Here is a 117,848-nt window from a genome sequence, read left to right on the forward strand (position 1 = left end):
CTTATTTTTTTGTTGTTAAAAGAAGCACCACTGGTAATTGTTTTTCAGTAAATGACCAAATGTGAAAAATGTATAAAATGAAATAGAATGGTCTGAATTAATTTTATAGCTGTATTTACTGAATGTTTCTTTATTGCCATGGGCTCAAGTTTTAAGGATAGTTTATGGATTAAGTTTTTATTAAATTTTTTTAATATAATTGTTCTACCAGATCAGGAATTTTTGTTACACAAAAGCAGCAAATGTCACTTCTATTTCAGTCAGGAGTTAAACAGTTACCATTATTTACTCTTAAATTCAGAATAATAATTGTGACAGTTGACAAAGAACATTGTATTAGTTGAATTCTCTTTTTCACCAATCTAAAGTTTTCGGTTTTTTAATTAATTTTTTTTGTGATAAGAGAATTTAATCAGGTTTGAAGGAAAAAGTATTAAAACTTTTCTTGTACTAAAGTTAGTGACGCATCACTCATCATTATTAGATTATAATGATCTTCATCTGTTTGTTTTAATATTAAATCTATGATGAAAAGTCATTGAGACTAATTGTTCAAAGTAAATAGATTTTGTTTTTTGTATAGTAAATGAAGGTTTAAAAGAATATATAGACAGTTAAATAATTGAGTTAAGAATGTGACAAATTATTTGTGGTTATATTTTTGTAGTTAAATTTTTTAATTACTATTTTACAGTACAATGGTGCATTTTAAAAAATTTATGTTGTATTTTTTAAGTTAAATTTGTACATTGTTGTAATCATTGTTTTATTGTGTTATCTTTGTTTAAAGATTTTTTTTGTATGTTGTTATTATTTTCTTTTTCATTTATTGGTCATAAATGATTTTTAAATTAGTTTTTTACAGTAATATTTGGTTTATAATTAGTGTTGAATATATGTTTGTATATTTTAAATAATTAATGTATTTACTTTTAATTATTCTGTTTCATGAGGCTTTTCTTTTTGTGGCTGCAATGAATATTAATTTAGATCAAAATATTTTTTCTCCATTTTAACCATTTATATTGTTATTTTATTATATCAATAAATTTATTCAAACATGCAATCCTTTTCCAAATAGGATTTTATTTTTGGCAGTGTTAAGTTAAATGACAATTTTTTTTAGTTTAACAAACCCAATAAAAAAGATGCTAACTTGTGATTTTTTTATTTCCACAGGTGTGTTGTATTAGTTTTCTTTCATTTTTTCTAAATGGTTTATTAATGCAATAGGGGTATTTTATCCTTATTTTCACATCTTTTAGGGTTCTAAATGTAAAATCTAACAGAATATTATTTTCAAATTTTTTGAGAGCTATTATATAACTATTATCAAAACAATAATTAATATTAATTCTCTTTTGTAAAAGTTAAAAGTGTCTTACAGATGTATCGATTTGATTATTCTGAAGCTCAGTCTGGTCAAGAATAATTATGATAATAGAACAGTTTTGTTCGTCATATTTTGCTAATAATAATTTTGAAGGAATATGAATTACCATTTTGCTAGTATATAAAAAATTATATCTCATTTATGACCTTTAAATAATGCATTTATTAGTAAAGTTTTTGAAAGAATAATATTTATTTATACAATTAAGTAATATATACTATTTTAAAGAGCATAATGTTTACATATGTTAATTAAATATTGTTTTTTTTTTGTAGAATTGATAATTTACAATATTCTATTTATTGTGTGTGTGTGTGTGTGTGCGTGTGCATGCACACATGTGTATGTATGTACAGCAGATTGTCTGGCAATGCTGTTATATAGCAATAAATACTTCATTTTTAAAATATATTTATTCTCTTTATGAAATTATGAAACACTAACATGATATTTACAGTTGGCATTTGTTATTGTTATTTTTTTATGTAATATTTTAAGTGCTTCCAACATTTACAAATATAAAAATTATAATAGCATTCCATGCAATAAGTGTAAATAAAATCTTTATTATTATTTTTCATTTATTTGCAAATTGTCTTATCAATAATTGGTAAAGGGATATATTATTAAATTTTTGTTTTTAAAATAAAAGTAATGAAACATGTAAATTTAAGTATAAAACAAATGGATTTATAATGTACAGTAAATATTATGTAACATTAATATAAATATTTTATTTTTTTATGCGTGGATATTGACATTCAATATTGTGTACAGAAATTGTAATTTTATTATTGTGTATTCATATTATGTAATTAAAATGAAAATCTGTCTTTTCAGTAGGAGCAATTCTCGTTTGATTAATGATCTCTGGAGATAAGATTGATATTTTTTTAAAAATTAATTTGTGTCACAAATTTATCTTTAATGAATAATGAAATGTAATAATAGACTAGTAGATTTTATCATAAACTTAGAAAGTTTTATTTCTCTGTATGCATGTGTATATAAATCTGAAATGAAGAAAATTTAAGTTCTGGGTTTTTGGTTAGAAGCATAATTATAACCCACTAATTACTGTTAAAAAAGAAAAATGTTATTAGCATTTGTCTGAATTTTAATAATGCATTATTTAATAATATTATTTCAATATACATATCTTGTGTAAATTTGTGTTAAAAAGCAAGATTTGCTCTAATTAATGAATAATCAGAATATTTATTTATTCTTACATTTAAATTGCTGTGAAAGTACTTCTAAATAATGATATTTCAAGAAATAAGTAAATAGATATGGATAGAAATTATTTGTTAAATTTATATATATCCTATCTAGTAAATATAAATACTGTCAATTTTTCCTGATAGTTCACTGTGCTTTTTTAAATATAATGAAATGTAAAATTAGGTAGTTTATAACATTATATTTTTGCTACATAGGACCTCCAGATGAAAGGCCGAGATGCTGGCATGTGTCATTTAACTAGAAGCAATGTTTCATAGAAACAAGAAGGATTATTATAGGCTGTTATGTAAGATTAGCATAGCCAATGTAGCTGCATAACAATTCTGTAAGATTTCTGAGCAAAAAAGATTGGTGTTTATTAACATATTTTAAAAAAAAGTGGAGGTAGGATTTCCTGCAATACAGATGTATAGATAATTATACACATTGTTGGCACTTCATAGACAGAATGACTATGCTGCTTGAAGTAAAGTCTAGTTAACTATCAGGACTTATATGTATCATATATTCATGAAAAATGTAGCAAATAATTTATTGCATTGTTACATAATATTGTCGTTTTGTTAAATACATAATATAGTAAATTAAATTACAGATCCTTCTTATTAAAAATAAACTCATTCAGTTTGTTTATTAATATTTAAAATTATTTAATGCGCCATACAAGTAATTGTGTATTATTTATTATGAAATAAACTGATAAAAAAATAATTATAATAATACAATTAGATGTATAGCTTTAAAAATTATATTTTTTTAAATAAAATTAAAAAAGTTAATAGAAAAAGGGAAACAAATTTTTTTTGTGCCTTGTAATTAATGAAATAATAAAAAATTATCTCTTGTATGAAAGTATTTTTTAATTAACATTATAATTCTCAATTAAAACAAATTTTATTTTTAAAAAACTGATTGTGCTTAATGTATATTATAAAAACTCAAAAGATATTTAATATTTTATTAAAAAGTCATTTGATATTAATTCTTTGAAAATTATTAATGTTTATTCTATTATTTGCTATATTATTTTAATAATAAAAAAGAATTATTAAAGATTTAGATGGTAGTAATTGCTTGAAAATATGATATCTTGTATTGTAGGTACATTTAACTTGTTGAAATGTAAGATAAATTTGTAATCATCAATTCTCTCTCTTTCTCTATGTATATAGTCGAAGTAAGCTTTTTTTTTGTTTACAGGTATGGCAGATTCATCATTAATAATGTGTAGATATATATAGTAGTAAATTTTATATGCAGTTTTATATAAAACTGTAATAGCTACAGCTTAATTGAATTTTGTATAATTTTCACATAAACCATCATAATTAATTTTTTTTTAAATTATGTATTGATAAATGTTCTGTTTGACTGAAATGGAACTGATTTGGAAATTGATTTGAGATGGAACAGAAATGAAACTATTTGACTTCATTCGTTTACAATATACTGATGCAGCAGAACAACTCCATAGTCAAAACTTATTATAGCATTTAGTCAAGGCCCTCTTTATTTCCCTTTTTGACGTCATGTCTTTATCTGGCCTTCTTCATGCTTATTTGTTATTAATGGTTGTACTTATCTTTTAATTCTTATTTATTACCTGTTTTCAGTAAATTGAAGTTCTTGAGAAGGACATCTGCTTTATTGTTAATCTGTTCATTGTTTAAAGTGAATTAATTTCATTAACATATTAATTGGGATATATTCTTTTATTAATTAATTATCTGTGTTGATAATTTAGAATTTTGTTTTTTATTTTAAAGAAGCTTAACTTTATAACCAATTTTATATTTACTAAAGAACTGTTTAATTGGGTAAATTTACTCACAGTGTTAATTTCTTTTTTATATGTAGGTTTCTTTAATGGTAATTTATTATGTAGTCTCTATCTATCTAAAAGTTTTTTATAAAAATATTCAGGATAATTTCTTTTTATTGTTAGGTCTGAAATTTCATCTGAAAAGATGAAATTATTAATTTTTTAAAGCTATCAATAAAAGAAATAATCTAGATTTTGAATTTCAAAACTCTTTTTTTTTCATCGTATATTTAATGTTATGGTAAAATTTGTTCATTTCTTACACAATTATTTTTCAGTATTTCTTTTTTTGATAACAAATTTAATTAAAAGTGGATGTACTTTTCAAGTACTATACTGAACTGAAAATTTACAGAAAATAAGTAAAATTAAAAGATAAGTACAACCATTAATAACAAACAAAAATAAAAAAGTGTACAATAAGTTTTGATAATGGGTTTCAAATACTTCTACAATAAATGAATGAAGAAGCTAAGAAAAGTAAAAAGCAGCACCCAATAAACTGTACCTCATGTTCACTTAATAAAAAAAAAACAAAAAAACACTCTTTCTTATTTATTTTTATTTCCTATAAAAAATATTGTTTTACCTTTTATTATAATAATTAAATCGTATAATTAAATAACATATTTACAAAACTTTATGTACATTATCTATACAAAATATTATTTAATACATATCAACAGTTTTTGCTGCAATTGGTGGCAGTATGTCCATCTTAATGTTGTACTGTTGATCTAGTCCCAGGTATGTATCTAACATAATGTATAGTGTAAGTACATGACGGCCTAAAACAAAAAGAAATTGTCATTACTCAGTTTATATACAAAAAAAATTTAATTTACCTATATCAAAAATGTCAATTACAAGTACTTTCATTTTAATACTTCAAGGTTATTGCATTAGTATGTGTCTCAAATAAGAATATCCTAATTTTTTGAGATTATGGCATTTATTTAAATGTTGTTCACTATCTAATTGTGTTTAATGCAAGTTAACGATTCTACTGAGAGTTTTACAGTTAGATGAATGAATATTCAATGATATCGATTACTGAAATGAGCTGGATCCAATTAAACATACAGCCTACAATTCAACAAATGATTATAATAACCACTGTAGATGTAAACAGGATTTTCAGAAAATATATATGAACAACCACATAAAACTGCCAAAAGTGAAAATTAAAGAAACATTCACAACAAAATATGGTGACACATTCTCGTCCATATCTTTTTATTTATGACGACATATATTTATCAGTATCATGAACCGACAAGCAAAAATGCAAATGCTTTTCAATTTATTACAGACTGGAGATTTGTAAGCTGAGGTTACATCACTAAATTATTTGATAAAACCAAAATTTAAAATATCTTTCATCCCCTGTAACATAAATTACAATGAAATGAGAAAAAAAAAGTAAAATACCTGTTGCTGCTGGAGTTGTAAATACTCTTTTCAATGCAAGCAATTCTTGAGTTTCAATAATGCCAAGTACTAGGAACCAACCAGGTTCTACTGCTTTACAAAATTTAGGTGCATGTCCTATTCTCTCTCTAGAAATAATTTCAATAGATATACAAGTTTAGAAAAAATAAATAACTAGCTTTGTTTTAAATATGATATGCTTAATAAAATAAGCGCTCTAATAAATTATTATAAACCTGAATGTACATATAGTGAAAAACTGGCAAGTTTTGTGTTGAAAGATACATTTTTTATGCAGCAGACATTATCAGTTTACATATAATTTATCTACAAAATTAATGAATCTTTACCATGAATTGATTAACAATTAATTAGTAATTATTCATTCACATTTTTAAAGAAAGGTTTCTAATATAAATAATTATCACTACGGATAATTTTGTTTTCAACAGCAAGTTGCGTGTGGCTGAATAGAATATATCACACAGTAATTTTAATTACTGCAGCAATATTCTGTCATTACCAAAACAAACAACTTAATTAAAAAGGTATATGTACAGGACTAATCATCACAGTATACGATGATATTGGGGGATGATTGTATAATGTCATGATTTAACCTCAAACTTCTATTAATAAGATCATTTTATCTTATCTAGTGGTCATTGGTAACCAGATAATCATGAACTCGCTTCACAATAATGTTTAGATGGTTTCAATATTTTATGCACTTTGAATTTTTAAACTAACCAAAAACAGCAGCACTTTTTTCATACTACATATTCCTGCACAGTTAACAGAGATGGCACAGGGTTAGACTTGTCTCCTCAAGTATGAGGAAACAATACTAATAAAGGAAAAAAAAATTGCAACAATTGACATAACTGTAATAACAGTATGTATGTCAAAACTCTTAAAATCAACTTGTACTGCTTTAAGTTTTAGATATAGAAAAGTGTCTTTTCTGTATAGTTATAATTACAGACAACTGAATTAGGTAAACATTATTAATGTGGACTCTCTTAGTAACTCGCTAGTTTTATTAATTAGTATAGAGGTAAATCTTTAAATGCTTGTGAAAAATTTATTTTACCTAGTTTGATTTAACCTAATCATTTTAATGCAAAGTGTATATTCTTGATCAGCATGAAGAACAGTAGGAGGTCCTTTATCATTTCTGCTAATTTTTCCGTCTTTATCTTCTTCTTCACCTTCCCAACAGCCACGAACAAAAAACTCTAATTTTAGATCAGGTATTTCTCTTATCACTTTATATATCTAAAAACAAAACAAAAGAATTGATGTAATATATATAAGAGATATAGTAATAAATTAAAATGTAATGATGCATATAAAAAAATGTGTGATGTCTTACATTTTAGGCGAAAATCAAAAAAACGATTATAGAATTTCTTTAAGATAGAATATTTTCAATTGAATTAATTAAAAACATTGTACATAGAAATCCTAAATCTCAGAATATTTTTAAAATATGTGGGCTTATTCAATTCAAATCAATAACGTTAGAAAAAAGTTTTTTCTTCGCTGAAATAGTTTAATATCTTTTTCTTAGATATTATAATAATGCAGTAAAAACTGAGAAAATACAGAAATTAAAAGTATAGGATGGTTTAAAAATAAAACAAAATTGGGTAGTTTACAAACAAATATATATTTTTCTTAAGTCAATACTTATGACCCATATTCCTCTACACCAATATATTGTATTTTTTATAATCAAAAATCAATTTGAACAACCCAAGTACAGAATTATAAATCAAATGAAGTGACTTTTTTTTTCTTTATTCCAATAGCACTTTCACACGATCCTGCATCAAACTAGATTTTTAGAACACATTAGAAATTATAAAAACGGTAAACTGGTTTTATGTAATGTTACCTTATTGATAAAAAATATTCTGTATCTGATATTCAGAAAATCAAGAAATTTAATTTAAATAATATAATTAATAATAAAATTAATAAAATTATAATTAATAATAATATAATTGACTATATTATAATTTGAATAGAATATCTTTCTTAAATGAATAAATAATTACATACTGGAAAAAATTATTAAAAAAAAGCATCAAAAGTATAATTTTTACATAACAAGGAAGACTATAGAATTGTTGGCATTAGAGAGTTAACAATTATTTCATTATCTATCAACTGCATATTCTCTTATCACATTCAAGTAATAAAAAGTATAGTTGATGATTTTACATTTGGTTTGAATAATGTGTGGTAGGTATAGTCTTTTGTTTAACGCTCTCGTTTTTGTTTAATACAGAGCATTAAACAAAAACAAGATTATACTGAGAGTGCTCTAATTCTTACCACACTGTACATAGTCAACTTTTAATTTTTGTACAATTAGTGTTTTCTATAGAATTTTTTAATTTTTATAGATTTGACCACATTTTTAGAATTACATGTGTACTGCCAATTATTTAGAAATTACAAGATTTTTCTAAGTATTTATCTTTCATCTGTGTGAAAAACACATGAGCAGATGTCAGTATGCCTTTGCCACAATTATAATTTGTTATTATACTTATATTACAGATCTAGTGATCCGTAGTTAACATGTACAACAAATCTATTTATCAAATTTACAAGAAATAGCAGTAACATTAAAAATACAATAGTATCTTATCAACACTACATTTAACATAATTAGTTCTAATTATGTTTTTGTCACAAACATTAAAGAATAAAATAAGCAGAATCATTTAAGTGGCTCAGAAAATAAAATTAATATTATTTACCAGAACAACAGCAATTCCCTGATTATCAAACTGTGGTCGACCAGCATGGCCCATCATTTGCAATATATCAGTAATGGGCATGTCCACATATCTTTTGACTTTACCATCATAATATTCAGTCCCTTTAACAACGACAAGATGTGCTGGAAAATTAACACCCCAAGCTAATGTAGCAGTTGCAATTAATACCTGTGAAAAATTAGTTATGAGCATGTAAACTTTACATAGCAAGATGATGCTATACAGAACAATACATTATATAACTGAAACAAAAGTATAAATAAAATTAGCACTAGTTTATAAGTGCAGCATAACAGTAGACTTCAATTTAAAAGAAAATAAAGATGTAATTTCCTATGCCCAGACTAAAGTTATTATTGAAGTTTATACTATATTATCTATCATATTCATCAAAAAATTACAATTATTTCATTATCTATCAACTTCACAATCGCTTAACATACTCAGATAAAAAAAAAATTGCAGTTTCTATGATGATTTTACATTTCGTTCGAATAATGTAAGGTACGTAATGTCTAGTTTTTGTTTAATGCTCTAGATTCTTACTAAGGCTTCGTACCATACAGTACAACAATCAACTTTTAATTTTTGTATAATTAGTGTTTTCTACATAATTTTTTAATATTTATAGATTTGACCACATTCTGATTTGTATAAGTATTTGCCTTTCATCTGAATGAAAAAACTGAATAAACTTGAACTGAATGAAAACTTTCATCTGGATGAAGTTATGAGGAGAAATGGAATATTCCACAGAAGATAAGTAAAAGGAGCAGAGAAGAAAAGGAATATTCCGTGGAAGACAAGGAAAAAGAGTGGTACAGCAGGGATAGATGATGATAAGGATGATTCTTGTTTATAACGTAGACCCAAGAGCCTAGAGTTGATTGAATAAGTTATGTTCATATATAAATATATTAATGGACGAAATGATTCCGGAACCGATTTAAACTTTCTCCATACTTAAAATCTCAATTAAAAAAATCGGTTTGCGCCTCCACGTTGGTTCGTCTGGATAACCAGTTAGAAACGTGGAGATTTCTACTGGTGAACTAAATCGGAATCACCTCTCTGGATCACATCCAGAGTTTAACTCGGGAATTTATTCCCACCCAAGGCTGACTTGCCTTTGAAAGTCAAATATGGAAGGTCTTTTAAGAAAAAATCCACCGTCTGGTAAATACCAGAGAAGGCTGCACTCGGATCCGGTGGGCAGCTGCTTAAAAGATAACAATGAATTGGAGCGTTTGGAAACACCCAAAAACAACACAACTTCAAAATTGAGGATAAGACACAAGCAAATAAACTACATTGCCACTCACAACATTAATTCTCTAACTCAACCCGGCAAACTAAAAATCTAACAGACATAATGGACAAACAAAATATCCTAATCGCAGGACTTCAAGAAATGAGAAACACCAATCGAGAGCCGTTTGAATCTCAGGGTTACAGAATTTACAAAGGAATCCCCGGGAAACGTGTGATGAAGAATTGCCCACAGTTCGGAACAGGATTTGCAATCAATCTTAAAATAATTGACTCAGTCGTAGAATTTAAGTCTTACTCCCCCAGGATTTCAACCTTAACCCTAAAATCAGCCGATAAATTCTACACCATAATAAATGTCCATGCTCCCACCAATGACAAAAACAATCTTAAAAAAGATAGAGAAGAGATGGACAAATTCTGGGAACTTCTTGACCAAACTGCAAACAACATAAATAAGACCCACACGAAGATTTTAATAGGGGACTTTAATGCCCAACTTGGTAAAGAACGAAGATATCATGATATTATCGGAAAATGGCCTGCCCAAAAGAAAACTAACAAGAACGGCCAAAGACTTGTCGAATTTTGCAGAAACCATAATATGATCTCAAAATCCACCTATTTTATGAGAAAACCGAACAAATTGAAGACTTGGAAACACCCAGATTGGAAAAAAGGAGAATGGCAACTGGATCATGTTTGCATGGACCGGAATTATCACAAGGAGATTTATAATGTAAAAGTCTTGAGAGGAACAGATACTGGATCGGACCATTGCTTAATTAAAGTTAAAATAAAATTCACCCCGCATAAAAAGAAAAAATCCCAACCTAAAAACAAAAGAGCTTATGATCCACATAAATTAATAAACAATGCCATCTTTGAAGAAACAACAAAAAAAATCAAATTAACTAATAATTTAAAAGAACTGACATCCCAACTGAAAGAAATAGCTGAAGAACTAGCCCCTATAAACCCAAGAAAAAAACACCAATGGTGGAATGAAGAATGTGACAAAGCAGTCAAAGACCGACACCGGGCTTGGATCAACCACCAAACCCAGAAAACTGAAGAATCTAACCATGAATTCACCAAACAAAGGAAAATAACTCAGAAAATTATAAGAGGAACCAAACGACCAGCCCAAAAAAACTTGATTCAGCAAATAGAAGAAAGTTCCAAGAAAACTAATTTCCGAGACTATTATAAAATTTTTGGTCAGGCTCTTCAAAGATATGAACCACCCACCCTTATGCTGAGAGGAAAAAAGGAAATATGGCCCACACCAATAAAGAAAATGCTGAAATTTTGGCAGAAACCTTCAATAGACTCCTCAACTGTGACGACCCCCCAGAGCTTTTTGAGATTGACACTGAAACTCCAGTTAAAACTTCACCAGTAAATATCAAACCCGCCAACAATTCAAGAAGTTCTCGCAGCCTTAAATGAAATAAAAAACTACAAAGCAAGCGGAGAAGACCAGCTTTTCGCAGAACTCTGGAAACACTCATCAGTTTATTCAGTCAAAACTTCCCTACATCTATGCCTCGTGAAAATATGGAACGAAGAAAAACTTCCAGAACACTGGACCACAGCCCTCATCCATCCATTACATAAAAAAGGGGATAAAACTAATCCGGAAAACTACAGAGGCATATCTCTCCTGGATTGCACATACAAAATCCTGTCGAGAATCATATACAACCGATGCAAAGACCAACTTGAACTGGAACTTGGGGAATACCAAGGGGGATTTAGGCCATGGAAAGGTTGCCCGGAACAAATAATATCCCTAAAAGTTATGATGGACTTATATAAAAGACGGAAAAAACAACTAATAATCACCTTCGTCGACTTTAAAAGGGCCTATGATTGTATACACCGACGATCCATGCTGAATATTCTGAGAAACCTGGGCCTTCACCCTAAACTCGTAAACATGATAAAATTAACTTTAACCAATACCCAGTCCAGAGTGAAATTCAGAGGTGAACTCTCTCAACCCTTCTACATAAAAACTGGATTGAGGGAAGGAGACGGCCTCTCACCACTCCTTTTCAACTGCGCCCTCGAATTTGTCATGAGAAAATGGTATGAAATAAATCCCAAAAATATAAAAACGGGTACTAAGAAAAACTCCATCACACTAAATTGCCTAGGATTTGCAGATGACCTCGCTCTTTTAGCAAATAATATTCAAGAAGCCAAAACACAAATCATGAGCCTTCAAAACCTAGCACAAAAGATAGGGCTTTATATCTCTTTCGAAAAAACTGAAATAATGGCCATAGATCCTCTGGTACTAGAGCACATTACGGTAAACAATCAGAAAATTAAAATAGTAAAACAATTTAAATATCTAGGGGAAATAATAACTTATAATTTAAATGAAAAAGTGACATGGCAAAACAGGACAAATAAAATGATTAAATCCCAAAAATTAACTTGGTCAACATATAACAAAAAATGCCTTTCTGCTAAAACAAAACTTAAACATTATAAAACTGTAGTACAGCCAGAAGTCACCTACGGAAGCGAGACTCTTTTCAAAATCACTCAGAAAAACCGAATTGAAAAAATTCTGAAAATAGAGAGGAGAATTGTCAGAACGTGTATCAATAAAAAACACCAAAAAGAAGGCCAATGGTGGATCGTGCCAAATGAGGTGGTGTATCGAGAAATAGAGCCTGTTACTGATACTATGCGGAAAAAAAGAATCTCTTTCTTCGGTCATCTCATAAGGACACCGCAAACAAGACCGTCAAGAAATATCATTGAAAAGCTCTGGTTCCAAAAGCTAGAAGTAGGATGGATCAAAGAAATTAGAGAAGATATGAAAGAATTGGGAATTTCCCTGACTGACCTACAGAATAAAACTGGAAAAATTACAAAGCTAAAAGATAAAAGCATTAGATTTAAACAAAAGACAGACAAACGACAAAATACAACGAAGAGGGTGTTTACGGATGAAGAAAAGAAAGCAAGATCTGAACAGATGAAGAAATACTGGGCAGCTCGAAAGAGTAAAATAACTCGCTTTTCTCAGAAAAGATCCAACTAAAATTGACTTAAGTGGTCCCATGTTGGCCGTAAAAGCATAATAATAATAATAAATACATTAATGCTATATATAAATTTAAGTCTGTAAAATATAAAATTATACTTATACTAGAATAAACATACCTATAATGGATTTACTTAACCTAATGTTAACAGGTCTCACTATATAACATTACTAATATAAACAAAATATCATTTTCAAGTAAAATCAAAATGATTGATAGTGTTTGAGAAGAGGGCACTCCCTCAAGAGAAATTAAAGGTGAGGTATGGAGGATAGAAAGGAAGAGAGATGATATAAAGACCAAAATATTACCGCTAAAATCAGAACTTGCATTTACACTAAACTGGGCACATCATAAAAAGAGAAATTTCCAGAGATTAAAGATCTATGGAGAGGAAGAATCTCAGGATATTCAGAGCACAAAAGGACATAGCTGCAGAAGATGGTTAAAAGACAAATTGCCTAACAAGTCCAAGAAAAATCCTAGTGTGCTTAGTTTCTCTGCTACAGTAGTAAATAAATACAATTAATATAAACCAAAAATGGTCAATGTCAACCATAGTTAATAAACTGAATTAATTAATAACCTGAATCTTTTGATTAACAAATAATTCTTCAACAGTTCTTCTATCTCTTTCTTGTAACCCAGCGTGATGCATACCAATACCAAATGCTAATGTCAGTTTCAGATTTGGATCTTTAACAGATCCAACAATTTGTTCCATTTCCTGAAAATAAGAATAATAATAATACAAAAAGATTTGCTATTACAAATTTAAGAAATGACAAACAAAGTATTATAATGATAGTACTGGTGACTTAAGAAAAATTATATCTGTAGAAAGATATAATTTCTTTAAAAGAAATTAAACTTGCATTTTAATAAGTTAAAATATTAAAAATTAACACAATTTAAGCTGATGTTACTGACGGCAGTATTTTTCCAGTAAGGCAGATAAGATATTTAGAATATAATTGAAAGATAAATTGGAATTCCACCTGTTCATTAGTAAATCAGTGTTTGAGTGCATTAAAATGTCGTATGTTTTCATGAACATATAATTTAAAACCAAAAATAAATACAAAAAATACCCCATCTTAGCACACTTAAACATTACATAACAAATAAATATACCAAATACAAAATCCCTACTGAAAATATTCATGTTATATCTTTTTATAATTTCTGTTTAATTTTCAATTAATATTTTTTTACATTACTATTTATTCTTTTTAGTGGATTTGAATCCAAGACTGTTAAGAGATGCCACCATTTAATCACAGATGTTGATCATTTTTCATTTCATTAAGACTGTCATTCATACAAAAAGTTCACATAAAAATTGAGTTTCATGGTCATTCATTCATTCATGAAATTGTTTTGCTATAATTAAATTAGGAAATAATACTTTAAAAATTAATGTAATTACATAAATGTATTCGCAATTTATTTCTTTATACTTCATTAAAATGTGCTTGTATATTTTCCAGAGCCATGTTTTGAGTTTCATGTTTATGATACGTGATTACATGATTACAATTTTTTTGAAAAAATATATATCAGGGGTGAGTGAAATGTAAGGCACTGTCGCTCATAACTCACAAATGGAGAGACAGATAAATGAAACAAATATAGCATAAAAGTGCATTTTACTTGCTACAAAAACTTACATTTGTTTTTCCACTTAATCACAATTTACAGAAATACATACCGACCTCCACAATGTATCAGTTTTCTTATTCAGTCAATAAAGAATGCTGGTGGTCCTTCCTTCATTCATGATCTCACTATGTCTTTCAGTTCATCATCCATGGCAAAATTAATACCTTTAATAGCCTCTTTAACCACAGAAAGAAGATCGCAGAGTGCCAAATCACATGGTATAGAGGGTGTAGAATAAATTCAAATTTCAACTTCACAATAACCTTGGTGGTTGCATGCAATATGTATGGCTGAGCATTATCATGTTCCAGAATTATCAGCACCATGGATTGTTGAACATGACACACACACACACACACACTTCTTCTAAGGTATTTTGACTCTATGAGTCACACAGAATTTAGTCTACCCAGTTTTCACAAGAAAATATTAATATTTTAACACAGATTAATAATTATTAAATTTTTAGGTATATTTGTGACAGTTGATGAGACTTGGGTTCATCATTACACTCCCAAGACAAAACAGCAGTAAAAAAAATGGGTTAGAAAAGGTCAACCTGCTCCAAAAAAAGCGAAAATGACTTTTTTCATGAAAAAGTTATGGCAACTGTTTTTTTGGATTTTTTGGGAACTTTCATTGATTATCTAAAGATGAGTAAAACAATAAGTGGCGAATAATATTATGCAAACCAATTGCAGCATCTCAACGATGAAATATCCAGATCACACTTGTCAGTATAATGGCAAGAATCAACGAATTATGGTTCAAATTCCTCCAACACCCTTTATATTCACCTGATCTGTCTTCCAGTGATTAACACCTGATTCCTAACTTTAAAAAATGGCTTAGAAGGAAGAGATTTTCAACTAATATGTAATATTTTTCCAAAATATCTAGATTTTTATTATTATTACTTTTTATATCTCCTTTCTTAATTTCCAATATTTCTAAATTAGTATTAATATCTGAAATAGAATGTTTATTATTAATGAGGTGATCAGCAACATTAGAGAAACCCAACTTTTTATTTTTATAATGCCTAAAATGTTTAAAAAAATCTGGCTTTAAAAGATCTATTGGTTTTACCTACGTAAATATTCTTGCAATCATTACACTTTATCTTATAAACCCCACATAAATTGTATAAATTATATGAATCAGTATTATTATTATTATTATTGCTTTTTAAGTAATTTATTATGTGGTTGTTTGTTTTATATGCAGGTTTAAATTTATTATTATGGTAAACCTTAGTTATATTTTCAACAACGCTATCTGTGTATGAATATTTTAAGTAAACATTTTCAACCTTCTGTGAGTTATTTATTGGTTTTTAAAGTTATTGTACTATTAAGTTTTGACATTTGTTTTTTTTTATATATTATCAATTAACAAATCACTGTATCTATTAAGAATTGTAATATGTTTTGTTTTATAGTATTTATTTCCATGTTTAATTTATTTTTATTATTTTGTGTATAATGGATTGCTCTATTAATCATATTTGTATGTATGTTAATTTTGTGAGCCCAAGGCTGATCTGATCTTCTATGAACTGTGAATTTATCGGTTATAGGTTTCCTGTATACTGAAGTTACAGTTTAATTATTATTAATTTCAATACTAACATCTAGAAAATTTATTTCTAAAGGAAATTTTAAATTGTTATATATGAATTAAGCTTATTTATAATTATGAAGTGTTCATTATATATAACCGTATTAAACACAAAACATCAACATGAAGAGTCCATAATAAAACATTACGTGTATGAATAATGCCATAAACTAATTTATTCTCAAAATCTTGTAAGTAAATTTCAGACATGATAGCTGACAAAGGAAATACCGTAGGCAAGGTATTTTCCTGTGCAAAACACTTATCATTAAATCTGTCGGTAAGTAATTTTGTTGGCATATATTCCTTATAATAGCGATGATGTTATCAATAAATTTAAGTCTTCATGATTATTTATTAGTTTATTTTTTATTATATGAATTGTTTTTTCAATAGGTATGTTAGGATACTTAATTTGATCATAACTTACCATCCTAGTATTTTTTTCCCGAATGAGACCTTTGATTGATTTTACATCTGCTCCATCTTATATTATTTTCAAAATAATAGATAACATTCTTAGGATAAAAATGAATTTACATTATCATTATAATATAAAACATGGGTATGAACAGAAGGAAATTATAATTCAAGAGTTTTGTTTTAATTAGACTTCCAAATGTATTTTAAAATTAGTGGTAATTTTTTTAACAAATATATGATCAAAACGTTACAAATCATGCATATACATTGTGGGTAATGAAATTTCCTTTACTGGAAAAATAAATGATTTTATCATTTTCTGAAAAATAAAACTGGCACCTTTTGAAAGCTAGAAAGGAAGACCCCCCCAAACAACTTTATATTTTTTTAAAGCATTTTACATATAAGTCATTCATTCATTCATGCACATAATTAGAAAACTTCCATCTTTTCATTCACAGGACTTTAATTTATATAAAAGGAGTCCATATCTATTTTTAGTGCTTGAGCTACCTAATTTATCTTGTAACTTTAAAAACATTATATTTTTAAAATATAAGATAAGATAATTAATGGTATACAAAACTGTATGTTCTATTTCCCCTCACAAACATGTCATTTTTAATCAAAATTACCAAATAAAAAAAAGTTAAACTGTATTTAGAGATATAAAATTACCTGTTCATTTGTATGTAACCACTGTTTTGGTTCTTCTTCACCAGCAAGGAATGCAATTAGATCTAGGACTGTTAATCGTGTTTGACGACGAGACGACACAAATATTAAAACTGGCTGTGCAGGAGAATGCTGCCGTATTGCCTGAAAAGTAGGTCTATTCATAGTTGCCATACGTGGACAATAATGTTTACCGGGAAATCCAGATATATGAACTTCAAGTGGTACTGGACGAACAGATGGTCTGAAGTTATATAATCCCATCTACAAACAAAATAAAACATACACACACAATCTTCATACTAACTAAATAAACATCAATGTACACTAAAATAGATTTTAGCTTTATGGTATTACATGTAATATTTTGAAATCCAAAACAGAAAACAAAAAAAGGAAAAGAAAAATTAAACTAGATGGAAAGTCTGGTAAAGTAGAGTTCTGGACTACAATAATTAGTTAATTTAAAAATTAAATAGCATCTACTGTTTGATTAAAAGATATAATGGCATATACGGAACAAAAAACATTTACTTAAAGTTAGTTTCTGCAATAAATGTTAAATTTAAAGGAGCTTTACAAAACAAAGAATAAAAGCTACTTAATAAAATAATTATAAAGTCTCATGTCTCCTGTGTGGAAAAATATTTACACCAGTTGTTATGTACAAAAAAGATTAAGGGAAGAAAATAGCCGTTACTCTTTAAAAATTCACAAATATTGACTTAAAACTTAACAAAACATTTACTAGTAAAGATTAATAACTTTTTTTACTACTTATCTACTTTTTTCTTTTTGCTCATGGGCAGTTACTTCAAATTAACATTCACTAACAAAATAAATAGTTTTCTTCAAAAAAAAAAAGCACTTAAAAATAATAAAGTAATTTTTACTCGTTTTCTCTACTTTTCTAAAAGGTTTCTGAATTGAAACTTCAGACTGTTTGTACTTTGAATTCTTAGTTTTAAATATTCTCAATTTTAAAAGTGTAAATGTTTCAACATTTACATCAAGCTAAACAACATCCAAATACTATTTTTTTAAACCTTTTGTTTATAAAATTGTATTAGGTATACTTAATTAAGTCGTAAAAAATTTCAAGGAGCTACAAAACAAGCCAAATCACCAAAAATCAATTTAGTATTGTTGGCCCAGCTGTATGTTCCCCCTTTACTTCAACTGCAGATTACATTTATTATACATATAATGGTTTTTTTTCCTTTCTCACTTTTGTCATACATTCTGTCCACTTCAACTTTCTCTTCTTAATTCTATTATTTTAGGGTAGTCATAGAGCTTTTTTTAATTCCCTGTTCATTCACAATCTCTATAAGCTGGTAATATCTTCTTTTATTACAAGTTTATATGCTTTGAAAAGACTTGATTTTCATATATGATTATTCCCATCATCTCACTCATTCAGTTCTCTCTTTCTCTCTCCCCCTTCAGACTCTTATTAGAATCGAACAGCCACATTGACCAACACTGAAAGTACTATATTCCTATGTATTGAGGTTTTTAGTTCTGCTGATAACTTTTTTCAAATACCCTTTTAGGGGGTACAATAAATCAACTTTGGTTATGCTTCTTTTGCACCCACACTTCTTTCATCCTTAAAAAGAGTTGTTCATTCTCTTCTTGTGTCCACTTCCTTCCACTGGTAGATTTTTCCTGATAACCTGGTTTCTGAATTACCTCTCTAAAAAGAGTCCTGTCATTTATTGTGTCTGTTGATTCTAGTGTTTTTCTTGCCTTTTTCTATTTCCTGAAACCATTTGGGTTTGGATTTGTAACTTCTTAGCAAATCAAAACATCATTTAGTTATTTTGTTAACACCCATCCTACATATATGTCTATAGAATTGTAATCTTTTCCACATCTGTCAGTTTAATATATAGTTTAAAATATAGTTAAAATAAAATATAGTTCTCTATAAGGTCATAATTTGAATTCAAATTCCCTGTTACTTTTAGGTCCTAGTATTCTACTCAAAACTCTCCTTTAAATCTTTTCTAATTGTTCAAGATCTATAGTTCCAATTAGTTTAAGTGTTTCTACCGCATTAAGTATTTTGGGTCTAACCACTGTTTGACAATGTCTCAGTTTTATATTCCATGACAGAAATTTGTTATGTGTTTCTTGTAATGTAAATGCTCTTTCCATTTTTTGTGTTCTAGTTTCTATCGCTTTTTTGTGGCATTTGATATCCGTTCTCAAAGATATTTAATGCAATCCATTTTGTGTTTTATTATTTATCTTAACATATTGAAGTGCATAGCTGATGTTTGTCATAAACTGTGTTTTTCAAATGATATTTGAACGACCTTGCCTGCTTGTTTTTTTAATTCTGTGATTTGTTCTTGTGCATTTTCAAGTGAGTCTGTAATTAATGCCATGTCATCTGCGAAAATTAGACAATCCACCTTGATCTTATTTAAAGTTGTTATTGTTTATAAACTTTCTACATTCTCTAACCCACAATTGAAAAGGAGGGGATAAACCATCTCCTTGAGTTACAGCTTATGTTATTTCAAAATTTTCTGAGAGTTTCCCCATAAATTTAACTTTAGCATTATGTTTTGCAAGACAAACCACAAGGAAATAGTTGCCATTAATATCCCACTCATCACCACAGAAGAGCTCATGGTGGCCAGTTATGGTCACCATGCGCTTGGCTGTTACTGCGCTTGGTCAAGCGCAGTAACAGCCCTGGCCTGGATGGCATGGTTTGGAGGTGGTCAAGCTTGTTGTAAAACTTGCTCTGTGGTGCAAGGTTGACACATTCAATTATGCCATCACCCAGGAATGGTTTCCAGACTCCTGGAAGTCTGCCCAGCATGTGATCCTCAGGAAGAAGGGGAGGCAAGCCAGCAAACCAGCATCCTTTAGATTGATCTGCTTGCTCAATTTACCTGAGTAAACTTTTTGAGGGTGCAGGTCGACTGTAGATGCCATACGTAGTCATGACCAACGGCCAGTAGGCCAGATTGAGCTCAAGACATACATGTTTGATTCTGGTGATGAACCTTTTTGATGTAACAGGTTACATCAACAGTTTATTCATGGGACACAATATTCCAGGCTATGAAGAGTTATGGCATTAGTCTATACCAAGAAGGGTAACCCAGTGCTACCTTTCAAAAAATTGGCGACGGGTAATTTCCACTGGGGGGAGAGATATGGATCAGGATAAGTTGTAATGTTCCACAGGGTTCAGTGTTGAGCCCAACACTATGTAATATAACATATGACAAGGTCCTGTCCCTCGCACTTCCCATTGGGGCAGTCTTTTCTGGGTTTGCCAATGACTTGACACTTGTGTTAACAGCAAAGTTGGAACGGGCAGTGATGGACACTGGAAACAAGGCAACAAACATTATTGTTTCATGCTTGCAGGAGATCAGCCTTCAGCTTTTGCCAGAGAAGACCCAAGTGGTTGTAGTCTTGGGTAGGCATAAGCTGACCCTAATTTTGTTAAGGGTCGGTACCATGATAGTCCACCCTACCCAGGCAATGAAATACCATGGGGTATGGATAAACAAAAATGCTACATTCCAGAGGCATATGTTGGTCAAAGCTGAAAAAACACCTGTTGTGTTCAGTTAGACAACAGCCAACATCAGGGCCCTCACACATCAAAGTGGAAGGTCTTGTCTCAGGTGATACTCTTGAAATTACTCAATGGAGCCCCAGTCTGGTCCATTGCTGCAGAGGGGGAGAGCCCATGCAATCTTAGTCAGATGTGCAATCTTTATCCCTTCCCTTTCAGGTATACTATGGGTAAACAGCATCTCAGGTGATGTCGCCAGCATAGTGAGAATTGCATCCCCGGATTTCCTCGTTTGGAAGAGAGGAGATGTACAGGGGAGTGAATAAGGTGGATGCAGAGGGCAGCAGAAATGGGATCAGTTGACAAAAGGCAGATGGACTCCAGTAAAGGCTGTATTCAAGTTAGTTTAACTCAAACTGGGGTATGAGTTGACAACCCACCGGGTTGGTCTAGTGGTGAATGCATATTCCCAAATCAGCTGATTTGGAAGTCAAGAGTTCCAGCGTTCAAGTCCTAATAAAGGCAGTTACTTTTATACAGATTTGAATACTAGATCTTGGATGCCAGTGTTCTTTGATGGTTGGGTTTCAATTAACCACACATCTGTGGAATGGTCAAACTAAGACTGTACAAGACTACACTTCATTTACACTTATACATATCATCCTCTGAAATAATACCTGAATAGTAATTCCCAGAGGCTAGACAAGAACAGAAAGAAAGGGTACAAGTTGACACAGTTTCTTACTGGTCATGGATTTTGAGACCTTCTGTGGATTGCAATTACTGCTGGGAGAAGGAGATCGTGGAATACATGACGTTCAAGTGCAATAAGTTCCTGCAGCATAGGGAAGCACACAAAGGAAAATTTGGCATGCTTACCCCTAAGAACATCACTGGGAAAATCCTACAGACCAAACAATGCATGATGCTGGTAAAGATCATCCGAACCATGTTGATGGAAGATGTCCAGGGATGAATGTCCGAGTTTCCTTTGGTGCAGGCAGCCAACCCCAAGACCAAATTAAAAAAAAACCACAAGATCCTGACAAGTTTGAGACATGGGGCCAGTAATGGAGACAAACACACAGCGATGCTGTGATAGTACCATAAGTTGGGCCCAGCATCCCTTGGTGTATTGGGGGAGGGGATTTAATGAGTAGGCCTGCAAGGGAGAGTCCCACACTACACTACGGAGTATGAGACCACATGATGCTTACAAAAGGTTTCCCCTCCTCTAGAAAAAAATGTGTTTGTTAAGGTTGCTTTAATTATTTCAGTCATTTTACTATCCAGTCCAATTCTTTTAGATTGATAATAAGCACATTTCTGTCAATTGAATTGTAAGCATTTTTAAAATCTACAAAAGTAACCACACATTTCAAACTCCTGATTTCCCCAATTTCTAAGATGTTTTTTTTTATTTTTAGGTTTGTGATTTGTTCTGCACAGGACCACCTACCTTTCCTAAACCCTCCTTAATACTGTCCTTTTTGCAGGTAGAGACCGTTTTAGCTCAGTTTAAGAGTTCTTTGGATAGGGTCTTACATATCAGTGGTAAGAGGAATATTCATGTGTACTTACTTTGATCTGTTTTGTCTCCCTTCTTGTGCAGTGGATGTATTAACACAGATGCCCATCCATCCAAATGGTAGAGTTTTGTCTCACAGATTTCTTGGATTACTCCATCAACACTTTCATCTTTTCACTAGAACGTTTCCATAGCATTGTCTTATCCAGATGGTTTGTTAGTTTTAAGTTACTTTATCATTTCTTTAATTTCTTCAAAAGTTGGTGGGTTTGAATCTGCTCGACTTGGAATGATGTTTTCAAAATTAAAGTTTTCTTGTGGAGGGTCGCAGTTGTGTAGTTTTTTGAGTATTCTGTAATATTCTGTGTTATTATATGCAGTTTTGAGAGTTTCTGGATCTTTAAAATGTAAAGCTGGTGGTGTGCAACTTGTTGTTTTTTAGTTTTGGATGTTTTATAAAAGTTCCTTGTATTATTCTTTTAAAAGTCAGATTCTATCAAAGTTACTTGGTACAAAATTAGTCCAAGCTTTCTGTACAAAATGCACATCTACGTTTATTTTTTGTTGGGTTAGAAGAACAAGTTCTCTAAGATACATCTCAAGGTTGTTAGCTCTTAGGAGAAATTCCCAGCTGTACCTCTGGTGAACAGACTGCGACCACTTTGCCACATGTTGCAAATCAGATACGAAGTGTATTTGAGGTACCACTTTGGTCTCTGGGTGGTATTTTATTTTCCATCTACCCTGCATATCTGCTGGGAATTGCCCTATCCACCACCTGAGAACACACCAAATGGGAGACGATAAACTCCTCGATAACTTTATTAATAAGAATTTATTGAGACCACATCTACTTCTGTATATTTATCCTTATAATAGATTTACAGATGTACTCTTTTACTGACAAAGAAAATTGTTTAAGAGATAACAGTTCTTTCTTTTTTTCCACCTAGCTTACATAATTTAATGCATGTTTACAATCTTCTCATATATTTTAAATCCTTTATGTTTGAATTATTTATTTTTATCAAACAAGCTTTCAAATAATTACTCTGACAATATAAAATAAATTGGTTTAAATGTAACTCTATTGATACATTTGAGATGTTGAGCTTTATTTTGATAATAAAGAAACTTTTTACATTTTTGTTTATAAGAAAGTAATTCTTGTCATTTATTTTATAAAACAAAATACTTTCTGACCAGAAAACTTTCTCACATTCTTATGTCTCTGACATGTGAACAAAATATTATTAACTACATAATAGTTAATAAGGTGTTCATATCAATTTGGAGAAAATTTAATTATTTATTACAATTATTAAGTAACACATAATAATGAAAGAAATTTATTATTAACACTGATAAAATATATTTACTGGCTTTAATAATAAAACTAACCTGTCCAATACCCAACCAATTAGCAAGATCTCTAGCATTTGCTAATGCTGTAGAAAGACCAACAATCCGTAATGTTTTAGAAGTATGTGAAGAAATAAAATTTGTACGAGACACAATTACTTCGAGAATAGGACCGCGATCTTCACCTAATAAATGTATTTCATCAATAATAATAAGAGAGACTGCACGAACATAGCCACGTGTTTGCCAGCTACGTGATATACCATCCCATTTTTCTGATGTTGTTACTATAACATTAGCGCTGGCAATTGCTTTTACATCAGGTGTTACATCACCTACAAACATATAAAATAATATAAATAGTTATATATACTTTACAATGAGAAATTATTCTTAATTTAAAAACAATAATTCTTGCTTGGTAATCAAGTAAACCAGGGATGTAGTAAACTACAAGTACACTCACTATATGAACAAGTGACACAGCTGCTTACAGGCCTCTGATTCAATCAATTAATATAAGCATAACTGATTTAACACAACACAACATTAATTAATGAATAATTAATTTGTAAAAAAAGGGAAAATATAATATCAAAGAGCAACCAAAGCATTTACATCTGGGCTTGCAAAATTTAACTGTAACCTCATTACAAGAACTGCAGTTTTTCAAGAGAACAGGATTTTTTTAAATAACTACAGAAATTAAAAAATTAATCTCTGAAAACATCAACATTTTCATCTCAGTAAACTGTGTCAGTTCCAGTAGAAAACTGCAAGACAAGCAATGTTTAATTTATCAATGTTCTTTAATTTAAAGAGAAAATTGTGAGTAAGTGTAGCATTTTCCTACCTAAAATTTCTTCTATGCTTCATTAATATCAATCTTCAGAATGAGGCATACAGCTGTGTGGTACATTCTAGCAACATAAATCTGGAGGAACCTATCCTAATTATGCAAATTGATCAAATACTATTCTTGTTGGAGACTTTAACAGCCCTTCTCCAAGATGGGATTACTCAAGACTAATGCCATTCAGAAAGTGCCTTGGAGAGATGATTGATAACCTTCTGGATGTTGTGGATACACCACCTACCTACCTCTCATATTCAGGTCGTGATAGTTATCACGACCTGATTTGGTTGTTATCCTCCCACACTTATCTGAAAAAACCAAGGCCCTCTTACTCAACGATGCTGGTGGATGTGGTCACAGAGCACTTATAGTTACGTTGGCCATGACAAAAGTGCCATACAATGAAAACTAACCCCTACGTTGGAACTTTAAAAAGGCAGACTTGAATACAAAAAGCTTACTGATTCCGACCATGAGTTGAAGAGTTTTCACAAGCCGGAGGCAGGCCTGACAGCTCTGCTCCATTGGTCCATGATGTTTTGGCGAAACTTGATGACTTGTTTTCCTATCTAGCAAATCCCAAGAGTACCAATGCACCTACCAAGGGGAGATTATTGCCCCGTCAAGAATTCTTTCGAGTGACTTTCACAGCTCTCATGGAGGGTTTTGAAAATCTTGCCTCAAAGCCTAAGGAGGTAACTGCAGTTCAGAAACTGGCCCCAGCGCAGCCGCGTAGGTATGCTGAGGTGATTAGGAGCAGACGTGAAACCCAGCCAGTCCAAGAAACCTGAAGATGCATTTGTCAGCAGAGCAGAGGGCTCGACTGTCCAGCAGTCAGCTGAAGAAAGACCTCCAGGTTGCACTTCGGGGTAACTGGAAGGATCTTAAAATCGGAAAAATCAAAGAGACCAACAAGGGATTAGTTGTAGTAGCAGATAACACAGAGACCATTCAGGCAATTAGAGATTTCACTGCGGTTAAGCGATTGAAGTAAAAATAGACCCAGAAAGAATGTATAGGCCCTGCATTATAGTCACAGCCTTACCGATGAGGATGTCTTGTCCCTCATTAGGGAACAGAACACTGATTTGGATGAAGCCGCCTTTCGGCGGGACTGCTGGCTGGTCTTTAAAACAGGTAGGCGTGATACACAGCAATATCACAAAGTTTTTGAAGTGGGTTCTGGTTTCTTTTAAAAATCTACCTCTGCAGGGGTAAACTAACTGTTTATCAATTTTGGGTCCTGCTGAGTAAAAGAGTACGTGGATGTCCAAAGATGTTTCAGGTGCTGCAGATACAGTCACAGAGCTAAATTTCGTAAGTTTGCCTTGGTGTGGGTGCATTATGGTGAGGAGGACCACCAAAAATAAAAAAAATGGCATACTGTCAAGTATTATGAAATATGTCACTAACATTTACTGTATTTATTTGCATAATGTCTACATGTTCTACTCCTACTTTTCAGCCCTAAATTGACAGTCTGGACACTGAGTAAATTTTTTCCTATCGAATACCAAAACTTACAACTGCATTTTGATACATACATCTGGTTCATGAAAATAAGTGTAAAGATTTATGGGTAGAACGAGTAAATGAATAAAATTCAAGGAGTCCCTTGAATATGGATAACCACATTAAGAGACCAAACTTATGTTCAAATGCAGTAGTATATTTTTCTACACCACACAGTGGATGGCAGGGTCGTACAGGTCCTCAGTTGGCCACAATTGTATTAAATCTACGTAAGAATCGTTACTTTTACTAGCAAGTGGTGATCAAACACCCACTCAGATATTAGCCCAATTGTGAATCTACAGTCAGATTCACAACAGAAGGCTTCCTCTTCTGTTCTTTCCTCTACTTGTAATTTTGAAGATGATTTTGAGTAAGTAATTCTCTACAGTCCCTGTCCGACCCTGTCTGAACACTTGTTTTTTAATGCATTTCTGAGAGATCCTTAGCGTGATCAACAGTGATAATTGTTCAATGTTTGTAAAAGTCAACAAGAATCAACAACTGTGCAAAATATTATATTTCATTGTTAAGATACTAAAATCATATGAACCAACATCACTGATGTGGATATTGTGTTAACATTTCACCTAATGATGCACTCATTACTTTTTAAATGTTCCTTACATTTACAACAAAATACTAAAACCTACTTATACGTATAAAAACTAAAGAAAACAATTTAAAAAAGGTGATACTTTTCTATAAATTATTCAATTTTCCTTTTCAACTCAAAAAAGCCTTGATATTTTGAACTACAATGCACGTTTTCTATTGAGGATAAGGCAACAGACTTCAGATCTAAAATATGTTACATCTTAAAACCCATAAAGGAACAGCACCTATACTGCTGTATTTCTAAAAAAATGATTAAAATGACGAGTAAAATTTTAAAAGGAATTTAGTACAGCAAGCAATTTAGACCAAGTAGTTTAATAAATAAGAAATTTCTAATTCTAAAAAGACTTTACGAGTACTATGTGACAACCAATAAAACTGGCACTATATTCCTTTTTAATTAAAATATATTACATTTTACTGTTATCAAGCTTCAGAGATTTATTTTTTTACTGTACAATTAAATACACAACCATTATTTTTAATATTTTATAAAATAAAACAGATATACTAACAATAATTTTTTTAATATTAATTTTTCTACAACTATATACACTTCCTTTGTTTGATACTTCCTTTGAAATAATTTATACTTACTTAAAATAACTATTTCATGAAAAAAAAAATTATTTATTTATTAGTGCCATCAATTTTAAACCACTATTATTAATGAAACTGTAATGAAAATAACTTTACCAGCTAAACCAATAATTTAGTTGGTTTAGTAAATTTTTATCGCCTGAATAGATGTTTTATTTACCAATAACTAATAATAAAGACAGAAAAAAATTATAAATAAACAATAAATACCTCAGCATTTAAATTATCTGCAAGACAGGCAGTGAAATTACTTTCAATAGGAAACTGATTTGTCAACAACGATAAATAATGTGATAATTTATCATGACATGTTATAATACTACCATGACCTGACGTATCAAATTGAGGTCTGCCAGCACGACCAAATATTTGCAACACATCCAATATACCCAAATCAACAAATGATCCATGTTTTGAATCATACAACTCTGTTCCCTGTTACATAATAAACAAAATACAAATTATCTCAATTATCTATTATCTATATATTATTTGTTATCAATATATTATCTATTATACCTCAATTATCTTTTCACAAAAAATATATATACATTTTTTATTTTTTCATTTATTTTCTAAACCACTCACTCTCTAGTTCCACACTTACATTTATTTCTGAATATAGGCTGTTACAATATATATTGCATTACTTTTTAAATTCAATAAATAGGGTACTTAATTATTAAATGGAGATATTTTTGATATATTTTTTTTCAATTGCTGCTTTAAAGTAAAAATTAGATTAGTAAGTGATAATGCAATAAGTATGAATCAATGAACACAAGGAGATCAACTGCAAAGCTGCCGTTGCAAGTAATAATGTAATACTCCACAATATAAATAAGATATGAAATGGGTGCAGTTTAGATCAACAGTGAAGAGCAGAATACTGCATAATATGGAAATTTGGGCATCTCATTAGTATAAGAAAACTGAATGCATTCATGTTGGTTTTATAAGATTGTTCCACTTTGGCCGCACCACACCCAAAAATTTTGTTAGAGCAAAGATGGGAATCTCATAGATCACAGAGTGCAGAAATAATTATTGAAGGTGAAAACAAATAGCTGATAATTGACTGCCAAATATTTATTTTAAAATGTTGATAGTATTGAATGAAGATTGGAAAGGCAGTGTGGTTTTAAACTAGTTAACATATCTGAAAGAAACATGAAAGAAGGTGTTGGCTGAACACATTATATGAATAGAATATTTTAAATCTCAGAAAAGAAATATTAAGATTAAGAAGCCTATTTTACTCAGTCTGTAGGTGATGTCAATAGTATTAGGTAGATTTCATAAGAAAGCTACCTATTGTAAAGGGTACCATGATTTGACTTGTGGAAAATTTTGACATATCTTTGCGTTTCACATCCCTCTGACCCCAAAACCACCGTCAGTTCAAAAGTTTATATATATATTTCACTTTCTTGTGGACACGATAACTGCCGTAATTTTGTGCCAATCACTTTCAAACTGTTTCTTAAAAATAACTCATCCCAAAATCTCTGTCAAGTTTGTTAATGATCAAAATCAAACCATGGCGATGGAAATGGGGGGAGGGGCTTTTTCGAAAAAACAAAATATTGCTATAACTTTCTTAAAAAGTAAAATATCGAATTTGTTTAAAATTCCTACTATTCTTTAGATACGGGCCTAAAACTTATGTAAGTGAAGTTTTTTGGTATCACCAACCTTTGGCCCAGGAAGTGGAAAAAATGGTAGTTGAAGACAAACAAAATCATACCTCCCTTAATAGGCACAGTATTGAATTTGTAACAATTTTTGATATGACCAACCCTTACAACAATGGATGATCAAAATGTTGCTGTAATTGTAAGAAGATGGGGCTTGTCATATGCTAAACAAGTGAAAAGTTTTTCAAATGCAACCATTGTCGTATAGAGTAAATTTGAAGTTTTTCTTAAATTTAAGGTGGAAATCTTTTTTATCACCAGAAATCTACCTCCGCCTTCTGGCGTGCCGAAAGGGATTTTTGTGAATTCAAATTAAAACCCTGATTATCAGTTATGGAATGTTCTTGGAGTTGGGAAAAGTACATAAAATTAAGGGTGTCCAGTCTCAAAAAAAAAATCTGTTGGTTAACATAGGATGCCAAAAGCTTGTAGACCTCAAATTTATTTGAAAAGGCAGTTATATAATTTTGAGGGTGACAAAAACTGCTGTATCTGTAATATGCAAGAGCTTGAAGACACATTTTTGCTGGTAAGTTCAGTTTATTCTACGCTACAATCAAGATATACTTGAGCCTTTTGTTAATAAGAAAACCCAAAAGAAACTACACAGTTTTTATTGTGAAACATAAAAGGCAGCTTGACTTGTGTATATGTATATTAGTGAGGCATTAAATCAGTGTAATTGTGTTGTAATTGTTTGTTCTCCGTTTAGTACTGTTATATTTATTTTATTGTTGATTTATAATAATGGACAAAAAGGGAAGAATGAAAGAGGATTTATGAATTTAAGTTGATTGTTAAACAGTAAAAGGCTTTAAATGGAGATTATTAGAATGAGTAAATAAGTTACAATATAGTAAGTACATAAAATGATATAAGTTAAACATACTGCATACTCAGTTCCTTTTACAAATAAACTATTACTATCATATTATTATTATAATTATTGATATTATTATCACTTTTGCAGTTCCAAATTTTCTATATCAATTTTTTTTAAGTATAAAAATTAAATAATTGTGTAAATTTGTACAAAACTGCACATTTGTATCTATCTTTTTTTATAAGATCCCTCTTCTTTTTAGTCTATCATCAAATTAATTACCTATTTACTTGTTACAAGGAGTATAGTGTTTTAGGTAAAATGGTTTACTTTTTACTTTTTCACTAAATTGAATATACTAATGTGTATCAATGTGACAAAGCCCACTGAAATGATGCATATTCGGCCTACAAATGGTACCTTAATTCTCATAGAAAGCAACTTATACTGCTAATTTCTTAGTTTTTTTTTTGTTTTTTTTTTTTTATATTCAAGAAGTAAGGAACCCAGCCTTTTATGCAACAAATATGCCAATATTCATTTTCAACCCAACTTATCAGTAAATTAAGATCCTGAATATCTGAATATGGATCAACCCACAGATTTGGAGAAGCCCTTAGAACATTGAAGAATTTAATATTTAAAATTGTGCAATAAGTTACCACAACTAATTACATTATTTTACATTAATCAACATTATTTCATAATAATGAATTGAATTTTAGTTTTAAAAAAACTGACCCGAATTATAACAGCGTGAGCAGGAAAGTTAACACCCCATGCTAATGTTGAAGTACAAACTAGAACTTTTATCAACCCTTCACCAAAATATTTCTCAACCATCGACCTGGAAAAATAAAAAATAAAAAAATGTATATATATATATTATTTATAAAATATATTCACATAATATGTTTGAACAATTTTCATATAATCTTGCAATAAGCCAATCACTCTAAAGTTTTAAATGAAGAAATTTTAAAATTTAAGTAGCTTTTAATGATCTGGACTGAAAATTAATGATTTGGTTACTCATACAATACAGGAATAATAGTAAGATAGGAAAATTTATTTATAAAACTAAGTACATGTTTAAAAATTAAGGAAATTAAACAAAAGATATAAAATAAATCCTACTATTACACAATTTTGAAAAGAAGATATGAAGTATCACATCATTACAAATTAATCAAACTCTTAATTTAAGAAATTAACATATCCATTGTGGTAAATCCAACTGTTCATGTCAAAGCATATATGACAGGGTACCCAAAAATAACTATCATCATTAAAAAAAAAGTTCAATAATTTTAATTTTCTGAAAATTTAATCTCTTTCAAAGTGTTATCATGTAACTCAATTGCCCTTAACCTAATAGTTTTCCAAATACTGGAAACTCTTTTTTTTTAAATACTTGCCCAAAGGTTATAATAATTTATCTCTGACTTCCTCCATGGCACAAAAATGCTTTCCTTTGGACTCTTTCTTCATATACAGGAAAGGAAAAAATCAAATGAAGTACGATCTTGTGAGAAGGGAGGGTGAGGATCAATGGTCATCTTATTTTGTAACAAAAACTGTTTGGAGTATAGAGCAGTATGGATAGAGCTGTTATCATGGTATAGGTACCAATAATTACTTTCCCATATCACCAGGCATTTTTGTCTCAAAAAAATCTTATCAACATGTCCACGTAGAAATGCTGATTCACTGTCCAGCATGAGCAAATTCTATGTAAACAATCCTGTTCAACAAAACAAAATTGTCTTCACATTTGATCAAACTAGCCATGCTTTTGTGTTATTGGTGAACTCTATGATTTCCACTTGCTTGATTGTTGTTTTGTTTCCAGATCATAACTGTAGCACCTGCTTTCATCACCTGCCACAACTTTAGAAAGAAAGTATGAGCCATTTTGAAGTTCATCCTTCAAATCATAACACACATTAACAAAACTGATTTTTTATGAGCAGCTGAGACACAAATATTACGTGTTCCAAATTCAAATCGCCTATTAAAATTTATTGGCAAGAACTCATAAACATACTCGTACAACTCAATTCAGAAATCTCTGTTTATCAGTCTGACAACAATCTTCATAATTCTATTACAAACTTTTTCAAGATTTTTGTCATTTCTAATTGTGAAAAGCTAGCCAGGTCTTTTTTTTTTTTTTTTTTTTTTTTTTTTTTTTTTTTTTAAGGGCGAAAAACGGTTGAACGTTATCATCGCCCGGAAAATAAATAAATAGATAAATAAATACATAAATAAATAAATAAAAATAATTTTAGGTTTTTAGATAAAATTAAAACTTAAAACTACTATCACAGAAACAAAATCCGAAATGGGTGTAAAAGGCCCATTCTCGGATAACAAAAACACTAATATGTAACTTAAAACTCTGTTAAAAACTATCACATTAAAAATAAATAAAACTTAAAGCTATGTTAAAAACTATCACATTAAAAATAAATAAAACTTAAAACTATGTTAAAAACTATCATTAAAAATAAATAAAACTTAAAACTAAAAAAGGAGATAAAACTTAAAACTAAAGAACATTAGAACTATTCTTCTATTCTTACAGATCACCTTACTCTACCAGTAAAGTAACTACTGCCTTAATCGTAAAATAGATAACACAGTAAAACTTCTTTTAAGGATTAATATTTCACACAATTGATTTCCTTAATTCTTGACAACATTCACATAAGTTTTGTCCAACTGACTTATATCAGACTTCCTTGCTTATACAATGATTTTTACACCCCTGATAAAGTTAAAATATTTAAAATTTCCTTGAATCCTTTTATTTGTTTATTTAGGAATTGTTGTCTAAGTATAACAAATTCCAAAAAGGTTGTTCTAACACCTGGGCAATTGTAGTAACAATGAAGTGAGAGGATAATGACCCCACCATCAAGTAACTGACACAATCTTTTCAATTTTACTCGTGTGAAAATTAATGTTACCATTATACAATTTGCTCATAACAACTGCACACTATTTTTGTTTACACTGATTTATTCAATTATTCAGGTAGAGTAACCTATCCTACAGAAGACGTTTACTTTTATGAAATGCATACTTTTCCCTTCCATACAACATGCCTGTTCACAAAATAATGCGAGAAGCCATTATTATAACACTAACTGGTATACCAACTGACAACAACTGTGAAAGCACACAATAGTGAAAGAAACTTAGAAATTAGTTACATTTACTGTCCACAAGATAGATTAGAACATCCATAAAAGAAAAGGTACTTAATACATACAGATCTGAATGCAAATAAAAATGAAAGCTCAAATTGTTAAAAAATTGAGTATACTCTAAAAACAACTTTGTCAAAGGTAGGCAATATTTAAAAAATTTGGGTAGTCATCATTAATATATGTACAATTTTAATCACATATAAACAAGCCAGACAATGAGTAAACTAACTTAACTAGTTTGGACAAGCCAGATCTTCAGTAGTCATTTTTGTCCAATGTTCAAATGCTATGAAACACTAAGGAATCAAATGCTAAAAATTGCTTTCTGGCTCAATGGTCACAATTTTATGGTATCAAATACCTGGCTAAAAATTTAAGGAAATGCACGACATAGTTTCACAATGTCCACATGGTAAAAGCACAACTGTATTAATATTACTGTTGAGTTCAAGGTTAATTGATTATTTTTCACATTTACTTAATTTTTAGAGATATTTTATTTATTAAGCTATTAAACTGTATTGTTTTTACTTTAACTTCTAAACTAAAATTCTTTTTTACTATTAAGATTAGATATTTTATTCTATAAAAGGTTAACTTTTTCCAAATGTATACTCTATTGTGTTACAATTGACCATTAAATAGTTAATGGTCAATTGTAAAAAAATAAAATCACAACCTTCTAAATACTAGCAGGTGTTACAATAAAAACTTAATTACAGTAATCATGATAATTCTAATACAGTTACATAACATGTGTTCAAAGATTGTAAGATCATGGCACTTACTTTTAATTAAATTTTAACACCTATATAAACAATACACTTTTGTTATTTGCATTTAACCTGTGATACTTTTCCAGGACTAGCCTGACAACAAGCAAGACCAACTGCCATGCTGTAAAGTTGATCAACAGCATAATATAATGAAATAAATTATCAAAATAAAAAATTTAATTGTATAAAAATCAAACAATTTTGTCACCTGTCACTACGTAATAATCCGGCATGATGAACTGAAAATCCAGCCTGAAACAATTCTGCAAGCTGTTTAGACCGAGCTCGTTGAAATGTTTTTCTTGCATTACCAGCAGAAGGTCCATCTTCTGGCTCAAACAACCTTAGCTGACCTTTTTGTGATGCCATTTCTTTTAAAATCATTGCCGTACGAATGGTGGCATTACGTGCATGAACAAAAACCATAACCTACAATAAAAAATTATTAAAAAGATAAGTTAAAAAATTTCAAAATACATTAAAAAAGAATAACAAAAAGAAATTCTAACTCAAAATGTGAACAAACTCATTACCATGTTCTCTCAAGTTATCACTTACTATTCATCTCCCTTTAATAGTTTTTTAACCAGTTATCTACAAGTGACAAAAGATGTAGTATTAAATGAAGATCATTTTGGTTACAGAAACAGGACTGGCACTAGGGAGGCTATTATAGCTCCTTTGTGAAAATAAATATTTAGTCCAATATTTCTTTACACTTCAACGTGTATAAAAAGAAGCATTAGTAATAGAGTAGGAGATGAAGAAATGCAAGCTCTGATTAAGAAAAGAGTAATGATAGGATTTAGCTTGCTCCCACTGCTACAAAAGTTGTATCTGAAGCTGATAAACTATCAAAGGAAAAAAAAGATTCACTGATGATAATGTTCTTTGAGTAGAAATCAAAAAAGTTAGAAAAGGTACTAAGGGGCAAGATATGATTCAAGAAAGGAAAATAATCAAAAATTAAAATAAGGGAATATACCAGAGCCGGCCTCCATGGCACAAGTGATAGCATCTCGGCCTTTCATTCGGAGGTCCCAGGTTCAAACCTGGTCAGGCATGGCATTTTCACACGCAACTTGTCATTCATCTCATCCCCTTAAACAATAGCTAACGGTGGTCCTGAGGGTTAAAAAAAAAGAATAATACCATTTGTGAGGCAATTTTTTAATTTAGCTAGTAAAATTGCACGTATTGAACAAAGTAATGGGAGATATACAAAAGCAAACTGGCACAAGCAAGGAAATTTTCATGCAAAAAAAATAAATCTTAATACTTGAAATACAGGTCGATGAATTAAAAAGAAATTCTTAAAAATATTTGTGTGAAGATATAGTGTTTCTGGAAACGACTAACTTGAATGGCTGCAACAGACTCTGCAACTAATACGAACTAATAAATTTGATTTTCGCCGTTAAAATTTGTTCATTTTTAAAAATATTTTTTTGTTAAGAATAATATTCTTGAAGATAGATAAGTAACATATTTCAATCGATTTGTTAGTGTTTAACATGATTAGCTAATTTATAATTCAACAGAAACCCGGTTGAAATCTATTTAAGTAAGCAGTTACTGTCAGTTTGGTCTGAATGTTTGTGCTAGTAGCTGGCGTTAACTGCTATACACTTAGGCCAATTACATGGTAGTGCGGCAGTACAATCTAAAGATCAAACAAAATTATTTCAACTATTTAGTAAGTATTGAATTATTGACAAACATTTCTGCCATTAAATCTACTGATATTTGCTCTGACTTATCCCATTAAAATCTACACTCATGTTGCATAAATCAGGATTTGGCCTTTACACAATCCATGGTATGGTAATGGAGAATATAAGATTAAAAGTGCATGAGCTTGCTAAGTAATAGGTGTTTCAAATGGCTAAGTGCATCATATTTCACACAAATTTCTATACTAGTGAAAACTGCCTGAAGATGAGCCACAATTGATCACAAATTAACAAAATATGTGAACAATTAAATATTTCTAAGCATGGTTTGGGATTGTTTCAATTGAGAAGAATATTTTTGCAGTTTCATTTGAGAAACAGATCTGTAACAAAGTACAGTCAAAACATTCAGATTTACATAAAATATTTTACATAAAAGTAAAATACTTTTTATTTTTAATGTAAAAAGTTGTAGAACTTGTTCCAAAGGTGAAAACCATTCCATTAGCAGTAATCTTTTAATATGGTCATGGCATTCTCTTCATTGACTTTTTGGAGAAAGATAAAATGATAACCCGGCAAAATTATTCATCCTTACTGAGTTGTCTGAGTGAGGAAATAAAGAAAAAAGACTTCCACATTTGATGAAAAAATGTTTTTTTTTTTCAACCAGGGCAATGCACCATTTCACTCATCTACAGTAGCAAAACTGTTTAAATTATGTTACAAAATTCTTCTTCATTTCACCTATTTGCCGTGCATTATTATCAAACTATTATCTATTTGCAAATATGAAGATATGCTTGCTGGAAAGTGAGTGATAAAGAAATGGTTTGCATGAAATGATGAAGTTATTGCCTAAGCCTGCACCTATTTTGAAGATTTACATAAATCACATCACAAGGATAGTGTCAAGAAAACTGAGAATCATTGGACTAAATGTGTAGATTTGAAAGAATACATATGTTGAGAGAAACAAAAAGATTTTCCTGAGAAATTTTATTTTCTTTACTTCAGAGTAGACTTACCAAATACTCTGGGAAGTCAGCTTGGCTGTGTACAACCTTTGTAACTATAATTAATTGTATAATCCCCCCCCACTAATTCCTGATAATCATTATCATCAGAAGCTACAGTATAACAATTGTTATCGCTTTCTTCTCTGATCATGCTTGTAAATAAAGGATTGGAAAAATTCCTCTTCTGTGCTTAAACATAAACAAGCATCATCATAAGGGTCATTCAATAATTAAACAGACAAATAGCTATATAGCAAAAATAGTTTATTAAATAAATACAATTTTTTGTCTACATTTCCACATAATCCCCACCAACTTCTCTATATTTGTCCCATCTTTTTATGAGTCTTCTTATCCCCTCAGCAAAGAATTCTTTACCTTGATCTCAGAGCTAGTTTTGTACTTTTTTCTTTACCGCTTTGTTATCATTAACTTGATGCCGCACAAAGCTTCACACATACAATTCCAAAGGGGGCAAATTCAGGGCTATAAGAAGGATCAGGTAGGAGCTCCCAACCCACTTTGCCAATAGTTTCCAGCAAAAGTTGTGCCATATAAGATTGAGCATTGCCTTGGAAGAACAAGCATGCCTTTCCTTTGCCGTCCTAAACAATTTATCTTCAACGCGGGCTTGACTTTGTTCTCTATCATGAATGAGTAGTATAGGCTGTTGACAGTGCGCTGCCCCTCCAAATAATCACAGAAAATCAGACCATCGGCAATCCAAAAGATAGTTAACATGACCTTACCAGCCGATGATGGTTGTGTTTTGAATTTTTTACGGGCAGGCGATTCAGGGTGTTTCCCTTGCATGCTTTGACGCTTGGACTCCGGCCCAAAATGATGTATTCAAGTTTCATCACATATTAAAATCTGTCCAAAAATGCACCACCTTCATTACTGAAACAATTTTTGAGTTTGTTGCAAATGTGAAATCTCTCAGCTTTGTGATGAATGGTAAGCTCTCTGGGAATCCAGTTTGCACAAGTCTTACAGTAGTTCAATTTGTTCTGAATGATCGAATGAGTTATACCTACACTTACTCGACATTTATCAGCAATTTGTTCAACTGTAAGTCATCAGTCTTCTTGGATTACTGAATCAATATGAGAATCTAACGTTGAGGTCGACACTGTTACCGGACACCCGGAGTGGTGTTCATCGGTCACGCTTTTGCAGCTACTTTTAAACTTTTCCACCCATGCGTAAAAACTCGCACAGTTCATGCAACTACTGCCATATTGTTTGTTCATCCAAGAGAATATTTCTGATGGTTGTACACTTTCCGAAAGTAAAAATCAGATCACAGAATGGTGTTCTTCAAAAGTACTTTCTTCGAGCAGATATGCCATCTTAACTAAGACTTTAGAGGTTATGTTTATGTAAATATTAATCAAACAGCTCTTCACAAGATTGCCAACTAATACTTACATAGGTTTCAATCCCCTGCATTAAGTGTCTCCTTCACTAAAAATGTTTAATTATTGAATGCCCTTTGTACATATGAATGTCACAAATGATATTTCTGAATAACTTAAGAAAAAATCCTGAAAATTAAAAGCAAGGTGAGTTATGCATACATGGACAATTTAAATACAAATTTCAAGGTTTTGTATTGGAAAATTTGTTTTGTAACAATTCAAACATTTCATTCCACATTTGTATTTAAATTGTCCATGTATGCATAACTCACCTTGCTTTTAATTTTCAGGATTTTTTTCTTATGAAAAAATGAAATGTTTGAATTGTTACAAAACAAATTTTCCAATACAAAACCTTGAATCATCCATAAGTCAATCAAATGAGGAATAAAAATTCTTATTTACTTATATTTCATTTTAATAAAAGTTCAAATTGTCCTTCTTCTGCTGCTTGACAGTGTGCCAGTCAGTTGTAAAAGGATGATAATGCATTATTCAATGTTTCCCTAGTGATATTTTGCGCTAATTCTCGAATTCTACTTCGTAAGTCAGGCTTTAAAAAACCTGAAAGAGAAACTAAACTACAAAAGACAAAATAGTAGTAACTATGTTAACAGACGTACAGACACCTTTGACAACAAAAAATGAGTAATAATGAAACTATCAGCTTTATATATAACATTACATAATATAAGCCAAACATTCAAATACAAATCATAAGTTATAGAAACAAATTAAAACAAAATGTTTCAAATAATATAAAATAAAACTTCACTATGATTTGGATAAAACAATTTCAATATTGAGATTATCAACTGCTCTCACTGATAAAATAACTCCAGAAAAAATATGTAATTATAAAACTGAATTGCTAAAAATGAATAAACTACAATCAAAAAATAATACAGCAACAACAAACAAAAGTTACTCCAGTGCAATTTCTGAACCATTGGGCAAACTCTCACCTTATTAAAATATAATGAATTACTTGTGTCCCTCTCCTACAAATTCATCCATTTCATAAATAAAATACTAATTCACACTTATATACATTAACTATTCAATTATAAATTAACGATCAACATAAAGAAGGAACATAGCAACAAATATTTTAATGCTGATGAAAATTATCATCCTGCATAAAGGATCAGCCCAAATACTGGAGCAGGACAGTGTTTCATGTGAGAGATTACTTTTTCGTGTGAAAAATATCTTCTATCGTTAGCTGCAAAGAATTCCATAAATATACAAATTTTAAATATATAATAAACCTAAGCATTAGATTTTAGCATCTAAACATAATTTATGCAGTAGCTTTTATTTTTGTCAAAAAGATTTTTCCCTAGAATAACTACTTTAATATTCCAAGAGATGTATTTCCTGACTTAGATACAAAGATAAATGAAAAATGGTAATATCACATGAAGAGTTTTCTAGAGAAAGAAAGCCCTTTTAAATATACTCTAGATTACTGAAGTTTTACAAAATTAATAGAAAACTTGAAATTACTATTTTTAAGTTTTACTTAATATATCAGAAGAATATATTACACTAAAAAACATAAAAAAGATTATAACCTTGAATTTATCTTTTTGAATGACGCCTTTATCAATGAATTGTCGAATTGTATGTACAACTGTCAGTAGAGCAACATTCGTTTTACCGGCACCAGTGGGCGCACATATTAATAGATTTTCATTTGTATGATAAGCTGAATAAAACACAACAGACTGTATTCTGTCAATTTTTTAACACCATTAAATGCCATCTGTCCAACCTGTATTTACAGAACATCAACATAAGTAATAACAGATATGATAAATTAAGGTGTTTCATATAAACACCTTTCCACCAGTGTGTAACATTTTTAAAAAAAATGTATGTTGACATTAAATACAAATTAAAACTTAACACAATATGCAACATTTTTATTAATAAACATACTGATCAAATTAAAATTAATACATTATTTCTTTTAACTTTAATACAATGACAAGCAATAAAATTTGATTTCCAGTATGCCATACATGCATAATATTTCATTCTAACTTCAGTAGCACGCAGTATGATATCTGTACCAACACATTTCATACATAAAATTTTTTGGAAAGTTCATTTAATATCTCCAAAACAGCATTGCAATGACCATTTTATGCATGTGTACCAACTTTCCATATTTTTTAAGTAAGGTAATGTAATTATAAATTTCAGTTTTTTACTAGAAATGGGTGAAATATGACAATGGCTGAAATTCATCATTGTTAAGATATGTAAATATATTATCAAACAACCCCCATGAGTGAAAGAAAATTAAGAAAATGGGCCAGAAAAATTCAACGGAGAGCTGGAGAATAAGCATAGCAAGGCAGTCATTTGTGATTACTGATTTTTGCTTTTAAGAACAGTTGGTTCATTATTTCCTCCCTTGTCTTGTCTTTTCCTGAAATTTCAAGGACAGTTCTTTATGAAATAGTGTCATACCATTTGAGCAACTCAAAGTTGTGTTCATGCAAGATACCAAAGGTGCCTGCTCGGCACCACAAAACTAAATAAGCTGGCAAGTATTAACCATTCTGCTGAAGTATAGGGAGGAAGACTTAAGCCACAATTTTAATAGTGAAGAGATATAAGTGTTTCATGGCAATGTAAATTAAAACCAGCTTTTATTTTAAGGACAATAATGAAAACAAGAGAACAGTACAGAAATATTTGCTTTAAAAGTGGCTATACCTAAGATGAGACTATTCAAAAATCGGTACCCGGTTTCCATAAATGCATCTGTGAAAGTTGGAAACTATATAAAATAGTTTAAGGCTGCAGTTGATGAAATTAAAATAAATTAAAAACAAAAATCAATTTATAATTTTTTTTAATAATTTAATGATACTTTTCAAATATGGTTGGTAACATTCCATATTGCCCCTAATAAAAGAGGGGATTTCCCCTATTTTAAACAATTCTAGTAGTAACAACACTTCTATCCCATTTTAGACATAGTAAAAAAAGAGAACGGTTTTTTTATTAATCAAATATTGTGTTTTTTTTTCAAGTAATAGATTTTTTGTTTCTCAGAAATTTCATGAAAAATATATATTATAAACAGTAGATGAGAAAATTATGTAAAAATATTTCCTTTGAACAATCAAAATTATGGAGTATCCCCTGTAACAAACTGTTCTGAAGCCACTACCACTGTTCTGAAATATATTTTTAGTTACTTTTTAATCAAAATTGGAAAAAATATAAAAACCTGTAATTATTTAAGAAGTTTTATTCTGTAAAACTAAAAGCTACAAGGTTTGCAAAGCTAATGTAACGGTAATTGGAACTTTTTTAGACCTGGAGTAATATAATAATAGCATATCAGGTATATACATTTCACAAACTAATGAATGAACTGCATAGAGAAGCAAGATATAAACAAATAAATCTTCTACAGTATTAAATAATACCAGAAACTGCAGATATAATTAGTAAACATGGCTTTCTTATAATAATTTTAATACATTTCACAATCTAGTACTGATCATGGAAAGTGTGAAATCTTTCCCCTTTTTTCTTATCAACACACTACTGCTTTCCAAACAGGCATTGGTTGCCACAGGTTTAGCAACTAAGAAATGCCAACAACACAAAATTTTTTATACAAAGAAACTCATTAGACATTTTTTGTTAAAAAAAAAAAGAAAAACAACCAATAAAACATTAGTTTTTCATTCAATTAGTATGCAGTTTTTAATTATAATTATGTAATTTAATAGATAAATTACATAATAAAATACAAAATTTTCATAAAACATAACATAAAATTAAACAAAAGCAACGGTGATAATGCCTACACTAAAATCAAGTATAACATACATTATAGAAATTTCAACAGAATACTTAAATTATTTGGTTTAAAAACTGCACATATAACTAATAATAAAATATTTAAATAATACAGATCCATCTAAAGTAATAATTTTAGATAACAAGGCATATATAGCTTAAAATGTGCAAATTGTGAATTAAAATACATTGGCAAGACCAATTCGGTCATTCTCAATTAGAATACGAGAAAACATATCAATGGTATAAAAAAAAAGTCAAATAGATAAATGTAATTTTGCTAACTATATTATAAATAACAACCATACTTATAAACCAGATAATTTTATTAACATTCTTGATTTTTCAAATAATATACACATTACCAATAACTTAGAAAAGTACCATATATATATATATATATATATATATATATCTTAATAACGATTAATTAATAAATGTACAAACAAGATTTGAAAATGATAAATTATATAAACAAGTACTAGACAATAACTATAAAGTGAGCTGACCATACCAGTCATTCCCATTTTACCATTACGGTAGAGACATTCATTATGACAGGACATTAAGTTGACACAATTTTAACACATGACGACCACCTTTATATATCTTACACACTTTATATAACAATTCTACTCCTGACGACAAAATTTTAATTAATAAAAAAAAAATTAAGTTCCTGAAGATGGAATTCGTTTCCGAAAGCGCTAGGACACATTAAAATATTGTTGGTAAGTGGGTTTTACATTTTAATTATTTATTTTTCTATTTCTTTAGTAATTTTATTTAGGAACAAAATATTTATTAATATAATACAAGATAGTCATTTCTAATTTGTTCCATTAACTTTTAAACAAATAAAGGCAAATGTATACCTCACATGTTATAAGTCTCATTTATATTGAAGAAGAGAAAAATTTTATTTTGCACAAGATGGCATCAAATGATCCATTATATTTGAAGTTTAAAAATCTTTATGTATAAAAAGCAGCAAAACTGCTCATTTTGCCAAATAAAGCTAAGTATCTTTCATATAGTACATAATTTGGAAGTATATTCTATATTCGTAATGATTGTAGAGATGTTGATTAATCTTGGATTATGCTTTCAATTCGAATGCAAATAAGGAATTCCTTGTATTTATTTACCAGAGTAAGCAGAGTGATGGCCTATGTAACATTACTGAAAAAAAATAAAATGTATAATTTACCTTAAGCAAATTAATTAACTAATGTTACCAATAATGGTGAAAAAATCATAACAGTACTTCATTATCTAAAAAGAACCAAACATTAAAAATTGTCATAATTATTAAAACAATAATTAATGCTTATCACTGTTTATAACATATATGACATTAACTTTAATTTACTTATGGACCATATCACCCATTAAGTGAGATTAATGGCAAATTATAAAATAAACTTCTAATCAGGCTATAACAGTGTCAATTTATTACCTGTTTTTTCATTCATTCTTATTCAAAATGTCCTTTAACTTGATGATTAAATTACATTTAATTGATAAATTACATTTTTAACTGCTTATTGATAACAAATGAATCACTCATATTATAGTTAATGGAAATCTATTTTCACTGAATAATTTAAAACACTAAATTGATGCATATACATTCAATTCTGATTACTTTTGGGTAGATTTCATAAGAAAGCTACATATTATAATGAGTACCATGATTTGACTTCCAGAAAATTTCGTCATATCTTTGCATTTCACACCCCCCAGACTCCAAAAACCATAGTCAGCTCAAAAGTTTATATATATTAGTTTATATATATATATATTATATATATATATATATATATATATATATTTCACTTTCTTGTGGACACAGTAACTGCCATAATTTTGTACCAATCACTTTCAAACTGTTCCTTAAAAATAACGTGTCCCAAAAACTCGGTAGAGTTTGTTAACAGCCAAAATTGTACCGTTAGGGTGGAAATGGGGGGGGGGGGGCTTTTTCAAAAAAATAAAATATTGCTATAACTTTCTTAACAAGTAAAATATTGAATTTGTTTAAAATTCCTACTATTCTTTGGATAAGTACCTAAAACTTATGTAAAGTTTTTTGATAACACCAACAATTGGCCCAGGGGGTGGAAAAAATGAGGTTTTGAAGACAAAAAAATCATACCTCCCATAATAGGCACAATATTGAATTGGTTTAAAGTGGTCGTTAGTCCTCTAAACATTACCTAAAACTTTTGTCTGAAACAATTTTTGATGACCAACGCTTACAACAAGGGATGACCAAAATGTTGTTGGGTTGTAAGATGGGGCTTGTCATATGCTGAACATGTGAAACTTTTTTTCACATACAACCATTGTCACCATGAGTAAATTTGAAGTTTTTTCTTAACTTTAAGGTGGAAATCTTTTTTATCCCCTACTTAGCATCGGTGAAATCTACCTCCGCCTTCTGGCATGTCAAAGGGAATTTTTCAATTCTTCCTGTACATTTCAGCAAGATGGGAAATGAATCCCTGTTGATTTATGATTACTGCAATATATCTTAATATATTCAACAGCCATGTTGAAATTCTGCCAAGACTACAATGAGATCTTTCTAACACTAGCACAGATGGAATGTGCAAATCATTTTCAATTTAAAAATAATACATTATCCTATCTGAATCAATTTCAATTGATTTTTAAAACAAATTTCTAACAGAGAAGATAAGAGTATATTATAGCCATGAAAAAATTTAAACAAATTATTTTATTTTATTCTTTGGGAATAATAGAAAAAATGTACACTGTATTGCAAATATAAAAACTAACTTTTAAAATAAAAAATTAATACGGTTTTCTGATGTAGTGTGGCAAAAGGATGGTAATCTGCGTCTGGTGAGAAAAATATATTCATATAAATAAATAAATGAATATATTACTATTGGTTTAAATTAATAATTAATTTACTAAGCATCTTTATTTTTTGTTTACAATGACTGCTTTATTATTTTATTTATTAGTAATTTTCATATCAGGCTGACAATTTCCCGCGCCATAGCTCATGGTCCTCTGCCATTTTAATCTTTCTGAAGAAATGTCTAGTGTTTTTCCCAGTCGCATCTTCAATTTGGTCCAGCCATTTTTACAGTGGTCTTTTGCATGACCTACTTACTGCCCATGATTTTTTTTCCCCTGTATTTATGCCGGGCCTACGGACTACATGACCAAAAAAGCAGAGGATGCGCTGGAAGTATATTGCGGACTACATCCTCTGTATATCCAGCTCATTTATAATCAAGTTGTTCGTCCTCTTTTACATTCATGCAGCGCGGAGAATTTTTCTGTAGGCCCACACGACAAATGCATCAATTCACCTCTGGTCTTCAACCTTGATGGCCCAGGTCTCAATACCATACATAACTACTGGGAAGATTAGTACCTCAAGCAGTCTCAGCTTTGTATTCCTCATGATTGCCCTATCCTTCCAAATACCTGTGAATTTCATAAGCGCCTCCTTCACAAAGATAATTCTTTGTATTTTGGTCAACGAGCCTCAACATTTATCAAAAATAAATATACAAAATGATCCACCTTTTTGAAATCAGACAGCACATCACTGACTGGAAGATTGTCAAGTCTGTTTAAGATGAAAATGTTTGTTTTTTTTATGTTTAATTTCAGCTCTAGCGCCTCACTTTCTTGCTGAACTCGGTTGAGGATGTCCTTCATTTCAACTTCAGAGCCTGCAAACAGAGTCATATCATCAGCAAACCTTAAGTTGGTTATTTGCCGGCCTCCTATTCATATAGTGCCATGCTAGAATAAATCCCTGTTATACTCCTCTCATCAGGTAAAAGAGCTCCATTGTATCATTTTCCAGTCTAACCACTGTACTGTTCTTTACATGTAGGTTCCAAATGAGGGTAACAAGATGATCAGGAACACCCATCTTCTTCAACACTCACCACAGATCTTTCTATCTGATGGAGTCAAAGATCTTGGTGTTATCTAGGAAATATATTATAAGAGGATTGAACTCTCTAACTTCCTCTATCAGCTGCCTAATATTTCGAATTTGCTCACGCGTACTCATTTCTTTGATGAATTTGGCTTGCTCTGCAGGAATTTCTCCTTCCAGATAGTATTGTAGACATTCATGAAGTATAAACAACAAAATTTTACTCGCATGTGAAATCGGAGAATAGTTCTATAATTTTCGCAGCCTTTTTTATGTAGAGGTATGTACACTGAAGTTGCCCACTATTTACAGATCTGGTACATAGTCATCTGTTGCCTTGAACATTTTTCTGTGATGCTATCTGAACCTGGTGACTTGTCCTTCAATTTCTTTATTGCTTTTCACACGTCCTCTTTGAGAATCACTGTTCTCTCTCTGGTACTAAATCTCAATGTTCTCTCTCTGGTACTAAATCTCAATATTCTCTCTCTGGTACTAAATCTAACTCTGTGAGCTCTGCATGGTCGTCAAGATATGGGTTGGTGCAGTAGTTTTCCATCTTCCTCCAATCTCCCAATAGTCGGTAAGAAGTTTAATACCTGCATCTTCTATAACCTAAGATTTTGTCTTTTTTTTGTTTGAAGGTGTTTGTAAGTTTCCTTATTTCTTTGGACGTGGATCACATTTCATTATTCCTGTTCGGCTTCTCAATTTTATTGCAAGTTTCTTGGATATATGAATTTTTATCATGATAACACAATCTTTGGATTTCAGTTGACAATCTCCAGTAATGTACTGAGGACTTGAGAAGCGAAAGGCACTGTGGTACCTTTCACTCTTCTTCATTCCTTTACAAGTTGAGCAGTTTAACCGGACAACTAGTTTCGTTTCACTTCTTTAGCTATCTCTTCTGTGGCTTCCAAGATCATGATTTTAAATTCTTCTTATTTTTTAAAAGATGCTTGTTCACTTTCAACATATTTCTCACTGAACTTGACTTTTATTTTCTGAAGAAGTTCCATCTTTTGAATTCTGAAAAGACTAGTCTTGTTTTATTCAATTGAAACACAACTTGACTCTAAGAAACAGACATAGCACTTGACGGTTTGACCTGTCATCTGCACAGAGATATGTTTTTATTTTCTTGACTGACGTTTCCCATCTTTCTGAAATCAAAACGAAATCAGTTTGGTTGCGATATCTGGTCCACAGTGAGACCCACGTATACAGCCTACGAGGATGATACCAAAACAATGTATTGATTTTTTGGAGTCTCTTTTCTTGACAGGACTGGAACCATAATTTCTTTCACAGAGACTATTGTTGGCCATGGCCAACGTGCAATATTATTGCAATTTCTTTACTGCCTACTTTTGTGTTAAAGCCACCTTACACAATAGTAATTTCTTTCAAAGGTAGCAAGTCACAGCACGAAGCAAGTTGGTTATAAAGCTCTTCTATTTCTTCATTTTCAGCTGCTGATGTTGGAGCATACACCTTAATTATATTGAGCTTCACCAGCTTTGTGTTTAATCTCACCTGAAGGAAACTGTCGTTAATTGATCTATATTTGTATACTGCATCTTTCCATTCCCTCAATACTATAAATGCGACACCACTGCTTGATTGTTTTGATTTTCCTAATAAATATACCACATTCCCTTCAAATGTACTGAAGTGGCCACTGTCTCTCCAATGTGCCTCTGCTAGTCCCAGTGTTGTAATCTGGATTCTTTAACATTCTTTCTTGACAACGGCAAGCTTACCAAGACTAATACATTACATCTCTTACATTCAAGCTTGCAATCTTGTGTACTCTTCCAATGATGGTAGTTGAAGTCACATCCTCTACAGTCAGCAGATTTGACACCCTGTGATTTTCATTTCGTCTAACATTTATAGAATAACCTGAAGGGCAATTATTTCATCATGGATAATGAACCAAACATGGACACAGCGTATTCATAAATTAAGTAAAGGCTGTTGGGATTAATTGATAAAATGTGACAATTTGTTCACTATCGGAAGAAATGCAAGCATGTAAATTCTGATTGAACTGAAAACAAAATGAAATTTCTTGTAACAAACTAATGTAGTTTCATCTCTTTTTTACATCTGAATACTTCTTACCGTTTGAAAATTATTAGTGACTGTCCATTACTTTTCAGCCATACCTAATAGCTTCATTTATTTTGAAAATACTGAAGATAGATGTACCTCTAAAAAAATTATTTTCTGTAAAAAATAAAGTAGGATTTATCTGACATTGTTTTTACATTGGAGGAATTACATTTTCAATTTTAATCGGTTATATAATGAAGAAGTATAATAAATAGAATTTACTTTGAAGAGATGATTTTCTGTTCTTAGATCATCTTTTCATTTTGACTCTCAATTATATAAAACTTAATATTTAATTATTATTCATTCATTAATAATAATGTTAAATATAAAAATAATATACATATTGCAGTATATAAATATACACAGATATGATCAGATACATCATACATGTTATTATATAAATTGTAACCGAGAATCAAGACAAGATGACGTAACGACCAAAAAACTATAAAGTTCTGTTTTAGGTGGTTTATTTATTAATTAACATTAATCAGAATATTCAATAAAATTGAATAGATACTATGACTGAATTAAACAATTTAAACATACGAATAGCATTAATAGCAACAAATCACCTAAAGATCATAAAAAAGACAAAACTATTAATGAAGAGAAATGCAATATAAACTAACTTATAAAAGAAATCTACCTCATCTAATGAATCAATAGGAACTAGTTTACTGCCAACAGAAGTTGGTGGTGGTTCAGATACTGGTATATTAACTTCTTCATAGTGTTTTGTATCTTTCCTTTCAACACCTTCTGGTAAAAGCATTTTGACTTCCGATATATAACCTGAAACCAACCATTAATTTACACTATAAACAAAAACCACAACTGTAATCTCAATTCAATAAATTTATTAAATACTAAAATTTACATATTTTTTACATAAATGTTAAAATTTATTATAGAAACAATTTAATAGATTAGTATATTAGGAAAAATGTCCATAATATTTCACAGTTTAAAAAGTACCTGCAGTTTGTTTTGCTTTACTAAGTGAATCATAAACATGAGGATAGATTTCTTTCTTTTGTAAACGACTTGTTTTCTCTTTTTCTTTTACAGCTGGAGCATTTAGCGCTGCTTTTAAAGCAGCTTGCCTAAAAATCAGATTAAAAAAATTGATATAAAACGACATATGCATTAAATTTGCTTTTAATTACATAAATTTTACTTAGAAATAAAGTAATTATTTATTTTTTACATTTACTTCATCCAAATCAACTCAATTGTCTTAACATACTTAACCTACTCATGCAGTATTATCTTTATAAAACAATCTTTACATTGTAAGTTAATATTTATCTTATCATAAAAAATTGCACAAAGCATGTTTGAAAATTCTATTAAATCGGTTCAAAAAATTATACTAGTATTTTAATCTTTAATAATTATTATTGTTTTCAGAAGAATTCAAAGTGTTCATAAAGGATTATATTTGTGCCTCGTTTTTGCACCACTATCATATAAAAAAAAAACTCCGTAAATATACAATAAAACATTATCAGAAGTCAAAATTGCACTTTCTCACAACATTGTAACAAAATTAAGGAAATCTCAAAACAAATTCGATACCCATTTTAATGATTTTAAAGAGTTACAAGATATGTTTCTCTTTTTGTTGGACCTTTTTCATTTGAAATAGAATAAGTTCCCTCTTTCATTCAACTGGAATTAATATCCAAAATGATTAGTTTTGAAAGACAAATGTTGAGTAGAAATTTCAGATATTCTTACTTACGTAAAAAATACTATAAAAGTAAAACATTTGATGTGCTTTGGGAGTATAGACTTACGCAAACATTTTCATGTATGAAGTTAAACAAAACAGCATATAGATCAAGACAGATAAACATCTCTCTCTGAAATACTGAAAATTGCATGTTACCAGTCTTTGAATCTGATATTGAAAAAGAACTGAATAAAAATTTAACTGTTAATAATAGTTTTAATTATCCTGCTAATGTTACTGATCCTGAATCAGTATAAAATAATTTTAAGCAGCCTGCAAAAATTACACCATCAAACAAAATGGCCCGCAGCAGAAATGGGTTAGCTATACCTAGTCTAAATGAAGAAAATTGCCCTAAAAAGACTTTTCTGTGTGGTTTTAAATTAAAAAAACAAATAATACAAATTTAGAGAGAATATGATTTAATTTGGCTGGCACGCTTAACAAATACAAATGAGTGATAATGAAATGAACTTTTTGTAGCGTAAAAATTGAAATTTTTACAGTTTAATGGATTTTTTATCTTTTTATTAATTGATATTTCAATTTATTTCATTTTACATATTTTTGGTTCTATTTTGTAATAAGAATTTATTTTTTTGTGAAATCTTGTTCCAAATTTTTTTTGTCTTCAAATTAACACTGTTAATATTAAAAATCCGTGTGCAAGACTTAAAGGCTAGAAAATGCATTTTGATAAAGTAAGAAAAGCAGATATAGAGATTATTACTACTGAAATTAAGATAAGCCAATTCTGGAAATGTGTATTTTTTTACTTATTTTCTAACTACATGGGAAAATACTTTGAATATTTAAATGGTATGAGGCTAAACATCATTTTACTATTATAATCCAATATTAAGCAACGATAACGAATAAATATGAAAAAATATCTTCAACTTTTGTTTAAATAACACACAATCTTCCATTTAAAAATCTTCCACTTAAGTCAGAGTAATTTACAATGATACTACCTAAGTAACTTGCTCTTGTTGATTTAACACAAAATGACCATAATGTAATCGGACATATTTATACAAAACAGATTACATTTGAAAATTATTCCATTATTAATTTATTGCTAGTAAACAAAGTAAACTATTACTTTCAAATAATAATATATTATTTGGTAAAATTATCTAACAATAATAAAACCTAAGATTTTTCTTATGTAAAATTTTACTAATTTTCTAATGAAAAATTTCCATATTATCTTCACTAAGAATATCGGTTAAATCAATTTCAATAAATCTATTTATGAGGAATGAATTTATGAATTTATTTTTCAAAATACATAACAGCAGACAGAGAACAAATCATCTCCAGCTGTAAAAAATTCATAGAAATTTTTCTTTCTTATTTTGATGGAAGGATTCCATTTCTTTGTGTATTTAGGAAAAATATTCTATATATTTCAAAACAATATAGCCTTTAAACTAATAAGAGTTGTTATTTATAAGGAGAAAAATTTATCATAAATAAATATAATAAAAAAACAGAGAGGAAAGTGTGTTGATGTTAGCATTGATTGCACGGAACAACTTGTTTTTTCCATACTAGTTAATTTTTTTAATGTATTTCTGCATCTCATATTTACACAAAACTCAGTTTATATACATTTTAAAACAAGTTTTATTTGTAATTTTAAAATAAAAGAAATAAGATGTAAACACATATACTACTAGGTCGCCTTTGCTCCATTGTTCCTGACCAAACAACAACAAAAAACGAATGAAATATTAAATTACTAATAGTTAATCAATATTTGCTTAAATGATTTATTGACACATAACATTTTGTACATATGTAAACACACATAAAATAAATCATGCAAAAGGTAACATTGTCTTACATATATTTAATTAAGGATATTCCTTCTTTTTAACTTCTTTGTAAGCATGTAGAAGTTATGTTTTTATATTATCAATAGGAATTTTATAGTGATATCCTGTGAGTCAGTTTCTTAATCAGATGTGATAATGGCATCCTATGATGAATTATTTCTCTGTTCACATTAGCTCAGGAAACTTGTTGAAAATGTTTCGATGAAAGTGAGTGTAAAAAAAGACCATGAAAATTCTCAGGAAACTGTTAACAGTGAAGAAACTGACGACAAAGTTAAAGCCTAATCTCTCAATCAACTGAAGGTGATGTTCGGATATTAACACTGCATAAAATATAAATTTTACAGGTAATCATGAAATAAATCTTGTTATTAGATGGCAATTATCAGCATAATTTACTGTACTGGATGTTTTGAATCAGTTTTTATGTGATTCGTTTTGGATCCAATTGTATTAATGAAATAAATAAATATGCACAGGATATGATTCCCACTATCAGAGATGTAAGGTGGGTGAATGTTTAATTTAATCTAAAAGTACATTTTTCTTTAAAAATTATTGTCTCCAGTAGGATCCAGTAAGTTAATCCAGTAGGATTAAATAACAGGTTGTAATCCGGTAAAAGTAAATTATAGATCATGATAAATTCAAAATAATTTTGCAATACCTTCACTTTCTTCCTCTATAGAAAAAAAAGATAAGCTTAGAAAAACTGTTGTAGAATTATTCTTGCCTTCTCTAAAAAAAAAAAAAATACTGTTCAGGAAAATATATTTTCATTAATGAAATTCTGATGGCATTTAGAGGCAAACCATTATTGATCAGTTTAATATTTCCATCTTATTTCATTAATTTTGTTTTAATCATTCATTTTCAAATTTCTTAGTTTGAGACATTTTTAATTTCTCTAGAAATGAATTCATAGAAATTTGGAATTTCTTGTTAATTTTTTTATATTAAAGTCTTAGTTAATCTTAACATTTTTCTCTCCTTGGATTGTGACTACTTAAATTACTGTTTTTAACTGCTTATAAATAGACAAATCGAAAAGCAAAGCTGTTAACAAATGAAAAAAATTTAGACTACATTCTAAATCTTTGAGCCAGCCATGATTCTAATTAAAACATTTATTTATTTATAGAATAATATATTACAAACCTTGTGCTGCAATTAGTTTTTTCTCTTCAGCAACAGAATTATTAAAAACAATATCATTACGATGTTGCAACAGTAACTGAATTAATTCAAATCTATCAAAACCCAACAGTTCAAACATCTGGAAAAAGAAACAAAAATAAATAAAACAATACAAAAAACTGACATAAACAATGCTACCGTAACTATAACGTGTATAAAAATTGTTTTATCAACTTTTTTCTACTTTCTGAATTTATTCAATATTAGCAAAATCATTTGATTTATGGTATGCTACAGGCTACTCAGAAATTAACTTCCGATCCTCAGTATTGAGCAAATGAGTGGGGGGTAACAATTCTGTGTTTGCTCAGTTGAACAGCCCGGTTCAGTGCAGTTCTAGTAGTGTTTTTTTGGAAGTATCACTTGCATGTTTGTTCTTGTAAAACTCTCACTCGTAATGGCTGCTGTCACAGAAAATACTGCTGATTGTAAAGTGCTTGCTATCATCCATTTCCTTCATGCAAAGAACTTGTCGGCAGCTGAAATTCATCATGAACTTTGTGCAGTATATGGAGGGAATATCATAAGTAACAGTGTGGTTAGATGTGTTTGTAAGACTGGTGCAGTAAAATGTGAGATGTGCGGTAAGACACATGTATGTTTCAGAAAGGTTGAACAAACATTCATGACAAGTGGTCGAACCTTCATGACAACACTTTGTCTGCATACTACAGACACCAAATCAACAGTTTCATATGGGAGTTTTTTCAACCATCCTCCATACAGCCCTGATTTGGCTCCCAGTGACTGTCACCTTTTCCTGAAAATGAAGAAATGGTTAGCAGCAACACAGCGTTTTGAAAATGACAAGGAGTTGAAAACAGTGTTACTACCTGGCTTAAATCACAGGTGACACAATTTTATGACAAGGTATTCAAAAATATTCAAAAACCTGTTTACAGACACGATAAGTGCATAAAATTGGATGGCAATTATGTAGAAAAATGGCTAAAAAATATAGCTAAGAGATTTATATAATAAATTATTTTTTTAATTGGTAATTTTTTTAATAACAAATTGTAAGTTACAACTCAAAATTATTCTCCCTGATGTCACATTTAATTTCCTTCATAATGAGTTTATTATGTACTGTAATGAGTCCCTTCTAACCCGTTCTTCTAACACATTCTTAGAACTAAAAGAAAAACTTAAATTGTAAATCTTTAGATTAATGTCCTACCTTCAATTATTCTGATCTCGTTCCAATTTTCCCTTCAGTTTTAATGGAGGTAATTAATGGGAGATAAAATGTAAGTTTTTATTAAACTTTCTTACTTTTTACTTACCTTATTTTATCCCACTGGTTTTCCAAAAAGATCAGTAGACATACTTCTTTCAGTAAATTTTTATCTATCCATAGCATTCTCTGGTAACCTATATTTCAAACTAGTATTACAATCATCTGTATATGCCTTTCCCTGCTATCTACCACAATTGCTTTTGCTCTCCTTAAAGTATGTATTCTTCCTTTCTTTCCATATCCCTCCGACATCCAAAACCACACTCTTATCCTAGACACTAGCACTAATACTGCTTTACTTTTCAACAATACTCCCAAATACATCTTCAATACACATGTTTTATTCATTACCTATTTGCTACATCAGCTGATTATAAGCCTTGTCCTTAAATTTTAATCATGAACAGTGAACAGTCCCCACGCATTACTGGTTAAAATTTTCTTGGAATAGCTAATCCAAATTCAAAAAAAATAACAAGAACTCAAATGAGTTCACTTCATTTATTCATTCATTCAGTTTACTTTGGTGAAATGAATTAAAAGAAAAATAAGGCAGGTTACCATTGTTAAAAAGTCAAATACCAATAAATGATGGGATTCATTGGATTCTGACCTAATAATTAATGCAACCTAAAAGCAGAAAATATTACAAAAGATCCAGATATTTATTATTGTAATGAAATTAGTCCTGATAAAAAAGTAAAAAAAATTACAACGTAACGGAATGATGAATATAATAATAATACTGTAATTAAGTTGTAGAAATAATTACTTCATTTTGTAGTTCATCATTTGAATGACCAGATTTTAAAAGTGTCATCACAGTTTCACAGAATTCTTCAACAGATAAACCAGCAGGGGTTTGTGATCCATAACATTTCTGCAATTCTTTTACTAACCATGGTCTTCCAAACTGTAACAAAAATAACTCGCACATGAATAAAAAAATATTTTTTATTGCATTAAATATTTAACAAACCTAGCTAAACCTAGCCTTAAGCATACAGCTATTTACAATGAGGTGGATCCCTTGCACCTTGTACATCTCCGTTTTCCTTTATTCAAGATATTTAAGACTCAAAATAGGTCCCATTTTCTGTTAGGTTGTCTGTAATTTTTCTCTTTTCTGTCATTTCTTTTGCAACATCTACTGATACTTCTAGCACGTCTTTAATCAATCCTTCTCTTTTTATATTATATCCCAGCCAATCAACTTTCCTGTTCTGAATTACTCTGATTAAGCTTCAGTTCTCATTTACTCTCCATTTCTTCTTCATTTTATACTTTGTCAGTTTAGTCATCTTATTATCTCCTCTATTTCAGATGCTTCTAGTCCTTTCCACTTTATTTTCTGTCCATATTTCACACCCACACAGATGTAAATTGCAAACATAACATTTCACAAGTCACTTTATTCAAATCCAGCTTCATCTTGCTACATAATAATTGTTTCTTTCTGTTAAATCCTTCCTTAGCCATTGATAAAAAAGAATGTTTGCATTTATTTCATTTTACTTGCGTAACCTATTACATGGTACCTAAGAATCATACTGTTTAACTTGTTCATTTCCTCATTCTTTTGTGCAGACTGCCATAGGCTTTATGCCTTCAATCCTCACTTTAATATTTCTAACATTCATTTACATTCCATATTCTGACATAGTCTCTTATAATTTTGAAATCACTATTCAATATCGTGTGTTTGAGCTCTTAAAAAAAAGCCATGTCATCTATGAACCTTATACAATTCATCTCAAGTTATTTACATTATCTTTTTAACTTCTTCTAAGGCATTTTTTATCATCTCATGTCTGGTACAAAAAGACCACATTTAAAGATGTTATCTTAGACAAACTAATCTATCTTTTAGAAAAATATTATTTATACAGAGTTTAATATGTGACTATGATTAGTAATCTGACACATAACAGTATCTATTCATTGGTGAACAAATACACCCTTGTGATTTTTTTTCAGTAATATCTAAGTTTCAATTTCCTTTGAAGATGAATAAATAAAAAATATATAACAGAATAAAAAAAAAATTTGAGCCCTTGCATTATATGTGACTGATGTTTTTAAAATGAAGAATTGGAGTAATCTACGCACTTCAAAAATATAATTTTTATAAGAAAATCATTAGAGCTTAAACTAAAAATGAAAGATAGTAAATGTTTACAGTTTGTAAACTTTATTAAATTTACATTACAAAATGTTTCTTCGAGTTGAAACATTAATAATGTCCATATGAAAATTATGTTTTATTGTAATAAAATAACCCTACATTTTAATTATAAAAACTGCTAACTGAGAATTTTTTTTTCTAATTTCATATTTTATTAACTAATGCTCTAATAATTGGAGAGATATGCACTGTGCATTCACAGAAATTATTAATGTTCTCATAGATAGAAGAGGTATATTAATTTGTTGCTTTACACTAACAACCACACCACTCTTTCTTATGACTATCATGCGGTGATGATCGTAAACAATATGGCATATGGCGACGCCTGAATTGGAGGAAGCTTTTGAGGACGGTTGTCACCTTATTGAACGCTTGTGCCTGGAGCAGTTAAACCTCTATCATTCCTGGTCAGCCACCAATGAAGCCATGAGGATTCTTGAGGAGTATGACCTCGAAGTCCTCTTGGTCCAGGAGCTGTACACGGTTGGCCCTTCCACAGAGTTGATGTTATTCAATCTCGTGGGGGACGGCTGCTCTCTGCGATCGTGGTCAGCTTGGTCTCATTGGGTGTCTTCCGGATGCCCCAATTTTCAGATAAGTGGTTCACTGTTGTGCGAGTCACAAGGAGTACCCTCGATGTCATACTGGTGTTGGGATACTTCCAGCTTGAATAGAGTATCGATGACTTGTTGGCAAAGTTTGGGGCGGATTCTGGATGGTCTCCTAGGCATCAGAGTGCTGGTTCCTATGGACCCTAACACCAAGTCTTCCGCCTGGGGTACACCACTCACTGACCCCAGAGGCGTTGGTCTCACACTGTTCATTGAAGCCAGGAACCTCTACTTGCTTAATGAAGCAGAACAACTGCCAACTTTCTCTTCCGAATTGAGGGAAAGTTACATCGATGTCAACTTGGTAACGGGCGATCTGCTTAGGTGTACAAGTAGTTGGACTGTTTGGCTCAAAGCCAGTGTGAGCCAGTGTTACAGCCATAGGCTGTAAGTCTGTGAGACTTACAGCCTATGAGATTGCTTATGGTGGCAATCCAAGAGCTCCAGATTTGAGTCCCAACAACCTAAGAGACCCGGATCAGCACAGGCTGCAGCGTGAGTGTGCAGCTGCCTTACATAGGTTGGAATGGGGCATGGAGCACAGGAAGGAGGTGGAATTGATGGCTGAACAATTCAGCCAGGCCATCAAGATTGGCTGCAATAGGGTCCTACAGCCCCCTCAGGCAATGAACACACTTAGGTAGTGGTCAGTCTGCTTATCAGAGAATACATGGAGCTGTCATGACCGCTGCTTCCAGGGAGCCATCTGTTAAACGCAGGCAGAAACCCAGGAAAAAAATGATGGTCCTCTACTTAGCGTGCTGTGCGCAACAGCTAGGTCTACTAAGAGAAGATGCCAGCGTCGCCCCCTAACAAGGATTATCGTTGATGATGTGCACGCTGAGGGTCTGCGGATTTACCAGCACGCCCGTAATGAGTACGTTCATGCCATCAAGGAAGCATGATTCCTTGCGTGAGGTGCACTACAATCCCTGGCAGCTCACGAAGTCATGTTACGAGCCAAAGTCATTGCATGTGCTATCCAGTGTCCGATGCGGGTTTGGTGGTTGTGACCACACTTTAACACCTGTGGCGACATACCGGGCATTCCTGGATACTCTTTCCAGATGCTCCGGAGCTTGAAGCAGAAGTCGGTGTTGAGAACCAGTCCGGTTCTCAACAGATACCACTCCAGTGATACAGAGTAGCCTCACCATCGGCAAGGTCTCACAATTCAGAGAGGGGGAATATACACTTAATTATTATAATTAACCCAACAAATATAATTAACTTAATTATAAATCTATTGTACAACTTGTATAATTCTTTTTACACATTTTTTTGATTCATTAACTACTAACCGATCTTTTTGAGACTGGTTTCTTATCCTCTTTTGTTGAACTGCTGAATGAATTACCGCCATCATATTTCATTGAAAATGAATGGACAGCTTCAATACCAGTTGACAAATCAGTTAAAAAGCTTACATCAGGTAAATTGAAATCATTCATTTCTGCAGGAGTAAAGCGTATATCTTCACCAAATAGTTTTTTAACTCTTCTTTTATTATTACCACCACTATCACACCAAGCTTCTTCTAATGTATCCAAACAGCTATCTGTCAGCATGGAATGAATTTGTCCCACTGTCTCCAAAAAAAAATAAATTTTCAATAATAAGAAAAGAACACAATAGAATCCCAAAAAGAAATTACTTTTAAAAACATTCTGTTTCAAAAAATATATATTTTCAAATTCAATAAAAACACCAATAACGATAAATATGCAATATAAAAATAACAATATAATACAGTAGCACTTAGGGAAGGTTTAAATCCAATTGTATTCACAAAATCTTTTGGTTTTAGCAAATATCCAACTTAAGTTGATTGTGGTTCATAAGCCTTATAACAAAACAATATATTATTGTTATAATATAAAACACGTTACAACATATGAAATTGATCCAGCTCCTGCTTAAAAGGAGTAATGAAGGGAATGGTGGCCACAAGTAATGTATAATAGCAGTTAGTCTGTAAAATAATAGAAAATAACAGGTATTGGATACCTATTATTTACAGATAGGCTAATATATATATATATATATATATATAAAGAGATATATATATATATATATAAAGAGAGAGAGAGAGAGAGATATATTCAGAGTATTTCTAAATTTGTTGTATAAAAGTAACCTTTAATAAAGGAAAAAGTAAATAACTTGCAGAAATGTTTGATACAACACTAAATACAGTATATTTTCAATTTTCATTTACAAATGTTCAATATGGCTACCATGTGTAACAACATGGCAGATGTCCCATCTATAACCAATTTCCTGCCAAATCCTATGAAGTATGCCTTGATCAATGATGGCAACTATTTGTTATCCAGTGCCGCAGCTCACTGACATTTCCTGGAAGTGGAGAAACAAACACTATGTGTTTAACATAACTCCACACAGAGAGTCCACTGGAGTTAGGTGATCGTGGTGAACATGAAATTGTTCCACAACATCCAATCCAAGTCGGAACTTTGCTACTGATATACGGGACAACTGCATGTTGATAATGTGATGGCATGCAATCTTGCTGGAAAATGAATTCTGTGTCCATATCCTGTTGTAATTGTGGCATAAGATAATGTTCAAGCATGTCCAAGTATGATATTCTAGTTACAATTAACTCAGCAAAAAAGGAAAAACTGTAAATTTTGTGACAGCTTACAGCAAAAAAAAAAAAAAAACCTTAGGCAAGTCCCATGCATGTTTTTTTGCGTGTCGTGGATTCTGCTTACCCTATATCCGAATATTATGTCGATTCACTTTACCACTGGTATGGAAGGTTGCTGCATCAATGAACACAATTTTATTAAGATAATTTTACCTTCAGTCTTAACTTTGTTTTTAAATAAAGTACGATTACACAATACTCAGTTTGTTTTTCTTTATTGTCTTCACTCAAAGCTTGTATCAGTTTTAATTTGTAGGATTTAAATGATAGTCGACTATGCAATACCCTCCATGCTATAACCCTATGAATATTCAATTCTAAGCTGGCCCATCCCGTTGATCTACCTGTACTATGAATGAATGCCTGCCACATCTGCTTGATTGCCACTTCTGAGACTGATGTTTACCCTGGCCTGGTGCTCTATGTGACACACAACCTGTTTCAATGAAACGATTGTACCGTACAATAACAGACTCTCTTTGAGGTGGTTGCTTGTGTTATTTAGTCATGAATTGTCTACAATAGTGATTCCCAAACTGTGTGCCAGGAAGCCACAGCCACTTCATAGGGATGTCATAAAATATTGTAAAAGCTTCATAATTAATTTAACCAAGACATTTATAATTATTAATTTAATGTTAATGAAGTAAAAAAATAATGAAAATACACGAGTTTTATTTACTTTTATCTATTACTTATGAGTAGTCATGCTTTTTCTTAGGGAAGGGCACCAAGGAAAAATTTTAATTGCAAAAGGGCACCACGACTCAGAAAGGGCACTGCAATTCAAAAAAGAAAATATATAAAAGGTGTGTGTATGTGTGCACACACACGCACATATTTATATATAGATGAAAGTATAGGTAGAAGTAAAGTAACAAAGCACACCATAAGCAAACACCTGCTGATGTATATCTCTTTTATATTATGTAGTCAGTACATTTCCAAAACCGAAAGAATATACACGTGATGTACTTCGTTAATATTAACCTTTTCAAAAATTACTGAATTAAAGTTATTTTTTTGATTAATAAAAATGTAAGTACAACAAATTCATGCTTCATCATTAAATTCATCACTTAATACAGAAGCAGAAATTTAATTTTCATGATAAATTACAAATATTAATTATTTTAAATAAATTCATTCATTTTAATTTGAATGCTGAATAAATTTTTAAACATGCTTTTTATTTGGTTAACCTTAAAAATGTTCTCTCTGGTACTTTACTGTTAAATACACAGTATTAAATAAAATTTGTTACAAATTCTATAATGTATTATTTAAGGTTATATGCACATATTTTTTGGGGTAAATGTTATATACATTTCATATTTTTACAGTTCACCTACACATACTATTTTTGAATCGTTGGATATTTAAGAGACATAATTGCAATGCACATAAAATTTTTATTTCTCTACTTTACTTATTTTATAATTTCAGTTTTTAATTTTAAGTAAACATGATTGTTAATTTTAATCACAAGGTTGGTTTGTAAAGGTTTGGGATGCAATAAATTATAAATTACATCAACTGAAAAAGTTTATAATTTATTATAAATGCACAATTACTACATTTTAAGCTGTTGAAAACTAATTTTATTTTTTTGTCATTAGGGTAGATTCTAAGGGTTGCAATATTGTAACACATCATAAATTATGTGTCAGAATATGGAAAAATGTTTATTCTACACATTTAAATGACTTTGAGCTACAAAACACACTTGTAATTTTAACAATTTTTTTTCATAAGTGGTTGTTATTAAGAGTTGAAATGTTGCAATAAATTATAAATTATATTATAAACAGTAAAGGGATTTTAATTCATTATAAATGCACCAATAAATATGTTGATTAGTTGAAGTTTGAATAAGTAGACGAATCCATATTGAGTTTATGTAGTATTTATTCATTTGTAGAATACATTTTTGATTAGATATATCTGGTAGTCTTGTTTGTTGTAATTTGATTTCAGTTTAGTAATAACACATTGAATATTAATAATACATATAATATTTTGAGTATTTGAAGTATATTGTATAGAATTAATGTAAATGATTGATTGAATTGCTTAATGCATTGTATGTTATCGTCCCACTACATATCATCTTGTGTACCGAGTCTAGAATCAAATCAGCTGAGCTTTAGGCGTTGAGAAAAAGAATTACAACAATCAAGGCTACCATTACAATATTTTAAATAAGAAGAACATATGATATTAAAACTTAACAAAAACATTTAAAACTGTTGAAAACTATTTTTATTTTTTTTAATTTCATCATAACAGATGGTTTCTAAGGGTTGAAACATAGTAAAACATCATAAATTATATTTCAAAATTATACAAGAATGTTTATTCTAAATATTTAAACATGATTTCAATATATTAAACGTTTAAATCTATGGTTTTTAAATTTTTTTTTAACAAAGGGTAGATTTCACCCCAAAAAACAAAAAGCACATATCAGAAATGTATAACTTTTAAGCAGAGAATTAGATAAGCTTAATTACAAATTTTCATGAAAATCAATGCTGTCTGAAAGAATTCCGAGGTAATACTCTATTTTTACCATCAAACACTGGACTACACATAAATACATATTAAATTTCACTGAACCAAATTATAAAATCTTGACAGATTTTCAACTTAGAAGATCATGTTTTTCACAAGTTTTACCTGGTTTTTATAAGTTTAATGGGATACCAATACAATTCTACTTATCTTGATCAAATAAGAGTTGAAAACACTTCTTATTCAGCATAGTAGTACATATTAGAATTTTCCATAAATTTCCTATTTAAAAGAACTTTTACAATAGACTGTAGTTTTACCAAATAATGTGTAAAACTCTTTTTATTCAATTCCACATTAGTTTATGTTATTTTGGAAAAAATTTAGATATCATATAAATTCACACACTTATTAAAACAATTTGCATTTTCAGAAAAGAGATTATCCAGAAAATCAAAATTTGGGTAAACCAAATTCTGCAGTAGTATTAAAAAATTAGCAGAATTAATTATTAAATTGAAATCTATTAGTTATTCCAATCAGTGCTTGTAGTCAATTATTGCATTTCACAAACCAAGATTTATCAATCATTGTTATTAATGTATTTTATTCTATAAAAGAATGCCAATACCAATGTATTCTAACAAGAACAGATTCTACCCATTTTTGTAATCTTATAGTATAAACCTCTTCTGTATTATAGAGAACAAAAAACATTCAGTTTTCTTTTAATTGTTTTAAATTTTTTAAATTAAGACAAATAAATATAGTAAACAAATGTAAGTAAAAGTAAATCAGAAAATAAAATATACTTACAGTACATATCTTGTCAGCCATATTTTGTGATACTTGTCCAAACATCTGTTTTAATAGTGAAAGATGTTTTCTTAAAAAATCCTTTCACCAAGAAATAAACGTAATAAGAATATTGTTGCTTCATCAACAACATCTTTAGCTTGGTCACCACCTAATTAAATTAAGAAAAATTAATTACATAGAAACGGTAAACAATATACACAAGTTTCAGTTATATTTAAAATGATGGTAAATTTGATAAAAATATAACTTTTTTTTTATGTACTTAACACCAACTACACTTTCATAAGCGCACAATAATTACTACTACTACTACTTCTGTGATTACATCAACTGCATGACTTTTACTTTACAAACATTTAAAATTAAGCAAAAAAAGCAACAAACATTAAATACCTACAAATTTTAATACTCATATGGCAAAAAAAAAACAAAACACATCAAATTACAAAAGAGCACCAAAAAAGGCAAACAGTAAAATAAAATATTAAAATTATCAATAAAATTAAAAGTAATGATAGAAAAATTTTTAACAAAGAAGGTAAATACAAAATAAAACTGATGTAAAGAATAGCAAAAAATGTAACATAATTACAACAGAAATGAAAAAAAAAAAAAACAAAACTTCAAGAAGCCATGCAATCTTAAAAATAAGGTAAACATTAATTCGAATTGTGTAAAAATTTTAAAAAGTAGAAAATAGGAACTTTAAACTAAACAATAATTCATTAGCAAATAAATAGATAAAACAAATTATTGCAATAGAAGTAGGCAATCTAATGATTAGATATTCTAAAATATTTTAACTTAAACTTGACTGAAACAGCATAGTTTTCTATATTTTTAATTTATTACTTTTTATGTTTTAAAATGAGTCATTTTCTGATATGACTAATGAAGAACTATTAGTGTCAACTATAAAAGCATTTTAACAGAAAGAGTATTGTTAGCATTATAAGATAAATTTAAAATGTTTAATTTCCTCATCACATTATTCTGATATGACCTAATTTAATAAATTAATCAGCTGTATACAATTTAATATGGATTTTCTAAACATTTTTAGTAGCTATTTTCATTCCACCATGTATTTAGTAATTATTTTAAATAAATATAAAACCACCAGATCTGTAAAATACAATAACAGCACTAATCAAAATTGTTTCCCAGACACTCTTTTTTCCATATATTTGTTATATAAGGGTAAACAACATATTAATTACTTTTAATTATTACTCAGACGTATTGTTTTAATTCTTACTTATTATAAATAAATAAAATATTTTAATTATTTATTATAAGAATATTATTTTAATTATAAATATTATTCATTTAATACGAATGTGAAACAACTAGTTGATTCAATTCACAGAACAGATCTACAGTTGGGCAGTAGCCCCTTAAAAATAATGATAGTTTGTCATAATTAATAAAAAATAAAAAACTGATTTAACTCATTAAGACAGTGAAGGAAAACCGTTAACATCCATAACATGAAGAAATCTAATAATCGTCTAATTGTGTATGTGTATGATGTAAATGAGTGTATGCACCTCACCCACATGCTTGCATGCACATGCACACGTGCATGCATCCACACAAAATTTATAAAATGAGCACATAGAATGGATAGATTTTTATACAACTTTTATTTGTAGAAAGAGCTGACTAACGCATGGTTCAATGCAATGCTGTTTAACAACATAATATTAATAATACAAATACTAATGAAAACATTTTCATTTTATAGTTCATCATTTTTAAGTAGCAAAATTATAATAAAAAATGTTATTTATCACAATATACTAGAAATAATACAAATTTATTCATTTAAAAATATTCACACAATCTTAGAATTAAATAACATTTTTTAAATTGTAATGAGATAGGTCATAAAATGACAGATTTTATTAAAGGCTATGTGGCAAAATCAAAGTGAAAAATATAGCTTATGTTCAACATTATACAATGACATGTACATGGCAAGTCAATCACAAATCAATACAATTTTGTACGCATTATATTATTTTACTATAAAATACAGAAGTATACTTTTTCAGTACTTTGTACTTTTAGGTATTTTGTACTTTTTTTACACTTTTTGTTGATATTAAATTAAATATAAGAAAAATTGAATACGGACTGTTGTGTAACATTTAGAACAGCAGGTAGCTGAAAGTGGTACTTACAAAAGATTATTATTATTATTAATTTCTGGCAAAAAAACTAATGTTGTGATTAAAAAAAAACAACTGTTAAAAAATAAAAGTCGAGACAGCAATTAAAAAATTAAGTAACATATTTTAATGTTAAAAAAAAAACTGGTTTCAACCAAAAACATTCATATTCTTTACATACTTTACTTATATACTTTATACTTCTACATATATATACATACACTGACCAAATAGAGCAGAATATTGCTCAAGGCACTGAAGCTCTGCCCAAACCCCCACAAACAGGTCAAACCGTGTGCAAAACAAAACAACCGGGCCGCAGCTGCAGCCTGCACGAGTTGTGCCGGGCCGAACATGCTTAATAAAATCCATACAGGAAATCCTAATGACACTATAACACCAGTCAAGCGTCAAAAAATACAGTTTATGCCCCTTCAATATATTCCAATGCTTAAATAAGTCTCTCACAATACTTCTTCTACAAACAACAATGAAACAAGTAGTAATTCTGAAGAAGACTCTGACTCAGAACAAATTAAGATAAAATAAAATATTGGTTTAATTTTCAATCCAACTTCCGATACCTGTAAAAACAATCAACTCCACAGCAAGAACCAAAGGTCTCCACTAGATCGACCAACAAAAAACTAATCCCTCTTCCATTAATTTGCCCCACCACAAAACTTTGAAGTTAGTCCTTTCACAATACATGTGTATATTAGGTCTTTCATCTTGCGATTTCAGAATACATTCCAAAATATCCAAAAATACATGCTTTTTTAATAGTATCTATTATTGGACTTGAAATTTTCGACCAACGAGTACCGGCGAAAAATGGACTACTCCAGCAGAGGGCACGCGTACTGGAGCTAGAGCTAAATACACAACTGGGTCCACCCTGGTGCCCAGAGAACATAGTTCGAGACTCACTACTTAGAGCCATTCACACATCGGCACGATTTGTTCCCACCTTGACGGTTGCGTTTAATAAGATGTCGCAACACCACCGAGTGTAAATGTAAGAAATATCAGTGTAGGATGTTGTTGTGTAGTTGTGTAAGCGTGTATGTTGTAATTTATATACATCCACCCAACTACGATCCATCATACCTGTCCCAACAACCTGACACACAATGTGCCAATTCCAGTCAGCAAAGGAACAGTTTTCAAGTCGTTTTTCTAAGAAAACATTCACTTTGTGTATAATATCGCTGGAAGATATCGATTTGCATGGCACTTCTCCCGCCCCCACCCGGATTAGTATCCGAATGTCCGTGCCACTTTCGGTTACTGAGCCTAGAATCAGCCTTGTGAACAGTGCCCAACCAGCTCCCCAAGTGAACCCAACTGCGCGAGCGAACCAAGCATGGTACCACACACCACCAGCCCTGCGTCCTACCTCTCACCCATCATACATTCCAAAATAAGCAGGCGTACCATGTCAACAACCAAAATACATATGACATCCAACAAATAAAATCCATCCCGTCAAGACGGAAATTCGCCAACACGCGCAGACCGCTAAACTCCAGCAAGAACCCTTCCACCAATACCAAAGGGCTTGGAGCCCTAATTGACCGATGGCCAGCTACAACTCTCGGGCAGACTCCCACAGCAGCGAAGCAGGAGTCCATCCCCCAAACAAACCACTGAAACCGGTTGAAAAAAGCAAAGGCATCAAAGAACCGACATGCACACCGGCAGCGCCATCGACGCTACACCGACCCGCAAAAATCTGACATAATCATTTCAAGGATAATTTTTTGGATGAGGCATTCTTTATAATTTTTCACTCTTCCATCACATTTGAATGCTAATTAGTATTCCTCTGCTTTGGTGTAACTTGTTGAATGTTAACAATTTACCACTTTTTTTTTTGTCTTCAGTCATTTGACTGGTTTGATGCAGCTCTCCAAGATTCCCTATCTAGTGCTAGTCGTTTCATTTCGGTATACCCCTACATCCTACATCCCTAACAATTTGTTTTACATATTCCAAACGTGGCCAGCCTACACAATTTTTTCCTTCTACCTGTCCTTCCAATATTAAAGCGACTATTCCAGGATGCCTTAGTATGTGGCGCATAAGTCTGTCTCTTCTTTTAACTATATTTTTCCAAATGCTTCTTTCTTTATCTATTTGCCGCAATACCTCTTCATTTGTCACTTTATCCATCCATCTGATTTCTAACATTCTCCTATAGCACCGCATTTCAAAAGCTTCTAATCTTTTCTTCTCAGGTACTCCGATTGTCCAAGTTTCACTTCCATATAAAGCGATACTCCAAACATACACTTTCAAAAATCTTTTCCTGACATTTAAATTAATTTTTGATGTAAAGAAATTATATTTCTTACTGAAGGCTCGTTTCGCTTGTGCTATTCGGCATTTGATATTGCTCCTGCTTCGTCCATCTTTAGTAATTCTACTTCCCAAATAACAAAATTCTTCTACCTCCATAATCCTTTCTCCTCCTATTTTCACATTCAGTGGTCCATCTTTGTTATTTCTACTACATTTCATTACTTTTGTTTTGTTCTTGTTTATTTTCACGCGATAGTTCTTGCGTAGGACTTCATCTATGCCGTTCATTGTTTCTTCTAAATCCTTTTTACTCTCGGCTAGAATTACTATATCATCAGCAAATCGTAGCATCTTTATCTTTTCACGTTGTACTGTTACTCTGAATCTAAACTGTTCCTTAACATCATCAACCGCAAGTTCCATGTAAAGATAAAAAGTAACAGAGATAGGGAACATCCTTGTCGGACTCCCTTTCTTATTACGGCTTCTTTCTTATGTTCTACAACTGTTACTGTTGCTGTTTGGTTCCTGTACATGTTAGCAATTGTTCTTCTATCTCTGTATTTGAACCCTAATTTTTTAAAATGCTGAACATTTTATTCCAGTCTACGTTATCGAATGCCTTTTCTAGGTCTATAAACGCCAAGTATGTTGGTTTGTTTTTCTTTAATCTTCCTTCTACTATTAATCTGAGGCCTAAAATTGCTTCCCTTGTCCCTTATACTTTTCCTCCACTTTTTATATATTGTAAATAATCAATTTTTAAATACTAAATTATGAGCCCAACTCAAAATCAGTCAGCAAAAACAAAAAAAAAAAAGATCTTAACAATACAAAAACATTATATTAACTTATTCTACCCTAAATTATTAGCCGGCCTCTGTGGTGCGAGTGGTAGTATCTCGGCCTTTCATCCGGAGGTCCCGGGTCCAAATCCCAGTCAGGCATGGCAATTTCATACATGCTACAAATCGTTCATCTCATCCTCTGAGGCATGCCTAACGATGGACCCAGAGGTTAAAAAAAAACCTTAAATTATTAGAACATGGAAACATCTGATACAAACAGGATTCATGAAAATGTGTCTTACAAAATGAAACTTCTTAACATATAACAACATTTAACCCAAGGAATCTTAAAAATAACATCACTAATAAAATGTTTTTTTTTTAAAACATAAATCTAAAAAAACACAAAAATAATAGGAAAAATTCACATATCCTATCAAGGGGAACCCCTACTGCGATTAGAATGGCCAATATGAAAACTAATTAAGTTTATGCAGTAATAATATTAATTTAGTTGAACCTGAAAAAAATACATAGTTATCATATCTACTATAAAACACTTAATACACAGCACTTAAAATAATCTTAATTTAATTTTTTATCGATTCTGAAATAGGAACATAGAAACAGATGTATAAAAATATAACCTATTGGGGGAAATTGTAATAGTGGATTCTACCGGGACTGGGACACCTTCCATGAATAAGACAACTAAGTATTAAAAAAATAGTTATGGTGTAGAGATTTGGACAGTGAACAACTTAACCTAAGTAATAATAATGTTTACGTAGTTATAATATAAATTTAGTTGAACCTGAAAAAAATACACAACAAGGAGATATGTCTACTGATAAAAAACTTAAAATATATAGCACTTAATCAAAATAATCTTAATTAAAATTTTTATATTAATCCTGAAACAGAAAAACACAAAAGTACATGTAAAAATACAACCTACTAGGGGGAAACACTGGACCCTACAGGGACTAGGAAACCTACCACGCGATTTTATCTTAAAATTAAACAAGTTAATTCTAACATGCAATTAATAAAAATATTTACCTTTTAGCATAAATTTACCCCATTGCAAAGGTTGTACCACATTATAAGGAAGGCCACTTACATTGCAGTTCTTCCTTTCTTTTAATAATTAAATGAACATCGAATTAACTGCAACAAAAGAAAATAAACAGTACTATTAGTGACAATAATTATATCAACTTACTATGTTTTGGTTATGCTGGCAATTAATACATTTGTAACATAAATATTGTACCATATTGTATTATGAAATATGAGGGCTGATATTACTCATTACAATTCTTCAGCAATAGGTTAGCTTTTTATGCAGACACTGGGAAGAAAATCACTCAAACTGAACGATATAATATCTCTAAAGATTACCATAATCTGAACCTGGACCTAGCAGGCATTCAGCCAAAACGTAGAAATCATTAGCGGGAAGAAAGGAATCAAAAATAAAGGAATAGAGTAGAAATTAGAAAGGGATGATCTAAACTGGACTGCAAACAATTCCACTCGAAGGAATGTATCTAAATCTTTTCTACAGTGGACATCAATCTTACTGGTAATCCATTAGAAGATTAGGTCTTCATGTAGGATATAAGTAGCAATAATCAGCTCAAAAATATACAACAATAAATCGCTTTTACATAATATAATAAAAAACCATTTTAGTGAAGCTTAGGCTTTCTTAAGCAAGATCCTCAGACCAACCCCAGACTCACGCGATTAATTGACATATCCAGTTGAACTCTGAACTGTTCAGACAGGTGACCACTGGAGGATAACAAAAATGAATATACGGTTTGATTCTTCTGATCATTTTCCTATTTTTCATACTACTTTATTTCCTATTTTAAAATATAATTAGCATACACTCCATCGCATATTTTCCCATTTATTTGTATAGATTGTATTTTTTTTTTTTTAGACACTGCAACACTTTCATTCGCTTTAATTTCTCTGACAAAGCTAACGAGTTTGTCATACAATATCAGTTTGTAAGTACATAAGCACAGTAATTATATAAACAAAGCGATTTGGGCATGATTTTATACTTTCAAACAGGTTACAAAAAGATAAGACTCGGAGCAAGCAAAGCAAGCAGAGGCATATGTAAGACTGCAATTTACATTAAAAGAAAAACATATTAGTATCACCATTAAATTACTAAAATTAAGAATTTTGTGTTAAAGGAAAGATCCTGACTTATTATCTATTCCATTCATATTTTGTTGAGTTCAAGCGGCAAAATTTTGCAAAGGACCTGGATCTAGCTATTCTTTGTATTTAATCAACTACTTAATAAATTTCAACCAAATTTTGACGCATGTTTCTTGGCATAACTGAGAAAGTTTTTAGATATATTTGATCTAGAAAAAAAAAATATATATATATATATTGTATTTATAACATAAATGTAATTTATTTACCTCTTGATTGGGTATAATTAAATATAATAACAATATATATATTACTTAATAATATTATCTTTATTAATCTCATGGGTTAACCAATCGACTATACAAACCTCTCTCTCTCTTTTTTTTCCTGTCTAGCCTCCGGTAACTACCGTTTAGATAATTCTTCAGAGGATGATATGTATGAGTGTAAATGAAGTATAGTCTTGTTGTACATTCTCAGTTCGACCGTTCCTGAGATGTGTGGTTAATTGAGATCCAACCGCCAAAGAACACCGGTATCCACGATCTAGTATTCAAATCCGTGTAAAAATAACTGGCTTTACTAGGACTTGAACGCTGTAACTCTCGACTTCCAAATCAGCTGATTTGGGAAGACGTGTTAACCACTAGACCGACCCGGTGAGTTGACTACACAAACCTATAAATTAAATTCATCACATTTCACTTAGAATTCTCTAAGCTTCCTCAGGTGACAATACATATTCACACACAATCATATAAAATTCTCTTACAAATTAAAAAATTAAATGGTCTACCAATCCTAGATAACAATATTTTATCCCCACCTTTATTGTAATAGATACAACAAAGCCTACATATATATGATTCATCTTATCTTTGGATAATTATATGTATCTCTTTACATAACCTGATTGCTATTCCTTTATATAAAGGAGATACATATAATTATCTAAAGATAAGAAGAGTCATATATGTAGCAGGATCTATTAAAACAAGGGCGGGGATTAAATATTGTAATCTAGGATGGATAGACCGGTTAATTTCTTAGTATGTAAAAGAATTTATGATGTGTGTATGAATGTGTATTGACACTTGAGGAGGCTTATATATAGAATTCTAAGTGAAACATAGTGAATTTAATTTATAGGTTTGTACAGTCGATTGGTTAACCCATGAGATTGATAGATAGTATTTTTAAGTAAAATAAGTCTTGTTATTACATACAAGGTCTGTAAATAAAGTAATGATACTAGTTTTCTTTTTTTGGCAGCCAAAGTGGCAACACTGTAAAGTTACTAGTAAACATATGGTTATATGAACAGCTGATTTATATTAGGTGTTAATATTTTTAGTCTATTGTTGCCAATTTGTTGAATTAATGAACTGTGAGTCTTTATCACTGTGCGGGTTGGTTTTGAACCAAATGATTTTATTCAATCGAATGAATAATATTACAGAAATAATAGAATTAATTTTACATTATATAAAATAATATTAAATAAATTTAAAAAAATTTTGTTTAACAATAATGGGCTTCCCGTGGGGATTGCGTGTGAGTTTGGAGTTGTAAGGTATACAAGTACCTTGTTCAAGGCTAGACCTTTAACGAGCACCCCTATAAATGGGGTGCTCCTGGCACGCTGTTTTGGGAGGTGCAATGAGGTTCTCTTATAATATCTGCAAACAACCGTTCAATTTTAAAATTCAAACAGGATATTTGTTAGTAGGTCAAAGACTAACTTTTGCATGCATCAGGCAGAATCTCAATCTTAACAAATCATGGTTAATCAGAAAACTGACCGATTACTTTCAAATTTGCAGAATACATTCATGTTATCCTAGAAAAGGTTTTAACCAGGCTTAAGATATTAAAAATATTCATTATTTCTTCACCACCAAGGAGGGTGAAGTTGTGAATTAACCAAATGTTGAAGATTTTGTACCCGATTAAAAAAAATTAGTTTAAAACATTCGTTCTCAAAGTGGGGAATAATGCCCCCTTGTAGGAGCTGGGGCATTCACAGTCTAGGAAGACAATGGCTGATTAAAAAAAAAAAAGGCAAAATTATGTTTTCCTGATATTTCAAACTAAAATTAAATACCTACTACACTAGTACAAAAAATATTTCAACTAAAACCTTTGTTTTAATTATTGTATTGTTAAATTGAATATGCTATCGCTATTGTTGTTAAGTAGTATATACATACAATTGTAATTTTTTTTAAAGCAATTTTATGAAAAATACTTTAATGCGTTTTAACTGCTCTCATTTAAAATGTAAGAAGTTTCAACTCAGAAATAGGATATGACATGTTTAAAAACAATAATTGCAATTGCTGTTTTTAAGAGTGCATCTTAAAAACAGCAATTGCAATTATTATTTTTAACAGATGGTAAGTTTAAAAATGTTGGAGGCCCCTAGAAAATTTTTGTTTTCAATGTGGACAGTGAGTGTAAAATTTTGGGAATCAATGGTTTAAAAGAACATTATTATATGTAAAAGAAGAATCGTGAATATTTTCACTGTAGGCGAGCCAAGGGTTTGTTAAGCCCTTCATCATTTGGCCATTAGCATTTTACTTTACTTTATAATCTTCAATTTCCAGGATCTTACTCTGCACAATGTGGAATCATCAAACTGTAAGGAGTTATGGCAGGGTATCATCTTACCCAAGCCTTCCTCCCATTGCTGACTTAGTTATAATTTAATAATGGAAAGAATGATCTACTGTAAAAACTATGAGAAGATATAATGTTAAGAATTAAGATGTAATATTTATTAAACACATTGAGATCTTTGAATAAGTGTTAAAGTGACTTAACTTGAGCTTATTTAGCTTACAATTAAAAATAAATCTTGAATTGTTTTGTAAAAGGGTAAAGTTAAAATTTGTTTTAAAACTATTAAAATAAAATCACTTCCCTTGGAGAAAAACTGATTCATTAACCTCTTCCATGTTTTTCTTACTTTAAAAATCTGAATTCTAGTTTTAATTCTCTAAATACCATTTTTTTTTCTTACATTTAATTTTAATTAATGAGTCTATATCAGGTTTAAAGTTTGACTACCGTTTTCAAATTAATGAAACTCTTTCTTCCAAAATGCCTTATGTAGCTAATTACTGCCTCATTACTATTTACTCCAGGAAGGTGCCAATTAGCTATAAATGGTTTGGAGGAAAAATTAAATTAATCTGAAACTCGATTATTAATAACTTTAGTTTTTTGTCAACCTGTTCAATGAATAAATGCATTATGGATTACACAATAGCATTATTACAAATTTGAGTTTCTAAACAAAACTTTTTGAGGCTTACATTTAAATCGTTTGTGTGAGGAAGTAAATCTTTAAGCACAAGTATTAAACATTTTAAACAAATCATAAAATAAATAGCTAGGATGGGTAAATAATACCTGATACTTGTTATTCAGCAGGAATTACCAGTATCCCTTAATAATATTGAAAATAATTAACATGGAAATTAGAACTAACAACACGCATAAATAATTAAACTTAACTTTGTTCACGAACACAAAATATAATATTAAATAGTAAAAATTTCAGATAAAATAAACACCAAAAGTTTTCTAAATTAACTATAAACATAACGTCTTAAAAGTTACTTATAGTTTTATATTACCTAGATAACACACTCAGTATGAAGTACAATTGTAAATAATTAACATAAAGCCGGTTCAGAAACACATTCACATAACATACAATTAAGAGAATTAACTACAAGTCATTACTTTCTTTCAGTAGAGACCATGACGCAAAATAGTATTTCATTATTCGCAGAAACCAATCAGTAGACCTATCTAATTATTTCTATTAGTAAGCATTCGACTAAGATTATTTGGACTAACAAATTAATCTACATAGTTATATCGAATAGCCGTTAACGGTACCGTTAGAAAGGACGCCACCATTATACACCGCCACGTGCGTTGATATATTTAACGCATTCTATAGTTGATTATGAGAAAACAATTTTATTCTGCCGCCATTTTGATACATTTTTTAAAATCTAAGCGGTAAAGAAATCAAGTGAATTTTATAATGCATTTATAAATTAATTTTTATTTATTTAATAATTTTTATGATACCTCATACAAGTAGCCTTTTGAAAACACTCTTACAGTTTATCAACGAAACTTGTTATATTTCTTTTTATCTTTAAACTGTTAACTCACCACAAATGTAACAAAAAGTATCTACAGAATTGTTGCAGCCTCTTGAAGCCATTATGAAAACGGAAATTTGCTTTATGACCTTTTTTTCTTTTTCAAGTTTAGCCTCCGGTAACTACCATTCAGATAATACTTCAGAGGATGATATGTATGAGTGTAAATGAAGTGTAGTCTTGTACATTCTCAGTTCGACCATTCCTGAGATGTGTGGTTAATTGAAACCCAACCACCAAAGAACACCGGTATCCACGATCTAGTATTCAAATCCGTGTAAAAATAACTGGCTTTACTAGGACTTGAACGCTGTAACTCTCGACTTTCAAATCAGCTGATTTGGGAAGACGCGTTCATCACTAGACCAACCCGGTGGGTTTCAATGAAAACCCAGATGCAGTATATAATTTATATAATTGCATACAATTGGAATTCATATATTTTATTGTAGTAAAATTTAAAATTCATGAACATAAATGCATTATTCTGTGATTTGGTTCACTAAAATTGATGATACATTATTAAACCTTCAAATAATTTCACTGTTAAATCTTTTTTTTAAATATGTAAAAAAAATTAGGGTTCAAATACAGAGATAGAAGAACAATTGCTAACATGTACAGCAACCAAACAGCAACAGTAACAATTGAAGAACATAAGAAAGGGAGTCAGACAAGGATGTTCCCTATCTCCGTTACTTTTTAATCTTTACATGGAACTAGCAGTTAATGATGTTAAAGAACAATTTAGATTCGGAGTAACAGTACAAGGTGAAAAGATAAAGATGCTACGATTTGCTGATGATATAGTAATTCTAGCCGAGAGTAAAAAGGATTTAGAAGAAACAATGAACGGCATAGATGAAGTCCTACGCAAGAACTATCGCGTGAAAATAAACAAGAACAAAACAAAAGTAATGAAATGTAGTAGAAATAACAAAGTGGACCACTGAATGTAAAATAGGAGGAGAAAAGATTATGGAGGTAGAAGAATTTTGTTATTTGGGAAGTAGAATTACTAAAGATGGACGAAGCAGGAGCAATATCAAATGCCGAATAGCACAAGCGAAACGAGCCTTCAGTAAGAAATATAATTTGTTTACATCAAAAATTAATTTAAATGTCAGGAAAAGATTTTTGAAAGTCTATGTTTGGAGTGTCGCTTTATATGGAAGTGAAACTTGGACGATCGGAGTATCTGAGAAGAAAAGATTAGAAGCTTTTGAAATGCGGTGCTATAGGAGAATGTTAAAAGTCAGACGGGTGGATAAAGTGACAAATGAAGAGGTATTGTGGCAAATAGATGAAGAAAGAAGCGTTTGGAAAAATATAGTTAAAAGAAGAGACAGACTTATAGGCCACAAACTAAGGCATCCTGGTATAGTCGCTTTGATATTGGAAGGACAGGTAGAAGGGAAAAATTGTGTAGGCAGGCCACGTTTGGAATGCGTAAAACAAATTGTTAGGGATGTAGGATGTAGAGGGTATACTGAAATGAAACGACTAGCACTAGATAGGGAATCTTGGAGAGCTGCATCAAACCAGTCAAATGACTGAAGACAAAAAAAAATGTAAATGTTTAGTAATTGGTTTGATTGATTAGTCATAATTTATATTTGTTGTCTAGATGATATATTAAAAATCAGAATAAAACATATTTTATAAATTTGTTTACCTAATTTTAATTTGCATTTACTAAAAATTATTAATTCCTAATAATTTGTATTTAGTATTCTAATATATTAATATTGCATTAAAAAATGAAGAAAAAATAATTGATTACATTACATTACAATAATAATTACTAATTTATGGAGGGATATCGAATATAATAATAATTTAGAATATTATATAATCACTGTTATTAAGGGTGTTATATTTTACAATATTATGAGTCACATTACATAAACTAGGGCATACGTCATAATAAATGTTTTTTATAAAACTTACAAGACTAGGTAATATAATAATTATTGCAAATATCATAATTTAACACTAATTATCATTAATTGATTACTTTCAATTACACCTTGTATCAAAATGGAAAATTCTATGTTTAAATATTCATTCATGTTTTCAAACTGTACTTGAATGAGAAAATGGTTTTTACTGCTCTATTTTCTATGTAACTGTTACCAGTAAGAATTAATAAATGAATTTTTTTTTTATTTAGTTGTTTTTTTTCTGTTAAGTATAATTTTAATGCTTCATAAATTCATTAAAAAATTAATATGTAAGATTAAAGAATAATTTTTTGCTCTAAACCATGTGTATTTAACTATAGTAACGTTATTCAATAATAATAATAATAATGTTATGGAAAGAGGTTTAAAAAATAAAAAAAGGAACTTTCATTAAAAACTTACAGGTAATCTCATCAATCATGATAAAACCATGGAAAAAGTTATATATTTACCAGATTTTCTTTTTTAAAGTTGTTTGCTGTATTAAAACCAACAATGGAAAAATTTAACAAAAAACCTAAATCTGAGATATATATATATATATATATATATACATAAATCTAGTGGCGTCTGTGAATCTGGAAATTTAAAAAGAACCTATTGCTATTATGAAATGTTTCAAAGTTTCAAGATGGCTGACATTGTTAATGGCTTGCAGTAACAATCGGATTATTATGTTCTTTGCCAATTTTCAACCTTACTATGACCAAACCGTTGGTCAAAGTCAAATTTGGAAATTGCTTGTTATATTTGAAATTAAATTTTCTATAAAAAAAAAAGGTCTGTTTGTCTCTTTCTGTTATCAAAAAAAGTAGCTTTAAAGATATGATGGTGTATGGTACGGCAGCTCAACTAACATAGCCATTGCCACTGTTATTGTATGTATGACGCGACTGGTTGCACTTGTCTTCAGTTACTTGAATAAAAATAAAATGAAAATTGATAAATGAAGTACGGTCATCTCCTAATGGTGTTTTTAGAGTAACGCTAAGAACCATACAAAATACTTTTTTACAGTACGAAGCACGGGTGCACGAGCTATAACAACTACTATTTTTAAGATGGGACTGACTATTCTGAAACCCATATACTTGACATCACTCAAAGTTTCAAGTTCTGTGTTTACAAAACTGATGCTCTGAAGAAATTACAATATGCTGATGATTTTTATAAATTGTTATTTAGCAGTATTATTTTCACAAGCACAAGGATAATGAATAAAATGCGGATCTAGACGGTGTCTAGATAGGAATGTCTCTATTTAAATAAACATACATGCTACCTTCCACCTCGCAGTAGTTGATCAATGTGTCTCTTCAGAGAATATTATCTTTCACCATCAACCTTAAGCATGTAGTGAAGTTTTCCAAGGTTCTGGAAACACCAGAACGTCTGGTAAAGTTCTGAGTCCCACACTGGTTTGCCTGTGGAGAGATACCATTATTATACACAACATTTATTTATTATAATATAACGAACAACTATGAAAGAAACATTGAAATGCATACTGATAAAAACTGTCCACATCGTCGGCTTACATCGATATTGTTACATCGTTGGGATACAACAGTCTTCCATGCTTATTGAAAAATACATTTATATTTGATTATACATTGAAGAATATTGAATTTAGATACATGCTTACTGATCTAAATTGTTAAAATATAACTGTCTTGTTGGCAGTTTATATTCCCCTTTCTGATCGTCTCAAAATAGGTTATTTCTGCACTCCCGGTTGCTCTTGAGGTTCCCACACAGCCTTTGAAAGTGCGAGGTGAAACCCATCTGGGGGATCTCTTCTTGGTTCATCATAAGTATTTAGTGACAAAGCAAATGTCACTGTAATAATAAAATAGTAGTTGATCAATCTGTCTCTTCAGGCAATACCATCACCATCAACCTTAACCATGTAGTGAAGTTTTTCAGTTTCTGGACTACAGTTCTGAGTCTCTACATTGGTGGGGTACATCTTGCATGTACTCGATCTTCCATGCTTAGTTGATGTACATTGGGAGTGATGTTGGAAGGTGACGGTGTACGTGATGGTATTGGTTTCAGGTCTAATTTAATATGTAATCTTTGTTTTAGGTATAATTCTGAAGGAGGTTTACCAGATGAGAGGGGTGTACATCTATAATGAATTAAGATTTCTTGAATTTTCCTTTGAATGGGTAGTTTAGACAAAGTCTAAACTACTTCTTTGCTTGAAAGTCAGTACATTGCATTCAGCGAGCCCATTGTAGCAGGATGATCCATCCGGTGCTATAAAAATTTGGTGTATATTGATATAAACCAATGATGTATCAAGAATGGGAGTGATGATGTGGACAGTTTTTTATCAATGTGCATTTCAATAGTCCTTCATAATTGTTCATTATATTATAATAAATAAATATTGTTTATAATTTGAAAACATATATGTTTATTTAAGTAGAGACGTAACAATTGGCAATGAGGATGAGATTCTACAGGAAGCATGAGTGAAGCGAGCTCTGATTAGGTAGTTTAAAACTGTTCTTAAATAATTTTTTTTTATGTATTATTATGTAGATTACAGGTAAAGAATCTTATAAGTCCATCTTTTGTTTTTTCCTTCATTTTATTTATGGAATTCATTGCCATGTGATGGTAAAACAATAAAGGGATAAAACTTTATGCGTTAGAATATAATTATTTCAACAAACAGTATGAGTGTTAGAAATTATCATACTGATATACTACACTGCAAAATTTATAAGATGAGCCAAATCATCTAGAGTAATTAAAAATTAGTTGCATCACAAAAGATGAAATGAGGAATGCAATATGCATGGATATAGATCACTACAATTTTTTTTAAATACAAGCTCATAAAAATTATCTACATTTTCTAGATTCTATATCCAGAATAAGAAAAAACTAGCAATTTGAATCTGATTCATGAAAATATGTGGTTATGTTTAACTTGGAAACATTTTAATACACATTTTCTTTTAATAGACTTCCTCTTCATTCCCCATTACAACAAGGTGACATCAGATATTAAAAGTGGTTTTAATGAAAGTTCAAGATATGTTGCGAATCAGTACTACCAACAGTGCTGCTATGTATTCTGCAACAATCATATACAAAAAATTAAGGAATAAGAAGCATTCTTTGTATACTAGTGTTATTTTTTTAAGTTTAATGAAAGACAACTTAGTATTATGTTGATGAAGGAATTGTATTCCTTAATTATAACTGCTTTAGCCTTTTTATAATGATTCTTATGTTATCAAACACATTAACATTGTACAGTTATTTTTACATAAGATTTTGCCCAATATAAGATCGATTACATTCCAGTAATGAAATTCTATGTACTTTCACCAGACTACATGTTCCATAATTATAAAATCTGCTCAGCTAAATTTTGTTACAGCTTTACAAATAAATAATAAAATTACAGTTATTTAAAAAAAGAATGGTTTTTAAAAGAATGTATGTAGATATCATAATTCCATTTCCCTATTATACTACAATTTTCTTTTATGGCTTAAAAAACTTTTTCTAAATTTTGTTTAGATGATGATCACAAAACAGTATTGAATATTGAACATGAGAAATTATCAAAAAATAATATACTACTCACATTAATTTACCATCACTAATCCCACAAATTAATCTTAAAATAATGATAAGTGAGCTTATCTTTTTTTTTAATTGCCATCTACATGGCCATTTCAAGAGAGATTATTTTCGATCATTACTAAGACCTTCATTAATGATGACTATCATTAGTTTTATCATTTACCATGACTGGCATTACTACACCTTCTTTTGTAGTTTATAAAACTCGATTAACTTTAATTTATTACTGAAGGGATAAAAGCTGCAACTGCTGAGAAATTCAAAATCTACTTCATCTAAGGGTACGCTCAAATTTAAGAGAATCTTCACAACAAAAGATCTTACTTTAGCTATTAACAAGGACGTTAATTTGGCTAAATACTGACCAAATTCACTAGGATAATGTTTATATAAAAATATTTAACTAGATGTGATGATGAAGAGCTTATATAAATAATGCATTTATATTAACATTGTATTATCTGCACAGTATTGACTCATTTTAATCATCGATGATAACTCACTGATATAAACAAAAAAATAATGCTGGACCTAATTATGAATTCTGTAGTACTTCAGCTAATACTTAGCAAAATTGGAATTGGAACTGCTAACAGTCCAACAATTTGTATGGTTGAAACAATATTTAACCCACTTTTAATATGCATTAATGTTACATACTAATGATTATTCATTAGTTGGTATTTTCAGAAAAAAACGTTATAAATATAACTTAAAACAGATGTAGCTCTCTCACCGCAATGAATAAATATTGTTACGATCAGCAAAGAATTACAGAAGAAATAGAATACGGTCAGACAAACAATCATAATAATTTCATGAAAATCTTACATATTTCTTATAAATATTATAAAACTTCTGATTTAGAAAAGTATATTTACTGTAATAATATAAATTTAATTAATGAACAAACATTTTTTAGAGTTGTATTATTTAAAAACATACTAAATATAAATATAAAGAAATAATATCTAATCTAATAATTATCTCCTTGATAAAATGGTTCCATTCAATTTCATTTTAATCCTCCACAGTACATATATATTTCTTCAAAATACTAGTAGAACTGGATAGTCCTGACTGTATATACATTTTAACCTACGATGTTTTAATTTTTGACTTTAATGTAATATTTTTAACTACTGATGATGGCTTTCAAGTATGCTGAAAGATCTAGAGCTAATCTCAATGTGCTGATAAGGTGGATTTTATTAATTGTTAATGTTATTTATTAATTAGCATATCAGTGGTACCATGTTTTGAGAAATTAATTACACATCATTCATCATCGATTTGAGAAATTTGGCAACCCTGTTCAAACTGATTTGGCTCTAGTGAGGATGATGCGCTGGCGTTATCAATTGCAGCAAACTGTAAAGCATTATTTAAAATAGAGTTGTGAAATGCAATGCAATGTATTTTTGTTGCAAACTCTTTTTAAAAAAAATATTCAATTTTGTGATTGCTCAACATGAATTTCAAAAATAGTTTAATATTCATTATAACTATCCTGTTCAATCAGCTCATGTTTTCAAGAATGGTTTTAAATTCTTGAAGCTTCTGATAATATAGCAAAAAAGAATTATGGCAGTGTAAAAACAGTAAATACATCCAAGAATGTAGATGCAGTGAGAGGTCATTAAATGTTGATCTATGTAATGCCACTCTGAAATTAACATTTAGTGTACATAAAGAGCACCGACACTCTTGTAAAATTGAGTTAATAATGCACTACATGGGCAAGACTATGAAGATTGAAATAATTTTTGGAAGACACTTTCCTTATTATTAATGAAAATCAATAACTGGTAAACAACTCATTAATAAGTGATGAAAGAAATATTTTATTATCTAGGTATTGTTAATAAGCTATACTTCCATTACTGATCTCTTGCAAACATCGTAGCACTTCATGGGAGATCATTTCATACTTTCAAAGAGGTGCACAACTTTCCCTTTGTTATTACTAATTTTTTTTTTCTGAACTTAAATATTACTTTGTAAATAAATAAAAAAATCATTTTTCAACAAAATTGAGCTATAAGCCTCACAACTTTCATTGGCGTTTGCATTATTTTTTCCTACACATATTACCTCTCAGTATAGGAACATTATATGACCAGCCAGATCATCAGATCTTCCAGCATACAATTTCTTTCTTTCAGGCAATTGAAAATTTAAGTTTTCAGTCAAAATAGCATCCTACGCATAAAGGAATTGAAATATAAAATCCAGCTAGAAGGTAATTGAATTCCTAGGAGATTATGTGCATTGATGGATGGATGAAAAAATAAATTTACCAATGTCTTAAGTGACAGTTATCTGAATGAGGTTACTTTTAAGCAATAAAATGTTGCCCTGATAGTTTAAAACTGTAAGTATAAAATGTGTTCATATTTGCGAAAATTAAATAAATGAAAGAATTAACTATTTGTTATACTTATAAATTAGCCAATTCATAAACACTGCAACATTTTAAATAGTCATGGATAAAAAAGGAACTAGCCAGTCAAAATAAATACTGAATCTCATTAGTATAAATTTTTATACAAGTTCACTGAAAGTTACAAGTATTTTTTTTTGTTTTTAACTAAAGTAAAATAATTTTCTCAGAATGTGATAAATTAGGTTTTGCTGACAATGATCATGTACATAAATGGAAACACAAGGCACTCATATGGAAGTAGATTAAAAATCAGTTGGCGGAGATAACTGCCAAAGAAAGATATAAAATCACATATCATTTCTGTTCACCAAAGTTGTTCAAAAACAACTTAAAAACTCAATGTTGTAATATTTTTTATTGCACAGAAAATCCTCTATTGTATGAAAATTTTTTAAAAGCTGCACAATTTGTGTTTGAGATAATGGTTAATTTTCCTGAGCACCACATTTATAATAAATTTTGTTAGTAATCTGGGAATCTGAAACTGAAAATACAAAAACACAAAATTAAAGAAAGTTTGGAATATTTTGAATTGAATTAAAACTACTGAGTAGTTATAATACCATAAGATAAGGAAAATTTTGGCAAATAGTCTGATCATTCTTATCAGGAATCAGAAAAAAAATATCAAACACATTGGCAAATTCTGAAAAATTAATTCTGGTAAGTAAAAAGCAACTAGAATATAGCAATAATCAGATATATGAATGTGTATGATTTTGATTCAATGAATATGAATTGTAGCAATAAGACATATGTGCTGAATGTAACGATATAAATAAAAAAAAAGAAGAAAAACATTATCATGCAGTCTGTAACTACATGCACTTTAGAGGAAGTTGAAGATTATGCCAAAAATTATATCTTGGAAACTTTTACAAGGTTAATCACGGGAAATGAAAGTAGAGTTAAAATTTGCGACTAGCAATCCAAGAACTAAACAGCTATTTGAAAAAGTCATGTATCATTAAGAAAAAAAAATGGGGTGTAGTAACATAAAGGATAATACACATATTTTCTTTTCTAGTACTGCCTTTAGAGCGTCTGTTAACCAGGCTGGGTGCAATGAATGTGCAATTCTTATTTGGTTGTGTAGGGACATAGAGGTAAGATAATATAAAATACAGGTAATTATATTAAAAGTTTGTACTTCCTGCACATACCAAACTAAAAATACAAGATTAACCAGCTATACAATGTTTTTATCCAAACATATATTTATATATGGTCTTACATTTATATATTGTCATATTATATATTTCTATATGGCAATATATTTATATATTTCTTTCTCATAGAAAATTAATTTAATTTTTTCATTACAAAATCACTGAGTTTACTTCTCAGAGAATTCAGCAAAAAGTCAGCGATCATTTAATGAAAAATGTTATGTTGTGCTGTATGATGGCAGTTCATCGTAACAAAAATAATTTTTCCATAATTTTCAGAATTGTTTCTCAACTAATGCTGTCTCCCTAAAGCAATAGGCCACACCTTTCAGTACTTTACAAGAGAGCAAGATAAACTCCTCTTCCATACTTTGGTGTAATATAGTTTTAAGATTCCTAATCAATTTCAGAATCCCAGAATATTAACATAAAATCAATATAGCATACAAACTTAGTTTGGAATTTAATTCTTGTCTCCTGAAACTGTGCAGCAGATATAAATATGAATTCAGCAAGTATGAGTAATATCTTAGTAGTTATGACACTGTCATTCCCAAGTGCAAGTCCAATTATTGCTTTAAGTATACAGTAATGTACTTTAAACTGCACTTGTCTGGCGCTGTGGCATGTTGTTGATAAGCAATTAAAAATTGTGTTGAGTCTTTGTTATTGATGTTTAATAATGATAACATCATTTGTAATGCTTCACACCATTATTCAGTTCAGTGAAAGAAAATATTTCAGTATATGTTATCATATTACTTTGTACAGTATGTTACAGTTTTATAGTTCGTTCTTATAACGATTTTATTCAATTTATTTTCATTAATTTTAATCTATTCTGTGTTTTTGCTATTCAGGTTTAACAATGAGTAATTCTGTATATACAACCTTAAAACAAGATAACCCTGAAACTGCAGTCAGAGACATGGTCTGGAAAGCAAGAGTGCAATAGGCATTAGCAAAAGAACAATTTTTAATACAATAAAAAAATACAAAATTGATAATAAGCATGTTAGCCCTAAAAAGACTCAAAAGCACGTGAAAATGATTGAAAAGTTTTACGATTTACTAAACTGCCTATCAGAAAAGAAGTTAATTCATTCTATTTTAATAATGAGCTTCCTACCTTGAACAAAATATTAAATGCTGTGGATGTGGATTTTGAACTACCAAATTTTTCTATAAGTACATTACATTGTGTTTTAAAATCAATGAATTTTCATTTCATGTCCAGAATAAATAATTCTTACTGATTTAATATTATTTCAAAGGCGAAGGAAATATTTAAGAGAAATTAATCAATTTTGTGAAGAGAATAAGACAATTTATTATCTAGATGAAACTTTGGTTAATGCATAACAAGTAGCAGAAAAGATATGGATGAATAGAGAAAAGAAGAGAGTGAAAGCTTTGACAAACTTTTATGAAAAGTTTGTCAAATGGAGTGAAAACTCCAGCCTGGAAAAGTAAACAATTAATGATTATTAGTAATGCCCACAGGAAGTGAGAATGGATTTTGAAAAATGATTTATGGGAATTTGAATCCAGATCTTCCCAAGAGTATCACGTTGAAACAGAAGGCAACAATTTTATGCAGTGGTTTACAAAAATTAAGGCTGAAAGAACCCATCATAGTAATGATGGGTTCTTTACTATGATGTAAAGAACCCATCAGCACATTGCACATTTCTGGCAATGTGCTGAACCATTGCCAGAAAACCGAAAAAATTCAAAACGCTCCAACCAGAAAATCATAAATTGCCAAATGTTTAAAATTGAAGAAAATCATGTACACCAAAGAAATGTTAAAAGTAGGTAGAACTTTTAAAAATAATAACAGTTAAAACAAAAATATATTCATTATCAACTAAATGAAATTGTGAAATCAAAAAATTGTGTCATATTGTATTTTCTCCATAGAATTGCAATTTTAATCCGATAAAATTGATATGGGCACAAGTCAAAGGCTACATTGGGAGCAATAACACAACATTTAAGCTAAATGATGTAAAAAATTTATTGATATATGTTAATGCAAATTCTTCAAAAAATTGTATTCAACATGTAATTAAAGAAAAAAACAAAGCATGGGAAGCAGACAATTTCCGTGAAAATATTATTGAAGATGTAGTGATAAATTTGGGAAACTATGAAAATAGTTTTAACAGGTAGAAAGTAGCTTATCAGATACTGAAGAAATACACTGAGGTTACAAATATTTTTTCTGTTTCACTTGATGAACTTTGTTAAAATTGTTATTTTTAAGGTAAATATATAATTTTATTACAATTTTCTAATTTTTTTTATTACAAGTTATTTTTACTTCATTTTTACGTTAAAAGTAAAGAGAAGTATTTTTTCTTGGACGGACTGCTCTAAATTAAATTAGAATTGTCATACTGTTATGTTTTGGTTTACAGCATGCTTTCGTGAGACAAATTATGGTTATTTACCAAGTAATCTCATGAATGCATCATAGCTCATGTTAACGTACATTAAATATTAGTACCTTGGTCTACTCCTTATTTATTAAAAGGCCATTTTCAAAAAAAACCCATATCAAAATTTCTAAAACGATGTTTGACTCATGATCATTTCCAGATACACTGTGAAGACAACCATCTACTTATGAAGGACAAAATATGAAATATAAATAAGACTTACAACATGATAAACAAAAGCATCTTATTTGTTACGTGCATATAAAATCATACCTTTCTCTTAGTTTGATATGAGTTTTACACAGTAGAACAGTATCATTTAGACAAATATATGTATAAAAAATGTATTTCAATTCAGTACTGTGACCACCACAAAGCAGAAACCAATAATGTCTAATTCTTTGAATATTAGATGACACATAAGCAATTGTCCTATCAATCTAAAAAAAATTTCTTAAAGCACTTCAAATAATTTACTAGTCTTTTATTAATTACAGTACAGCAGATACTATAAGGAGAAACCTGATTCAAATTCTGTCTATAACTTCATTTTGAAGATGAGTTTCATAATTTATGAAATTTTTAAAGAAACACACTCAATATCATTAAAAAACTGATAATCAATTTATGTTATTGATATTTTAATTTCATTTTTCTTACGTTTCATTTATCGTCATTACTATGATTCTATTTTATTTATCCTTGGGTTTTTAAGATCTAATATTACATAAAAAAAGAAGTTTATTAATGGACTTATTAAAGGCAAATGGGATAAATGCCAAATAAATTAATTTAAAAAAAAACTATAAAAACAAACAAATTAAATTTCTCATAAATAAAAATGTGAATGAATGAAATCAAATATTATACTTTTTTTAACATAAATTTTAAGTAAATCTGAACTCTGGCTTTCTCCTCTTTTTGGATTCATTATTACTGTAAAAAATATGAATGAACCATGTTTTTCTAAAGAATAGATCAAGATATTATTAATTAGCAGTTGAAAATCTAGTAGTGAGCAGTGAACAAGTTTTCCAATCTATTTTCATTTTATTTTATTTACTGTCCAAGAAATTATATTTACATAACAATTAACATACTTAAAATAACTTATCTCAGCTTCTATTGGAAAAGTAATTTGAAGATTTTAATGGTTAATTTGTTCAAAAACATGTCACAATATCACAAACACAATTAAACATGATTCATAAAGATAGTTATGGAATTTGTTTTGGTTAATTCAATTTCAACACAGTATAATAATATTCTCAATAAAAAAAATAAAATAATAGTACATGACATATTGTTTAAGATTATTATTTCAATTCTTAAATTTCCACAACTGAAGAAAATTAAAATTCTCCATTTTGATTCATTTAATCAATAACTGTAAAGATACAAATAGTAAATTTTAATGTTTTAACTGAAAAAATGACTTCTGTAATTTTTATTGGTATGTGGTTTTGTTTTTTATTTTGATAAACATCTCTAGTAGTTAAGCAAAATTAGCTGCATCAATTAAACAACATCACCAACAAAAAAAATCATAAATTTATTGTTTATGCATGCTAACTCATTTTTATGAATGTCTTTAACAAGATTACCACAAAACTAATAATAATGAACTCATGAGGGAGAGTAACTGGATGGCAATGGGCTATGACATATATGGAGTGTGTTGACATTTATCAACAGTCCATTCACTTTTTAGTGGTCTACAGCTAACACCTTTATATTTATATTTCACTGTAATGAAAGAAATATATAAAGGATAAATTGGAATTAAAAGATCTGCAAATGTTAAATCTCATAGTGAAACATCTGTTCAAGATGTGTTAAATTACATACAGTTCTTTATTTCTATATAACACTACAGCCTTTTCCCTCAATTTATATAACACACAACCCTTTTCCCTCAAACAATTAAGTTATAGCTGTAATATAATGCTTTAGGGTTTATGATTTTATACACCACAGAGGGTTTTATGAATATATTATCTGTAGGTATGTACGGACTCATTATTATAATGAAACGTAAGGGGAATTTATTTAAGAGAAAAACATAAATAATAATAATATAATTATGACAAAACTAAAGTCAAGCATAAAGAAGATCCATATGCATTTTTTTAATGTCATGTAATTATGTATTTTGTTTGTAACATTTGAAAACTCTGAATAAAAAATAAATATGTAAAATAGTTAAAAATATGTCAAACAAAAAGGCAATTGGCTTTTACTATATAACAATGTACCTCATAATAAAACAAAAATTAGCTGAAGATTTAGAGAAAAAACATTTTTTTGAATAACCCAATACTTTTAAAATTCAAACTAACATTTCACTTACATTTTTTAATATTTATTAAAATTCAAATAAAATGAAACTGAATCAAGATGTAGTAGGCAATAAAACATATAAGTACTGATTATGTTTAAAAAAAGTAGAACTGACTCCATACTGCATACACACATACTCCATACAGACTACATATTCCATACTTTTAATAGTAAGCAAGATATTCAAAAATAATTAATAAATTAAACTGGAAAGGAAATTAAACTGCACTATTAATATACAGATCAGTTTTTAAAGTGCAGATAATATCTATATTATACATAAATACTAGTTAGTAGTTCGTTTTAATAACATTACAAATATTTAGTGTTAATACTAATATAAATTATTATACTGATTAATTAAAACTATTATTTATATACACAATACATAAATCTGTTTAACAGATTGATTTCTCTAAATTAGATACAAATTAACTAACACAAATAAGATCCGCACATTAATACATAAGAAATTTTCGTAAAAATGAATAAAAAAACAAAAACTTATAACCAATTATAACACTACAAGTCCACTTTCTTCAGTTTTATAAAAATAATAAAAGAGATCTATTGATACATATATATATATATATATATATATAAAATACAGAACAATTTTGGTAAAGTAGTCCATGTAGCAAGTAGTAAACAATCACAAATAAACTATACAACCCAGAAGATAATTACTTCATTAAAGTCAACTAAATTAACAATAAGCTCCTGAATGTCAAAAGAGATTTAATGATGATAATGCTTAAGGCTGAATTATGTTATAAAATTAATACAGAAAATTAATTTCTGATCAGTTTGCTGAATAATTAAAAAAAATATCTCATCTCAAGATTTACATATCTTCAAAATATAAGAGTAAACTTAATAAAACAATTTCTTGAAAAATCTGAATTATGTAAAATTTTAATTATTAATTCGTTTAATTATATTAAGCTAAATATTTACATTCCACAAACTGACATCATTGTGATTGAGTATATACTAGATACCAGGAGTGCTTGTAAATTTTCCAGTACTGGAACATTTCATTTTGTATTATAGCAGTTTGCAAGATATGGTCCACAGCCACAGGCGACTTGACTACATGACGATGTTATGAAAAATGTACATTCTTTTTTCATAAATTAGATTTTAGTGACTTATTTTGTTGCCATTTACCTATGGATATTTAAAGGCAAAGACCATTTTCGTGTGGTCTGATTTTTGTAACTTAAGATATAATTTTTATCAGATTTAAGTTAAAACAAACTTTATGTGTAAGAACAATTTTTTATTTCTCCCAAAAAACAGTACCAGAATGGCATTTCGACACCAGTGCACCCCTGGTATAATCATACACTATAGAACCGATATCATTCTGTAAAAAATATCACAAAAATGTTGATATTAATAATAATTTTATCACAGTAAAAATTATACAATATTTGAAAAAAAGCTGATACATAAATTCTGCTTTTTATAAATGTCTAATAATAATTTTTTTTTTATTAAAATTAGAAATATAAAACAAAGTATTAAATTTGCAAAAACTTAATACAAGTCCTATCTTGAAAGTAACAACAGGTTTGTACTCGATCGGGCAGATTGGTACATTTTTAACACTCAAGGTCAGTTGGTCGGTTAGCATTGTTTGTTATCATCTATCAAATGCTTTGTAAACCAAACGTTTTTGGCTTCATTCATTTCTGAATGAAAGAAATGTATAAAAATTGTGTCAAATATTTAGGATTGGAGGAATGAATAAATATGACAATGTATTCTGGGCAACCCTTGATCCTCACTAAAAACATTAAGAAGAGTATTAGTGAAAATAAAAAAAACACTGTCAAGTCCACTACCTCAGTTTCAAAAGTAATTTTTCTGGATATTTATAGAGCAGTTCTAGGAAAAGCCATCTCTGAATATTTGTGCACGTTTGATATGTGTAAAGAACACCACAAACAAATACAAACAGTTCCATGTTAGAAATTTTTACAGGTTGTATAGGTGATGAATTTTGCAAAACTATTATTGGCAATGACATGTGAGTCATAGAGAAATCAGAAATATAATACTGTTCAGTTGAATAGCATCATTTAGTCACAAAAAAAGAAGCATGTAGAATCTATTTGTATGCAACTTGATGGCACAATCTTTCAGAATCAGTTTAGCACCCTATACATTAACTCCATGTCATAAGGAACAAGTTTCTAAGTAATCCAGATAGAAATGTGCCAAGCTATCCAAAATGTGCAAAAGGGGATGGATGACAAAGGCCATTGTGTTTTGCAATATATTTTTCACTCAAATTTAAAAGAAACTGAAGCAATTTCAGTGGGTTTTCAGTCGGCAGTTAGAAGCTAATGCATCTGCTTCATTATTTTTTGGCAGTCAAGAGATACACTAAAATACATAATAGTAAAACATGTTTAATATATATAATTACTTATTAAAAATGTTTACAATCAAAAAAAGTCTTTACTTCCAAGATAACAACCGGATTAAAACAAAAACTTACAGATTTAATTTGGTTTTATTGTCATTACAACTTTCATATCAATAATAAAAATTTAGTTTATACAATTTTTTTTTTTTTTTTACAAAAAAAGAGATAATTCATCTTAATTTCTAAATAAATACATTTATGTAATTAGATCAGCAAATAATTTGACAAAAAACTATCAAACAAAAATAACATTGTAAAAAATTAACAAATAAAATAAAATAAAATATTTTGTTATTTTAAAAATCAAAAGCATAAAAATATAATAAAATTAACAAGAAAAATTTTAAGTAAAATATTTTATAAAAATAACACATTTAGTTATACTAAAGACAAAGACGATAATAGCAATGTAAACAAAGTTATTTGCACAATTGTACCAGAAATATATTATTATTAAGATTAAATAAAATGTAATGGATATGGCAATAATATACATGTAACCATACTTAAAACTGTTAATTTTTTTTTTAATAGAATTATAACAAAAGAGATATTCATGAACATAAATATATATATATGTACAAACACACACACGCATAGAACAAATATGTAACATAATTATTAAGAATTAAGAAATAACTAAACAAATAAAACTCCAATTACAATAAAAAGAAAACAGACAAATAAAAAACTTAACATCTAAACACACAGTGGATCACCTTACAAACTCCTTCTTCTATGAGTATTTGGCAAAATTTTAACTGCTGAAGAAGTATTAGATAAACATGTTTTCGGTATTTAACATTTCATTTTAAAACACTTCACATATTAACATACCTACATTTAGTTAACAAACCTAAAGGCAGTTAAGATGTATTCAGATCTATACAAAAATTAGTTATAAATACTGTTTTACACATACTGAGTTACACTTAAAACATTTACACTGACTACTTTATTATATTGACTTTAAAAAAATCTTTAAAATGATTCACGGTTATTTTTAAACAATTTATATAAAACAATACAGTGTAAACTTTCAAAAAATGGATTAAGTTATTTTTTAGAGAATAAATGAGTGGATAAATAGTCATAACACTTGCTGATGGTACACAACAAAAAACTGACTATTCTTATAATGGGGGGTAACATCCATTAAAATTTTCATTGTGAATACGTCATGAATGTAATTAATTTTGTTGTGAAATTAATTTGCTGTTTTACTAATAGTACCGAGTTTTTGCATTAAGTTGGATTATATTAATGTCAGATATTTTTACATGGATTTGAATACTAGATCGTGGATACCGGTGTTCTTTGGTGGATGGGTTTTAATTAACCACACACCTCAGGAATGGTCTAACTAAGACTGTATAAGACTGCACTTCATTTACACTTATACATATCATCCTCTGAAGTATTATCTGAAAGGTAATTACCGGAAGCTAAATAGGAAAAAGAAAGAAAGTATTATATTACTGGTGGATTATTTATTTCCTTATAACTGCAATGTATTTGATTTTTGGTATGTAATATTCAGTTAATGTGTTACATAATAAATTGAATAATAATTTCAATTATTAAATATAATCAGAAAACAAAATCTGAAAAAGTGTGAAGTGTGGAGTAAGAAGAGAAGTACAATTACAATATAGAATAAAGTAGATGAAATTATGTATGTAGATGAAGGAGAAAATGTTGATAAAATATCACAAGCTTATGAAATATGTTATTCTATGTAGCTACAGTTGTAAAAGATCAGATTCCACATCAGAGTATATTAAGATTAAGAACTGCTCTCCAATGTTGTCAATGATTACCTCAAAAAAAGGATTCCATTATGAAGAATACAGAAATGTGTTGCAATGTAATGAAAGATCAACTCAGCCATGAATCCATTTCAGCATTAATCTATAAAGAAAGACTATAAGCTTGTATGAAGACTTAACTAAGAACAGGTGAAAATTTTAAATATGAATTTATTATTTACACTAGCCATATGTGATCCAGAGATTTAAGTATTAATATTACCATAAAATCAAATTAACTGATGAAGTGCTAGTGCTAATTTCATTATCACTGCCAAATTCCCCAAGATTCTTAAAAAAATATAACTATGAGGAGGAAACTGTTAAAAACTATTTTTAGTTTACTGTAATGAAAATACACTTTACAGAGGCTCTAAAAAGACTTCACAAGAATTTATTGCATCTTATTTTAAAATGTAATTCTATAGAATGAACTACTGTTTTTTAAGCAATGGTTACACTATAATTTCATTTGTAAGGTGAAAAAATACCATAAAGGATTGAAATTTCTTTAAGATATTGCTGATAACTCATAATGCTCAAGGCTAAACACAACAGTTAAATGATTTACACTCTGATGTCAAAGTTGTTTACTTGTCTTCTAACACAACATCCTTATTGCTGCTTATGAACCGACGTGTGACTGGGTCAATAGTAAAGTATTATTTGCATCACCTATTCAAGCAAGTAATAAAAATAAAAACTGATAAAAATCGCTCAAGTATTATATTATTTTGGAACATTTATGGTGATATAAAAAGCACATGGATTAAATTAGAAATCAAATATGAACAACATGTGGAAGAAACTACACCCAAATTTTTTAAAAAGTTAAATATTCATCATACTGCTGCTGAGGAAGATGATAAGAAGTAATAAAAGAGAAGAAGTAGATCGAGTAACCAAATAAAGTTGTAGTTTGAAACTTATATTATATACTGGATATATATTAGTCAATTTTAAAATATTTATTATAAAACAAGTTCAAGAAAGTTTCAGTTTGATGGTAAAGTTTCTGTATTGTTTCCATATACAAGATTTAAGCAATAATAAATGTGAAAGTTGCAATAGCAAATTTTTTGTATGCCCTTAATTTTCCAAAGTGGTACTGGACAAAAAAAGTGCTGAGTACAAACTTTTATAAAGAAGTTTTTCTAAGAACATTTATGAAGAAAGCTACGGCCAATAATATTCAAGAAATGTGCTTAGTAATTACAGAATTCTAACCAACAGTAGCAATAAATATGGCAATTTAATAAATCACATGTATTTAAGCCACTGTTTGTAGATTTATTAATCTTCTTTGCAAACTTTAGAATATTTTTTCTTCTAGTTATCCACATTGTATTTGAAATTTATTTTTCATAAAAATCAATATTTGTCTATCAATTTTTTGATTAATGAACTTTTTAAAATACAAATGAATTTGTTAAGAAGTTTGTTTATACATATGAAATATGAACAGAGTTGAACATTTACAACCTTAATGTAGCTACACATTATTACTTTTTAATGCTGGAAAAAATCAAAAATAAACAGCAGTTAAATTGAATAATAAAATATGGTGAGAATGACAATAAATATAACTGATAATTCTTTAATGCATTATTAATTATGAAAACCCATGAATAACTCTTCTGTTACTTCAATAACAATATTCTAAATTAATATTAGTTTATGTTTTTGTTTCTATGAAAAATAATACGTATTTTACATTGCTATTATTTTCTAACAATAGGTACTATTGACTTTTAAAAATAGATCTTTAATACGTTTTTCAAGTCTTAAAATAAATTAAAACCTATAATATATACATATTTATAAAACAATTTGATAAAATCCATATTTGTAAATATTATATATACGTTTTTCTGAATCAACATGTCAATACTATTAATTTTTTTTTCTCAAATTAGGTGATATATTCTATTATTTTCAGTAAAAAATTAAAAAAAATGAATATCTGATTAATTAAATTATTTACTTACTATATTTATTAATTGGGAACAAAATGAAACAAGAAAATAATTTATCAGATAGATTAATCTATATATAAATTTAATAAAAAATTAAAAATAAGCATGGTTAAAAAAAAATTAATTTAACTATTAATATCAAGAAAAACATAGTAAAACAATGAAAAATGTTTTTTTTTTCAATAAATTATAACTTTTACAAGAAAGCCAACTAAATTTTCAGTCAAATGATTTAAGAAAAAAATGTATTTTTTTTAATCTGAAGACTCTTACAAAGAAAGAGAGGTGCTCAGTGGTTACTGAAATAGAATAGAATAAAAGTTAATGAAGTAGAAAAAAACTTTTCACAAAATAAAATAAAAAAAATAGATAAATAATTACTTGTTAAATATTAAATAAACTTCATCAGCATGTAGCATGTATGGAGGAACTGGCAAAAATAAAAATAAACACAAAGAAATAAATAAATATAAAAAATATGTATGATGTAATAATAGACAAGTTATCACTGAAAAGTCTATAAGACTTTCCCAAACAAACATCCTTGTTATTACTGTTTAATTATACTTCCTAACTGATTAGATATTTGAACCATACTTTTGCTGTAATTAATAATTTTCAGTACTTTATAAGGTAATTATTGCATATTAAGGTAATATAAATCTTCAAGGGATTAATTTTATGTTTTAAAGTTTCCTTGATAATGTGACCATTATTTGGTGGCTGAGCAAATCGGTACTCACATATTATGTTAAATCATAATTTATATTCTTGTAAAACATTTGTTCCTTGTTACAACTAAAAAGTTACAGATTTTTATAATTTTTAATTTTAAACGTTTTTAAAAAAAGGTGGTGCAAATGAGTTTGTTATGGTTCTAATAGACCTCTATTGGGGTCCTACATAAACTAAGTTAACATAACTTATTTAGCTCGTATTTTGGCGGTTTACGGTACATTTTCTTTTCATTAAAAAGTTACTTTTTCCAACATTTTGGGGTCTTACACTTAATTTACAAAACTGATATTTATATATTTTATGCATCTTAGTAAACCTTACATTAGTGTAATTGAATCAACTAGATAGAATCAACTAGATGTTATTGTGTAATGATTATAAAAATTTTTATTTTGGCGGCCATTTTGAGGTGGACCTGATGGCTGATTGTGGCCATTCTTGTATTTTTATAATCTTCTAGCAATGCTTAATTCGAACCATAGATAGAATTTAAAATCCAAGACAAAAATATTTCATACATATGCATATTAAATCCAATAACCAACTGTTCATTCGTTTAAAATAATAAATAAAACAAAGGCCCAATAGTACAAAAAAGTACTAAAGGAATATATTGTTATATAAAAAATAATTATTATTATTATTTACTGTAGGAGTTAAAATGTAAAAGACAATATTTTTACGAAATTATTATAAAGTATACAATCAGGTCGAAGATACAATTTTGTATGTAATTTGATAAGACACAAATGAAATTATACAATATAGTTAAAACAAAGTCATATTCTGCTTATACAATAATATAATGTCAAGATCTTTGCATTAACCTACGGCTATTTATCACTATTTTTCACAAGTAACAAGCTATTGCCAAATTACAGTTACCATGAGATGTAAAATTTGTAATAAATTAAAAATGTTAAGCCTGACAGATTCTATTTTATAATAATCATGAACAAATAGAAACAGCTGTTGAATTAAAAATCACGTAATACTGCTTTAAGCAATGGAAGTTAAGTAAAAAGTTGGTTAAATTATATACTATTCTAAACTTTCCATGATCTGGTAATCAACATCCCCTTTCATGGCTTTTTATAAAGGATAGTATAAGATAAAATTTTATCTCAAGATAGATAAATATTTTATGGAAAAGAATTAACTTGTATGTTAAACAAAAGCAACATTTAAAATTTTACATTGGAAGATTTTACTAATAATTTCTAAGATGTATTAGATGTTGGTCCCTATCATTACTCAACAATGAATTTTCTTGAAAATATTAATGACAGATAGAAATACTCTTTTTGTAACATTTTGTAAGCAGCTTTTATTTTTTTAATGTTAAGATTTCTTACAGAATGTTTATTTTTTAAGTTCTATTTTTTTGTTTTTAATATTTACTTTTGCTAATTTTCTCACATACACTATTTTAACAATGGAATTATTTATTTAACAGTGAAAATATGTACCTAGTTTTTTAAACCTTTATTTTTTTATAAATAGTTTTTTAGTGTTTTCTACTTACAATTATCTATTTACGGAAATAATTTAATTTTTTTTTTTTTAAATCATAAGAGAAAGACATAAATAATAAGAAAAACCAAATACAAAACATAGTATTACATTTGAACCAATATCAATCAACTGGCAGTTGCATCAGGCTGAGAAATCTAAGTTCCTAATAATATAAAGGGGTTAACAGAAGATACATCTTCCTCCCTTCACAGCATGTAATCTATCTAACAAATTTTCAATAAAATAATTTATTATAATATACAACATTCAAATACAGTAAAATTTCAATAACTGGAACATCAGTTATAATCAGAATCTGTTTATCTAACTTCATACTTCCATGTCAACACAATGTTTATTTTCTCAAATCTATCCAATAAGAAAATTTTATTACAGAACTGCAGTAAATTTAATTATAAAAAAATTGTTCATTTCTTATGACTACAAACTGCTTTTAAAATTATGAATTATAAATAACTGATTTTCAAATAACATAGTAACTGTTCTTCCAAAGGGCCGTTTGCAGAGCTAATAGAGCAACTTTTTTTTAGTGGAGTTATCAGTAGCACGCTAGTTAATGACACCACCAATCTTAAAAAGGCTAGGGAAATCTCTTTATTATTTAATTGAATAATATAGTCAGCTTATGTTGTATCTGTTCATCCAATATGTTGTTTTAGTGAAATTTAAAGTTTATAAATTTATTTTTGTTCAAGTATGTTGAATCCATGATTTTAATGTTGAAAATCATATGATACGAATAATATCTTTGCATATGTCTTGTTTCTTTTATTTGATTTGAAAAAGTTCATTCTGTTATGTGCAATGCATACAAGTTTCTAGTATCTGAACATGAATTCATGCGTCCAGTATGTCCAGTGTAATTGGACAATGCAGTCAATGAAGTTTAATAACTAACCATTACATAAATTTATATATTCCTATGCAGCTGAATTTGTCAACGTGTCTTTTCTTTAAAACAGTACAGTAACCCTTCTTTGGTGAATAGTATTCTAATTTTTTTTTAAGCACCAGTATTACATAAATCCACTGAAGAGTTACAACCCCCCCCACACACACATACATACAATTAAACAACTTAAGTGTTATAAAAAGAAAAATTTTTTGAAACTTTCTGTAAAAATTTACCTAGTTATATAATAGCTTTTCACTCTTAGCTATCACCACTTCTGTAAAAAATGAGAAGCACCTTATAAATGAAAAGAGATCTAGTGGGAAACATAGACATTTTCTGAAAAATTTAATTTAAAACAAAATGGCAGAATTACTTTAAGATCTGATCAACTTTATATTAAGTAAATCATTAGCACTTAAGAAGTTTTAGAAACAATAAATAAAGCCTACAGGGTTCTAGGTAGCAACTGACAAACTGTTAGCTGTTTAGTACACTTAACTTACTTTATTTAACTCTGAGAATATTAGAACAATCATATGACAAACATATCACTAGAAAATTTAAGTCTAGTATTCCATCGCCTCCAAATATCTTATTTACAGGAACACCATGGATTTGTTATATTACACGTAATGTGTAGTTATTATGATGAAATTATAGCTAGTAACAACCTATTAATAATCAATGAAAGAACAAATTGTCATTATAAATAAATTTTACATGAATTATTATAATAAGTTGGTGGGACAGTGCATAATAAAGTTAAGATGTAATCTAAAGAAGCAAAACAAATTTACCACTCTATAACACCGTCTCTCTCTCTCTCTCTCTCTCTTTCTCTAGAATAATGTAAATAAAAATAGAGCTACTGACAGAGTAAATAGTATGCATTATTACACAATACTACAACATTATACTCATTAAATTTAAAAAAAAGTAACGGTCCCAAATGAGAACAGCAAAAATTTGTTCAAAAGTTCCAAATGTTAGAAGAATATGTTTGAAAGTCGGTAACTAAAACATGGGATTTGGTCATTTTAGGCTGGCTGCTGTATAGCCCTAACAAACATAAAATTTCACAAAATGTGTCAATTCAGACAGGTAAGGTCTGATTATATAATTAATTTGCTCAAGTTCATTTATTTATTAGTAGCTACATTGCTGTGCTGTTACAGTTACCCTATTCCTTTTTTTATGATAAGGTACAAATTTTATTAAAATAATGAATGTTAGGTCAGACCAGGATCAAATAAAGAACTCTTCGAATGAAAGGCATAAATACAACCCACTCCACGAAGGAGATTTTACCTAATAATTAGACATAAGTACAGTATTGGCACTATATAGTTGTGTTACAAATAAAATAATTCACTATATGTAATAGTTCATTACATATTTCAGAAATAAATGAAATAGAATACTACAAATGCAAACTTTTCATTATTAAAACATTTTGTACCATCAGTAAGAAACACGATATCATCTAATTGGTGTAGTAAAAATTTTAATTTACGTTTACTATAAAATATGTAGCGATATCCAGAAATAAAAATCAATTTTTTGTTTTTTATTATTAACATACCAAGCCAACTAACCGCAGTTGGGAGTGTTTAGAATCATGACCAATCAACTGAACAAGTGTTTAGATGCATCAGGACTCTTAATAAAATACAGTTTTACATAAATATTTGAATTTTTATTACAATTTGAATGCATATGTTATGAGTATATGTAAATTATGATCATTAGGGATCACATAATGTAAATTTATGGAATGGTCAGAGAGGAAAACTGGTGAAATTTAATTGGCTTGAGTCTATTGTAAGGGTGAATAATAATAAAATGATAAATATTGTAAAAAGAAATAAAATATACCCCAACTAGAGGTAATGAATGATTAGACCCAGACTCACTCTTCAGCAATCTGCTAAATAAACCATTATAGATGTTTGTTCCAAAAATATCTAACCTTAAGGGATTAAAAAAAATATATCTTCCAAGATGTGACTTCAATTTAAGAAGTATTCTTGTTAATCAACATATTTGGTCCAATGTTTTTACCACTGTAAAAATATTCCACAGGTTTTGTTTCAGAATAGCATCACTGTGCTGTCATGTTGTTAATTATGAAAAATTTCTTTAACAGAGTATTTTTGTTTCAGCTTGGTTAACAAGGTAATAATTTTATTAACTAAAATTATCAATTTGATAATTTTGAAACATGGAGTAGTTTTCGTCAAAATTTTATGCAGAATAAAAATGTATAACAAACTCTTATAACATAGATAATGGCAATACAAAGAAAGTATTTAATATAATTAAATAGAAAGACTGACTTCACCAAGAAGACTAGAAAAAAGCAATCTTGTGAACCAGATTTAATTAAAATACTATGTGTGCTAACATTGCCTGCCCTTGACTCAGGATTTTTCTGAAGAAAAGAAAAATCATCATCTGAGTTATTGGTAATATTAGTCTTTAATTAAAGTATATGAACAACATGGTATGTAAAATACATACCATGTTGTTTTTGGTGGTTGAATTTTAATTAATCATACACCTCAGGAACGGTCAACCTGAGATTGTACAAGACCTACACTTCATTTACACTCATACATATTATCCTATGAAATAATACTTGAACGGTAATTCCTAGAAGCTAAACAGAAAAAGAAAGAAGAATAACCCACCACCCAACCGTGATGGATGATATTAATACATTTGAGGATAAATTCACTAAACTACAGTTCCCAGTATGAAATAAATACAATAATGCTGGAAAAACTTACTTTCAATATCAGCGGACAGAAAAAAACAGACGAAAAATGAGAAAAGTAAAAAAAAAAATTACTCTTACTTTTAGGGAATACAAATTATAAAAATAAGTATTAAAAAAATATATATTGTAATAATTATGTAAAAAATATAAATAAAAACAAGAATTTTTTTAGAACAATTAATTTTATAAAATCTTTAGTGAGAAATTGTAGTAAGCTTTTGATGCAGTACTACCTTGGTAATTAAGTTTACCTTATTAAGATGTAAAAACATTGAAACAATTCAATAAGTTGGAGAAATATTAAAATCACCCTAAGTTCCAATTATTGATGTTTTACTGCAATGTATCTGATGCAAGATTTCATTATTATCAATCACAAATTTTATTTGGATTAAATAAATATTTTAAATTCTATTGTTAAATATAAATTAACAAGTATTTTTTATATACAAAATAAAAATGTTCAATAAAAAAAAAAACATAAGTAAATTTCTCAATTTTTCTGTCGATAGTATAGAAACATTTTAACAGAATACAGACTATTATAATGAAATAATGAATGAATTACTTATTAATACAGAAGAATTTTTTTTAACATTCAGAACAAAAAAACATTTATAAAATTGTTTGATGACAAGGTAAATTTTTCTATTCTTTAATATTAATATAAAAACCTAAAAATGATGCTGAACGTAAAACTGAAAAATAAATTTTAAATATATATTCTCAATACCTCTAACATAATTAATGTCACTGAATGGATTTTAAAACTTTATTACAAATTGTTAACATAATTGACTAGTAATAAAATGTAACTAATTCTTAAATTTGATCAGTTTTGAATAGTAAAAATAAAATTCACACATGTTAATATAAACTAGTACATAAAATATAACTTACTTTTGAAACAAAATAATAACACAAGTAGTGTCATTATTTTGACGTTTCTGATATATATTTTGTCAGTAATGATATATGAATATAATTTAATCATAATATTAATAATAACTGAAGAAAAAATAGAACAATTTTCCTGAAGGTCTACTAACTTCGAATGTAAGGGATTGAATGAGCTCCTCTTCTCTTTTTCAAGTCGGTTAAAATTAAAAAATTACAGAAATACTGAAATCAAATCTAGTTAAACATATGTTTTTTTTTTTTATTATTAAATCTGACTGCATGCATTAACAATGCTATTTCATAGTCACTGATGCTTGATTAACAGCAACATCTCAGGACTGGTAAGCCAAAATTTGACTATGCAGTAGTCTAACATTGAAGAGTACATTACACGAATTGATATATATCATATGACAAACTTATTTGAAACAATCCTGTGCGAGACTAATTCTTATAGTATTTATAATAAATGAGAATAAATTTAATAAAATGAGTGGCCCAGGGAAAAAGAAATAAAGACTTTTACTATTTAAATAAAAATAATTTAGATACCAAACATTCCATATTGATAACGATGAAAGACTAAACTGGGAAACAGCCCATCAAGTTAATAATTGATTATAAACTGTTAAAATGAACACATAATTATATTTGGAATAAAATAAGCACAAATTCTTTTATTCTATTAGCGTATGCTTGATGATTAAAAATTAACAAGGGCAGCACATGGATTTATAAACTTCCATCTTTAGTATTTGACAATGTTTTAAGAATCATCATCCAAATAAAATTCAGGAAAATTTTTAGGCTAATAAAAATATTAGTTTTATAAAAAACAAAAAAAGAAATATTAAACCTAGAAAAAAATACAATTTTTTAAAGACCTAAAATTATGATTGTTTCTTCATTATTTATTTTAAAAATAATTCATTGTAAGCAGATAGATTTTATATGAAATTTAAATTCTTATATCTGTAAGTAAAAAACACAACAAATAGTAAATAGAACATTATTTAAATTTAAGCCTTAGGGCCTTTATGGAGAAATTACATTTATCACAGTACCTGTCATAATATAAAAATTTATATAAAAAAGTTAAAGCAGGCTTTAATAAAAATCTTTTACTACACTGAAGAATTTTTTCCTCCCCTGTAATAAGAAAATTAGGTTTATTATTACATTTAAATTAAATTTCTGACTCGCCCTATACTCAAGATTTCATTAAAAAATTATATATAAATATAAAACAACGCAGGACTGAAAACCTGGGAAAAAAGGCTCAAATAGCAGAAAGTTGAGGTTCAGGAGAAGATGTAGGACATGAAGGAGGATAACAACCATACAAGAAATGATGGAAATTGAGACTTGAGGGCAGCAAGAGTTAGACCAAGGAAGAAGTGGGAGGATAATACATGAAAGAGAAGGTGGTAAACTGCAAGAAATGGGTGATAAAGTATTGCAATTTCAAATTAACCGGCAAAAAGCTACAGAAATAAGAACTATGTTTATTAAGGAAATCTGAGATCCAGATATCTATGACGTATACTAAAAAAAAAAAAAAAGTAAAAAAAATTATAAATGAGATAAAAAAATTGATAGTAATTGCATGGGAAGCACCTAATAAAAATGGTAACAAGATAGAGAAGTGGAATTAAGTCATATGAAATGAATACAGAGCTTGAAAAAGTATATGAGCAAAGACGGAAAGGTTTGAGGAATGTGAAATTGTGAAGTAAAAAATTTATAATTTGAAAGCTTTAGTAAAAATTAAATATTTTTGGAAAGACAAGGTTAACTCATACTTTAGCATTGTCACAAGTTACATTGCCTTTGGCAAGATAATAAACTGTATCCCTTGTTTTACAATAGTTCCATATCCTCTGGACTATTGGAAAAAGGTTTGTGAGGTACAGATAAAATATAAATAACAGAGACATATTCAACAAGCTTGTTTTCTCTAATCACTGATTAAACCAAACTATCCACAGTTTACTGTATTTGCTTATTTTCAAACATTGGCAGTGCAAAACAACAAAGGATGACTGATTGAAGAAGAGGTTGATTGATCAGAAGAAAATAATTACCAGAAAGGTAGCTTATAGAAAATAAAAGAAAATATTGGAAAAATGAAGTCAAAATTTATTACATTTATATGACATATGCCTGGAAAAAACGTAATTTGAAAGAGAAAAAAGTACTAGTATGTGGAAAAAATATATAAAGCATCTGTACCAAGAGAAAAATATTTGATTAGGTTTTGGAAGAAAATGAAATGGATGTTAATGTCAGATAGATTCTATTTCAAGGTCAGAGTTCCAAAAAATGGAAACAAAAATAAAGTTAGTGTATAATCTTTTCTATGGATGTTAAAAGATTACCACAAATCAGAAAAGAATGGAGACAGCAACAAGTCAAATGACAGATGATCAAAATTACATTACATGACAGTGATAATAAACTGATCTGTGTTGAATTTAAGTTGAGGAGGATCAGTACTGAATAATAAAAAAGATAAATCAACAGATTATAAAATTTGATAATAGACTGAAGCCAAAGTAGTTTGATATCTTATCTAGTCCCAAGTAAACCAGTTTTAAGATAATGCAGTAAACTGTACCCCAATGATCAAAGTAAAATGGGGATTCAAGCAATAAAAACTAACCATATCTTGAATTACATTCTGAAATATCACACAACTTCAGACTGATAGTGATGTTTACCACTTATTTTACCAATGTGCAAGGCAAAAAAAAGATCCTCAAATCTTCAAACACTGAGGAAATGAAGAGAATGAAAGTATCACTAATTTGAGCTGCTGAGTGAAAAATATCTATGATAGCTCTAAGGAACTATCATTATTACCTTTTACTTGAATTATAAAATCAAAACCTAAACCGACAACGATTGTTAACGTCTATATGCCTACAAGCGCCCATGATGATGATGAGGTAGAGTGTGTATACGAAGAGATTGATGAAGCAATTAAACACGTAAAAGGAGATGAAAATTTAATAATAGTTGGAGATTGGAATGCAAGCATTGGAAAAGGCAAGGAAGGAAATATAGTGGGTGAATACGGGCTGGGCAAAAGGAATGAAAGAGGGGACCGACTTATAGAGTTTTGCACGAAGTATAATTTAGTAACTGCCAACACCCAATTTAAAAATCATAATAGAAGAATATACACTTGGAAAAAGCCAGGCGATACTGCAAGGTATCAGATAGATTATATCATGGTTAAGCAAAGACTTAGAAATCAACTCGTTGAGTGCAAAACTTACCCTGGAGCAGACATTGATAGCGACCATAGTTTGGTGATAATGAAATGTAGATTGGGGTTTAAAAACCTGAAGAAAAGGTGTCAGATGAATCGGTGGAATTTAGAGAAGCTTGAGGAAGAGGAGGTAAAGAAGATTTTTGAGGAGGACATCGCAAGAGGTCTGACTAAAAAAGATAAGGTAGAAAATGTAGAAGAAGAATGGGAGAATGTTAAAAAGGAAATTCTTAAATCAGCAAAAGCAAACTTAGGCGGAATAAAGAGAACTGGTAGAAAACCTTGGATTTCAGACGATATATTGCAGCTGATGGATGAACGTAGAAAATATAAGAAAAATAGTGATGAAGAAAGTAAAAGGAACTATTGGCAATTAAGAAATGCTATAAACAGGAAGTGCAAACTGGCGAAAGAAGAGTGGATTAAAGAAAAGTGTTCAGAAGTGGAAAGAGAAATGAACATTGGTAAAATAGACGGAGCATACAGGAAAGTTAAGGAAAATTTTGGGATACATAAATTAAAACCTAATAATGTGTTAAACAAAGATGGTACACCAATATATAATACGAAAGGTAAAGTCGATAGATGGGTGGAATATATTGAAGAGTTATATGGAGGAAATGAATTAGAAAATGGTGTTATAGAGGAAGAAGAGGAAGTTGAGGAGGAAGAAATGGGAGAAACAATACTGAGATCTGAATTTAAGAGAGCATTAAAAGATTTAAATGGCAGAAAGGCTCCTGGAATAGACGGAATACCTGTAGAATTACTGCGCAGTGCAGGTGAGGAAGCGATTGATAGATTATACAAACTGGTGTGTAATATTTATGAAAAAGGGCAATTTCCGTCAGACTTCAAAAAAAGTGTTATAGTAATGATACCAAAGAAAGCAGGGGCAGATAAATGTGAAGAATACAGAACAATTAGTTTAACTAGTCATGCATCAAAAATCTTAACTAGAATTCTATACAGAAGAATTGAGAGGAGAGTGGAGGAAGCGTTAGGAGAAGACCAGTTTGGTTTCAGGAAAACTATAGGGACAAGGGAAGCAATTTTAGGCCTCAGATTAATAGTAGAAGGAAGATTAAAGAAAAACAAACAAACATACTTGGCGTTTATAGACCTAGAAAACGCATTCGACAATGTAGACTGGAATAAAATGTTCAGCATTTAAAAAAAATTAGGGTTCAAATACAGAGATAGAAGAACAATTGCTAACATGTACAGGAACCAAACAGCAACAGTAACAATTGAAGAACATAAGAAAGACATCCGACAAGGATGTTCCCTATCACTGTTACTTTTTAATCTTTACATGGAACTAGCAGTTAATGATGTTAAAGAACAATTTAGATTCAGAGTAACAGTACAAGGTGAAAAGATAAAGATGCTACGATTTGCTGATGATATAGTAATTTTAATCGCATAAAAATAAACAAGAACAAAACAAAAGTAATGAATGAAATGTAGTAGAAATAACAAAGATGGACCACTGAATGTGAAAAGGAGGAGAAAAGATTATGGAGGTAGAAGAATTTTGTTATTTGGGAAGTAGAATTACTAAAGATGGACGAAGCAGGAGGGATATAAAATGCCGAATAGCACAAGCTAAACGAGCCTTCAGTAAGAAATATAATTTGTTTACATCAAAAATTAATTTAAATGTCAGGAAAAGATTTTTGAAAGTGTATGTTTGGAGTGTCGCTTTATATGGAAGTGAAACTTGGACGATCGGAGTATCTGAGAAGAAAAGATTATAAGCTTTTGAAATGCAGTGCTATAGGAGAAAGTTAAAAATCAGATGGGTGGATAAAGTGACAAATGAAGAGGTATATCAAATAGATGAAGAAAGAAGCATTTGGAAAAATATAGTTAAAAGAAGAGACAGACTTATAGGCCACATACTAAGGCATCCTGGAGTAGTCGCTTTAATATTGGAAGGGCAGGTAGAAGGGAAAAATTGTGTAGGCAGGCCACGTTTGGAATATGTAAAACAAATTGTTGGGGATGTAGGATGTAGAGGGTATACTGAAATGAAACGACTAGCACTAGATAGGAAATCTTGGAGAGCTGCATCAAACCAGTCAAATGACTGAAGACAAAAAAAAACTTGAATTTGTGATTAGGTTAGTTAATTCACTTTCTACTGATGTAGAATCTAGAATAAATATACCCTCTAGAAAATGACTTTTTAAATAAGTGTTTTTTCCAAAACGCATGAAATTTTTTCCCAATCTATTTAAGTTTTACTGTTAAATGCAATATAGGTTACAAAATGAAAAATCTAAGGTATAAGAATAAGTGATTGAAAGTGAACATATAAAAGTAAATTGAACAGTAAAGGTTCTTAGACAATATATTAAGTATGGAATACACTAATAGACAGATCAAATAGAACATTCAAGGAATACTGAACTGGAAGTTACACAAACAGACACCGATTAAGAAAAAAGATTGCAAACAGATTAAAAAGACTTAAGTAAAACATATGGAGTCAGTTGTAGATTATGAGAAAGGGTAAATATAAGACTGAGGGACTAGATGTATGGATGATGATTGGAGGAAATAAATAAATGGATGGATCAAATAACTAATAAAGTGCTGAAAATGGACTGTGGCAAAAGACCACTTCTGTTTGTTGTATACAGATGAATGATTAACTCGATGGGGCACATTCTTAGAGGAAATGATTATTAACATCAATTAATTAACTGAATTAAGAAATACTATCAAACACACCAAAAAACCACATGATACTGACGATAATCAGGTAAAAAACTGTAATGTTCCTTTTTTTACAAATTAAATACTTATTCAAATTAACCAAAAATTATATATTATATTTATACAATTTTTGTTTTATATAATAAAAGTTTTAACGTATCTATAATGCTTCTTTCAACCTTATTGTCTTTAATTGTACAAGTTGGAGGACAAATGTGTTTTTTAAAGAAATAAATATTCTGATTTAATTTAATAGAGAAGTTATGAATTAAAGATAAACAACTAGGAAACTGAACTGAATATTGAAAGCCTTTTCAATAAACGATAAATTTACTGAACAGTTTAACTCTGCTCACAGAAGTAAGGTTTCACTGATACAAAAGGAATTTAAAATAAGAGAAAAACAATGCTTACAAAATTGCATATAATGGTAAGATAAATAAACTCTTAAGACATACTGTTATATGATCAAAAATAATAGAAAAACTAAAAGGAAATGAGATCTATTAAATCAAAAATTTAACTTGAAAAAGAGAATGGAAATAAAACTGGTGTAAGGAGCAACTTCAGAGGAGGTAATCACTGAAATTAGAATTCATTTCCAATACACTGTAAATTTATTAAAAAGCATGAATCAAATAACAGGAAGAAGTTGGCATAAAGAAAGGACAGATAGACTTCATGAAAAAAAAAAAAATAGTATAAAAGCATCTAGGAATACGAAAAAAATTCTTTGAAATATGTATATGGAGTGTAGCAATATTAATGCAATGAAACTTGGGATAATACTAAATCCATAAATGTAAAGACTAAAGGTTTTGAAATGTGGTTTTATAGAATTCAGATCTAATAAAATTAATAAAGTGGTTTTAGATGAATCAGAGAAAAAATAAGTCTATGTTGAATTCTTATTAATGCTAGGTTGGCAAGTTATAAAATACTTCATTAAGATTTAGTTTAGCAATGGATGGAAATATTGATAAAGGCAACTGTCAGAATAAATAAAAGTATATAATTACAGATGAATAATGTTGAAATTAAAAGATTAGTACAGAGTAGACAGAAATGGATCAAATGACGATGAAGTGACTAATTAAAAACAAACGACAGTTTATTCTTGATGAATAAAACACGCTTTACCAATAAACTTTATTAAGAGAAAATAAAATTCATCAAAGTTTGTAAACTTATTTTAAAAATATAAAAAACTAATAGCGATAAAAATTGCAAAACTGTAGAATGTTTTTTTTTTATTAATAAAACATTACTGCAGTTTTAATGATGACATAAATGGATAAAAAAAGAAAACATCTGCTTCGAAATTAGGGTAGCTTACCTCTATAAGTTTCATTATTGTCTCTTCTTGAGCTATAAGAAATATTGGGAATTAAGAGACGAGGGAATAAACAAACAGCCATCATCATTAGGGTGTCTTCTATAAAAAAATGTTTAAAAATACATTAAATATATATTAATGTATTTCATTATACGTTTGCAAAGGGTTCCATTTACATAAAAAAAAGTAATTATACAAAAACACCCCCTTCTTCCATGTAGTCTCAAGTTTTTGTTTGTTTATATTTAAGGATTCCAAACTACAAACGTAAGTAATGTTTGTTAATCTAAATAGAAGTAACAAGATAATTATTTATTTTATAAATTATTTCAAGCAAAGGAAGCTTATACATAATATCAATTAAATTAAAAGTTTTTAAAATTAATCTATATATTTAAAATAATAATGTCGGGTTAGTCTAGTGGTTAAATTCGTCATCACAAAATCCACTGATTTTTGAAGTCGAGAGTTTGAGGTTCAAGTCCTTGTAAAGGCAGTTGTTTTTATATGGATTTGAATTCTAAACTGTGGATTCTTTGGTGGTCGGATTTCAATTAACCACACATCTCAGGAGCGGTTGACCTGAGTCGGTTCTAAACATTTACCATCTGCATCTAATACATTTACATCTGCAGCTATGTCCGGCCTGGCAAGCCAGTAGCAGCAATTGAATTTGCCTATACACTCACATCCGGCAGTCGCTGGAAAACTGATTGGAGAAAACAAACAGTTAAAATAATGTTATCTATATTAAAACAAAAGTAAATCAGGTTGATAACTAGAAAAACTTAAATTTTTTACTTAGAAGGATTGTAAACCAACACTTAATAACTTACGTCAGGTCAATGCAACCCGATTAAATATTCTTTATAATCACCTTATTTTATTCAGTTTTGTTCAAGTGGAGACAACCTTCAAATTAATCCCCTATTGTAAAATATTCTTTTGATCATTGTTGCTTGTCTGCATGGATTGTAGTTGTCTGCTCAAAAATATTGACCCAATGCAAAATTTACACATACAGAATTTTATAGCTGACCCATTACAAATGCTGTTAAAAAAAAATTAAATATAAGTGGAGCTTCAATTAGATATATGTTACCTAATAATTATTGGCTCATTGATATAATAAAAGGAAACAGCAGGAAAATTCTTATTAACAACCGCTAAGAACTAGCTCTTTTGCTGTTGCACGCTAAATTAATTCTTGTTGATAAAATTGGAAAAGATTATATGGCTGTTCCACAGGATTATATTATGATCCATTCATAACAAAGATTATACAAAGGTAATGTTATTAAATTAAAAAACATGACGTTTAGCTTCATCAACAAATAAAATTTGCATCATATGTGGTGGCCACATTATTTGTCTACCGATTCTTTTACTACTAAATAAACAATTACGAAATGAGAATAAAAAATAAACTTTTTATCAATTTAAAAAAGGGTTAGGATCGATTCAAATTACAATACTGAAAGAATGGTCTCCTATAAATACATTTTTAAAATTGTAACACATTTTCTTACAGTAACACTTCAGAGTTAGACTGACCCAATATGATACTACTGTTTCTGTAGGGGTTTGGTATATACAAGTAAATACAGGTACAGTTTACACAAATACTACAGATATATAAAATAGTGGTACCAAGGAAATAAAGTCATGCGTATTAATATGCTAAATTTCACCAAAAATATGACAACCACCATATTGGAAAAGGTTGTCTGCAGATTTCTTGTGAAGGGGATTTTGATGGAGGAAGGTAGAAATATTTACATAACCTTTTTTCATCAAGAGCTGGAAGCAAAGCATGATGAGCCAAACTAATTTAGGTTTTATTACACTGTCCCCTAACCTGCTTTGAAGAAGAGGATACAAGCGTGTTTACTTCAGAATATCCAACAATAAATATGTAAGAGTCACTACCACCGCAAAAGCAGATACAATCATGATCCAAATTAATCAATATTGTTGATATTAATAATTTAGATCAGTGATTTCCAAACTGTGGACCGCGGTGCCTAGGAGACATGGCTCTTCATAGGGGCGCCATGAAATATTGTATATTCATAACTAATTGAACCAAGACATTTATAATCATTAATTTAATGTTAATAAAGTAAAAAAAATAATGAAGATATACAAGTTTTATTTATTTTTATCTCTTACTTACAAGTAGTCATGATTTTACTTACGGTAGGGCACCATGGAAAAATTTTAATTGAAAAAGGGCGCTGCAACTCGGAAAGGTTTGGGAACCACTGATTTAGATCATTGTTAAACACACCAACAAAATCAGTGGCTATAAATTTAGTCAGATTAGCTTTAGACTATTCTAACTACCTTAATAAAAGTACATCCAACCTTGACATTTTTTTTACTTATGACTGGTTCAGATAATTTCAATTTATAGACAAAAAGTTTACCACATGAGAAGGATTGATTCACTGCTATTTGATATAGATAAATCAGGTTAGTTCCATCCAGTAATATAATTTTACATTTAGATGAAACAGAATTAAAATCTATGCCACTAGAACCAGTGTATAAACATCAAGTTTATAGAAAAGATCCCAACAAAATAAAAGCATGCCATAAACCACGATTAGAGGAAGGTATTCCTCAGGAAGTTTTTTTTTTTTCATTCTGCTAAAGGCGTATAACTATTGGTGATGTATATTATTTACCAAATGTTTCACAATCATTTAAAAGAATTATTCACATTATATGAAACATAAATTAAGTTTTTCTAACATGGCAACGTTGGTAAAGTACAATTATATATAATATAAACTGCTTACCAATTTATTACTTGTTTCCCTCAAGGTCTTTCGGCTACCCTGGTATCTTCAGAAGGGATTATAATTTATAATTGAAATACATAAAATTTTAAAACTCACATTTTAAATGTACATAATAATTGATTGTCATTTTCTAAAAGTCTTAAGTTGAAGTAAGTACGTCTATATTGTAATAATATCACAATTGTTATCTTGTAGTATAACAATTGTGATACTATTACAATACGGACGTAGTTATTTCGACTTAAGACTTCAACTTTTACAAAATGATGATCAACTGTTATGTATACTTAAATATGTGAGTTTTAAACTTTTATATATCTTAAATATAAATTATCCCTCCTGAAGATTGCAGAATAGCTGACAGCGTTTGAGGGAAATAAATAATATATTAGTAAGCAGTTTATATTATATATAACGTAAATTATAGTTGAATAATCTGTAACAAAAATAAAATAATTTTCTAATAGTATAGTGCATCTACACTTTTAAATTCTTAAATTGAATGCTCTGAGGAGTTGATTTGTGCAAAATGGTCACCTGCAGCCTGGTGAAATTTATATTATCATACTTCTGTCGGTTAATTTTTCTCTGTCATTAAACAAGTAGAATCTACAAGAGTAGCATCTTGAAAAATTCACTCTTTAGCAAGGATATACCAATTAATACTGTATGTACTGATTTGATGCGCAATATTTAACAAAATCATTCTTAAATAAAGTTAAATTATGCTAGAAGAAATTTTCTTTTTTTTACCAGTGACAAAAATATTATGGGAGAAATTAGAATCGCTAATGACCAAGGAAGATGCATAAGAAGAAAATAAAGTAAATAACATGTGAAAGCGTAATATAAAAAAGTAATACTAAAGATAAATATTTTAAATGTGGATATTACTAATAAAAAAATAGTTAACTATAAAAACAAGGATGACTTTTGCAAGCAGTTAGAAAACTGTAATCATGCAGTCCTTCAATATCTATTTTATAAAGACATTATTTAAGCTCATTTCAATAAATTTATGAACACAATAACATTTTTATTAAAGGAAAAGGGAAGCAACATGAATGGTGAAAAATAAATTGTACTAGAGACTACACTGAATCACATAAATTCAGTTAATTAAAAAAGATTTTTTACCAATGAAAAAAAAGGATTTTTTTTTATAAATAATTTCATACGAATACAAGTTATACTTTTGAAAAGAATAGAATGATTATAATGTAAGAAATAATTGTCAAAAACATGGTTATAGAAGAAAAAAGATTGGAAGCCAATTAAGTAATGCAAATTCATAATACTTTTCTTTAATATTTGTAATGCTAGAAATATTCTAATTAACAATGTATAAAGTGTACATAAAAGATAATAGATTAAGTGATACTGAAACACATATAATGCAAAGTGAACTTTTTTAGATTTAAGTTATTCTGTGGAAACTGGCAATATTGATAAATTTTTGTTTATAAAAACCAAGAAGGCCGTGAAAATATGACACCTTGAATGTGGAACGAGTAAAAATAAAAACAGTAGATAAAATTTCTAAACTCCTTCAGTACATGGTTTGTTTCTTACCCTCCAGTAAAATAATTAGTCATATTAATTAATGTAGTTCTATACAGATAAAAAAATAATGTAATGAACAGCAAAGAAAGCAACTAATCTTTTGTTTTGAACTGAGCAAGTAATCATTCAATACAATATCTTTAACCTCTATTATCAAAATTACCTTATACAGTCAAAGGCATCCCTAGTCATTCTAATACCACTCTTATTCTAGCATTAATCAGGTTTCACTGTTCCTGAAATAGCTGTATCAGATGTTTTCATTAATGTCTCATATAAATTGCAATGAAATTTCAGTTTTCAAAATCAGCTGATTTAAATGTTTTTGTAAATGCTAATTCTAATTAATTGTTTCAAGTACAAATATATATATATAAAGTAAATCAAACTTAACAAATTAGTTGTTTAACAGCTGATTTTCTTAGGTGAAAGTTCTGAGGTTCAAATTCCAGTAAAAGTTAGTTGTTTATACAGATTAGAATACCAGATAGCAGAAACCAGTGTACTTTGGAGTCGGGGTTGAATTAACCACACGTTTCAAGAATGGATGACCTGAGTCTGTATAAGACTACACCTCACTTACATGTCTTTATCTCATTGGGCCAGGGGGAGGATTGCTTATTGTTCACTAGCTTAACAGATTTCAACATACACATTAGGAAAATAAGTAATTAATTAAATATATGTATATATATATATTTTTTAATCACTTCATTATTATTTTAATTTAATGATGTAACTTGAGTGAAACTAATTTCTTTGAAATGTTTGTGCTAGCAAAATAATATTAGATTAAATGATTATTTAATTATATAAATAATTATGAAAAAAGTTTAGGAATTTGGGGAAAAAGGTATTAAACCTACGAATAAAGATTTTTATACATAATTTATTAATAGTAATTAAACATTACTGATATTACTATTATTGTAATGAAATATGAATAAATTTTAATAATTATCAAAAAAATTTGAAGAAAAAACAAAAATAATCTTTACAACTTCTATTAAAAAAATAAATTCATATATTACCAGCTGCGGATGAGTAAGAAAATGCATATACTATAAACATCATATCATCTTGTAACTCAAAAACAATGCATAACGCAATACCAAAGATTTAGTAAGAAATTATGGGTCTATATTTTTCAAAGGGTTGTAAGTTGTAATACTGGGATGCAATTTTTGGTCTACCTCTATTTTTAATACTAAAAATAATCTACATTGTGACAAGCTTATATTTGTCACAATGCAGATTACACGGGGGGGGGGGGGGGATGAGTTTAATAGCAGAATAAGCAATGTTGTACAAGTGTCATGTCCATGTAAAAATTTTAAAGTTATGCTATGCAGTAAGTAATTGCAACATAAACAATTAAATCTAACCTAAAAAGCAACCAAATTAAGTATAAATATTAAGTATAAAGGGTTGTGGCAGCAGGAAATAGACAGACTTCTATAAATCTGGCATAAGTAATATTAACTTTAATCAGAGATTGGTTGAACTGTTAAGTAAGGTCCAAGCGCCAAAGCTAAGAAAAATTTTACGATCGGTGAAAAAATTATGACATTTATTAAAAACATATCTTGTTCAAAGTGCACACTGAGATCAAGCACAACACGAACATGTTACTTGATGTTCAAAATTAGTGAAATATATAGATATGAAAATTAAATGAGCAACTGATTACAGCAGTAGAACACGTTGTACTGTCACCAAAGATGTGCTACAGTAAATTCTCAAACTCACAAAATTTACAGTAAAAACATTAAATAACAAATTACTTTTTTACAGTCAATAATAACAAATATCAAAAAACAATTGCTAAAATTAGTTATGTTCTTTAACTTTTTTTTTACAGAATATTTATTTTTAAATAGTTTTTTCTAATATAATAAAGTAAAAGGTCATAAAATTTTAATTACAGCTGAGATACATAAGTTATCCACTGTTATTGTTTTAACCTTTTAATTTTAAATTCTGAATTCCAAATCTAATCACCAAGATGTACAATAGGAGGTCTGTTCAAAAAACTCTGAACTTTATTTAAATAGTGCTCCAACATGAAGATGTAGAAATGATTGCTAAGTGGTACCGTATAGTGGTTTCCTTCATGATAAATGTCATTAGTTACATTCTCCCACTACTGTTTTTCATTGAGAAATAGCAAATTTTTCATGTATAAATAGAATATGCTTTGTGATACTCAAGAAAGCAAATTATTCACGAGGAGCGAGAAATATTAAATTTTGCTTGAACTTAAAAAAATATTTAAGAAGATTAACTAGTTGATGAACTACTCTTCAGAAAGTTTATGGTGACCGATGCACGAGAGTGCATTTGTTTTGTAGATGAAAAATTTAGATGCACCTTAAATTCCTGTCACCTTGGATCAAAAAAAGTTTTGCCATGATATTATGTTTTAAAAATTATTACTTTTTAAATCGAAAATAATTCTTTGGCTAATTAAAAAGATTTTTGAAATAATAGGTATCAAAGTAACAGGGTACACCAAAATTGTTCTTTTCAATACAAAAACATTTAATGAAAATGGATTTTTTCATATAAAAAATGCTGAAAATAAACCTAAAATTTTATATCGTTTAAAAAATTTAACATAAAATAATTCAACATTTAAATAAACAACATTGTTTCAAAAGTCTTAGATGCATGATACAGTAATACTTAGAACATACATAATATTTAAAAATGAGTGTGTACATAAATCTTTTGACAGCAGCAGATTAAAAAAAAATAAAAAACTGTTGAGATTTCCTTCTTCAGAGTTTCTATTAGAATAAAGTTGTAATTCAAATAACTAAAAAATATTATACCAAAACATGGAATGATAAAAACTTTAAAAAAAAAAACAACAAAGATTAGCACATTAAAAAAGATTATGTCACTCTTCATTAATAAAATTTGATAATTATCTGATACCAATCTTCCAATTTAATTAAGATCTTGTAGGAATGAGTGCCATAAGCTGCACAACAAAACTAACATTATATACAAATTAATGTGTTCTACAGAGGTTTTAATCTATAACTACCGAATGTTGTTCTGCTCAAATCGATTTCCTCCTTCAACTCCAAGAGACAAAAGATTGTCTATTGTTCTACCTTCACTTAACTCTGTAAAATAGTTAAGAGGAAGGCAGAATTGTGATTTTATAAACTTTGGAGAGTAAACTCAAGGAAACATTCTGAGACAATCTCTTACTTTTACATGACGTTACATTAAACTTACAGTAAAGTGAAAATAGTATATGGGGATAAAGTAAACTACACTTAAAACGTTAGTATAATTCCCAAATCATAGTTACCAAAATACTAACAAAGAACTGATAAATCCAGACGTTTTTATGATCTTATTCATGAATCAATAAGATGTAGCAATTATAAATGTTAATACAATTCCAAACAAGCAATTAAAACATTGGGCACAATTTGATTAGATGTAATGTCTAGCGTACCTCAGGGCATATTAATATTAATATTAAAATCAATATTAATATCAATATTAATATTAATATGTAATATTAATATGTAATATCAATATGTAATATCAATATGTAATATCAATATGTAATATCAATATGTAATATGAATATGTAATATCAATATGTAATATTAATTTGTAATATTAATTTGTAATATTAATATGTAATATTAATTTGTAATATTAATATGTAATATTAATATCAAATAAATGGAACTGAGTGGTTTTTATGGAAATATACTAGACATAGTTAACATTAAAAAATGGTATGAAAAGTTAATTATCTTTATTTTTGGATAAGGATCTTTACCAATTAAAACTGCTCTACCTAGTTAAATTCAAAGATTAAATTCATGAACTCTGTTTTTCTTGTGAAGAGCAAAGAATATATACGAAAAGCCCTATCTATACCTTTTGTATATGAATGTTACACAAAATTTGGCATAAATATTTTACAAAAGACATAGAGGCCAAATCACACCAGAGGTGGGAACACTGAAAAAAAAGAAAAGAGTATTTGATAAAAAAGAATGAAAAACTATCTGCACATAGGACCTAGCTGGTTTCTTTCTCTCTGGTATTGAATTAGACAGAGATACATCTTCCATTAATATACACTTGGAGAAAATTACTAAAAAAATGTTCAAATGAAACAAAAACTAGTTTCAATGTGAATAGTTGGTTATATTTGTCCAACAATACTGAGGACAAATATATCTATGTATCTGGTAATAATAAAGGATAAATGTATCTATTTTTGATCAGTAGAGTTCTGGAAACCTGATGTGCATACAGCAGATTTCTTACATTCAAATGAATGTACTCAATTTCATTACAGAATAGTATTAAATTACAAGTTGAAAGAATGAAGTGAAAAGTAAAGAGTGCATGAGTATGATGCAAAAGAGGAGGGCAAATGTGAAGACAGATCAGCAAGGTAGAGTGTCCAAATTCCAAGTAGATCTGTTTAGGAATATGCAACTATGAAGTAAAAATGGATGATATTTCTGGAAGTATTTAGTGGAAAAAATGTCTGCTATATAAAAGCCTGTATAAATAATTAAGGAAAAATCTGCAAAGTGCTAATGTTTTATGTAGTAAGATATCAAATAGGATAAAAGCTTGGACACTAGAAATATTAAAAGTGGGTTTGATAACATATGGAAATGATTAGCTGAATGGAAAAAGTGAG

The 117,848-nt window shown here is 29.3% G+C and overlaps 1 pseudogene; it reads right to left on the reverse strand.

The window, feature by feature from the left end:
• Positions 1 to 5,004: 5,004 nt before the first annotated feature.
• On the reverse strand, positions 5,005 to 74,155 carry LOC142330375 (activating signal cointegrator 1 complex subunit 3-like; annotated as a pseudogene).
• Between the last annotated feature and the right edge of the window lie 43,693 nt (positions 74,156 to 117,848).

This window comes from Lycorma delicatula, chromosome 9 (genome assembly GCF_047948215.1).
Source record: "Lycorma delicatula isolate Av1 chromosome 9, ASM4794821v1, whole genome shotgun sequence".
NCBI lineage: Eukaryota > Metazoa > Arthropoda > Insecta > Hemiptera > Fulgoridae > Lycorma > Lycorma delicatula.